The 144179-nt window shown below is 36.9% G+C and overlaps 2 long non-coding RNA genes across 3 annotated transcripts in view; both read right to left on the reverse strand.

The window, feature by feature from the left end:
* The window catches only part of LOC129471344 (uncharacterized), a 17863-nt gene extending 17291 nt beyond the window's left edge, over window positions 1–572 (reverse strand). The window contains exon 1 of the long non-coding RNA XR_008653559.1: window positions 520–572. This is a non-coding gene — a long non-coding RNA (uncharacterized lncRNA). The remainder of the gene's footprint in view (window positions 1–519) is intronic.
* A 45338-nt stretch (window positions 573–45910) lies between these two features.
* On the reverse strand, window positions 45911–98248 carry LOC129471343 (uncharacterized). 2 transcript variants are annotated; one of them, XR_008653558.2, is made up of 5 exons: window positions 98012–98063; window positions 87186–87336; window positions 84889–85015; window positions 73347–73440; window positions 45911–46066 (listed from the first exon to the last, which is right to left on the reverse strand). It is a non-coding gene; the product is annotated as an uncharacterized lncRNA (long non-coding RNA). The 2 variants fall into 2 exon arrangements; XR_008653557.2 differs by lacking the exons at window positions 87186–87336; window positions 98012–98063 and adding an exon at window positions 98115–98248.
* Between the last annotated feature and the right edge of the window lie 45931 nt (window positions 98249–144179).

Here is a 144179-nt window from a genome sequence, read left to right on the forward strand (position 1 = left end):
TCCAGATGACAGATTTACATACATATAAATATTTTTATTTTATTTAATTAATTTATTTATTGTAGAGACAGAATCTTGCTATGGTGCCCAGACTGTTCTTGAACTCCTGGCCTCAAGGGATCATCTCTCCTTGGCCTCCCAAAGTGCTGGGATTACAGGCGTGAGTCACCGCACCTGATTCATATACATATTTTTAAGTCAAGGAGAATACATTATCTTAAAGCTGTTGGGTCAAGACTCCTTAGGTGAACACAAAAAGGAATTAATGACAGATTAACTAAGGAGATTAATTAACAAACATTCTTTTGTACCAATTTTAAGTTCCTAAAAGTTTCAATTTATTTTGCTTATGTCAAATGTTCAGAAAGTTTGGTTGCCCCATTTTTTTATGAGCACATAATAATAGTAGTGACAGGTTAAATCCTTAGGAAATTTCAGTTATTTGTGTTGTCCCCATGGGTTTATTGTGTAGTTCTTTAACGATTGCCTAAGTCATTCCCCCAACCGCACATCACATACCTGTGCTCTTCAAATGAAGACTTTGACCATGGAGGTGACCTTACAGCCATTTTCTAGAGGATAAAAAAAAATAAGTAGGAACAGCAGTTAACAGGCATTAAATGAGGAACATTCTGAAAAGCACATTTGAAGTCCCAAGAATATGAGGACATTCTCAGCAGGGTAGAATCCTACGACTAGTGAATATTTACCACATCAACTTTTATGACTAATTAGGTAGTTCAAATTTATTTATCAGAGCTTGTCCAAATAACCATTCTTTTTTCCTTATGTAATATTTTCTAGTTTTCTCCTGAAAACACTTCACATAAGAAGTCACTGTGATATGAAGTTAGCTTAGTTCTTGGAATTTTTGTTTAGAAACTATTTGCACATAAATTAAAAGACCCGTTCATTTGGAAATTAGCCCATGACTTTTATCCTGCCTCAAAGGCAGGATAAACCCTTTATTGTGTTTCCTTAACTTTTCCTATGTTCTGTAGATTTTGGACAGTGTTGTGTTGTATCCTGTGTTGCTGTTTCTGTTTTGGTTAACCAGACTCTGTTCAGGATTCAGGACTTTTAGCGCCCATCCCAGTGCATGTTAAATCAATTATGGAAGCACAGGGTAGAAGTGAAAGCATTTTTACCCAAAAGGCCCTGCTAAAACTGTTAGATTCAATTAAGTACAAAATCTATCTTCAGGATTAGAGTTTTATAGTCCAAGTCAAAACTCGAATTCCTGTGTTCTTCTTTATACCCATATATACATTCTTCCACTGAGGTTATATGTCCCCGCCATGCTGTCTAGCCCTAAAACGGCATACCCATTTGCAGCCCTCCTTCTGAGAAGCTTATTACACTCGCTAGTTGCATTTGGATTAACTTTGAATGCTTCTTTTTTTGGGGGGCAGGGATGGCATTTTTTTGTTGGTTTGGGGTTTTGGGTTTCATTTTCATACTAGGGTTGGGTTGCTGAGCCGGAAATCAAATTAAAACTGGCACGTCTCTGTGGTTTCATTTGCTTTTCTTCCTGCCATGGGATAAGCTGGCACTGAAGTCTTGTTTTGAAACCCTGAAATTCAAGCCTTAGAAAAATCATTGCCAATAGTGTGACTTGAAATGCTTGGTTTGAATTTCCACTGGATTGTGGGGACCCAAATAGAAAGGTTGAATTAGAGTTTGTTTCAGCAGCCAGTAGAATATCTTCTTCATGTAGATTTGTTAAGAAATTTGGACATTGTCTTACAAAATATTTGGAGGTTAAACTTGCACCAGCCCTTCCTCTACTTTGTATAGCATCCTGTTTACAGGAGAAAAGAGTATATGAGTGAAGGCCAAAAAAAGAGAAAGCATGGCTGTTGTGTTTTGTAAAAGTGTTTGGGGGTATTTTATAGAAGGCAGAGAGAAAATTGGGTAGCTGAATTTGTTCAATGTGAGACACTGGGAGAAAAATGGATGAAGATTTTTAGAGGCATTTTTGTTGTATATTATGAGTAAAATTCCCTTTGGAAATGCTTTGAGAATCTGAATTAGAGATTTAAATTGCTTTTACATTCCTTTTTTGTTTTTAAAGGCTGGGTCTTCTTTAAAGAAGGAGTACTCAAGCACTCTGTGGATTGAAAACGAACATCTGTTGGAACCTATTCTTGTATAAGTGTCGATTTCACGTAACATCCTAGTTTCATATTCAGAGTTTTAAATACATTTTTTCATTAGTTTTTTTCAATATTAGATCTTGAAATTGGAAATATTTTAATCCCCATCAATGTAACAAGAGATTTAATTATCTCTCTTCATTAGCTCTTATCCAATATTAGATTTTGTAATTGAAAATATTTCCAATATGTTCTTGATTAATAGAGAGTACAGAATATCTAATCCTCATTGTAATTGCAGTCTAGTGGACTACTTATATACAAACATGAAGAAGAGGTAAGAGACAGTGTATGAGACTATTAGTATTCCTTTTCTTTTCCCTTTTTCCTTGGCAATGCTGTATATCAGAAATATTTAAAAAATAGTCACAGACTATGAAATGTAGGAGAGAAAATACAATGAGGAGAGTGCTACTGCATCTGTCATGTGAAGATGATAATCAACTATATTGTTCAAAATGCCTAAGTTCAACTGGAAGAATGAAATGGAAATGCAGTTGATGTGCTTTTAAAGATTCCTTTTCAGATACATTCCCTCTAAGTTCAGTATTTACAATTTGGTCCAGGTATGAATTTGAGAGGAAGTAAAAGGATTTTGATAATTTTCTATGGATTAGTGGTTTTTCTTGGCCTTGAACAGATTTATCAAGCTCCACAGAAGCACAGGTGTTACAATTTATGTGTGATAAAGGCCCAGTTTTTTCCTCAAAAACAAAACAAAACAAACCCCACTCAGTTTATTTACTAGACGATAAAAATCAAATTGAAAACCTTTTCATGAATGGTGGTCTTCATGTGTAATGTGAAGCCTCTATTTAGAGCTCTTCAGCCTATATATCCTTCATTATAATCTCTTATGAGGTATATTCAAAGCTATATAGGCCAAAAGGGACAATTAATAGGAGTGTGAGCCTTGAACCAATTACGTGTCATATGATTTAACAAGGAGTGATTCCAGCAAAATCTCAAAAGATGATTTAGGGAAGATAAAAGACATATACCATCATGTGCCAAGTCTGAGCAACACAAGTGTTTAAAATCCCCAATCTGTACCTAATTTCGTTAAATTTCACTGGTTATTCCTGTTTGAACTTAATGTACCTTCTAGTCTTACTTCCATACAAAGCACAGAATTGCTGGTTTACTCAAGACTGGCTGTTTGGTTAGTAGCTTTAGGAAGAAAAGAGCTTAACTGGGCCTTGGAGAATGTGATTATTTTATTTGGGAAGAAATTAAGTTAAATATATCACTTTAAGTATGATTAAAATATGTTTTTAATCAATACATTATAAAAACTATAATGTTTAAAAGTGCAATGAAGGAAGAAAGTTTCTGCTTATTTAGGCATTAATGTAGTCTTGCTTTCCACATCAGTCCTTGGAGAGGAAGTGGGAAAGGAGTGGAAGTCATATTAATCACTCCTAGAGCAAAAGTCTCTGTCTAGGCCCAATTTAAATTTTGCTCTTGGTAGATACGATTACAGCCAAACTGGTGAAGTTTTAGGTGAATTCAGGCTTTAATGCACTTCAGAATCAAAATATTTCTGAGATGTATTAAGACTGAAATAAAACCATGAATAAGCAAGTAAATCCCCTCTTCCAAGAATGGAGGGGACCATCAAGCTCAGGACAGGTCCCATCTTCAGTTCCAGAAAAGAGTATGCCTCAACTCTTACCTACAGATGGGAATCTGTCCAGCCATAAAAAATCTCTAAGGGAAAGAATTGTGTTTTATTCTTCAATGAACAAAAATGATACCATTATAGGGGTTTTCCCTTTAAAAGCCTGAATTCCTCCTACTTTAGCAGAATTCACAGATAGCTGGTCATCCATCCTGTATGATTCTTAGACAAAATACAAATAAGAACATAGAAGCTCTTGACATTTTTATAAATGAACTGGCAAAATTGAATTAAGAACATTTTTCAGGTTTTGAACCCTAATTTTCTCCCAAGTGATATGTAATTTTACTTGGAAAACTGTCAGAAATACACGAACCAACCCACTGATTAGTCTCTGCTACTAGACCTCTCAGAGCTAGTTGACAATTAAATAAGCCATTAAATTAAAAAGTGCTTGAGAATCTCAAAGTTCTATTTGAATGTGAGAGATTATTTCAGTGGCTCTGATCCTACTAGGCAGTCTCATTTTAGGCAGTGATATGGTTTGGCTGTGTCCCCACCCAAATTGCAGTTTGAATTCCCACATGTGGTAGAGACCCAGTGGGAGGTAATTGAATCATGGGGTCAGGTCTTTCCCATGCTGTGCTCATGATAGTGAGTAAATATTTTGAGATCTGATGGTTATGATAAGGGGGAGTTTTCCTGCATAAGCTCTTTGCTTGCTGGCATCCATGTAAGTAAGATGTGATGCTCCTCCTTGCCTTGCACCATGATTGTGAGGCTTCCCCAGCCACATGGAACTGAAGTCCAATTAAACCTGTTCCTTTAGTAAATTGCTGAGTCTTGGGTATGTCTTTATCAGCAGTGTGAAAATGGACTCATACAGTAAATTAGTAGTGGTAGAGTTGGTGTGCTGCTGAAAAGATACCTGAAAACATGGAAGTGACTTTGGAACTGGGTAACAGGCAGAGGTTGGAACAGTTTGGAGGGCTCAGAAGAAGACAGAAAAATGTGGGAAAGTTTGGAACTTCCTAGAGACTTGTTGAATGCTTTTGACCAAAACCTAATAGCGATATGGATGATAAAGTCTGGGCTGAGGTGGTCTCAGATGGAGATGAGGAACTTGTTGGGGACTGCAGCAAAGGTGATTTTTGTTATGTTTTAGCAAAGAGAGTGACAGCATTTTGCCCCTGACCTAGAGATTTGTGGAACTTTAAACTTGAGAGAGATGATTTAGGGTACCTGGTGGAAGAAATTTCTAAGCAGCAAAGTATTCAAGAAGTGACTTGGGCACTGTTAAAGGCATTCAGTTTTATCAGGAAAGCAGAGCATAAAAGTTTGAAAATCTTCAGCCTGACAACGTGATAGAAAATAAAAACCCATTTTCTGAGGAGAAATTCTAGCTGACTGTTGCAGAAATTTGCATAAGTAATGAGGAGCCGAATGTTAATCCCCAAGACAATGGGCAAAATGTCTCCAGGGCATGTCAGAGGTCTTCACAGAAGCCCCTCCCATCAGAAGTCTGGAGGCTCAGGAGAAAATGGTTCAGCGGTCCTGGTCCAGGGGTCCCTGTGCTGTGTGAAGTCCAGGGACTTGGTGCCCAGCATCCCAGCCACTCTAGCCATGGCTAAAAGGAGCCAAGGTACAGCTTAGGCTGTTGCTTCAGAGGGTGGAAGCCTCAAGCCTTGGCAGCTTCCATGTGGTGTTGAGCCTGCACAGAAGTCAAGAATTGAGGTTTGGGCACCTCCACCTAGATTTCAGAAGACGTATGGAAACACCTGGATGCCCAGGCAAAAGTTTGCTGCAGGGTTGGGGCCTCATGGAGAACCTCTGGTAGTGCAGAAGGGAAATGTGGGGTCAGAGCCCCCACACAGAGTCCGTACTGGAGCACTGGCTAGTGGAGCTGTGAAAAGAGGGCCACCATCCTCCAGAGCATAAAATGGTAGATCCACTGACAGTTTGTACTGTGCACCTGGAAAAGCCCTATACACTCAATACAGTCTGTGAAAGCAGCCAGAAAAGGGTTTATATCTTGTAAAGCCACAGGGCCTGAGCTGCCCAAGATCATGGGAACGCACCTCTTACATCAGCATGACCTGGATTTGAGACATGAAGTCAAAGGAGATCATTTTGGAACTTTAAGATTTGACTGCGGCCGGGCGCGGTGGCTCACGCTTGTAATCCCAGCACTTTGGGAGGCCGAGGCGGGTGGATCACGAGGTCAGGAGATTGAGACCACGGTGAAACCCCGTCTCTACTAAAAATACAAAAAATTAGCCGGGTGTGGTGGCGGGCACCTGTAGTCCCAGCTACTCGGAGAGGCTGAGGCAGGAGAATGGCGTGAACCCGGGAGGCGGAGCTTGCAGTGAGCCGAGATCGCGCCACTGCACTCCAGCCTGGGCGACAGAGCGAGACTCCGTCTCAAAAAAAAAAAAAAAGATTTGACTGCCCCCCCTGGATTTGAGACTTGCATGGGGCCTGTAGCCCCTTTGTTTTGGCCAATGTCTCCAATTTGGAATGGCTGTTTTATCCAATGCCTATACCCCTATTGTATCTAGGAAGTAACTAACTTGCTTTTGATTTTACAGGCTTATAGGTAGAAAGGACTTGCCTTGTCTCTGGTGAGACTTTGGGCTGTGAACTTTCGAGTTAATGTTGGAATGAGTTGAGACTTTGGGGGACTGTTGGGAAGACATGTTTGGTTTTGAAATGTGAGGACATGAGATTTGGGAGCGGCCAGGGGTGGAATGATTTGGTTTGGCTGTGTCCCCACCCATATCTCATCTTGAATTCCCATGTGTTGTGGGAGGGACCCAGTGGGAGGTAACTGAATCATGGGGGCAGGTCTTTCCCGTGCTGTTCTTGTGATAGTGAGTAACTCTCATGAGATCTGATGGAATTATAAGGCGGAGTTTTCCTGTACAAGCTCTTTGCTTGCAGCCATCCATGTAAGATGTGACTTGCTCCTCCTTGCCTTCTGCCACAATTGTGAGGCCTCCCTAGCCATGTGGAACTGTAATTAAACCTCTTTCTTTTATAAATTGCCCAGTATTGGATATGCCTTTTTTTTTTTTTTTTTTTTGAGATGGAATCTTGTTCACAGTGGCACGATCTCGGCTCACTGCAACCTCTGCCTCCCAGGCTCAGGTGATTCTTCTGCCTCAGCCTCCCAAGTAGCTGGAACTACAGGTGCGTGCCACCACATCTGGCTAATTTTTGTATTTTTTTTTTTTTTAGTAGAGACAGTGTTTCACCATATTGGCCAGTCTGGTTTCAAACTCCTGACCTCGTAATCCAACCGTCTTGGCTTCCCAAAGTGCTGGGATTACAAGTGTGAGCCACCGCGCCTGGCTTGGATATGTCTTTATCAGCAGTGTAAAAACGGACTAATACAGGCAGCCATTACACCTCACTGGATTTCAGTGGCTTCATAAGAAAATGAGGCGGTTTGGATTAAATAATCTTTAAGGCTGCTTCTGGTTCTAGTATTCTTGATCACAAGGTACTTGCTTTTTAGTTAATTCAAGTTGTTCTTAAGAAAAATGAATATATTATCCCAAAGGTAGATATCCCTGAAATTGTGTCTTATAGCCATTGATTTGGGATATTTTCTCTTTTTAGTCAGTAGGTCTTTATTTCTTTTTAAAAATAATGTTTCTTCTCTTCTAACCTGGTCTACCCTTTACGGTAGACCTTAGGAGTCTTATTCACCTTGTACCAAACTTCTTTGCTAAAGAAGTTCTAATTATACACCTAATATAATCAGAAGGATCTAGTGTAATATATTGCCCACAACATCCAGAATTTTTACATTCTATGCCGGTTTGAGAGATTGGTTTTTGCTAAGTATTTTCCAACATCTCATTGCTCTTAATTGAACCCTGAAGGCTTTTCTTGGCAACTGATTTCAGCCCTCACTGTCTGGGAAGGCCCTGATGTGGGCAGAAGCAGTGTTCTATTAGGATCCTTCATTTCAGGTTACCCCTGATTTTCCTCTCAAGGCTCTGCTTAGTCAAAAAGAGACCATCTCCTGCAGCTTGATTGATGCCCTAGATGGATTTTCCAAGACAGAGATTGCTGGTGCCTAGGGTTTAAAACAAACCCCACAATGGATGCCAGGGAATGTGGTTTTGGGACCGAGATTCTACATTCACATCTCCCTGTTCCTTGTGGAGTCATTTCTTTTCCTGTTTAGTGTATGAAAGAACTTGGCCAACAAAATTAAGCAAATTAATGATTGATGATATTTTTCCTCTATTGAAATTCATTACTATTTCTTAAGATTTGCAAGTAGATGATTTGGAAATTCTTCAAAGGTCTGAATGGCGACAAAGTTTAGCTCCTGCTGTCTTTGTGCTTCTCTCTCATTGGGCCAGAAGTAGCTTTTTCAAAATGAAAGCAAGTTTACAGAAAGATGAGCAGGCTTTACTTTGTATATTTGCTTATATAGAAGCATGTTATGGACTAATTAATTTTGATTGTGTTGCTGGCTAAATATCAGAACATGGCCTAGTTTATCATAAAAAATAAAATCATCTCAGAACCTTTTATTGGCATGAATAGTGTGTGATGTCTGGTTGGAATAGTCAGGCTTCTCCGGAGATACAGAACCAGTGGGATATTTATACAGAATCAACAGGGTATCTCATTGTATATATTACAAAATGTTGGTTCATGTGATTATGGAGGCTGAGAAGTTCTACAATCTGTGATCTGTAAGCTGGAGCCCCAGGAAAGACAGTGGTGTAGTTGGAAGGCCTGAGAAATGGGGAGTTTTTGGTACAGATTCCAATGTGAGTCTGAAGACCTGAGAACAAGGAGAGTTGAAGGCAGGAGAAGATCAATGTCCCAGCTCAAGTAGTCAGGGAGTGTCAGCAAATTCTCACTTCTGCCTTTTTGTTCTCTTCAGGCCCTTAACAGATTGGATGCTACCCACTACATTGGGAAGGGCAATCTGCTTTATTTAGTCTGCTTATTCCAACACTAATCTCTTCCAGAAATACCCTCAGGCACACTCAGAAATACTGTTTAATGGAGTATCTGGGTGTCCTGTGATTCAGTAAGGGTAACACATACAATTAACTATCACACTGATAAAATGATTTCAGATTTCATCAGGAGAAATCCTGTCATTAACAAATAATAGTGTCAACAATTATTTGTTGAGGAAATTGGAGTTCTTTGGGTTCTCTATCACAATTAAGTTGGTCTATATCCTATCAGGTGACATGACTATGGCTATATGATTAGTTTACTATGTAAGGCTTCTAGCTCGTGGATACCTGGGCCTCTGCCTGCTTGTCCTCTGTTGCCCAGTGCTGTTACCCAGTGCTCGCTGCAATATAAAATAGTTTAAACTTTAAAAAAAAAATCCCAAAATATATGTAGATTATCAACATTTTAATAAAAATAACACACTTGTAGAAAATTGGAAATTAGGGCCGGGCGCGGTGGCTCACGCTTGTAATCCCAGCACTTTGGGAGGCCGAGGCGGGCAGATCACGAGGTCAGGAGATTGAGACCATGGTGAAACCCTGTCTCTACTAAAAATACAAAAAATTAGCCGGGCGTGGTGGCGGGCGCCTGTAGTCCCAGCTACTCGGAGAGGCTGAGGCAGGAGAATGGCGTGAACCCGGGAGGCGGAGCTTGCAGTGAACTGAGATTGCACCACTGCACTCCAGCCTGGGTGACAGAGCAAGACTCCGTCTCAAAAAAAAAAAAAAAGAAAAGAAAATTGGAAATTAGTAGAGCAGAGGAAAATTATGCCTATTCCTACTACCTATTAACAACCAATACTAACAGTTTGTATATTTCCAGCCAGTCTTTTTCCTGTTGATTTTGAATTATGATTGTGACCCTACTGTGCATAAAAGTTTATATTTGCCTTTTCTCATTTGATATAATAATTGAAGCATCTGTTCATGTTGTATAACCTCTTTATAAGCATAATTGAAATTTTAAATAACTACTTTATAATATATAATATGGAATTTGTATATTAATAAACATTTATTTTTTTATATTTCAGTTGTTCACACATACTCATTACTATGTTTTACACATCTTTATAGTATAAATATATTTTCTAAAATTTTTTTAAGCGAGACACTTAGAATTTCACTGATTCTTGAAGTTATCATGGAGCAATAAAACCAAAAAGAACCTCAGAAATTATCTCAAGTAACCTTATCACTTTACAAATAAAATGTATGAGTGCTAGGGGCACTATGGAAGAATTTTAAGAGCATATTTTTCTTTCTTTAGTTTCTGATTTGAGATTATTGCACTTGTGCACTAAAAGAAGTGGAGGAGGGGAGTTGAGTAGTCCTTGAAGTCACAAAAGACATTCCCAGGTGACTGTCTTAGGCTCCCATTCACTCTGACAACCACACAGAAAACTGTTGATGTATCTAGTCAGCATTGTTGTAAGCTACTTTTGGTTATCAGCACTTTCGTGCCCTATGCCTTGAGGTTTCAACTGGGCATGATCCTCTCTCAGATATTTTTCACCTCTCTACCCCTTGAAACAAAGATTCTACTTTGTATGATAACTTACTGAGTCAGAGCAGGAGCAAGGACCACATGTCTTTATTCCTAATCTAGTGATGGAGCTTTATGGGCAAATTGGGAATATTGCTCTGGTATTTATTTGTCTGGCCAGCAAAACTAATTTTTAAAAGTCTAGATCATATTTTGATTGTTGGTTTGTTTTCCATTTTAAAGCCACTGATTTGTTCTGTTTTTAGTTTTCATTATCTTCCTGATTATGATGAAGAACTTCCAAAATGAAAATTGAGGCTTATCTATCCATCGCCCCTCCCTTCTTTGCTTTCTTGCTTGTCAGTCTCCTTTGATTGTTCTTCCTCTCTAAACATTTGTTCTTCTTCTCTGAAGCAATCTTTTTGTGTCAGCAATGATTGATTCTCAGGTGGAAAATTGTTGCTCCACTTTTTTCTGGGTTTTGGGTGACATAGTAAATAAAAGGGAGATGGGAAAATTCTCAATTTAAATTGGAACTAGATGGCTTACATTTGAATCTGAGCTCTGGTAGTTATGTATGACTGGGCAATTTACTTAACCTGTTTGTGCCTCAGTTTCCTTATCTGTAAAATTCCCCTAATATAACTTCCTTCATTGAATTGAGGATTAAATAAGATATTATAGGTAAATCATAATATGGTGCATATAAAGCACAGAATACATTTTTATTATTTATTCCATTAATAAGAAATTAATTCAGCTATAGACTTCAGTTTTAAAGTGCAGGTATATCCTGAATGTTTAAAGCTGGTCAGTCCTTCCTACTTTCGGTTTAGTTGAATTATGTCAAGCAATATATTTAAATATTTTAAGCACTTCGATGTGCCAGCTATGGAACTGAGGGCCATCCTTGCAGTATCTTCTCTAGTCCTAAAAACAATCTTACTATGTGGACCAATTATTCTTAGTGTATAGATGAGGGAAATGAATCTTAAAGAGGTTACATACCTGTTTAAGGCCATTTTCATAGCTAAGGGGTGCTATAATGGAATTTCTAACTAGAATTTGGGCCATACCTCTTCTCAAATAGCCTACAGTGGTTATAATTGAGGATAAATCATTTTTACTGGGATGTGAGAAGGAAGGTAGAATGAAGTTAGAAATCTTGAAAAATTAATTCTGAACACCTTGAGTTTCTAAGAATTGAGAGAGAATTCTTTTCACTTCCAATAACAAACTGCCCATTTTGCAGTTGTGACTAGAATTATAAGGTTGCCTACATGTCGTGTGCCACCAAAGTCATCTTTTCCATGGTAAATTTCCATAGGGTGATGTTATGGGGGTATGTTTAGTGCCTCTGGGAAATTTAAAAGGAAAATTAATTTTAAATAACAAGCAGTAATAATAATTGGACTGGAAATTTAAAAATTAACTACAGACATAGGCATTATGCAAATATATACTTTTGTTTTCCTAATCATTCTCAATTTTTTTTTAATTTTTAAGAGTGTTAGCATTTTCCCTGTAGTTAAATTAAACAATTTCTGCTTTTAAGCAGATTCTATTTTCATATTCTTGGCCTGGCTTTCTTCTATCATACCTCCAGTAAATTGACAATCTACTTATATATTTCTAGAAACTAGACACAAAACTTCTTAATATTGCTTTTGTTCCTTATTAAGGACAAGGCTGGCAAAATTTGTATGTTTCTCTCTCATGTCCTTTTACCACTGTCATTCTTCTCCTTGTCCTGTGCACATTTCCCCACTTCCCTGGATAAGGGCATAGGTAAAGGTAAAATGAGAGCTGGTCAGAACTTAGTGGCCTTTGGGTCAATATATTGCTCAACCCATATTCTTTTACTGCTGTATCAAATGAGCTGAGGGAAATCCTAAAGATGACACAAGGAGCTTCCATGGCTGCAGAGCCTCCATATTCAAGTTCAAGGTAAGAATTAATTAGTGTTAAACTGATATAATGCCTTGGGTTTAAGGATTTTTTCCCTAAAGGGTTTGACTATGTCATTGGTTCCTAACTTGAAGGCCCCAGACTTCCTCCCTACCAGATATTTGCAAAGAATAAGGACTGTTATTGACAGTATGTTAAAAAAAAACTCAGAAATCATACATTCAACAAAAGACAACTAAAAATTCAAGTTTCTTTGTTTTATATTCAAAGCATCAACATAATATTTGTGTTAGCATGGGTCCTAATCAGTAGCTCTGATTAGAAGTTTTATTTTTATAAGTTAAAGGTGTAAAAATAATTATTAATACACAAAGTTTGTTTGATGGACACTCTCATAGCTTAAATTACCACCGATAGTTTCATGCTCATAAACATTGTATTCTTAAGATCAATCTCTCTGTCAGTTCCCAAACCAAATATCCAACTACCCAACAAATCGAATCAACCCCCATATGTTTTATTGTTCCTTTGAACTGAACTCTTATTTTTCCTCTTACTTCCTGACCCTTCCTCCGGCTTCCCTACTTTCATTAACCCATCACCCTCTTGTCAGGTCCCAAGCAGGGCATTATGGAATCACTCTTAGTTTTTCATCTCCCCTTTTCTCAAACGCAACCATATAATTCTGTCACTTTATTTTATTTCAGAAATATGTCCTGTTTATGTTTCTCTGAGTTCATGTTCATGCCACGTCCTTGGCCTAGGTCCTCAGTTCATAGTCGATAGTATAGTTGGTAATGTTGTAAGTATGCCCTAAATTGTGTTCCTGACTCCTGGCTCTTCCCTGTAAAGTGTGTTCAACCCATGTTCACCACAGATCTGATCATGGTACTTTTATTTATAAAATCTGTTCCATATTACTCAAAGAGTAAATCCAAAGTCCTTAGCAAGGATACAAGGTCTTTAGATATATAGCCTCAGTCTAATAAACTGCTCTTTTCCTGTGGCTTCTGATCCATACCTTGTATTCCACACTCACTGAAAGATCTATACCCACTCTCATGTCTGTGTCAGCTTCCTTAGCTGGCACTGCTCCCCTCTACCTAATTTGTCTTATTAACTTCTACTTTTTTTTTCAAGACCCAACTGATTATCATCTATCTTTAGCTTTTCCTTCAGCCATGATTCCTCATTTCTTTTCATTGTACTCCCACTATATCATTCTATTAATGTATTCATCCATTTAATAATCCATTGGTTGATATGTCTATCCATTCATTTGTCCATATATTCATCCCTCTAGTCATCCACCCAAATATTTGTTGACTTTCCACTATGTGTTCTAGTAACTGATGTTACAGCAGAGAATAATACAAAGTACTTAACCTCATGATTTTTATACATTCTAGTATGAAATAAATAATAAGCAAATAAATGTTGAAATAATATTACTTCAGGTAGTAATCAGTGCCATTAATAAAAATAAAGCAGTTTAAGAGTATAGAGGGCAGCAGAAGTTGGGGAGTGTTACTATAACAAAATAACACAGACTGTAATTTATAAAGAACAGAAATGTATTGCCCACAGTTTTAGAGTCCAAGATTAAGACATTGGCAGGTTTGGTTTGCCAGTGAGACCTACTCTCTGCTTCCAAGAGGGCACCTTGTTGATGCATCCTCTGGGAGGAGAGGAATGCTGTGGCACACATGGCAGAAGGCAGAAGGGCAAGCTAGCCAAATGCTGCTGGAAACCTCTTTTATAAGGGCGTTAATTCCATTCATGAGGGAAGATCCCTTATGACCTAATCACTTTTCAAAGGCCCTCCCTCTTAACACTGTCACATTGGCAACACCTGAATTTTTGAGGGAAGACATTCAAACCACAGCAGGGAGGCTGGCTGCATCAAATCAAGAGGTCAGGGATGGTCTTTCTAAGGAAGTGATAATTGAGCTGAATTAAGAGCATTAGCCATGCTGGTAAACTTCAAATGGATTGGATTTAGGCTATGAGGGAAACAGGAATGAATGATGAAGTCTAGGCTGGAGACATGGGCAGCTGAGTGAAGAGTGGCACCATTTCCTGAGATGAAGCAGATTAAAAGGGCATAAGATAGAGGATAATATGTTTATTGTACACTTATTTGATTACAGATTTACATCTCACATTAGTTTGTGCATTCCTTGCAGACTTGTGACATGTTTTCTTTATTTTTGGACTAAATAATAGTGGCAAAATATTTAAAAATAAGTAGGGGAGAACTATGGGGGGAGGAGGCTCATAAAAAGGCCACTACATGGCAAAAACATTTAGGACAATTTTACTACTTTATTTCTAGAATCATTTCTAGCTCTATAATTGTGTGTGTCTAAGTCTTATAATTTCAAGATAAATTACCCAGTCGTTGAAAATCAAGTACTTATTACCAACAGATATTCAGAATACTATTCCTCACATATAAGAATATTGCCTTGTTCTCTAGAAGTTTTCAACTTAAAATAGCATCTTCAATATTAATCAGAAGAGCAAATTGGAATACAAATTAATAAAATAGCAAAAAAATTATTAACTGAAATATGGTTAATGTTAGAGAGGTCTTGAAGCAATACTTGAAGCTCAATGCCATATTTTTGTGACTTTTTTTGATTACTCACATGATCTATCTCTCTTTCAAACATGGATCACACCTGTGGATCATTCATCATGTTCTAAGGAGGCAGCACATAATCACAGGAATAACAGAGGGAATGGAAAATAGAGCCTAGTGCCTCTTCTACCACTTACATTGGGAAATCAATTTGAGATTTCCAAACCTCATTTTCACTGACTAAGAAATAGGGATAATCATACAGGCCCTAACCATTTCATAGGGTTATAGTGGCCCTTAGCCAAGTGACTTTGTGGACTTAAAAGTTGTTCATAAATTTTAAAGCTTTGCTCATAGTCAAAGTAATCCCTTTTGCTTGTAAAATATTTGGCATTTCCAAGCACTGCAAAAGCCTCAAAGACATAATCACTATTCTCAAAGAGCTCACCCTGTAGTAGGAGTAATATGAGCATACCCAACGAACTGTTAATCAAGACATAAGAGAGATGCAAAGCAAGATGCAGGAAGTGATACCATTAGTGTCATTTCTCATTGTAATTATTGCTGTACTCATTTATTTCCCATAGAAGTAATAAATTCCTGAATGGTAGAGACCATGTCTTGTCTAATATTCTTATATTCCCATTATTGGCAGAAGTTAAGAGCTCAATAAAGATTAGTTATATGAATGAGCCCAAATAAGGAAGCTGGGCTGAGGAACAATTATCACTACACATATAAACATTCTACAAATCTTTTGGTTTATATATATGGCTCCCTTGTTCCTCCTGTGTCTCCTAGCTTTTGGACTTTGAAATGTCCACTTTATGGAACTAAATTAGTTTTCTTGGGCTGTAGTCCTTATTCTGGATGTCAGCTTACCCTCCTATAAATATTTCCAAAGACATTCCTGAAAGATATGCCCACCTCAATTTCCCTAAGGGAAGTATATTTCCCGTAGATGTTTTAGCAAAGTTAGTTCAACTTCTTGAAGTTTGTGGTAAAGATGGTTTAGAGTTATAATTATTCTTATTCACTGATCTTAGTACATCTTACAATAGCTTATTATAGATATATTAGTAATTGCTTATACTAAAATTCCCCAACACCCCAGAGGAGTCATCAAGAGACATGCTCCCAGGTTATATCCTGACACCTCCAGCTTAATCTGGTTAACTGTAGTAAGATTGTTACAGATGCAGGAAACAGCTGCAAAATGACATACTTTGCCCGGAAACTTGGTTTCTATGGTTTTAAGCCAAACTTGCTATCTCTTCTGAATACACACTTTTGTGCAATGATGTCTTTCCCAAGTGCATTCCAAATACATGTGCCAATTTTTAAGTATGACTCAGCATGAGTACTGAACTTGCCTGTCTTCACAGAACACATGGCTCAGTCTCATGACAGATTATACAATACAGAAAGGAATTATTTGATCATTTATGTTATGTCATAATTGTTTCATGGCCCTTTAAGGTCATGGTGCCCAGAGATATGCCATCAAATAAGTATAACTAGCTGAATGTTTTTGGTTCACGTGAGTTTTGTTGTTGGGTCATGCTGATTTGTGCAAAAAACCAAAAATCATGATGTATTTGGGAAAATTTCCTCTCTCAGAAGTCAGGAGGTCAAGATTCTGGTTCTATCTTTTCCACTAATTAATTTGATAACCTTGGAAAAACTATTTTATCTTTTAAAATCCACTATTATTACTGCTTAATAGAATTTCACTGAGTTTATAATGGTTCTTTCTAGCCAGAACATTCTTTACTGCAAATCACTTTTAGCATTAAATTACATTAGCCTGATTAATTACTTAGCTTAGGAAAAGCAAAGTGTTTAAGAAAATTTTGAATAGCAGAAGGCAGATTATTTGGTGATGTAAATAAAAAGAATGCATTTGTATATATCAGAAGCAAAGTCTAAGACTAGAAATTCTAATATATAGAATAATTCCAATAAGAACAATTCTAATTAGTTGTCCCTTAACTAAGAAACTAAGGGACTTGTTACCCTCCCTAACACATTGTCAAGTGAGACTTGCTATTGTTCCAGAATTGGAAACAGGGATCCAGAATTGGAAGCAGAAAGACACATAGAATCCCCATGCTCTAATAAGGTTACTTAATGAGTACTATTGGGGCCAGACCTTTTCAGATCTTATTAAAAGATGACCAAGTTGGCTCTTTTACTTCAAACATCACTGTATCCTGACTACCTATCTATATGAGCAGAAACTATACAGACTACAGAAATTTGAGAAGAACTGGAGTCTAAGCAGAGATAACTGAAACACTTTTACTTCCTCTACAGAAGCAATAGATAGTGGTTCCTTGAGGAATCACTTCCTTCCCTGAGTCAAGGCATCCAAAGGAGCCATTCCTAGAGATTAGAGGAGACAGCCGCTGGCATCTCATTCTCTGTGGGATGTATGCCCAGGTGGAGAACTTGCCAAACTGCTCTCTGTGTGGAATTAAGCAAAAGAAAAGGAACTGGAGAAATATGGCATAAATATGGCATAAATGATAAAAATGGAGCAGGGGTACACCTCACTCCCCCTGTCATGGCAGGATGGATGCAATACTCATGGGCAAAGTATCTTCCAGGCAAAGGCAACCTAGAAGCAAGAGGCTGTGGGTTGAATGAGTATAGGAAGACACTTAGACGGAGATTGAAAATGTCAAGCTAGACCAAATATCCTCAGGCAGAAATTCCAGTTAGAAGTCCCAACAAGGGTCATCTAAAGATCCCATTTATGTGTCCATTCGAGGGCCATCATATCAAGATCATCTCACAGGGAGGACTGCTGTAGCTGTAGATAAGTAAGAAATATTTGCTTCCAATCTTTCATTTCTCCTGTCTCTTTCCCACATCCACAAGAGAAAGAGACTCAGCAAGGGAACAAAGATGAGTTAATGGAACACTCCATGCCCCTTTCTTATTCCATGTTCTTCAGGCCAAAGCTAACTTGAACTAGAGGAAGGGTGGATAAAAGAGTAAAGTTTGATATGACACATTGGATTTAACTTTTTGATAACTGGAAGTGGCTGGAAAACTATGGAAATTGACTGAGATTTTACAAACAGGTGGTAAATGAAGAGCCTTCCTGGCATAGTGATAGTCGCGTTAAAAAAAAGAGCCGAAAACCATTTTCTTTTGTATTCCATTAAATCCAGAACGTTCAACAATCTGGCAGCCAAATTATAATATTCTAATGATTTGACCCAGAATTTTAAATGTAAGAAACCCAGCTTTGCTTCATATGGTGTTGTTTCTGTCACTATTGAGTAGTTACGTGGCTACTTCTAGCTTAGTGTCCAGAATGTGTGGAAATTCTTGAAATACTAGGGTCTACAAAAAGGAAAGAACATTGGGTTAGTGTTACAAATTATTTACAGAAAATATCTCCATATTTTTTATTGGGAGGCAGTTCTCCATGAATATTATTATATTTTTGTATAGTTCAGGTTTCAATAGCAAATATGTGCTGGAAAGTAGAGATTGTGCATTGCTCCAGAAAGATTTAGAGACTCATCTCTCCAGAGCCATTTTCTTATGTTCCATGGTCAAGCCCTTCCCCTCCAATTCCCAGATGTATTAGTCTGTTCTCATACTACTATGAAGAAATACCCAAGAGAGGGTAATTTACAAATAAAATAAGTTTAATCGACTCACAGTTCTGCATGGCTGGGGAGGCCTCAGAAAACTTAATCATGGCAGAAGGCACCTTTTCACAGGGTGGCAGGAGAGAGAATGAATACCAGCAGAGGAAATGCCAGACACTTATAAAACCATCAGATCTCCTGAGAACTCACTCACTATCACGAGAACAGCATGGGGGAAACTGTCCCCATGATTCAAATACCTTCCACGGGGTCCCTCCCTCTCATGACACGAGGGGATTATGGCATTGCAATTCAAGATGAGATTTGAGTGTGCACACAAAGCTAAAAAAACATATAATCAGAGAAAATTTGGTTGCGTTTCAGGATAAATGTTTCTCTCTCTATGGAGAGGAGGAGGGGCAGATGTCCCACGCTATGTAAGTTCTGAGTCATAATTTCAGGTTTCTTCTTCTGTTATACAAACCCCATTGCATGCCCAAATGAATAACTGGTCCTTATGCTGGTAGCAGAACTGGAGCTAAAATGCTTCTGGTGGGGAAACTGGAGCTAAAATGCTCTACGAGAGCATGTTTTCTGTTAGTATTTATGACATACACTACATATACATACATATAGGCATATACTACATATATATGTGTCTAGCATATGTTAATTTTTGTAAACACCAATAAAATAAAGGTATTACACATTATGATGTTAAACAACTTTATGCTACTCATGTTTACAAAAATTCATATATGCAACAAAATAGTCAGTTTTAAGCCCGGAAACTAGTATAAAGCATTTTGTATTTTATTTTTACTGTATTATTACTTTTTACAAATTATTTTGGTAATATTAATAGTTTAACTTGTTTGAAGAATTAAAGTACTTGGTTTGTATTTCTTGGGATGGCCCTAACACATTTGAACAACATTCATTCTATTAGAAAAATACACTGTAAAGATCTATTATCAACAAAGAAATTTCGTAAGTATTTAATGCTGTAGATTTTACAGTTAAGGTCTAAACTTGGTGCACATTTTGAATTTTTACCCAGCTGGATATATCTTTAAGGATCAATAGGAAAAATTGTGTTTTAATGAAGATCTGTTGAGGTTCCCGACAACACCCTTGGCTGGATGAGCTGGGTTGCTTTAGGTCAATGGCCACATTCCTTACTTTCCTACCAAATGTAGCACAGAGAGAGGGAGTTGAGGTGTGAAACAACAGGAATTAGTGAGAAGGGATGATTTTGAGTGTAGAACATCACAGCACCACATTTCCTGTCCTCCTGCCTTGCCCCAGGACAATTGCCCTGGTTCCTTAGCAAGAAGGAGACAAAAATGAACTAGTAGATCTAATCAGATGGAAGATTTCATCCTTTGTGCTGAAGCAGAAGAGATAACACAAAGTAGTATATTTTGTGATCAAGTTGAAGATGGTTCAACAAACAATGAGCTCCTACTGTGGGTAAGGTACTGTGCTAGGCACTCAGGCCTACAAGATGGATAAGATGGAGTTCAAAACTGTGTGTGTGTGTCAGGGGGTGAGAGGGTCGTTGAAAACCAGAAAAAGGATTCCAATGTAAAGTAGTTAAGTACAGGGATAGAGGAGCAAAAACTCAGACATGGGAAACAGTATGGTGTCCAAGGAGAACCACAGCAATTAAATAACACTAGAACGGCAGTCCTTAATCTTGGCTGCGTAGTAGAATCATCTCATGAACTTTTAAAAAATGCCCATGACCAGGCCTGACCCAAGAGAAATAAAATCTGAATTTCCAGAGGTGGGGTGCAGGCACTGGTAATTTTTTAAAGTTTCCCGGGTGATTCTCACTGCATTCCAGTTGAAACCCACTGTAATGGTCATTGAGGGTGAATAAGTATTTGAAAATGCTATGTGAACTACAAAGCCCCACTCCGCTGCCAGACTGAGAGCCCTTTAACATAGAGATCATGTCTTATTTGTCTTTGTATCTCCACACTTACCAATATAGGATCTGTCACATAGGAGAAGCATAGTATATATCTGCTGAATGGGTGAATGAATGAATAAATCGACAATGCAAATAAACACATATTGAAGTCTTGAAACCACATTTAAACAGAAAAAAAAATGATTAAAGGGAAAGTATACACTTATGGTTTATATTCAAACAGAAAGTTTAGACAGGCATATAAACTTATGGATTGATTCAAATTAAGTTGATTTATTGCAACTTTCAAACATAATGTGAATGAAACTTAAAAATATATACAGAAATATGTCCCTGGTTTTGAGTGCTCTAGCTGAGAACATGGCTTGGTGAACAGACAATTTAAACAACAAGAGATTCCAGAAAAAAAAAATTCAATATTTGAAATCAGAACACAGTAGAAATCTTGGAAAGTAATCATGTTTTATTTGGAGCCTCCCATTTTTATTTTGAGCCTTCCATTTTAATTTTTTAGATGGCCTAGTTTTGAATAAAATCACATACACATGTGTGTGTGTGTGTGTATACATAATTGATGTGTGGATTCAGACATTATGGAAATGTTCAGATAAAATTAATCTGTAATCCAGAAGTGATTAATGAGCTTTAAATTTAAGAAAAAAGTTGCTTGCTTTTTCAACGGATGAGGAAAGGCAGAGAACTAAAAATACATTGTATTTTCACTCTGCACTTTGCAATTTCTAAGGAACTATCATAAGAAATTTTGTCTTCATTATTGATGTCAAAGAAAAGTTAAACTCTTTGTGCTTTTGCTGCAAGTTGATTTTGTAGCTAACTGGTCACCATTCTGCCCCTGATACATACTCATTTATCAGTATCACTTCCAAGGAAGGAATTAGTGTATGCTTCCATCCAATGCCTGAGGAGTGCATGTGGGCAAGAAAGAGAAACCATGTTAAGGGAAGAAAGAGACTCCCATAGAAAGAGCACCTCAGGGAAGTACTGATCATGAGAATAAAGTTTTCATAGTTCAGAATTAAACAGGTATCGAGATCTAATTAGGACTCTTCTAGGAACACAGGGATAATTCATATGTGCTTTAGAAATGTAACACAAAGCTGGCAATAATATTACTTTGAGTGGTATCACATATAGGGAGCTCTTTTTGAAAATAAAGGCGTGTGATGAGCAAACAGAAGGTAGGAGTACGGCACCAAGTTAGCGGCCAGGGATACAGAGCAGCACACCTGGGGTCCTCTTGTCTAGGTAGGGGAATGTCAGTATGGAGCAAACCCAAGCACTCAAGGAAAATAGGCAGCAAGTAGGAGGACTGCCTGTGCACTGGCATGTTCACTATGTCTGCCCCTGATCACTTCACTAAATTTCTTTCTACATACACTTTTAATTATTTCAATCTGTCTGTTAAATTTCTCTGATAAATTTCTGAATTGATTCTTTGTGTTTTCCTAAAGTTTGTTCAGCTTCCTTAAAACAACTATTTTGAATTTTTTGTCTGGGAGATAACACATCTCCATCACTTTAGGGTTGGTCTCTGGCACTTTATTTTGTTCATTTAGTGAGATCATATTTCCCTGAATGTTCTTAATTCTCCTTGCACAGATGCTTATGGATATGCCACAATGTCTGTGTATCGAGGGATTAGATACTTATTTTAGTTTTCAAAGTCTTGCTTTGTTCCCGTCCTTTTTCAGAGGTCCTTTCAGGGCTTCTAAGCAGACTGACCATTATGTTCCCTGAGCCTGTGACCACTGCAGCTCTCTCAGCACTACGGGACAGTCTAAGACCAGGCTTGCTGAGAGTATCAGGAGGACTCTGAGGCTGATACGGCTTTTGGGGCCAGATGGACCTAGGGAAGACCCAAGGAGGATACTAGAGCTGTGTAGAAATGGTGGCCAGGGACCTGAGTACAGGACACTGTTCTGATGACCCAGAGAGGTGTGCCTCCCAGCAAGTTTCTGCACAGGTAGGATATTTTCCTGACTGGAGCCAGAGGGGCTGGAGCTAAGATGGCCCTGGCTTGGGATCTGTTGTGGAATATAGGCTGGAGAACCCAGTCTCATTGGCTCAGAAGGGTGTGTGTCTCCCAAGAGGTCCCTGCACAGATGGAATAGTTTCCTGACTGCAGCAAGGTGGGCTGGAGCTAACAGTCGGCTTCTCAGAATCTGCTGTGTGGCAGAGGCTGGAGAGCCTGATCTGATTTGCTCAGAGGACCGCATGTCTTCTAGCAAAACTGGATAGTTCCCTGAAGCTAAGGGAAGGGCCAGAGCCGAAACGGAGTCCCCTTGGGATCTGCTGTGGGACAGAGATTGGTGAGCCCATTAGGGAGCCTCAGACTGCCAGGCTGTGAGATATGGGCAAGTATCTCTCTGAGTCCTTATAAAAGCAGCTCTCAACTGGAAACTCAATGAAGCAGGGACTGAAGCAGATCCATGGAAGGCAACTTTCAGAAGCATGGTCGAGACCATTGTCAGTGGGCAGAAGAGCCTCTCTACCAAGGCACTAGTGTGAGGGAATTCCTCTGGACTCCTTGGCAAATGGTTTTGGTTGCAGGCTCATAGACAAATGGAAATGTGGCCAACTGACTTAGAAGACTGGGCTGTTTTTGAGCTTGAACCCAGGAACAGATTTAGTGCATCAGCCACCTGGGTGTTGGTTTACACTGTCAAAATGACCCTTCAAGGTCTGGTCTTGGGCTCCAATGGGGCTTCACAAACTCCCACCTCAATCCTGAGGCTCCTCAGAGAAACTTTTGACTGTGGATGGGTACAAATTCTTGTGGTGGTGGGATATAAGTGGGTTACCGTCTATTTTACCATCTTAGTGATGTCCTCTTTCTACATGCACTTAATGACACTTAAATGATAGCAGCTGAGACCATTTTTCAAGAGCTGCTATTTAATGGGGTAAGAACTTATGCTACATTTCTGGGTTGGAGTCTACTGGCCCATGCAAGCTAATCTGAAGATGATTAGCATCTCATTTGACAAGGTGGGTTAGAACTGAAATGAATGAGAGTTAACTATTGTCCCTTAGCCTTGTTTATATCCTCATGATCTCTCGTCAGTATTATTATAATCATCCTCTACCCAGTCTCCCTGACCCCAGTCTACCTGCATAATCATCTTCTTAAAATGTAAATCTAATAATATTGCTCCTTAACATCACTGCATAGAAAATCTACAATGTGTTTTATCACCATAGGGTAAATCCCCAAAATCTAAATATGGTATAATAAGAAAATTGCCACTAGTTACTTTTCCAGCTTCTTTGTTAGGTACCTCTCTCACCCCCATCATCTTTCTCTAATTACAGAAACATCCCACTCTCCAATGAACATTACTTACTCTTCCATGCCTCCATTCCTTGGCTTTTACTGTTTTCTATGTCTAGAACACTCAACCTCCAAATTGCTGAAATTCTATGCATCCTTCAAGAATAGGTTCAAATCCTACTTTTGAGTAGGTTTTCCCAAACTTCCAGGCTAGGCTTTATTTGAGAGCTTTGTTCACTTTTTCTTTCTGATCATTATAGAACACTAAAAATGTGAAGTACCTATTCATGCTTGTCTCCTTCATAAAACCATGAGAAAAATGTGAAGTACCTATTCATGCTTGTCTCCATCATAAAACCATGAGAAAAATGTGAAGTACCTATTCATGCTTGTCTCCTTCATAAAACCATGAGCTCATTAGAGCCAAGGGATCAATCTGATTTGTCTTGTTATTCTCAGTTCTTAGTACTCAGCATGGTATCCAGGACATAGTACATTCTCAAATATTTTTGTTGAATGAATAAATGAATATATATTGTATTATATAGGATTAGGTTTGAATCTATAGAAACTCTATGACTCAGCAAGATAGAAGAATTTTTCTTTTTCCTCATATAAAGGATATTTAGAGACAGGCAATCTAAGGTTGTATATTGGCTCAATGTTGGCATCAGTGTCACAAGAGAAACTCTGCTACCCATCTTCTATAGACTGAATTATGTGCCCAGAGTCCTAACCCCCTGATGTGACTATATCTGGAGATAGAAACTTTGTGGAGGCAGTTAAATTAGGTCATAAGGGTGAGGTCATGCCATGAACTAAATGCCTGTCCCCACTACCGCATTTGTATGTTGAAAGTCTAATTCTTAATGTGATAATATTTAGAGACAGGACCTTTGGGAGGTAATTAGTTATGAGAGTGGAACCCTATGTGAATGGGATTAATGCCCTTATAAGAAGAGACAGGAGAGAGTTTGCTTCCCCTACTCTCATGTTAGGAAACCAGGAAGAGGGCCCTAAACAGACATTGGATCTGCCAGTATCTTGCTCCTGAACTTCCAGCCTCCAGAACTGTGAGAAATAATTTTACGTTGTTTAAACCATCTACTCTATGGTATCTTGTTATAATAGCTCAAACTGACCAAGATAGGCCCTGATATGCTAATATTAGTTTATTGTTTTTATCAGAAGAGAGGCATCAGAAAACCCTCTCTTACACATCTCTGCCCTGAATTCTTGAGTTCATGAAGAAAAAGACGTGAGCAAACAGTGTGGTAGCAGATGCCTACAAGCCAGGAAGAGATGCCTCACCAGAAACTAACCATGCTGACACCTGATCTCAGACTTTGAGCCTCCAGGACTGTGAGAAAATAAATATCTGTTGTTTAAGCCACCCTGTCTATGGCATTTTATTAAGGCAGCCTGAGCTAAGACATTAGTCTTAACTTCAAGATCTCCTTCTGGTCTAAAATGGCTGCTGGAGTATCGGTGATTACATCTGAGTTTTGGGCAATAGGAAGGAAGAAGGAGGAGAAGGAAAAAGGGTGAGAAGTTCCCTCTCCTAACTGAGTCAGTGCTCCTTCAAAATTTCTCAGATATTCACTTAAGTACCTTGTTCACCCCCGGCTTCAAAGAAGCCTGGAAAATGTAGTATTTAAGCTGGATACGTTGCCAGGGATACAATCAAGCTTCTGTTTGTGAGGAAGATGGGGAAAAAGGCCATTCGGTCAGCACTTGGTAGTTCTGGTCAGAAATGTCTTCATGCCCGCCCTGCCCCCCCACCCCCCCTAGTTGTGGCTTTTGGATGGAAAGTCTGTGTCCTGGCTCTATAGGGTGGTCCCCTACACCGCACTGAATTTGTAAAAAGGGTGTCATTTGGGTAACATAGGCAAAGATCTAGACAAAAATGTTGAAGTACAGGATGTTTTGAATGCTACTATCATTTGATTAAAGAGTTGGACAGTACAATGTTTTATAACATTCCTGGAAAGAGTTTTGAGAGGATGTTCATGTTCTCTTTTTCTCCTGGCAAGGAAAATCTGAATTAAATATTCCTATAAAATTGAGAGCCTATTCTGGACTTATCACTTCAGAAGAGTTGGTTATGCTACACTAATCAGATTTAATCCACCTTACTTGGAGATCAGCATTCTATAGCCCAATTTGATTTACTTAATCAAATTGGAGGGGAGAAGGAATGAATATTAGGAGAGGACCAGACTGGTTCTGCAGTTTCAGGGGAAATCAATCTTAAGAACTGAAGAGGTGGAAGATGGACATCTGCACTCCAATATTCTCCTGTAGTAGTGTCCTGGGTTTGAGCCCACAAAACTGTGACCAACCAATTGGGAGATTCTTGAAATGCTGTCACTATCCTGAAATTTCTAATTAACCACAAATATTCTGAGTGCTTTCTATGTTTAAATTGGCATGGCTAACCATCACTTTTTAGGGGGATCTGAATGGATTTAAATTGAGTAACTCATTTTCCTGGTATTCCCAGCTGGCTTATTGTCATTTCATTATGCTTGTAGCAGTATCACAGTTATTTAATAAATTCAGTTCCACATGTTGCCCAATTGAATTTTGGGGTCTCATAATGGTCCTATGAATAGCTTCTACTGTTTTTTACATTGCCATCTGAATGGGAAAAGGAAATAACATCCATCAATGCCTGTTTTGTATCATATCTAGGTTGAAGACTCTTCTGCCTGTCACATTGACTGATATTTCCTCACTGGAAACTTTATTTTATAGGATCAGCATCTTCTTTTAGAATGTAATTACCTGGAGGTTAAAGAACATTGCCCAAAGTAATCCAAAGTGTTAGTGGTTGTGATCATTAGTTTTATGTGTCAACTTGACTGGGCTAAGAGATACCCAGATAGCTGGTAAAAAATTACTTCTGAGCATGACTGTGAGGGTGTTTCCAAGAGAGATTAGTCTTTGTATTAGTAGACTGAGTACAGAAGGTCAGCCTCACCCATGCAGGTAGGCATCATGCAATTCACTGACGGCCCAAATAGAACAAAATGGCAGAACAAAGGCAAATGCTCCTTCTCCTTTAGCACGGACATTCATCATCTTCTCTCATTAGACATTGGTGCTCCTGGTTTTCAGGATTTTGAACTCAGACTAAGACTTATATCAGTGACTTTCTTGTGCTCAGGCCTCAGCCTTGGACTGAAACTACACCATCAGCTTTCCAGGGGTTTCAGCTTGCAGATGGCAGGTCATGGGACTTCTCAGCCCCCATAACTATGTGAGCCAATCCCTCAAAATAAGCCTCTTTTTATCTATCTCTCTATATATCCTTTTGAGTCTATTTCTCTGGAGAACCCTGGCTAATACAGTGGCTGAGCAGAGGTTGTGACTCATGCTATTCATCCATCTACCACATGTCAACATTTAGAGTAAAAGGGGACATTTATTGAAAATTAACTCTGTGGAAGGCTGTGTTCTCCACTCAATTTCCATCATGCTTTTTTACTCATAAAGCCCTCCAAGAGCTCTATTATCCTCCCATTTCACAAATGAGGAAACACGGAGATGTTTTGTGAGTAGCCCAAGTAGGTGAGCAGTGACTCATACCAGTATTGTTTGACTTCAAAGCCTGTTTTCTTAATCAAATGCTAACTTCTGTAGCACAGAAAGAGGAAGCGTATTGTAATCATTAGGAGGTTGGGCTCTGCAATATGGGATAAAAGCCTGGCTTGGCCTCTTTCTACATCTATAACATTGCACAGGTTATTCAAACTGTACATATCAGCATCTTTCTTTACCTGTAAAATTAGCATAATTATAGTGCTTACTTCCTATGGTGGGGGTGAATAATAAAGGAGAGATAATGTTCCATGGCTTTCCAAGGCATTCTCCAGCATCACTTTCCACAATGACCTGGTGCCCTGACCACAGCCATTTGTTATTTGGAAATATATAAGCTAAAGTCATTTATGATAAAGAGTTAACAATCAATATTATTGATTGTTATTTAAGCAGAAAGATTTTAAATACGTGATGTTTTAACATGTTTTTTAAGCAACTGAGATTTGCATTTCAAATAAAATTTCAAGTAAGAGCCAAAATGTAATACAGACAAAAGCAGCAGTGTAATTAGATGCCTACCAGGTTTTGGGTCTGCTTAGTGGTAAGCCAAGGGTAAGTGGGAAGACCAGTGGTGGGGATGAATATGGTGAAATCAGCCTGGACTTGCTGGGCTTGTGGTGGATGAGGACATCAGGCAGAGAGAGAGCAGGCAGGTGTAGCATGTGACTTGAGCTCAGGACAGATTGCAGAGCTGAAGACACAAGTACGGAAGTTGTCCGTGTTGGGTAGTTGCAGAAGTCAGGTGTTTGGAATGAGTATGCAGAGTGGAGAAAGGGCCAGGGATGGAACCTTGAGGGAAATACCCCTACTAAGGACTAGTTAGAAGAAGAGGAACATGTGGAAGAGTCTAAGAAGAAAAGGCATGAAGGGGAGGCAACCATAGGGACGGGAGCCACAGAAGCTGCTCCAGAGATGCAAATCATGTTCTCCCTGTCATCATGTTAGGGAACACACAATTCAAGTCAGTTCCCTTGAAAAACTCCCAAACTACTGGCTACAGCTGACCAGAGGCCAGAACTTTACACAAGATGCAATCTGAGACAATCAGATTCCCTCTTCTTGATGGGTGTAACTGTAAAGGGAGACTTCACTTCTTTTACTGAGTTTTGGAACTGGAAACCATGTAAATCAGGACAGGGTCAGGGCAGCCATGCAGTGCAAAAGCAGAGAAAATCCATTTCCAGACAGACGACTGAAACTGTTCTGAGAAGTGATGACAGATTCAACAGGTATAGGGTGCTTAATAAAAGAAACAGATTTCAGGTCATCACTTTTGGTTCCAGTCCTTCAAAGGTCCAGAGAGATCTCTACCTCTGGGTTCTATTCCTTGAACTACTTTGAGTGGTTTGGATCACCAGCAGCTGGTAACCTTGCACTGAGGCAGAAATCAAGAAAAAAAGAGTGTTTCAAGGAGATTGTAGTTAATAGTATCTAGTGCTGCAACATGGTTAAGGAGACAGACAGAAGTATATCTATCCATTTTGTGTAGAAACAAGAATATATTCTGAATTTTGGTAGTGGCAAAGATTTATGTGGTAGCTGGAAGAATGAAATTGAAATCACATGTCTCTTCAGCAGAGAAGAGTGAGGGAGAGAAAGATGCAAAGGTGCAGATTTTAGGTGCAGGGTTTTCTTAAAATTAAAAATAAGTAACATTTCCTAGGTGTAAAGAGCCAGTAGAAAAGAAGTCTTTGCCGAAGCAATGGTTTGCAAAGTAGAAGGTATGGGGTGCTATGTACTCTGTCAGGTACAAAATGATTCACAAGGATGCAGGAAGAGATATTAGAACTTCTACTTATATATTTTATCTTTTGTGAATTATATTTTTATGTAGTTTCATAATATAGATAATATGTTATGAAAATGCTACAGTTGTATAATTTATAAATAAATATACATACACTGAGGGTATATTCTCAAAAATTTTATTGATAGGGCTATGCAATCAAAAAGTTTGAGGCCACAGTGCTAAAGTATCAAAGATGCAAGATGTTCATCCTCCTAAAAGCCAATAGGCATCACAGAGTCAGCCACATGAAAGCAAATGTTTTGGCAAACTAAAAATAAAACAGCAGAAACAGGTATGTCCTAATCTTAGAGATGCTTTACTTTTTTATCCCATTTTCTTTGTGCTTTCTTGAAATTTTTACTTCTTTCTTAATGAGGTGAGCTTTATGAAGCTGGAAACACAGTGGAACTCAATAGTATTTTTTATTTGATTACCTTTCTAGACCAAAGACTTTTGGTCATGAATGACTGATCATAGAATACCCAAAACATCAGGTATGAAATAAAACCATCCTGTGAAACAAGTGCCAGGAGGATGTACTTTGCTGCTTTTTTTTTTTTTTTAATTCAATGGTCTTTGCATGTCCACTTGACTCATTCCTAATCAGTCCCAGGAAAAAAAAGAAAGAAAGGCCTTTGGATTGCTAATGCTAAGCAATCTCTGCTGCTTCTTTTTTTCTTATTTGAAATTGTTGGAAAACAATACAGAAGACAGAAAACATCTTGCTCCAAACATTGAGGAACCTGGGTCTTGCTACAGCCTAATGATTATACTAATATCCATCAGTTGAGTAGCAACAGATTCATCTTGATATGTTGTTCATCTTTAGGCTCCTAGAAGACGGAATTTTCAGCTTATGCAAAAGGGTAGGGTTTTCTCTTTTGCTTTCCAATTGGGGTGAGAGTGGGAGTATTTCATTTAAAAAGTCTAGAGACAGAGATTTTTGGTATAATTCTATGTATGAAAAGTGTAACTAATTGGCAAGGGGAAGGCCTGTCTTATAGATGCTCTTCTATGAAGGTAAAGCCAGGATCCTGGGAAGGAGTGGGATCGAGAGAAGTGATCAAGAGAACTGGGCTGAGAGTGGAAAGCACAGGTGAAAAACCAGAGCCTCGGTAAACTGCTAGGTGATTATCTGAAGCAGGTTCTCAATTAATGTTGAGTCACTGGGAATAGAGTTTAGTATGATATTTTAATATTCTGTATATGTGAATGACTACATAACGTGAATCTCTTTCTGGTCAGAAACCTCCTGGGGGTTATGTCATAACTAGAGATTATATTTAAATAAACTACCAGGTTGTCTTCTGGTTGCAGTATTTGCTTATTATTAATTTTCATGATTAAATTGGCAGATTCTGCTCACTCGGGGATGTTACCTCTTCCTCCAGAAATTATTACTTTCTCCATAAACTTCTCATCCATCAAAGTCTGACTTTTCAGAGAGAGATAGTCAAGTTTAACCTAAAAATCTTAATTGAATTTTTGCTGCGTAACAATACTATTTCCACACTGCACATCATTTCAGTGAAAAATTTTAATTCTTTATTTCCTCACTATATTACAAAATTTATACAAAATGTTGATTTAGATTTCAAGTAGCTTTGCCATACATTGGCAGATCTCTACAGGCTTAAGTAAAATAATTTCCAAATAACATTTTTCATGGGCAAAATTTAGATAAAGGGGCAAATGAAAACTAGAAGCATGAGATTGAAATAATTTATGATAAATTTATAGTTCATACTTTATAGTTTTGTAGGTTTATAGTTTTCCACAAACCCATTTGAGCATATTTAAGTGATAAAAATGTGAATTATGCATAAGATAGTGTGATGTAGGGAAATAAGTGACTTCTTTTTCTCACCAGTTAAAAGATTCATGCCTGACACCCTGTATTAGTCAGGGTTCTCTAGAGAGACAGAACTAATGGGATATATATATAAAATTAAGTATTGACTCACATGATCACAAGGTCCCACAATAAGCCATCTGCAGGCTGAGGAACAAGGACAGTCAGTCTGAGTTCCAAAACTGAAGAACTTGGATTCCGATGTTCGAGGGCAGGAAGAATCCAGCATGGGATAAAGATGTAGGCTGGGAGGCTAGGCCAGTCTCTCTTTTCATATTTTTCTTCCTCTTTTATATTCTAGCCGAGCTGGCAACTGATTAGATTGTGCCCATCCAGATTAAGGGTGGGTCGGCCTTTCCCAGCCCACTGACTCAAATGTTCATCTCTTTTGGCAACACCCTCACAGACACACCCAGGATCAGTATTGTGTAACCTTCAATCCAATCAAGTTGACACACAGTATTAACCATCACACACACCTATTAAAAGAAGACAGATTGACGAGAGAAAAAGGTAGCATATTTATTTGACCAAAGTAAGTGTGATATAGGAGGCTTCAGAAATAAAGACCCAAAGACCCGGGAAAAACTGTAATTTTAGGCTAAGTCTGATGAAAGAAGTGGGTAATTGTGGAGAAATACGAATGGACAAAAAAAGAGGATGATCTAACAGTAATAAACTAGGGGAAGGGGAGATTCAGCAAGTTCTATTTGTTAAGATTATTTTCTGTTTAGTGGTATGACATTTCTTCCCCCACAGGTGTAGGGCAGGACATCTGTCACATGAAATTCTTATGACCTACTTTTAGGGGAGTAAGGTCAGAGAATTTTTGTGAACAGCTCTCACACAGAAAGGTAGGAGAAGTCACACAGAAAGTGACCTCCAAGGTGCCATATTTTGGGATAGGGTGTTCTGCTCACAGTCAGCTAATTTTATGTGTCGACTTGGCTAGACCATGTTGCCCACTTGTTTGGTCAAACATTAGCTTAGATGTTGCTGTGAAGATACACTTTATATGTTACTAACATTTAAATCAACAAGTAGACTTAGAGAAAAGTATATTACCTTTTGCACTATGGGTGGGCCTCATCTAATCAGTTAAAGGTCTCAAGAGAAAAGACTGAGGTCTCACAAAGAAGAAGGATTCTCCTTCAAGACTGTCATAAGAATCAAGAGTATAACATCAACTCCTGCTGAAATTTCCAGGCTGCCATTCTGCTGTGCAGATTTCAGACTTGCCACAGTCTCTCTCTCTTTATGCATGTTTGCCTCTCTCTCCCTCTCTCTCTCTCTGTGTGTGTGTGTGTGTGTGTGTGTGTGTGTACATTCTATTGGTTCTGTTTCTCTGGAGAAGCGTAGTAAAGATAAGTTGAGATTTTCTTTTTTTCTCAAAGTAATTGAGTAAATTATATTGATATTATTTTGAGAACAGATAAAATCTTGTAAACATGTCTTCACATATCAAACATTTTTCCAAGCAAATAAAACATGGGCAGAAATTTATGTATCCAGGGACTATGCATTTTATCAGGCACACAATGAGAACAGTGGAGCTCTGTTGCCTTCATTGCCTACCCACTTTTTTCTGTTATTGGTTCCAACACCTGCTAGTTAGGAGAAGCACTGCCAAGTTCTGAAATGAAGTCCCTATACCGCCAACCTTACTTGGCCCAAAATATCCTTGTGGAAGTGCAGTCCAAGCATTTCCATAGATGTGGTTAGTCTACCATTAAAAAATGAACCCAGATTGGAGATTATTAGAAATTTTCCAGATGCTAAGTCTATATATGCATTCTATCTGAAAAATTGTGTGCTTAGATATACAAAGGTTTACCCCATAATAATGAATGTTTAGTCTTGGCTGCTGCCCATTGTAAGCAACGGTAAGACGTTTCCTGCCATATTCTTCCTTGATGGGCTGATATTCAATAAGTTAGAAATATCTTTCAGCAAACAGATTTTATGTTTTAACTTTAATGGAATACCAAAAGGTTGAATAAGTCAAAATGTCTTTTTACATCTTTGGTTCCCCAAATACTCCCTGAATTGCAAAATGAATTCCATGGTAGACTTTCTCTTTCAGAGACTGTCCTTTCCCCTTGCTTTGAAAAGATGAACTAGTATCTGTGGCTGTTCCTGTGCTCACAGAGGGTCATACTGAATCGTTATGTTGAAATGCCTACATCTCTATATTTTTCAACTCTACTGTAGTTGTAGAAGCACAGGTGTGAAAAAAAATACTTGATGGATTTTCATCTTCATTTTCACCTTACCTAATTCTGCAACAAAATAAACTGCAGTTTAATGAGAAACTCATCCAGGTACAGTGGGATAAGCCATAGCAATCCTCAGACCAATTGCAGGTGTTTCTTTCTCCATTTATCCTTTACCACACAGTTGTCCCCTTTGTTCAGGAATCATGGTGAGAAGGTTGGGATTGGAGTGCCCTGGGATATTAGAATAAAATGTGTAAATATGATGCATATTTAATTGCAGTTCTATAACTTGCAGTGCATTTTGAATGAATTGTTTGTCTTCCTAAAAGGTCCAATCACTTCACTAATTTCAGCTGTCCTAAGTTTCTCACAACTTCCCTTCATATTCGTATCGGAAAAGAGTCTTACTTTTTTTGCCAGGCCAAGAAAGAAAAATAGTTTATACTTCATTTTGTAAGAAGTAAATCGCACCAACGAACTTAGAAGGGTGAGTTTAAGTTGTCAAAAGAAAGACACTCGGATAAAAAATGCCTCAGACTAAACATTCACACATCATCTCTCTGGACTTGACTTTGACCAGTCTGCTTTTACATCTCTGGAGATGTGTTGTAGGTGCCAGCGTCAGCGGTCTCCAGAGCTGCCAGCCTCCCATTCAGTGACCTAGGTGGCCACAGACATCTGACTATCATTGTGAAGGCTCAGAAAGTCTGAATAAACATCAACATTTTCATAAAGAAGCCGAGGAATTCCAGATGTGGCAAGCCAGTGAGAGAAATGCTGTGGAAAGGAAGTGGTAACAGGCACTCCCACATCTCTTGGACAGACACTCACATTTTCTACTCAGGGCATCTACTTACCCCCAAATGTAAGAACTGAACAAACATCACTTTCACAACCCATCCCAGTGAAGGCCTATTTTGATTCCAGAAATTTAGCAAGCTGACCAAAGAAGTCTACCTATGAAAATTCCTGGCCACTTTCCTCCAATCTGAGACAAGAATGACAAGGAATATTTTTTCCCTCTCAGGAAAGAGAATCCTGCTGAGATTGGAATTCTCCATTCTAGACAGGGTCTGGCTTCTAGAATTTTAGGCAAGACACAGTTAGGTAAAAAAAAAATGTGTGTAGTGAAATCAGACATACAGAAATACCATGAATAATTTTGAGTATTGTTATTTGATGTTTTAGAGGGAAAGAAATATTTTTTTATTGGACATTTTAAAGGCCAGAATATTTTTCAAATATATTCTTTCTTCTAGGTTATCTGCTGCTCCTTTATTGAGGAACTGTCTTATTTAAATGTGGTAGAGAAGAATTCAGCTCAAAAACTGTTAATGTTGGAAATAGAAATGATTCTTTCTGGAAGCTGTAGCTCTGTTGCTCTTATGCTGGTTGTCAGGTGGATTTTGGAACCAGATTTCCACATGGTCTGTTCCTGCGATAGCAGGATTCTTCCCTGTGTGAATGGAGGGTTTCACACCGTTGTACTCTATGTCAAGCGTTAAGCTTCTAATCACTATCCCTGAAAAGCATCCCTAAAAACATAGTGACAAGACAATATGTGTTCTCAGACTTTTAGTGAGGAATATTCAGATGGTTCCATTTGAATTCAAATTCAGTAAAATGAAATAGGTTTAGCAAATAAGTTGCAACTATTTGTGTGGAACTTATTTCCTTTAGAGGTACCATTCATACATTTAACACTTACGAAATTGCCTAGCATGTTCTTGTGTATTTTTCCTTCTTAGTCTCCACTTATAAAGTGAAAAGTTTTGTTTCTCTAAAATTTTCAGGCATCTGAAAGTAGTTGGAGAAATCTAAAAATGAAGAACAGAAATAGGTCTAACCATGAAGAACAGCAAATCCCATGTACCAACTGAAATTAATGTTTTTCTTGATAGGCATATTGGAAAAAAGAAGATGCTAAGAAAGAAACTTATTATTAATGAAAATGTATTGGTTTCATTTAAACTAGGATCAGATTTTATAAATGATAGTACTTTTAACTTGATTATATTATAGCCTAAACTGCCATGCAGAATTTGGTTTTCTTTTTTTCTTTTGATGTCTGTACTTTGCGAAGTTATCAATTAATCCTTTACAAGCTAATTGAAGTGCAGACTTGTGACAGAACAACAATTAGAATAAAAGGAGTTAATAAAGCTATAGGACTCCGCCTTATGACTCAAAGTTTATGATCTACACATTCAGTAATTTAGACTAGACTCATCTGAAAAATAAATTTGAAGCCATTTAATTTTATTATTTATTTATTATTATTATTTGAGACAGAATCTTGGTCTGTTGCCCAGGCTGGAGTGCAGTGGTGCGATCTCAGCTGACTTCAACCTCCACCTCCCAGGCTCAAGTGATTCTCATGCCTCAACCCCCTGAGTAGCTGGCATTACAGGTATGCACCACCACACATGGCTAATTTTTGTATTTTTAGTAGAGATGGGGTTCTACCATATTGGCCAGGTTGGTCTCAGACTCCTGGCCTCAAGTGATCTACCTGCCTTGGTCTCCCAAAGTACTGGGATTACAGGCATGAGCCACTGTGCCCGGCCCACATCAGCCATTTAAGAGTTCAGTAAACTCTGTTGATTGTTCGTATTTCACTCCGTGCTGAGAAGACTATGACCTATTAACTTCACAGTAATTCTCGCTAGTACTATACCATAGGATTGAGCCAGCCATTATATTGAAAGTGGGGGTCTTGTACGCATGGATTGAATGAACTCAAGACTGCCAACTACTGTCAGTTAGTAGCTGAATTGCAGAGATCTTGGCACAAAGTATTTAAAAATATGCTTTGGCTAGTCCCAAAAGCATTATTTTACTTTTAGAGTACTTTGAGAACACGCCATAAATGTGTGTTTGGCACAGGTTTATCTATTATATTCATTTGTATGTTTTCATGGAACCTATCAGTCCACCAAAGCTTTTAACAGAAATATAATATCCTTGAATGAAAGTGATTGGAAAAGAATCAATTTCCTCTGTATACTAGGGCTATAATAATAAAATGCATAAAAGGGTCAGGGTTGGACAAACTTGTAGCATGACTTGTCCATTGTTTATCTTCTATACTTCACATGTAAGAGTTATCAATATCAATTAAAGCAATAGCAAGGCAGGAATGCTTGTTTCACTTAATGTTGAATACACACACACATGCACACACACACACACACAAATGCACACACAGTATATATAGAATAGAGTCTTCCCAGGGATGGCAGAGTAGTGTTATTTCAAGAAAGCTGAACTTGGAATCTGGGAAACTTGGTCTAGCCCAGTTTTTTTATAAACTCATTGTGTAACCATAGGCAAGGCACAATTACTGTGAGTCTCAGTCTCCTTTTTGTAAATCAAAGGAGTCTGACTCTTTCTAAGATACTTTCAATCTGCACTTTTTGATCTTCAGGGGGTGATAAGAGGAAAGTGGGAAGGGGGCAAATACAATGAATAATGAGATGACTTCCCAGATTTTGCTCCTTCCCAATGTCTGTGAATTCACCATGTCTGTGAATCTATTTTTATTAGCACAAGAAGCTCTCACTGCTAAAGCTCAGCATTTTCATAATCAGGTCAGGAACCAAAAAGAATGGCACAAACTAGCTAAATTCTCGAGTCATAATGACTCAGTAGCTTATGAGGCCAAATCAGAGTTTCTGTGGGAATAGCTAGCTTCATAAACATTCTTGGCATGAATGGCTTCAGGGACCATGCTTTGAATAAGCAACCTATGGACACCAAGCAAGGTCTAGGGACAGAGATTCTGACTCAATCCAAGGGCTTCAACCTCTTCTCAGTCTGTATGACACAAGGCCTCTGGCTTGGGCTGGCGTTGTGACTGCCACTTACTCTTTCTTGCTCTCAGTTCCACGTTTACAAAATGAGATGCTGTCTAAAGTCATTTACTGTTCTGTTATTTTTATGGGCTCTTTAGAAGATGTAAAATATTTGGACTCTAAAATAAAACAAAATAGTCAACTCCTATTCTCTACATGAGTACTCTGCAAATTTAACTATATGCATTCATTTTTATTGTGACATACAACAAACTGACAATGTTCTTTTACTTTGTGAAATTAATTAGCCTGACATCTTTGGATTCCTCCTGTTCTTTTACGTCATATTCACTGGACATAGGCAGTTCATTTGGGTATCTTTATGAGTCTGTTCTCACACTGAAATAAAGAAATACCTGAGACTGGATAATTTATAAATAAAGGAGGTTTAATTGGCTCACAGTTCTGCAGGCTGTGTAGGAGGCATAGTGGCTTCTGCCCAGCTTCCAGAGAGGCCTCAGGAAACTTACAATAATGGCAGAAGGCAAAAGGGAAGCCAGCACTTCACATAACAGAGCAGGAGGAAGAGAGGGGGGAAGGTGCCACACACCTTAAACAACCAGATCTCATGAGAACTCACTATTTTGATGACAGCACCAAGGGGGATGATGTTAAACCATTCAGGAGAAACTGTTGCCATGATCTAGCCACCCACTAGGCCCCACCTTCAACATTAGAGATTACAATTTGATGTGAGATTTGGTAGCGATGCAGATCCATATCAGCATCACTTGCTTCTCAGCTTTAACAGGCCTCCCTTAAAACCCCCAAAATCTATTCTTAAGTATTCTTTGAATTCTTCTCGTTGCATCAAAGAATTCTTCTTTTTAAGAAAAGACAAAGTTCTCTGTAGCATGTAGCAATGATAGTCAACACTGGGATAGTGCCAGAGAAAGGTAATGTATATTAGTTTTCTGGTGCTGCAATAACCAAATTGGGTAGCTTAGACAACTGAACTGTGTTGTCTCAATGTTCTGGAGGATGGAAGTTTGAGACCAAGGTGTCAGCAGGGTCAGTTCCTTCTGAGGGCTGTGAGGGAGAATCTGTTTCATGCCTCTTTCCTAGCATTTGGTGGTTTGTTAACAATCTGGCATTCCTTGATTTGTAGAAGTATCACTTCAATCTCTGATGTCATCTTCACATGGTGGCTTCCACATTTGCGTATCTGTGTCCTACTTTCCCCTTTTTATAAGGAAACCATTCATACTGGATGAGGGGCTACCCTAGTCCAGTATGACTGCATCTTACCTTAACTAATTAATATCTACAACAATTCTACTTCCAAATAGGGTCACATTTTAGGGGAATGCAATTCAACCTATTGCATATGGCTTCCAATATTCTTAGTGTGGGGAGAATCCCATTAATGAAATTGGTTTCAGAGCTCAGTCGATCAAAGTTTCAGAGCTCAGTTGCTTTAATAATACATTTCTATGGAAGACTCTTGGCTAAATTATGCAGAAGCAATGAGTTTGCTGTTATTCTGCTGTCTCTTTCTGGGTCCTTTTTCTCTTGGTGGGTCTGCTACCCTTAATTCTTTTGTGTAACCTGCCCTTCAGAACAGATATGTAATTTATAATTAAACTTCTGCCACAGCCTTTGTCGATTTAGGGAACATCTCTGATCTCCTTTGCTAATCATGGCAGAATTTTGGAGTCTATTTAACTTCTTAGCTGGTAGCTCTATCTGACATGCTTACAGAATTACGAGATGTTAAATTTTAAAAATTATCTCTCTATATTTCACTTCAAACCATCCTCTTCACTTTCGTCATGAACAAGGTAACCATTTTTGCCAGCTCCTCATTTCTGTGACTAGTTCTTTTATTCTGGTCTCAGAAAACCTTAGCCTTCTTAAGTCTTCTCTCCCTTAATCTCCAGTATCCAACTTGTCAAAAGTTACTATAATTTTTCTCTTTGACTTGTCTCTAATGTCCACCGTACCTAGGAGAAATTGCAAGCATCTGTTTTAAGCACTTTATTTGGGGAAAATATTCCTATCTTCTCCTGTTGACAGAAATATCTAGAACCTATTCTTTGTGAGGGAGAAAGCGTGGGGCCTAAGATTTATCAAACACAAGGCACTTTGCTAGGCACTGTACATAGACTATCTTATTTTAATCACGTAATAATCCCATGATATGTTTTTGCCTAACTGGATGAACAAGATAGAGAAAATCTAAAGACATTATTTGTGACCATAAACTAATAGCCAAGGAGAAAAGATCTCCGGAGTTTTTCACATTTCAGGAAGAACTGCTGGACTTTAATAACATTTGAATGATAATAGTAATGATGATAACATATTTATTAATCACTTACTTTCTGTTAGGCTCTGGCCCACAAGTGCTTTGACTACTTTATGCAATTTTATCCTCATAACAACCTTTGGAGGAAGGTGAAAACTTTGTTTTAGAACATGAGAAAACTGAGGCTAAGGGAGGTAAAATAACTTGACCAAAGTTTCATAGCTGGGAATTAGTAGAACCTATATTGGAACTCAATCAGCTTGAGTTCAGACCCTTTACTTTTAATGACAACACTATTTGAAAATGTGAAATATCACACATTGTTTTCTACTTAGTTATCTTTTGCAAAACCACTCCCAGCTCTCTTCATTAAAATTGCCATGCTTAAACACTACACATCTCGCCATAATCTCTAGCTGAGTGTTGGGCACAAAGTTTATGCTCGATACATACTTTCAGTAATTTCCTCCATAATTAAAAGCTGTTTCTTTTAACTAGCCATATGAATGTGATTTTAAATACACTAAACACAACTGGAAAAGTCATTACTAAATTATGGGTTGAGAAAAATATTGGACACAGAGTTGACACTAATGTTTTAGCCCTGTTTTGTCACTAACACCTGTGATACTCAGTTTTTTCATCTGTAAATTGAAAAGCTTTGTCTTAGAATGTTTTAGTCTAAAATGATTTTTAAATGTATACCCCACATTTTGTAGTTCTGATCATGCTTTAATTATGTTGGAAAATATGTTTATTTCTGGTTAATAGAATGTCAATTTTAACATAGTGGTTTTATTCCCTGGTATTTAGGAATGCAAATAATGTGTACCCAGGATTCTGTGTGTGTGTGTGTGTGTGTGTGTGTGTGTGTGTGTGTGTGTGTGGTTAGTATCAGTGGTCAGATTTAATCTAATCTGTGTATTCACCCAGAAATACACATGTGCTTAGTGTCCAGACATATTAACTATGAAATTGGTAGCACATGTTATCTTCTTTGATGTTTCATATCATTCTCTTCACATTTTAATTCCAACCCTTAAAAAGAGACTATTTAGTATTTCACATGCATTAAAATTAGCAGCAGGTGATTTAATTAAAAATTAGTACATTAATTAAAAATTGGAGATCCAAACAGGCAGGGCTTCATATAATTTGCCCACAGGCATACAGCAAATATAGCATTTAAAGCCATATAGTCTGATTTCTAAGCCAACTCACTAACCATTCTCTGAAAGAGAAATTTGAACAACTTTCCACTCAGTAAATTTTTAAATAGAAAATATTCTTTATTAAAATTGCTATACTTCAACAATAAATGGTATATGAGTCCTGAAAAGCCAGTTTGTAAAAATAAAGTTTCAGTGAGTTACTCTCCTGTCCTTAGCTTTTATCAACATTCACTTAATTTTCAGATTTGTTGTTGGCCTCCATAAAACACTTCCTTTGGATATAACCTAATCTCCTAATTTAGAATGTTCTCAGCTCCATTGCTTCCACAGCTTCTTCAGGTATAAAAACTTTTACATGTTTTTTTTCTATATCCAAATTTTTAATGTCCCCAGAGAATGAGCCTTAATTGCAAGACACACAAAAGAGACATTTAAAAATATCCTTCTGGCTTTTCCCAATTCTTAGCTGCTTCTGATGTAGGCTATGGTGAGGAGAGAAACATTCACATTTCAATGAGTTCTACAGAAATTACATTGCTAAAACAGTCAATAAATATCTTTTCTTAGGAGTAGATGGAAAGTAAAAGCAGCTTGAGTATATATTCAACCCAAGTATGCCTCCTTCATACTTGGATAGGTAGACAGTGCTATGATCCTATTCTTTGCAAAAATATTCAGATTATTGATGCAAAATAACAGGTTCTAAGTTAAAAATGGCAGGTTGACAATACTTATTTATTGTCTTCCTATACAGTCCTCATATTCAACTGAAAGAATAGAAAATCTGTGAAAACATGTCTCATTTTTTAATTCTATAAATTTCAAGTTATTCAGGATTATCTTTTGTAAATTGTTCACAGCCTTCATCCATTCTTCGATTGTTTATATTTTTCTTATTAATTTATGATTTCATATATAAATTATATTTTACATATGAATTCTTTGCTGGTTTTAGCCATTATAAATATTTTATCCCGACCCATGGGTTTGGTATTTATTTATGAAGTCTTTTGTCAAATGAAGGAATTAAACTTAGCAGTCAAACGTACCCATAATTTCCTTCATGTTTTTGTCCTGTGTGTCTTAAGTAATCCTTTGCTGCTAGATGTCATAAACATATTTTCCATATTTTCTTTAAACAATTTAAAAATTTGGCTTTCACATTTAGGTTTTAAATTCGGGTTTCGCATTTAGTTCTATCTATTTATTTATCATTTATTTTCTTTTTGATTTTTCAATTTTTTATTTCAATAGGTTTTTGGGGATCATGTGGTGTTCGGTTACATGAGCAATTTCTTTAGTGGTGATTTCTGAGATTTTGGTGTACCCATCACCCGAGCAGTGTACACTGTATCCGATGTAAAGCCTTTTATCCCTCACTACCCCTAACCCTTTCCCCTGAGTCTCCAAAGTCCAAGGTATCATTCTTAGGCCTTTGCATCCTTATAGCTGAGCTCCCACATATGAGTGAGAACATACGATGCTTGGTTTTCCATTCCCGAGTTACTTCACTTAGAATAATAGTCTCCAATTCCATCCAGGTTGCTGCAAATGCCATTATTTTGTTCCTTTTTATGGCTCAGTAGTATCCCATGGTATATATGTATATCACATTTTCTTTATCCACTCATTTATTGATGGGCATTTGGGCTGGTTCCATATTTTTGCAATTGCAAACTGTGCTGCTATGAACATGCGTGTGCAAATATCTTTTTCGTATAATGACTTCTTTTCCTCTGGGTAGATACCCAGTAGTGGGATTGCTGGATCAAATGGTACATCTACTTTTAGTTTATTTTTATATGTGGTATTATGTGAGGTAGAGAAGTAATCTTGTCTTTTTAGTACACGGGCAGCCAAATGTATCACACTTATATTGGTTACCCTATTCCCTTCCCAACAGTTAGTACTGCCCCATCAATGTCTTGCAAGAAATGTGTGTACAAAGAGAAGATTCTAGGCTCTGCATTATCATCATTGTTCTTTTTGTCATTTCTTGCATCAAGACCATATGTTTTAATTATGGTAAGTCTTTTTTAACTTTTATTTTCGTTTCAGGGGTATATTTACAGACTTGTTAACATAGGTAAACTGTGTGTTGCTGGGGCTTGGTATACAGCTTATTTTATCACCAGATACTTAATAGATAGGGTTTTCTTTATCTTTACTGCACTCCTACCCTCCACCCTCAAGTAGAATGCTCGGTATTTGGTTTTCTGTTCTTATATTAATTTTGTGTTTTCTTATTCCATGATTCTCAAGAGTATAACTGTTACAAGATCAATTTTTACAGCAATTTCTCTTTCAAACTAGACAATGTACAAGCCAAATACAGAGATTTTGTTTTTCTTTTTTTTAACCACTCAAAATCCATGCTAAAATAAATGTCCTTGTATTCTCCCTATGCCAATAAATGTCCTTGTAGTCTCCCTCTCTCTCTCCTTATGTTTTTATTTTCTGTTTTTAACCTTTTGGTTGAGTGCAGGCTCTTGAGTTCCCAACTTTATATTGGTGGTCTCATACCAACTCCATTCTGAGTCTTACATTCTCTGCTCCTCTTTCAGTGCATTAAAACCCAAGACTTAGCACATCCCCAAGAGTGGAGTCGCAGCTCATATTCTTATTACCGACTTATCTCTATGTTCCCTGTCATTTCTGGTTTCCCGATGACTTTAAAGAATGCCTAAGAGGCACCTTTATGTTCTTTGCTCTCTATATTCTTGGAAAACAGAAGTCTACCTCTACTTCAATCACTTGGAATTCATTTTTGTGTATATTCTGAGGAGGTGACCATTTTTGCCTCTTGTGTATTTATAGCCAGTCTTAATTCTATGCTATTTTATATTTTTCCAACACAAATTCCCTTTACTTAAAATTCACCTTTGGGATTTTCTCTCCATTTTGATTCTTTTTAAAACTTAACTTATTATTTTAATCTAAGAGAAATTATGAATTACATTGGGTAAATGTACAAGAAAATTCCTTTGCTTACTTGCTGGACTAGTGGATTCTGTATTTTTCCCACTGTAAATCATAGTGACTTATGCTTATACATACCAAATACTCATGACCTAGAGACAATTTTATTCCCTGAACCACATTGGCACTTCTGTTTACATCAGTTGTGTTATAGACTTATAGTCTGTTTTATTGTTGTTTTATACCATTATTTAAACAATTTATTTTAATATTTTGTTATTAAAGTTTTTAATTCATTAAAATATTATATAAATGAAATCTGTATAAAAATAATTTCTACCAAAACTAAGTCAGTTTTCTGATAAGGCATTATAAATTTGTGTTTTTAAATATAATTTTTCATTTTAACTTTGGTGTAGTTAAGCAAATTATAGAGGATTGGGAAAATAACCTCAAAATGTTAAGAATTATGCACTAATATTATTTACAAATGTTTTAAAATTCTTACTTTAAAGAAGCAAAAGTTGTAAATTATAGATGTCACATTAGGAATGATGGTCTTTATGCAGCACAGACTACCATAGGACACTCCAATCAAAAGACATCTAGGGCTGGGCACAGTGGCTTATACCTGTAATCCCAGCCTTTTGGGAGGCTGAGGTGGGAGGATCGCTTGAAGTCAGGAGTTCGAGACCAGCCTGGGTCAGAAAGTGAGACCTCATCTCTACAAATTTTTCTTTTAATTAGCCAGGTATGGTGATGTGTACCTGTAGTCCCAGCTACTCAGGAAGCTGAGGCAGGAGGATCTCTTGAGCCCAGGAATTTGAGGCTGCAGGGAGCCATGATCATACCACTCGCCCCAGCCAAGCCAGGGCAACCAAGCAAGACCCAATCTCAAAAAAAGCAAAAAACGTATTTACATGTTTAAGTTAAAATACATTATTTTTAAACAATGTATTTTAAAATTCCTCGTATTAAATGACTTCTGTTTAAATCACTGATTCTCATAATCTCTATCTTATTTGATTTTATTATTAATACTATCTGATTTTCTTACTAACTGGTGTTACTAAAATGCTTATATTATTTAAAAATCTGACCAAATAAATAGATAGAAAGCAATAAATCCAACTGCTCAAAGTAAAATAAAATATTAAAAAGCAGTCAGAGGTCTCTGTCTACCAGCCCTCCCCACCTTTCTTGGGACAGAGTCTTGCTTGTGGTCACGATGTTTATATCACAAGGCCCACAACCCTTGTGAAAGCTGATTGGATTAGGAAAGGGTAAGGGACATGACCCAAAACATAGGCAATGCCTATAAAGGTCTTCAGGGTCCTAGCAGGCCTGTCCGGGTGACTAGCACACTCAAACCGATACTCTCAGAAGAAAGTAAGTCAAAAGTAAAATAGGTCAGAAAAATTAAAAATTAAGAAGTTAACATAATAAGCATCTCTAATCAATGAAGAATATGAGACAGGAAAGGAGTGTATAGACAGTTGATTTAATAAAAAGAAACACCTAGAGAAAGAACCCACAGAGTTAAGGCTGGAGTCCTAAGCATGGAAAATAAGCATGCACCATGTCTTCTCAGAGAAGATTCCTCTGACTTCTCAAGGCTTTTGTCAATCCTGAGCTATAATGATGCATGTCCCTGTTCTCTTTAAGGCCTTAGGAGACTCTGTTTGGTCCTTTCTTACTTCTCTTGTATTCCGACTATAAACACCACTTTTCAGAGGAAACTTGAGCATATGCGCTCTCTGCATGCTGAAAGAGCCTAAAGAATATGTGTGGAAAGGAAACTAATTTACAATTCTTTTGTTTATAACAGCTAAAATTCTTGAGGTAGGAACCGTATGTCTACCACATTTTGCCACATGAATATGGCAACAGAATAAAAACAGCTTTAGTAAGTTTATCTGTACAAATTTGCTTAACTTACAACCATATCTAAGCAGAGAGGTGTTCCAAAGTTCCAAGATTGGTATAACCAATCTCATATCTTTTCATGAATATTATGTGAACCGAGGGCAGTAAAACACTGGATAGTCAGGAAACCTTGATCGTAATCAGAATTCAACCATGATTCAACTATGACAAGAAACTGATGACTCTGGGGAAATCATCCCAAATCCCTCAGCCTCAGTTTCTTTCTCTGTGGGGCTCATTTGCTCTGACTTAAGTTTATCATAAAACTGAAATTAGAGATACATGTGAAAGTACTTTGTTCTGTATGTATTTGTTATGCCATACAAATACAGACGAGAAAGCTTTAGAACCTCAGAGTTAGAAGGAACTTTGCAGCACCTCATACCCAATCCTCACCTGATAATTTTTTATGGGTAACAGGAAATGTCATTTGCAGGTTTCAGGATGATTTTCAATGCTTTTAATCTTGTGTAATTTTACTTGTCTTCTGCATTCCATACCTGTTTGATTTAAATGTGAACAATTTTAAGCATATCTTGTTCAATGAGTTTCCTGATATTCCTTAAAAAATTTGAAACAAAGGCTAGATTTATTTTTTTTCTCAAGTTAACTACCAATTACAGAAAAAACGGGAAGTATTCACCTCAAAACTCCATAAATACAAAGTTATTGACAGAAAAATAGGAATCAATTGAGACTACTAGCAGACATTTTTATATCAAATCAGACTTGGGCTGGGAAGCTGGTAGAGTCTTGCCAACATTCCTTTCTTTCTCCTTCCCTCTTCTGTGGTTCCTAGGGCTCCCCCAGTTTTATGCTCTGTGGCAGCAACACACCATAAGTCTGATCATTTCTCTTCCTCCTCTCTTCAAAAGCATGTGTTTTCTGGGCTCTGCCTAAAGTAACCAGAGTAAATCAAGAAGAAAATGTGTGTTAAGAGTAGAATACATTTCTCACCTTGAATAACATTTGCATTTTAAAAGCTGCCTCCAATAGGAGTAAGCACCTTGATTTGAAGGAATTTTCAGTTAGTCTTGTGAGGTCTTTCCAGAACCCCTCGTGTGTCATTACATGTGAGGCTCATGGGTAGGCAAAGAAGCAACCTGTCTCTCCACACACAAAAGATAGCTCTGTGTGTGTGTGTATGTGTGTGTGTGTGTGTGTGTGTGTGAAAGAGAGAGTGTGTGGGACTGTCTTCTGGGAAAAACATGCCAGAAATTGGCTTTCTATTTCATCTTTATGATAACCCATGAATAGAATTGTAGAATTTCCATAGTGATTAAATCTGTCCTTTCTAGAGTACATGGCTGGCCAGCAGGTGTCAGAGAGTAAGTTTTCTAATCACTGACAGAACCTTTATTGATGCATCCAGCAATTACCAGGTTGAAGAAACACTGTTTATGCATGATTCAAATGCATGCTCATATCGCCTTAGGCCCAGATGTTCATATTCCTAGATATAATCTTGACACCAGGGCCCAAATCAACATTATGCTGGAAGACTGATTTCCTCTAATTCAGCCTTTATTATTTCTTCTGTACTGTGAAAATATGCATCTCCCCCCTCTCCCATCTCCAATGTTCTCCAGATAAAGTGAACAGTTTAAAAACAGTCAAACAAAATGTGAATGTATTTGAAGGACGGCAACTTTAAGCCTTAGCAAGACCCAGGAGGTCTAAGAATTTCAGTCATACAAAGTCTTATCAACAGCTGAGCCATGGTAGTAACACAGAGAAATAATTTCAGAAGAATTCCATTGAAAAAGGTACAGATAATACTTAGAAATTAGCAATAAGAATAATTAATAGGATGATGACTAGGTCAGATGAATAAGAGTCATAGAATTATGGATTTTTTTTGTGCCAGAAAAATGAGTCCCAGGGTTGGTTTACTAATAGATTATTAATCATTCGTTGGCGGAGTTTCATTTGGAGTTCTCAAACAATGTTTACAAAGAGTCTCTTCGGTATCAGTAAGGATTTTAGGCAAAGCAGGGGCCATTCAAATAGGGTTATACCTATATTCTGTTTCAAGAATATGGCTATTAGTTGAATGTGTCTCCTCCACAATTCAGGTGTTGCCAGTGTGATAGCATTAAAGGTGGGACCTCTAAGAGGTGATTAGGCCATGAAAGCTACCCCTTAGTGAATGGCGTTAAGGCCCTCATAAAAATGGCTTCCTGCAGCATTTGGGCCTTTGCAGTTGCCTTCCACCATGTGAGGACACAGTGTTCCTCTGCTCTGGAGGATGTAGCCCTCACTAGACACCAAATGCTGGTGACTTGATCTTGGGCTTCCCAGACTTTAGAACTGTGAGAAATACATTTTTGTTCTTTATAAGTTACCAGTGTGTAGCATTATGGCAGCACAAAACAGACTAAGACAGAAAGAAAATGCTATTTTAAACAACATTCTTGTCTGTTACCTTTCACTGTGCAGGTATTAGCAAGTGGACTTGTATTAATGATTAGAAAGTTAAATTTAAAGAAGACATTCTTTATTCTAAGGGCAATTGATTATACACTAGAGGAGGTCGAGTTATGTTCCTTTTATACTTTTGTTTATGTCCATGATTTTTGATTTTATCTTCCTATTGAGAGAAAGAATTTTGGTTAAACAATTTAGATAATGAAATTGTGAGTGGTTCCAATCTTGTATGCAAACTAATGGCATTTATATAATAAAATTATAATTACATTGAAAATCAAGAATGTATAATTTCTAGCAGACTACTTTTGTCCCACCATAAATGAAATCTTCTTTCCAGCAGCAGTGCTTCTAATTTAGATTGCCTAATACATTGAATGACAAATTTGAGCCTCTATTTAGCCATTAAGATGTTAATATTAAAGGGTATATTTTTGAGAAGTATTAAGAACCAGGAAGCATTGTAATGTTTTCTTGTAAAATTAAATTTAGGATCATATTCACAATTAGGTAGGTTCTGTTCCATTGGTCTATATCTCTGTTTTGGTACCAGTACCATGCTGTTTTGGTTACTGTAGCCTTGTAGTATAGTTTGAAGTCAGGTAGCGTGATACCTCCAGCTTTGTTCTTTTGGCTTAGTATTGACTTGGCAATGCAGGCTCTTTTTTGGTTCCATCTGAACTTTAAAGTAGTTTTTTCCAATTCTGTGAAGAAAGTCATTGGTAGCTTGATGGGGATGGCATTGAATCTATAAATTACCTTGGGCAGTATGGCCATTTTCACAATATTGATTCTTCCTACCCATGAGCAGGGAATGTTTTTCCATTTGTTTGAATCCTTTTTTATTTCATTGAGCAGTGATTTGTAGTTCTCCTTGAAGAGTTCCTTCACATCTCTTGTAAGTTGCATTCCTAGGTATTTTATTCTCTTTGAAGCAATTGTGAATGGGAGTTCACTCATGATTTGGCTCTCTGTTTGTCTGTTATCGGTGTATAAGAATGCTTGTGATTTTTGCACACTGATTTTGTATCCTAAGACTTTGCCGAAGTTGCTTATCAGCTTAAGGAGATTTTGGGCTGAGACGATGGGGTTTCCTAGATTTACAATCATGTCATCTGCAAACAGGGACAATTTGACTTCCTCTTTTCCTAATTGAATACCCTTTATTTCCTTCCACTGCCTGATTGCCCTGGCCAGAACTTCCAACACTATGTTGAATAGGAGTGGTGAGAGAGGGCATCCCTGTCTTGTGCCAGTTTTCAAAGGGAATGCTTCCACTTTTTGCCCATTCAGTATGATATTGGCTGTGGGTTTGTCATAGATAGCTCTTATTATTTTGAGATACGTCCCATCAATACCTAATTTATTGAGAGTTTTTAGCACGAAGGGTTGTTGAATTTTGTCAAAGGCCTTTTCTGCATCTATTGAGATAATCATGTGGTTTTTGTCATTAGTTCTGTTTATATGCTGGATTACATTTATTGATTTGCAGATGTTGAACCAGTCTTGCATCCCAGGGATGAAGCCCACTTGATCATGGTGGATAAGCTTTTTGATGTGCTGCTGGATTCGGTTTGCCAGTATTTTATTGAGGATTTTTGCATCAATGTTCATCAGGGATATTGGTCTAAAATTCTCTTTTTTTGTTGTGTCTCTGCTAGCCTTTGGTATCAGGGTGATGCTGGCCTCATAAAATGAGTTAGGGAGGATTCCCTCTTTTTCTATCAATTGGAATAGTTTCAGAAGGAATGGTACCAGCTCCTCCTTGTACCTCTGGTAGAATTTGGCTGTGAATCCATCTGGTCCTGGACTTTTTTTGTTTGGTAAGTTATTAATTTTTGCCTCAATTTCAGATCCTGTTATTGGTCTATTCAGAGATTTAACTTCTTCCTGGTTTAGTCTTGGGAGGGTGTATGTGTTGAGGAATTTATCCATTTCTTCTAGATTTTCTAGTTTATTTGCATAGAGGTATTTATAGTATTCTCTGATGGTAGTTTGTATTTCTGTGGGATCGGTGGTGATATCCCCTTTGTAACTTTTTATTGCGTCTATTTGAGTCTTCTCTCTTTTCTTCTTTATTAGTCTTGCTAGCGGTCTATCAATTTTGTTGATCTTTTCAAAAAAAACAGCTCCTGGATTCATTGATTTTTTAAGGGTTTTTTTGTGTCTCTATTTCCTTCAGTTCTGCTCTGATCTTAGTTATTTCTTGCCTTCTGCTAGCTTTTGAATGTGTTTGCTCTTGCTTCTCTAATTCTTTTAATTGTGATGTTAGGGTGTCAATTTTAGATCTTTCCTGCTTTCTCTTGTGGGCATTTAGTGCTATAAATTTCCCTCTACACACTGCTTTGAACGTGTCCCAGAGATTCTGGTATGTTGTGTCTTTGTTCTCATTGGTTTCAAAGTACATCTTTATTTCTGCCTTCATTTTGTTATGTAACCAGTAGTCATTCAGGAGCAGGTTGTTCAGTTTCCATGTAGTTGAGCGGTTTTGAGTGAGTTTCTAAATTCTGAGTTCTAGATTGATTGCACTGTGGTCTGAGAGACAGTTTGTTATAATTTCTGTTCTTTTACATTTTCTGAGGAGTGCTTTACTTCCAACTATGTGGTCAATTTTGGAATAGGTGTAGTGTGGTGCTGAAGAGAATATATTCTTTTGATTTGGGGTGCAGAATTCTGTAGATGTCTATTAGGTCTGCTTGGTGCAGAGCTGAGTTCAGTTCCTGGATATCCATGTTAACTTTCTGCCTCATTGATCTGTCTAATGTTATTGTGTGGGAGTCTAAGTCTCTTTTTAGGTCTCTAAGGACTTGCTTTATGAATCTGGGTGCTCCTGTATTGGGTGCATATATATTTAGGATAGTTAGCTCTTCTTGTTGAATTGATCCCTTTACCATTATGTAATGGCCTTCTTTGTCTCTTTTGATCTTTGTTGGTTTAAAGTCTGTTTTATCAGAGACTAGGATTGCAACCCCTGCTTTTTTTTGTTTTCCATTTGCTTGGTAGATCTTCCTCCATCTCTTTATTTTGAGCCTATGTGTGTCTCTGCATGTGAGATGGGTTTCCTGAATACAGCACACTGATGGGTTTTGACTCTTGATCCAATTTGCCAGTCTGTGTCTTTTAATTGGAGCATTTAGTCCATTTACATTTAAGGTTAATATTGTTATGTGTGAATTTGATCCTGTCATTATGATGTTAGCTGGTTATTTTGCTCATTAGTTGATGCAGTTTCTTCCTAGCCCCAATGGTCTTTACAATTTGGCATGCTTTTGCAGTGGCTGGTACCGGTTGTTCCTTTCCATGTTTATTGCTTCCTTCAGGAGCTCTTTTAGGGCAGGCCTGGTGGTGACAAAATCGCTCAGCATTTGCTTGTCTGTAAAGGCTTTTATTTCTCCTTCACTTATGAGGCTTAGTTTGGCTGGATATGAAATTCTGGGTTGAAATTCTTTTCTTTAAGAATGTTGAATATTGGCCCCCACTGTCTTCTGGCTTGTAGAGTTTCTGCCAAGAGATCAGCTGTTATTCTGATGGGCTTCCCTTTGTAGGTAACCCAACCTTTCTCTCTAGCTGCCCTTACCATTTTTTCCTTCATTTCAACTTTGGTGACTCTGACAATTATGCATCTTGGAGTTGCTCTTCTCAAGGAGTATCTTTGTGGTGTTCTCTGTATTTCCTGAATTTGAATGTTGGCCTGCCTTGCTAGATTGGGGAAGTTCTCTTGGATAATATCCTGCAGAGTTTTTTCCAACTTGGTTCCATTCTCCCAGTCACTTTCAGGTACACCAATCAGATGTAGATTTGGTCTTTTCACATAGTCCCATGTTTCTTGGATGCTTTGTTCATTTCTTTTTATTCTTTTTTCTCTAAACTTCTCTTCTCACTTCATTTCATTCATTTGGTCTTCCATCACTGATACCCTTTCTTCCAGTTGATCGAATTGGCTACGGAGGCTTGTGTATTCCTCACGTAGTTCTCCTGCTGTGGTTTTCAGCTCCATCAGGTCCCTTAAGGACTTCTCTGCATTGTTTATTCTAGTTAGCCATTCGTCTAATTTTTTTTCAAGGTTTTTAACTTCTTTGCCATGGGTTCTAACTTCCTCTTTTAGCTCGGAGTGGTTTAATCATCTGAAGGCTTCTTCTCTCAATTCGTCAAAGTCATTCTCTGTCCAGCTTTGTTCCGTTGCTGGTGAGGAGCTATGTTCCTTTGGAGGAGGATAGGTGGTCTGATTTTTAGAGTTTCCAGTTTTTCTGCTCTGTTTTTTCGCCATCTTTGTGGTTTTATCTACCTTTGGTCTTTGATGATGGTGACGTACAGATGGGGTTTTGGTGTGGATGTCCTTTCTGTTTGTTAGTTTTCCTTCTAACAGTCAAGACCCTCAGCTGCAGGTCTGTTGGAGTTTGCTGGAGGTCCACTCCAGACCCTGTTTGGCTGGGTATCAGCAGCAGAGGCTGTAGAACAGCAGATATTGGTGAACAGAAAATGTTGCTGCCTGATCATTCCTCTGGAAGTTTTGTCTCAGAGGAGTACCTGGCCTTGTGAGGTGTCAGTCTGCCCCCAGACTGGGTGCCTCCCAATTAGGCTATGCTGGGGTCAGGGACCCACTTGAGGAGGCAGTCTGTCTGTTCTCAGATCTCCAGCTGCATGCTGGGAGAACCACTACTCTCTTCAAAGCTGTCAGACAGGGACATTTAAGTCTGCAGAGGTTTCTGCTGCCTTTTGTTTGGGTGTGCCCTGCCCCTGGAGGTGGAGTCTACAGAGGCAGGCAGGCCTCCTTGAGCTGCGGTGGGCTCCACCCAGTTCAAGCTTCCTGGATGGCTTTGTTTACCTACTCAAGCCTCGGCAATGGTGGGCGCCCCTCCTCCAGCCTCGCTGCTGCCTTGCAGTTTGATCTCAGACTGCTGTGCTAGCAATGAGCGAGGCTCCGTGGGCATAGGACCCTCTGAGCCAGGCGCGGGATATAATCTCTTGGTGTGCCATTTGCTAAGACCGTTGGAGAAGCGCAGTATTAGGGTGGGAGTGACCCGATTTTCCAGGTGCCGTCTGTTACCCCTTTCTTTGACTAGGAAAGGGAATTCCCCAACCCCTTGTGCTTCCCGGGCGAGGCAATGCCTCGCCCTGCTTCGGCTCATGCTTGGTGTGCTGCATCCACTGTCCTGCACCCACTTTCCAACACTCCCCAGTGAGATGAACCCAGTACCTCAGTTGGAAATGCAGAAATCACCTGTCTTCTGCATCCCTCATGCTGGGAGCTATAGACTGGAGCTGTTCCTATTGGGCCATCTTGGCTCCACCCCCAATGCATCTTAAAGAACTAGAAAAGCAAGAGGAAACCAAACCCAAAATTAGTAGAGGAAAATAAACAATAAAGATCCAAGCAGAAATAAATGAAATTGAACCAAGAAAACAATACAAAAGCTAAATGAAACAAAGTTGAGTTTTTTGAAGAAAGAAAGAAAGCAAGCTAACAAATTCTTTTTATTATTATTATACTTTAAGTTCTGGGTTACATGTGCAGAATGTTCAGTTTTGTTACATAAGTATACACATGCCATGGTGGTTTGCTGCACCCATCAACCTGTCACCTACATTAGGTATTTCTCCTAATGTTATCCCTCCCCTAGCTCCCCACCCCCTGCAGGCCCCAGTGTGTGATGTTCCCCTCCCTGTGTCCATGTGTTCTCATTGGAAAGCTAACACATTCTTAATCAGACTAACTAAAAAAGAGAGAAGACACAAGTAAATAAAATCAGAGGTGAAAGAGGTGACATTACAACTGATACTGCAGAAATGTAAAGAATCATTAGCAACTAATGTGAGCAACTACAGGTCTATAAATTGGAAAAACTTAGAAGAAATTGATAAATTCCTAGAGACATAAAATCTACCAAGAATGAACCATGAGAAAATCCAAAACTTGAATAGATCAACAACAAATAATGAGATAAAACTATAATAAAAAATTTTCCATTAAAGAAAAGCTCAAGAATCAAAAAATTCACCGCTGAATTTTGTCAAACATTTAGAGGAAAAATAACACCAATCGTACTTAAACTATTCTAAAAAATACAGAAAAAGGGAATACGTCTAAACTCATTCTATGAGACCAGTATTGCTCTGATGCCAAAACCAAAAACATAAAGAAAACAAAACTACAGGCCAACATCTCGATAAATATTGATGCAAAAATCCTCAAAAATACTAGCAAACTGAATTCACCAACACATTAAAAAGATTATTCATTATGACCAAGTGGAATTTATTCCAGTAATGCAAAAATGAGTCCACATATGCAAATCAATCAGTGTGATACATCATATCAAGAGAATAAAGGACAAAAACCATATGATCATTTCAACCGATGCTGAAAAAACATTTGGTAAAATTCAACACCCCTTCTTAAAAACAACCCTAAAATATTGGGTATAGAAGGAACATACCTCAACATAATAAAAGCCATATGTGACAGACCCACAGATTGTATCATATTGAACAGAGAAAAACTGAAAGCCTATCCTCTAATATCTGGAACAATATGGAAATGGTCACTTTGACCACTACTTTTCAACATAGAGCTGGAAGTCCTATCTAGATCAATCAGACAAGAGAAAGAAATAAATGACATCAAAATTGGAAAGAAAGAAGTTAAAATATCCTTCTTTGCAGATTGTGTAATTTTATATTCGGTAAAATCTTAAGACTCCAACTAAAAGCTATTAGAACTGATAAACAAATTCATTAATAGTGCAGGGTACAAAATTAACATACAAAATCAGTGGCATATCTATATGCCAACAGCAAACAATCTGAAAAAGAAATAAAAAATGTAATCCCATTTACAATAGTGACAAATAAAATACCTAGGAATAAACATAGCCAAAGTAGTGAAAAATCTCCACAATGAAAATTATAAAACATTGATTTAAGAAATTGAAGAGAACACAAAAATGAAAAGATATTTTATGTTCATGGATTGGAAAAATTAATATTATTAAAATATCCATACTACCTGAAACACTACAGATTCAAGCAATTCCTATCAAAATATCAATACATTCTTCAGAGAAATAGAGACAAATTATCCTAAAATTTATGTGGAACTGTAAACGAAACAAAACAAAACAGGATAGCTAAAACCAACCTGAACAAACAGGACAAAACAAGATGAGACACATTATGTGACTTCAAATTATACTACAGAGATATAGTAACCCAAACAGCATGAAATGGCATTTAAACAGACACTTAGACAGATGGAACAGAATAGAGAATGTAGAAGTAAACCATACATCTATAGTGAACTCATTTTTGACATAGGTGCCAAGAACAGACATTGGAGAAATGACAATCTCTTCAAAAAGGTGCTGTGAAAACTGGATATCCATATGCAGAAGATTGAAACTAGACCCCAATCTCTCACCATATAAAAAAGTCAAACTAAAATGGATTGAAGACTTAAATCTAAGACCTGAAGCCATGAAACTACTAAAAGAAAACTAATGAAACTTTTTAGGTCATTGGTCTGGGCAAACATTTCTTTAGTAATACCTCAAAAGCGCAGGATACCAAAGCAAAAATGGGATCACATCAAGTTAAATAGCTTCTTCACAGCAAAAGAAACAACTTTTAAAAATGAAGAGAGAACCCACAGAATGGGAGAAAACATTTTTTTTCTAATTATTTTACTAACTTTTATTTTAAGTTCTGGGGTACATGTGCAGAATGCGCAGGTTTGTTACATAGGTGAACATGTGCTATGGTGGTTTGCTGCACAGATCAACCCATCATCCATCCAGTTATTAAGCCCAGCACCCATTAGCCATTCTTCCTGATGCTCTCCCTCCCCAGCATGCCCAACAGGTCCAAGTGTGTGGTGTTCCCCACAATGTGTTCATGTGTTCTCATCATTCAACTCCCACTGATAAGGGAGAACAGGTGGTGTTTGGTTTTCTGTTCCTACATTAGTTTGCTGAGGATAACAGCTTCCAGCTATATCCATGTCCCTGCGAAAGACACGATCTCATTCCTTTTTATGGCTGCATAGTATTCCATAGTGTATGTATACCTCATTTTCTTTATCCAGTCTACTGCTGATGGACATTTGGGTTGATTCCTTGCCTTTGCTATTGTAAATAGTGCTTTAATGAACATATGGTGCATGGATCTTTATAACAGAATGATTTCTATTCCTTTGGGTATATACCCAGTAATGGAATTGCCAGATCAAGTGGTACTTCTGCTTCTAGATCTTTGAGGAATTTTCACACTGTCTTCCACAATGGTTGTACCAATTTACATTCTCATGAACATGTAGAAGTGTTCCTTTTTCTCCACAACCTCACCAGCATCTGTTGTTTCTTGACTTTTTAATAATTGCTATTCTCACTGGTGTGAGATGGTATCTCACTGTGGTTTTGATTTGCATTTCTCTAATGATCAACGATGTTGAACTTTTTTTCATGTTTGTTGGCTGCATGAATGTCTTTTTTGAGAAGTGTCTGTTCATGTCCTTTGCCCACTTTTTGATGGGGCTGTGTGTTTCTTGTAAATTTGTTTAAGTTCCTTGTAAATACTGAATAGTAGACTTTTGTCAGATGGATAGATTGGAAAAATTTTCTCCCATTTTGTAGGTTGTCTGTTCAGTCTAACGATAGTTTATTTTGTTGTGCAGAAGCTCTTTAGTTTAATTAGATCCCATTTGTTAATTTTTGCTTTTGTTGCAATTGCTTTTGGTATTCTAATCATGAAATCTTTGTCACTATCTATCTGACAAGGAATTAATAACTAGAAAATATATGAACCTTAAAAAGGAGAAAAAAATCTAAAAATTCAATTAAAAATGGGCAAACAATCCAAATAGACATTTCTCAAAAGGAGGCATAAAAATGGCAAGCAGGTATATGAAAAGTTGCCCAACATCATTTATCATCACAGAAATGCAAATCAAAACTACAATAAGATATCACCTCACCCAGTTAAAATGGCTTTTATCCACATGTCAGGCAATAACATGCTGGTGAGGATGTGGAGAAAAGAGCCCTCGTATACTGTTTTCTGGGAATCTAAGTGTATGAAGAACAGTTTGGAAGTTTCTCCAAAAACTAAAAATAGAACTACCATATGATGCAGCAATCCCACTGCCGGGTATATATATCCAAAGGTAAGAAAATTAGTGTATTGAAATGATACTTGCACTCCATGCTTATTGCAACACTATTCGTAATAGCTAAGACTTGGAAGCAATCTAAGTGTTCACCAGCAGACAAATGGATACAGAGAATGTGGCATATATACACCATGGAATACTGCAGAGCTATAAAAAAAGGATGAGATCATGTCCTTTGCAGCAGCATGGATGGAACTGGAGGCCATTATCTTACGTGAACTAACACAGGAACAGAAAACCAACTACTGCATGTTCTTACTTATAAGTGAGAGCTAAACATTGAATACATACGGACACACAAAAAAGAGTGCAACAGACACAGGACCTACTTGATGGTGGGAGGGAGGTGGGTGAGGATTGAAAAACTTCCTATCCTGTACAACGCTTATTACCTGAGTGGTGAATTAATCGGTGCACCAAACTCCTGTGACATGCAATTTACCTATATAACAAACCTGCAAGTGAACTCCTCAACCTAAGACAAAATTTTTTTTAAAAAGGAAGAAAATAGTGACAGGAAACTTTCCAGGGTGGCAAAGGCAACGTTCTAATATAAGTTGATTGCAAAGTTGGTTACACATTTGCTAATATTTATCCAACTCTATACTTAGAATATGTACATTTAATATGTAATAGTGAATCAATTAAAAATAAATCCAGCAGACTAGAAGCAGCTAGTGTGTGCTGCTCTCATGAAACGAAAAAAAGAGTGGTGTGTAATTACTAGATCTTTAGCTGGAACATTGAGGTCACATTGGGATTCATCAAGGAAACAACTCAGAGAATAGAGAAGAACAAGTGATTTCGTTCCCTCAAGAGTGGCATGGAGCCAGGGGAGGCTTCCTTAACCTGGTGAAATGGTGAGTGTGTGAGAATTCCTTGTGACCAACACTTCTGCCATGGACCTTTGCAACCCTGGGCTCAAGGTGATCCCCCTGTGAGCCCACCTCACCAGGGCCTGCAGACTGACAGAGACCCATGTGGAGTCTGAGTAGAGCGGTAGCTCAGGCACACATGAAGTCCTAACTCTTGGAGCCTTGATTCCTCAGGCATCCTGGAGTTAGCAGCTGCAGCTCTGGTCATTGAGGAGGTCAAGTTCCCTCACACTTCCCCAGGAAAGGGGCCAAGTACAGGGGGCTGAGCAGTTACAGACTACAGGCCTCGTCTCTACTGTATTTCACAGGATAAGGCCCACTGGCCTAGGTCTTCAGCCACTCCCCATCTGGGCTCTTGGGCCAGTAGCAGCTCTGCACTTCCCTGGATGGAGTTCCCAGTGAGAGAGGCCAGCCACCATTTTTGCTGTCTCACAGCCCCTACTGCTATAGCCTTCAGGCTCTAGTGGTGATTACAGAGTGGCATGGATTTCCAACACAATATAGTCATCCCACAGAAATGGTGGCTAGACTATTTTTTTAGGTGGGTCCCTGATTCCACTTTTCCTCACTGGGCAGGACACCCCAACTTGGGACTCCAGCCACCCCCTGACCAGGATCCTCAGACCGTCAGGAGCTCTGCACTTGCCCGGGATGGAGCTCCCAGAGGGAGAGGCCAGCTGCCATTTTTGCTGTCTCACAGCCTCCACTGCTATAGCCTTCAGGCTCTGGAGAGCAAGTGATGATTAGGGAGTGTTTTCAGTCCCCTGCACAGTGCAGCCAACCCATGCAAAAGCATACAGATTGTTTTTTATACAGGTCCCCGGTCCTGCTTCTCCTCACTGGGCCTTCAGCCACCCACCACTGGGGTTCTTGAGCCACTAGCAGCTCTGCAGTGGACAGAACTCCCAGAGCGAGACGCCAGCTGCCATTTTTGCTGTCTCACAGTCCCCACTGCTATAGCCTTCAGGCTGTGGAGAGTGCATTGTGATTAGGGAGTGGTGTGGTTCCCCAGCATAGCACAGCCATACCATGGAAAAGTGGCCAGACTGTTCTCCACACAGGTGCTTGTCGCTGCTTTTCCTCACTGGGCAGGACCTCCCAACCTGGGACTCCAGCACCACTACCCTGCCCTCACTTGAATACTGTTATCAGAAGCAGTTCTGCATTTCTCTGAGGAGGAAATCCCAGAGACAACTCACAACCTTTCTGCCATTGCACCTACAGTGGTACCATCCTAACTGCCCTTGGCAGAGGAAGGAACAAAGGCCTAGTCACCTGCAGCATACCATAGCCATCATACAGACGGGAGTCCAGTGACTTTTCACTGTTAGCCCCTACCCCCAACTATTCACCAGGAAGGGAAGAGCATGCCCACTGGTAGTGGCTTTGTATTTCCCTGGAGAGGGGCTCCCAGAGGCAACTGGGCTCTCCTGCCACTGCCACAGCAATGGTTCTGCCCCTAATGCCTTTGGTCTGGGGAAGAAACAAAGAGCCTGAGGTCTTCACCTGAGCTTCCATCACACCACAGTCACCATAGAGAGAGGAGTGCAGTTCCTCATCACTGTAAGCCCTTGAGTCCCCGTTCTTCAACAAACAGAGCCACCATCTTGGGCCAGCAGAGCAGCCACCCCAAACCCATGGCTGAACATTCCCAGTAGCAGTGGCTTTAGGTTTCTCTGAGGTCAAGCTTCCAGAGGCAATAGAAAACTCCCTGCCACTGCCATTGCAGTAGTAGTGCATTTGCTGCCCTCAGATCAGGGAGGAGCAAAGACCCTCAGTGCTTTAACCACACCTCCAGCAAGCTGCAGTTGCCCTAAGGAGGAGACTCCAGTCTCTCTTCCCCGGCTCCCACCCGCTGCTGTTTCTCACCAGGCAGCGCCTCCCTGGCTTGGGCTCACAGCTCAGCCAGCCCATCCCGTGCAAATCACACTGATTGACAGTGGCTCTGCATCTCTCTAGGGTCAGCCCCAAGAGATAGGTGAAAAACCCACTACCACAACCAATGCTAAGATTCCTTCCCCTGCTTCCTCCAAGCTGAAGAGGAAACATAAGGCCTGAGATTGTCCCAGAACTGCAGTGTGCAGCCTGGGAGTGCCAAGCCGAGATCTTAGGATAGGAGAGGAGCCCATACCTTCAGATCACTGAGCGGGAGCACAGCTACAATCATGAGGAAATACAAAGGAGCCTTCTGACTGGCCATTACACTTAAGCGCCACCTAGTGGATCACAGCCCAAAACACTAACACAAGAAATACTTGGCTAATATACTCCCCTGTGAAACTAAGGACATGAATTCAGCTACAAATAAAGACCCTGCATAAAGCCTTGGCCCGCTGAACACATCCAGAAATAGTCTAATGACTACTCAATTTGCACTGCAGTTAAAGGAATACTAGCCCACACAGATGAGAAAGAACCAGTGCAAGAATTCTGGCAACTCAAAAAGCCAGAGCACCTTCTTTCCTCCAAAATATCATATTAGTTCCCCAGCAAGGGTTCTTAACCAGGCTGAAATGACAGATATATAATTCAGAATATGGATAAGAATGAAGATCATTAAGATTCAGAAGAATGTTGAAACCCATTCCAAGGAAGCTGAGCATTACAATAAAATGATACAAGAGCGGATAAATGAAATAGCCATTATAAAAACCAACCAAACTGATCTGATAGAGCTGGAAAACACACTACAAAAATTGCATAATGCAACAGCAAGTATTAACAGCAGAATAGACCAAGCTGAGGAAAGAATCTCAGAGTTCAGAGACTGGCTGTCTGAAATAAATCAGTCAGAAAAAAATAAAAAATAATGAATAAAACCCACAAGAAATATGGGAATATGTAAAGAGACCAAATTTATGACTTGTTGGTGTCCCTGAAAGAAGTAGGGAAAAAGCAAGCTACTTGGAGAAAATATTTCAAGAATCATCCATGAAAACTTCTCAAACTTTCCTGAAGAGAACAACATTAAAATTGAGGAAGTGCAGAGAACTTCTGTGAGATATTACATAAACATACTATCCCCAAGATACATAATTATCAGATCCATCAAGGTCAAAATGAAAGAAATAATGGTAAAGACAGTTTGAGAAAAGAGGTAGGTCACCTGCAAAAGGAACCCCATCAGGCTAACAGCAGTACTTTCAGCAGAAACCCTATAAGCCAGAAGAGATTGGGGGCCTATATTAAACATTCTTAAAGAAAAAAAAAATTCAATCACAAATCCTTAGAGAAATGCAAATCAAAACTACAATGAGATACCATCTCACACCAATCAGAATGACTATGATTAAGAACTCACAAAAATAACAGATGCTGGTGAGGTTTTGGAGAAAGGAGAATGTTTATACACTGCTGGTGGGAGCGTAAATTAGTTCAGCCCCTGCAGAGAGCAGTTTGGAGATTTCTCGAAGAACTTAAAACAGAACTACCATTAGACCTAGCAATCTCATTAGTGGGTATATATCCAAAGGAATATAAATTATTCTACCATAAAGACACATGCATTTGTATGTTCCATGCAGCAATTTTCACAATAGCAAAGACATGGAATCAACCTAAATGCCCATCAATGGTAGAATGGATGAAGAAAGTGTGATACATATACATCATAGAATACTATGCAGCCATAAAAAGAATGCAATCATGTCCTTTGCAGCAGCATGGATGGAGCTAAAGGCCATTATACTAATCAAATTAACACAGGAACAGAAAATCAAATACTGCATGTTCAGATTTACAAGTGGGATCTAAACAATAATGATACATGGATACTGGAACATACTTGAAGGTAGGGGGTGGGGAAAAGGAGAAGATCGGAAAAAATACCTAATAAGCATAATACCAGGTACTGTGCTTATTACCCGGGTAACAAAGTTACCTGTACAACAAACCTCCTTGACATGTAGTTTGCCTATACAACAAACCTGCACATGTACCCCTGAACCTAAAAGTTAAAAAATAAAAATAAAACATAAAAGGAACAATGTATATTTGGTTAGATTATTGAAAGCTTCAATTATTTAGTGATTATTAAATTATGCAATTTTTAAGTAAGAAGCTGGAAATCAAAGTGAATGACTCAGTTACGTGGGAAGTAAAACTGCCTCATCATAGCTAATTGTAACAGTTACGACAGCAAATGAGGACAAGGCCCAAGCAGCTTGTTCATTTTCTCTGGCATGAACCTGAATATTTATGACAATGAATTCATCTGGAATTTCACAAGAAGTTAAACCATAACAGAAGTGAATTCTAATTCCCCTCTCCACCAGAAATGATGTAATAAAGTGCTATAAATTTCATTAATGGGCTCATTTGCTTCCTTGCTGTGGAACATCAACCACAGTCCTGCCAGGTGGGTACACAGATTAAATGCCACATAACCCTGGGAAGGACATTAACGACCACTGGAGATGCTATATAGACATAATAATATGCAAAACTCTAGGAAAATGTATGTGCATGGCTAATTTAGAGCAAATGTAACATATTTCTTTCATATTAAAAACTGGGAGTTTTTAGGAGAAATATATGCTAGATCTTTGACAACTACAATTTCTCAAAATTGTTCTTAAACAACATAGGTTTATGTTGATGAATAATCAGAGGTTGCAAGTAAAAACATTATAAATAATAGTAGAGGATCAAGCTGTGCTTATTTATAATTGACGTAAAACAGAATCTGACTTCAATATAATTTTTACTATATTAAATGTGAATTGAAAGTGATTAGAAAAATTTATTCTATCATATGCATATCAACATAACCCTGATTGTAAATTGATAACTCAGACATTTCCTAGATACCATAATACTATTTCGCCCTATTAATCAGCTTACTCAGAATGCACCTAATAGAGTAAAACTCTGAAATGTTTTATCTCCCCAGATAGACTCTAATTTTAATATGGATACCTTTCCTACCGGTTATTGGCTTTTGCTGGAAAGACTAATGGGAAAAGTTCACAGTTTATAATATTAATAATTTAAGCTTTTTTCTAACTTTAGTAATAAATTATTTTTATTAAGGTCTTATGCTCAGCTATTTGATAAGTGCTCTGTCAGCAGTATTTCTATTAATCCTCACCATAACCTTTTATGAAAGTGTTGTGTTGTTAACTTCCATTTTATAGATAGGGAAACCAGGGCATCAGCAGGTAAAGTGTTTTTCCAAAGGTCTCACAGATGATGGCAAAAAGTGGGATCACAATTTATACTCTGATTAGTGTGCCTCCTAAGTTCAAACTCTACTTACTACTCACATTGATACCTCTCATCTCTCTTACCTCATGGCATAATATGCATTCAGTAGAATAAACAGTTTGAACCTTAGCAAAAATTGTGCAATATTACCTAATGTTCCAAATAATTTGGAAGCATTTTACATGTGTTCACTATAAACCAAGTCATAAGAAATGATTTACTTGTTATATAAACACACTTTTAACTTGTTATAACTTGATTGAGTTGTTAAACTTTTTATAGTGTGAACTGGCAGAGTTTAACTTACTATTTTTATGTAAACACTTAATGTCTTTGTATTTGATCTTTTAGTGTTTACATATTAGCTTGAGAATCTTGGCTTTTGCCTATTTATAGAATCAAATATTCTCAGTTTAAAGGTAAATTACAGATTACTAGTTCAGTATCACATTCAATGCAGTTATCCTCTGTTTATGTTTCCTCCATAACCTTTGTGATTATCTTCAGTAATAAATTTATCAAATATTCTCTACTGTGTGTCACTATGCTGAGAACAGCTATAACACACATATGAAATTGAGTACATATTGTTTTATGTATAAAAAATAAATCCACTAAATAATTAAAAAATAGTTTTCTAAATGTCTTTCTTAAAGATTGCCCTTAAAAAGGCCTTTCAGTAAGATAAAATATTAACCCTGAGGAAAAAGTGAGTTGCAAGAAGGAATAGGAAGCAAAGATACTTAAAAATATTAACCTAAAAATGTATTTAGAAAAGTAAGTTTCACATAGTTTTTGGAGATACTTAAACAGCAAGTTATCATTCTTGTTTAGGAAAAGAACCAAAATGTTAACTAATTTCTTTACTTTTTCAGAAAAATATAAAGCTAATTAGGTTTTAAAACTGCAAGGGAGAGAACTAAATGCATGGAAATAAATGCTATCCCTTCTAATTCAGGAGAAAAAAAAGAAAACTACCTTATCAATACAACAAGAAGTCAGGAAAAGAGATAAGTAAAATATGTTTCATTATAAGATTGCAGAAATAAATCTAAATGTATTAGTAATCACAATAAAATGTCTTTGATTTGGTACATCCAGTAAAATATATAGATTATAGGATTGGATAAAGCCGTAATAGCTACACTTTATAAAAGACACTTGTAAAAGGAACATGGAGACTTAAATGCAGATACTTTAACATAATGAATTAGGAGAATATCAAAGAAAAATTATTGTCCAAGATGATTCTACATTTAAAAGAAAACAATTTTATGGTGCCTAAAAGTACATTTGTAAATTTTGACTAATTTGGGTTTATGCCAGGAATTTAAGGATAGCATAACATCAAAAATATTTATGTGATCCATCACATTAACAGACTGAAGAAAAGTTGTAGATAATTTCAATATATGCAGTAATATTGGAAAAATGTAATAATTCATTATTTACAAAAATCTTAAAAAACTAGGAATTGAAAGAAACACCCTTAAATCTTATCTATTGTAAACAGTGCTACAACAAACGTAGGAGTGTTACTATCTCTTCAAGACACTAATTTACTTTCTTTTGGGTATATAACCAGTAGTGGGATTGCTGGATCATATGGTAGCTCATCTTTTAGTTTTATGAGAAACCTCTAAATGGTTCTGCATACCTATATGTCCAGCAAACAGATGAATGGATTTGAAAAATGTGGTACATATACACAACAGAGTACTATTTAGCCATAAAAAAGGATGAGATCTAGTCATTTGCAACAATATGGATGAAACTGGAGATCATTACGTTAAGTGAAATAAGCCAACTACAGAAAGACAAATATCACATGTTCTCACTTATTTGTGGGATCTAAAAATCAAAACAGTTGAACTCATGGACATGGAGAATAGAAGGATGGTTACCAGAGGCTGGGAAGGGTAGTGGGGTGTTGGGTGGGGGGAGAGTGGGGATGATTAATGGGTATAAAAACAACAGAAAGAATGAATAAGACTTACCATTTGATAGCACAATAGGGTGACTATTGTCAATAATAACTTAATTGTATATTTTAAAATAACTTAAAGAATGTATTTGGATTGGTTGTAACTCAAAGGATAAAAGCTTGAGGGGATAAATACCTCATTGTCCATGATGTGCTTATTTCACATTGCATGCCTGTATCAAAATATCTCATGTACCACATAAATATATACACCTACTATACACCCTCAAAATTTTAAAAAATAATTCTAAAAATTTTTAAAAAGAAAAAAATGGAAAGAATGAAGAAGACCTACTATTTGATAGCACAATAGGGTGACTGTAGTCAATAATAACTGAATTATACATTTTAAAACAACTTAAAAAGTGTAAATGTATTGTACATAACTCAAAGGATAAATGCTTGAGGGGATGGATACCCCATTCTCCATGACATGCTTATTTCACATTGCATGTCTGTATCAAAACATCCCATGTACCCCATAAATATATATAGCTACTAGGTGGCCATAAAAATTAAAATTTTTAAAAAGAAACTCCTTTAAATTGATAAAACCAAAACTTGCATCAAATTGTATTAGTCCATTCTCATGCTGCTATGAAGAAATACTTGAGACTGGGTATTTATAAAGAAAAGAGGTTCAATTGACTCACAGTTCCACATAACTGGGGAGGCCTCAGGAAACTTACAATCATGGTGGAAGGCCCCTCTTCACAGGGCGGCAGGGAGAGAATGAGTGCAAGCAGGGGAAATACCAGACACTTACAAAACCATCAGATCTTGTGAGACTCACTGATTATCACGAGAACAGCATGGGGGAAATTACCCCCATGATTCGATTACATCCACCTGGTCCCACCCTTGACATTTTCGGATTATGAGGATTACAATTCAAGGTGAGATTTGGGTGGAGTCCCAGAGCCAAACCTTGTCACAAATACTACATTTAATAATAAAAACTTTATTAGAAACATCTTCAATTAAGACAAAACCACTAAGCCCACTAGTTTCCAACATAGTAGGTATTATAGCCAATTAATGAAGATAAAAAGTTAGGGTTTTAAAAACTATAAAAGATAAGGTAAAATTAACATTATTTTAAAATAATCTCAGAGAATCTACAAGCTAGGAAAGACTTTTGCAGGCCTGCTGATACAAGATCAACAAACAGAAGTCACTATTGTTCCTACCTGTATTAAAATATGTAAAAAATGTAGCAATAACATAATCTTGTATTTAAGAAAAATAAACTCTAAAGCTACAATGAATAAATCTAGTAAAATAGTTACAGAATGTTATGGAGAAAACTGAAGAACATAAAAGGAAACCTGACTAAATTGGACCAAAAACTACTGTTTATGGATTGGAAGAATTGGTATAATAAAGATGTTATTTTATCCAAATGAATTTATAATTAAAATAGTTCTCAACATAACAACAGTAATTCATGCACTAACAAATGTTTTTTGAAAATTTATATAAATGAAAGGTAATAAAAATACAAAATGACACTGGATGCATATCCACCAAATTAATGACATTTCTTGCTTCTGAGCGGGGAGAAAGGGAAGGGTACTGGTAAGAAGAATAAAGGAAATTTATATCTCATCGGTCAAGCCTTATTTTTCATAATCACAATGTCTGAAGAACAAATCGTGAATATGGTGAAAATGCTGGCTTGAGAATTCGTATTTGTTTAGTGACATCTTTACCTTTCTCTACTGTTTAAACTTTTCAAATAAAATAGAAATGTTAGTCTTGACAGAATCTCCTTTGAGGATTAGTAGACAGCAGCAATACGAACTTTCATTTTAATTCATTTCATCTAAAAGCCTAAGATTTCCACATAGCTGAGTTACAGATAGGTCAAAGTCTACCATATTAAAAAATAAGAGGAAAAATTATATTCTGAAACAGTCAGCTGAAAGCAATTTATTTATTTATTTATTTATTTTATAACTTTTTTTTGAGAAAGAGTCTCACTCTGTCACCCAGGCTAGAGTTCAGTGGCACAGTCTCGGTTCACTGCAGCCTCAGCCTCCTGGGTTCAAGTGATTCTCCTGTCTCAGCCTCCTGAGTAGCTGGGATTACAGGCACATGACACCACACATGGCTAATTTATTTATTTATTTATTTTTGTATTTTTAGTAGAGACAGGGTTTTACCATGTTGGTCAGGCTAGTCTCTAACTCCTGACCTTAGGTTTTACCATGTTGGCCAGGCTGGTCTCGAACTCCTGACCTTGGGTCATCCACCCACCTCGGCCTCCCCAGGTGCTGGGATTACAGGTGTGAGCCACAGCACCAGGCCTATTTTCTTTTTTGTTGTTACTGAGAAAGTGTCTCTGTTGCTCAGGCTGGAGTGCAGTGGTAGGATCATGGCTCACAGCAACCGCCGCCTCCTGGTCTCAAGCAATTCTCCCACCTCAGCCTCCAGAATAGTTGGAACTACATGCCTCCTCACCTGGCTAATTTTTGTATTTTTTTGTAGAGACAGGATTTCACCATGTTGCCCAGATGATCTAGAACTTCTGAGATCAAGCAGTCCACCCCTTTGGCCTCCCAAAGTGCTGAGATTACAGGGGTGAGTCAATGCACCTGGCCTAAAGCAATTGAGTACTAGCATTAATTTTTACTATAAAGACTGGCACCATTGACCTTTACCTAAAGACAGCTAATGAGCTCCATTTACTCAGTTACATAATTTACCTTCACAATACCAAGGATATCTAAAATCCTAGAAATTACTTCAGTTGTTTAGAGATTTATTTCAATTATTAGGAACTGTATATAGTAAAAGCATCATTCTTGAGCTAAATTACGAAAAATGGTCAAGCATATATACCACTTATGAAGCATTCACTTATATGCTGGTTTCATGTGAGTCACAAACTTAATATTCTAAGCAACCATTTCAGCTAAAATTTTTTGAATACTGTTTTCTAGATGTATAGCTGTTCCAATATTTACTTGTTTGGGCTTGTTCAACACCACATTGTCTAGATAGAATGACTTGTATAGTAACTGGTTCTAATTACATTTCAAAACTTTACTATATATTTTATTTATATTACTAAGACTCATTTTGTTCTAATTGTTACCAAATATCAGCTCTTATTGTTATTAAAACCAGAGCTGTTTCCAAGTTAGCCAATTTTGTGAGAGTAGCAAAATATATCTTAAAGCCAAAGTAATTAATGCTCATGTATATAGTTAGTTTTGCAAAAGTAAAGAACAAGACAAAACAAAATAAGACACTAAAGACTTTCCATAAAGGCGAACATCTTTGGACAGAGTGGGGGAGTTTCAGTTGAGTTTATCTAGGCTCGTGAGAATCAACCTTGTTCTTGGGACTCTTGATTTTTAGCCAAAATATGATCTCTATTTAATTCAGGAGAACCTGGAGAGTTTTCCTCAAATGAAGAACAAAGATTGTATAGAACATGTATCATATTTGCTAATTAGTATTTACCCTCTCATTTTAGTAGCAAAGTGATTTTTTTTGAGTAAAGGGTTAATAATGACTTGATTTTATATATCTTGAAAGACACTTTTCTCCATCCAAGGGTATGAATGAAATTCATTAGGAAGAAAATTATATTCCTATAACACAGCTCCTTATACTAAGTAGTTTAGTAACCGTTTTATCTAACCTTTTCCAAGGGAAAGCTGAGATTGAAGATGATTAATCCATCCTCAATAAAGGATGCTTGCATACACAACACATGATAGACAATGTTTAATTCATTAACTGGCTAGAATCTAGGTAATAAAAGAGGGACAGCTGGGTGCCTGATGGAGCATCCCTCTGTACACTTTAGAAGAATTTATCTTATGTCATGAAGAATGGGAAATGAATTTGTATTCCTGGAGAAAATGGTTCTAATCAAAATTAAAGGAAAATTGAAAACTCTGATCTAAACACATTGCTGGAACTATCTGATATCTAGCTGTTGGGGTTTAAGAAAAGGCCTAAGCAACTGGATGCATGCAAGATTAAAGGAATTAGGATTATTTGGTTTGGAGAAAGCATAGTTGGAAAGTGACTGACCGTGATTATTTAAACATGATATTATTATTTGAAGGATGTTGACCAGCTGTTCTCCAGCCCCAGTATGCCCTTCATGTAAAAAAAATATTTAAAATAGCAAAAAGAGAAATACAGACTAGGTCACATGAGGATTTTATAAACTCTAGTATGCAGATATCACGATTTAGAAAAAAGACCATATAAATGATTATTATAAATAATAGTTGAGGGAGCTCACATCCGGCCATATAAATCCCATAACAGACTCTTTGCACAAACATTCTAGGTAACATATTCATGGCATTCATTTGGATGAAAGAGAAGTGTCTATTTACATGATTACATAAATTGCAAGGTAATGATTTTTATGTCACTTAAAAGTAAAAAAAAAAAAAAAATGCGTGCCAGAGTGCCTATTTTTCTTTTAAAAGCACTGAACTCTTTCCCAAGCTAAAGATGCAATCTTTGCAACACTTGCTGTCATTCTTTGATCCCATGGTCATAACAGAAAGGCATTCAACAGAGTGCAGAAAAATCCACTCTGCTGTTCTCCTGATGTTCCCACATTTTTCTTTCTTTTTTTTTTCTTTTTTTTTTTTTTCGAGACAGAGTCTTGCTCTGTCTCCCAAGCTGGAGTTCAGTGGCACGATCTCCGCTCACCACAAGCTCTGCCTCCTGGGTTCACGCCATTCTCCTACCTCAGCTTCCCGTGCAGCTGGGACTACAGGCGCCCGCTACCACGCCCGGCTAATTTTTTTTTTTTTGTATTTTTTGTATTTTTAGTAGAGACGGGGTTTCACCGTGTTAGCCAGGATGGTCTCGATCTCCTGAGCTCATGATCCGCCCGCCTTGGCCTCCCAAAGTGCTGGGATTACAGGCGTGAGCCACCGCGCCCCGCCCTCCTGATGTTCTCACATTTTTCTTAGTGAAAATTATTAGCTGAAATCGCTTTGAATTAATGGAGTCTGTGTGGCTGAGATTGTGCTTTGCTCCACTGAATGGAAGAGACTGAGCTAGCCTGATACCTTGGCAAGGCAAACTAGAAACACTACCAGCCTATCAACAAAAGTTTAGCATAATGACAGAAAATGAGTATTAAGACCAAAACCAAAATGGATTGTATAACGTAGATGTATTTGTATATAAAACTTTCCAATTTTTCAGTCTAGAGGTATTACAGTTAGTAGCAGAAATGTGGTGTCCTTATGCTTGTGTATTATGAGTTTTTAAAATGTAATACAACTGATTTTTGATTAACTTTATAAAGTTATAATTTGCATACAGTAAAATGCACCTATTTAAGTGTACATTTCAATGAGCTTCAACAAGCATAATAACTAAGTAGCCACCACCACAATGAAGATATACACTATTTCCATCATCTTAAGAAGTTCTTTTATGTCCTTTCCCAAAACACATCTTCCAAACTTCAGCTCAGGCAAAAACTGATCTGCCACCTGTCACTATAGATCACATTTTTCTTATAAATAAATTTAATCATATAATATGGACTCTTTCTGCCTTTTTTGCTCAGCCTTATGTTTTTGAGATTTGTTCATGTTGTTGTGTGTATAAATAAGTTCAAGTATTTGTCAGTGCTCTTTTTTTTTTTTTTTTTGAGATGGAGTCTCTCTCTGTCACCCAGGCTGGAGTGCAGTGGCACGATCTCCGCTCACTGCAAGCTCCGCCTGCTGGGTTCACGCCAGTCTCCTGCCTCAGTCTCCCATGCAGCTGGGACTACAGGCGCCCACTACCACGCCCGGCTAATTTTTTTTTTTTTTTTTTTTTGTATTTTTAGTAGAGACAGGGTTTCACCGTGTTAGCCAGGATGGTCTCGATCTCCTGACCTCGTGATCCGCCCGCCTCGGCCTCCCAAAGTGCTGGGATTACAAACATGAGCCACTGTGCCTGGCCTTGTCGGTGCTCTTGTTGATAAACATTTTGGTCAAGTTCATTTTGGGGTTGTAATGAACAAAACTGCTGTCATTTTTTCTGTATGACCCTGTGTATGGACATTTTCAATTTGGGAGTCCATACCTAAGAGTGGGATTACTGAGTTATATAGTAAATGTTTATTTAAGAAGCTATGAAACTATTTTTGTAAAGTATTTGTGTTATTCATTGTCTCACCAACAATGTAGAACACTTCCAGTTGTCCACTTGCTGCATATCCTTGATAACACTTGCTATTGTCAGTCATATTGTAGCTATTGTCAAATATATTGTAAAATGCTATTGTGCTTTTAATTTGCACTTCCCTGATGACTAATCATGTTGAACATATTTTCATGTGATTATTGCTAATTTGTATGTCTTCTTTTGTGAAATGGCTGTACAAAATTGTTCCTTAACAGGTTTGTTGATATACATATCTGTTACCAATCTTAGCAGAAAAATAGTTCCTCACTATTAAGTATGTAAGAATAATGTTAACTGTGGCTTTTCCAAATTCTTTTTATTAGGTTGACAAAACCTAGTTTGCAGAGCACTTTTATTATGAACGGGTTTTGAATTGTTCAAATGCTTTTTAAGGAATACTAATTTTCCAAATAGTCATGTTTATTTCATATATATGTAAATACACATACATATAGTATCTATACCTGTCATTTGTGTATAGCTTTACTTAATACATCCCCCCAAGGCTGTCACTTGACTTTTTGTTGCCTTAACAATATACTTCAAAGATCAAAAGTTACTGTTTCTTTTTATTTGGTGAAGCCCAACTTATCAATTTCCTTTCTTATAGCATGTATTTTTTGTGCCCTAATTTGGAAATCCTTGCATATCTCAAGGTCATGAGGATTATCTTTTGATTTCTTCTAGACATTTTATAGATTTAACTTCTACAGTTATGTTCATGATTCACTTTGAATTAGTTTTTGTAGATAGTGTCAGATAAAGATTAAAATTTATTTTACCCAATTGGTATCCAATTTGGTATCCAATTTTTCCAGCAGAATTTGTTGGAAAGAATATTCCTTCCCCATAAATTACCTTGGTATCTCTGTTGAAAATAATTGAACCTAGATAGATAGATAGATAGATAGATAGATAGATAGATAGATAGATTTATTTTTGGACTTTATTCTATTTCATTGATCTATATGTTTAATTTTACATTAATGCCACACCACCTTGAATACTGTAGGTTCATAGTTTTAAGGTATTTTTGACTATTCAAGTTCCTTTTTATTTTGATATAGATTTTAGGTGTGTTCTATAAAGTCAATAAGGCCAATTTGTTTGACAATGTTTATCAAGTCCACTATATTCCTGTTGATATGTTATCTATTTGTTACTGAGAGATGAATACTAAAATCTTGAATTGTGGATCTGTCTATTTCTCCTTTTAATTTTATTAGCTATTGCTTCACATATTTTGAAGTTCCATTATAGAGTTCATAAATATCTTTTTGATGAATTTATTATCCTTTATGTGTGTTTTCCCATTTTGTACTTCTAATGTCTCTCTCTGTCTATATATATATATATATAAAATCTCTCTCTCTCTCTCTCTATATATATATCTTTCTATATATATATCAACTCTAGAGAGGGAAGTGGAGTAAGGTGGCTAAATAGAGCCCTCCAGTGTTTGACACTTCCTGCAGGAACACCACATTTTACAACTATCCACACAAGAAAGCACCTTCATAAAAAAAAAATCAGGTAAATGATCACAGTACCTTTTTTTAACATCAAATCATGGAAACAGGCACTGCAAATAGTAGAAAAGACAGTCTTAAATTGCTAACACCACCCCTCCCCCATCCCCCAGGAGCAGCCACATTGCATAGAGAAAGAATCTGTGTGCTTGAGGGAGGAAGAGTGCAGTGATTGTGGAACTTTGTATTGGAATCCAGTACTGGCCCTTCCATAGTAGAAAGCAATACAGGGAAGAATTCAGATAGTGCCTGTGGAGGGAGCATTTAGACCAGCCCCAGCCAGAGGGTAAACATTCTGCCAGTGGCAGAACCTGAGTTCCAGCTAGCCCCACCACCACCAGCTAAAGTGTTCTGGGGTTCTAAATAAACTTGAAAAGCTGTCTAGGCCACAAGGACTGATATTCCTGGACAAGTACAGGTGCCATCTGGGATTGGAGCCAGCACACATGGGGTGCATGTGACCTATGGAGACACCAGCCATGTTGGCCAAGGGAATGCTTGTAACACTCCCACCCCAACCCCAGGCAGCAGAGCTTGAAGCTCTGAGAGAGACTCATTCCTTCCATTTGAAGAGAGGAGAGGGGAGTGGAAAGAGGACTTTGTCTTGCAACTTGGATACCAGCTCAGCCACAGTAGAATAGAATACTAGGCAGAGTTGTGAGGCTCCTATTCTAGGACCTAGCTCCCAGATACATTCCTAAACACATCTTAGGCCAGAAGGGAACATACTGCCTTGAAAGAAGGACCCAGTCCTGGCAGAATATATCACTTGATTACTAGAGATCCCTTGGGCCTTGAATAAACATCCACTTTAGCAGTAATCACTGTAGTACTTGGGAGAGACTTAGTACCGTGTTAGCTTCAAGGGTGATCCACCACACTTCCAGCTGCAGTGGCTATGGGAAGAGACTCCTTTGGCCTAATGAAATAAAAGAGAAATGTAAAGGGAAATTTGTCTTGAAGCTTGGGTACAGTCCAGCCCCAGTAAGATAAAGCACCAAGTGGACTCCTGGGGTCCCTGAATTCAGGCCTTGGCACTGGGACAGCATTTTTTGATCCACCCTGGGCTAGAGGGGAGCCCACTGCCCTGAGAGAGAGACATTGGCATGCAGCATTTGCCACAGGCTGATTGAAGAGACCTTGACTGAACATGTGTGATAGCTAGGTAGCACTTGCTATGGGCCTGGGGCAGTGATGTCCACAAGGAAAGACTCCTTGTTGAGGAAAAGACAGGGAATATTGGGAAGAACATTGTCTTGTAGATTGGGTGTTAGCTCACAGGCAATAGACTAGAGCACAAAGTAGATTCCTAAGGTTCCCAACTTTAGGCCCTGGCTCCCAAATGGCATTTCTGAACTGACCCTGGATGAAGGAGAGGATCTTGCCACCCTCAATGGAAGGACACCAGCCTGGCTAGATTTGACACCTGCTGACTGAAGAGCTCCTGGGCCTTGAATGAACATTGGCTGTAGCTAGGTAGTGGTTGCCATGAGCATTAGGTGAGACCCAGTGTTGTGCTGGTTCAGGGCTGACCCAGTGCAGTTGCAGTGGTAGTGGCCACAAGGCTACTTGTGTCCCTGATCCCCCAACTGTAGGCAGCTTAGCATGGAGAGAGAGGCTCCATTTGTTTGGGGAAAAGTAAGAGAAAAGAACAAGAGTCTCTTCTTAGTATTCAAGGGAATTCTCTGAGATCTTACCCAAGTCCAACAAGGCAGTACCTCTATGAGTCTGCAAAAGTCCATAATTACTGATCTAGGGGTGGACCCTAATGCAGATTTGGCTGCAGTGAACAAAAACTTATATGACAACACTCAATTCCCTTTGAATACTTGGAAAGCCTGTCCAAGAAGCATGGGTACAAACAATCCCAGACTGTAAAGATTACAATAAATACCTAATTCTTCAGTGTCCACACATCGATGAACATCCACAAACATCAAAACCAACCAGGAAAACTTGATCTAACCAAAACGAAATAAAGCACCAGTGATAAGTCTTGGAGTGACAGAGATATGTGACTTTTCAGACAGAATTCAAAATAGCTGTTTTTAGGAAGCTCAATGAAATTCAAGATAACAGTGAAAATAAATTCAGAATCCTATCAGAGAAATGTAACAAGGAAATCAAATTAATTTTTAAAAATGAAGCAGAAATTCTGGAGCTGAAAAATTCAATTGACATAGTGAAGAATGCATCAGAATCAATAGGATAATTGATTAAGCAGAAGAAAGAAGTAGCTTGAAGATAGGCTATGTAAAAATACACAGAGAAATGAAAAGAAAAAGAATTTTTTAAAATGAAGAACACCTACAAGATTTAAAAATAGCCTCAAAAAGGCAAATCTAAGAATTACTGGACTTAAAGAGAAAGCAAAAAAACAAATCAGGATAGAAAGTTTATTTAAAGGGATAATAATAGATAACTTTCCAAACCTAGAGAAAGATACTAATAGTCAAGTTCAAGAAGGTTATAGAATACCAAGAAGATTTAACCCAAAGAACACTACCTCAACATATTTAATAATCAAACTCTTAAATATCAAGGATTTAAAAATGATCCTAAAAACAGCAAGAGAAAATAAACATATAATAAAAAAATGAGCTTCCACACAGCTGGCAGCAGACTTTCCCATGGAAACCTTACAGACCAAGGAAGAGTGACATGACATATTTAAACTGCTGAAGAAAAAGTATTTTATCCCAGAATAGTATATCCAGTGAAAGTACCCTCAAACACGAAGGATAAATAAAGACTTTCCTAGACAAACAGAAGCTGAGGGATTTCATCAAAACCAGACCTGTCCTACAAGAAATGCTAAATGGGCTTCTTCAATCTGAAAGAAAAGAACACTAATGAGCAACAAGAAATCATCTGAAGGTAAAAAACCCATTGAAACTAGTAAGCACACAGATAAATATAGAATATTAAACATTGTAATTGTGTATGTAAACTACTCACATCTTCAGTAGAAAGACTAAAAAATGAGCCCATCAAAAACAATAATTACAACACCTTTTCAAGACATAGACAATAAATTAAATGTAAATAGGAAAAAACAAAAAGTTAAATAGTTCTGGGGTTGAAGTGTAGAGTTTATATTGGTTTTATCTGGCTTGTTAGTTTGTTTGTTGTTCTTGTAATTAGTGTTAAGATGTCATCAGTTTAAAATAATGAGTTATAAGATGATATTTGCAAGGCACATAGTAACTTCAAACCAACAAAACCACAACAGATACATGAAAAATAAAAGACAAGAAATTAAAACATACCACCAGAGAGAAAATGACCTTTATGAAAGGGAAGACAGGAAGGAAGGAAGGAAGAAAGGAAGGAAGGAAGAAAGGAAGGAAGGAAGAAAGGAAGGAAGGAAGAAAGGAAGGAAGGAAGGAAGGAAGGAAGGAAGGAAGGAAGACAATACAACCAGAAAACAAATAAGAAAATTGCAATAGTAAGTTCTTACTTATCAACAATAACTTTGAATGTAAATGAATTATACTCTCCAATCAGAAGACATAAAGGATCTAATTAGATATAAAAAGAAGAAACAATGATCTCTTGCCTAGAAGAAACACACTTTACCTATGAAAAAAAAACACAGACTGAAAAATATGGGATGGAAAAAGATACTCCATGAAAATGGAAACTGAAAAAGAGCAGGAGCAGCTATACTACAAAATGGATTTCGAGAAAAAAGACATGAAAGAGATAAGGTCGTTATAAAATAATAAAGAGGTCAATTCAGCAAGATAATGTAACAATTATAAATATATACACAGCAAACACTAGATCACCAAAATATAAACTAGAAACTGCTAAAAACCTAAAAACAGCCTAAAAATGCCTAGAAATGATAAACAAATTCAACAGAGTTGCAATGTACAAATCAACGTTCAAAAATTAGGGGCATTTGTATACAGCAATAACAAACAACTTGGAAACGAAATTAAGAAAGTAATTCCATATATGGTAGCTTAAAATAAAATAAAATACCTAGGAATAAACATAACCAAAGTGAAAGATCTCACAGTGAAAATCGTAAAACATTGATGAGAGAAACTGAAGTGGACACAAAATAATAAACAAAATTATGTTTATGAATTGGAAGAATCAAAATAGTTAAAATGTTCATACTCAACAAAGCAATATACAGATTCAATGCAATTCCTATAAAAATACCAATGACTTTCTTCATAGAAGTAGAAAAATTATTCTAAAATTTATATGGAACTGCAGAAGAACCAGAATAGCTAAAGCTATCTTAAGCAAAGAGAACAAAACCGGAGGAATCACATTACCTGACTTTATATTATACTGCATAGCTATAGTAACCCAAACAGCATAGTACTGGCATAAAAAGATACATAGAACCAATTAGTGAACCCAGAAATAAATCTACAATCTATGGTGAACTCATTTTTGACAAAGCCTCCAAAAACATTCATTGGTGAAAGCACAGTCTTTTCAATAAATGGTGCTAGGAAAACTGGATATCCATAGTAAAAGAATGAAACTAGACACCTATCTCTCATCATATACAAAAAACAATAAAAATGGATTAAAGACTTAAATCTTAGACCTCAAAGTATGAAACTATAAAAAAAATACTGGGGAATAACTCCAGGATATTGGTCTGGGCAACAATTTCTTGAGTAATACTCCAAACAGAAAAGCAACCAAAGCAAAAATAGACAAATGGGATCACATCAAGTTAACACATTTCTGCAAAGCAAAGCAAACAATCAGCAAAGTGAAAGACAACCCACAGAATGGGAGAAAATATTTACAAACTTGCAGTCTGACATGGGATTAATAACAAGAATATATAAGAAGCTCAAACAACTCAACAGGAAGAAAACCTAACGATCAAACTTTTTAAAAATCATCAGAAATAATGCAATTCAAAACTGCATTATTTCTGCAAAATTAGATATAGTCTCCCCCCAGCTAAGTGGCTTTTATCTAAAAGTCAGGCAATAACATATGTTGGTGATGAGGTGAAAGAAGGGAACCCTCATATACTGTTGGTAGAAATGTAAATTAGTACAGCCACTATGGAGAACAGTATGGAAGTTCCCAATAAAATAAAAAATAGAGTGGAGGAGAAGAGCACAACTGTTGAATAGAATGCTCCACTGATTACACCCCTGCAAAGATATCAATTTAACAACTATATACACTTAAAAAGCAGCTTTATAAGAACCAAAATTCAGGTGCTCACAGTACCTGGTTTCAACTTTATGTCACTGAAAGAGCCATTGAAGAGGGTAGGAAAGAGTCCTGAATCACCCACATCATCCCTTTCTCCTCCCATGGCAGTGGCCACATGGTATGGAAAAAGAATCTGAGTGTTTGGGAGAAAAGTGTAGCAATTGTGAGACATTGCATTGAACTCAGTGCTGCCCTGTCATAGCAGAAAGCAAAACCAGACTGAACTCAGCTGACTCCCACCTATGGATGGAGTATTTAAACCATCCTAGCCAAAGGACAATTGCTTGCCCCAGCAGTGGGAACCTGAGTTCTGACAAGCCTCATCACCATAGGCTCAAATGCCCTGGGACCCTAAATAAATTTGAAAGGCAGTCTAAGCCACAAGAACTGTAACTCCTGAGCAAGTCCCAGGGCTGAACAGGGTTCAGTGCCAATGGACTTGTGGGGCATGCAGCTTACTGAGACACCAGCTGGGGTGGCTAAGGGAGTGCTTGTGCCACCCCTCCCCCAACACCAGTCTCCACAGCTTGCAACTACAAAAGAGACTTCTTCCATCTACTTGAGGAGATAAGAGGGAAAAGTAAAAAAAAAGACTTTATTTTGCATCTTGGATACCAGCTCAGTCACACTTGGATAAGGCAGTATTCAGAGTCTTGAGGCCCCCTTTCCATGCCCCGGCTCCTGGATGACATTTCTAGAAGCACCCTGGGCCAGAAGGGGACCCGCTGCCTTGAAGGGAAGGAGCCAGTCCTGCTAGGACACATCATGTGCTGATTAAAGAGCCCTTCCCCCTAAATAATCAGCAGTGATACCCAGATACTACACTGTGGGCCTTGAGAGAGACTCTGAGATTGGCTGGCTTAAGGTGAGACTCAGCACATTCCCAGCTGTGGTGGCTACCTACAGGGAGAAACGTCTTCTGCATGAGAAAAGCAGAGGGAAAAGTAAAGTGGACAGTGCCTTGCACCTTAGATATTAGCTTGGCCATAGGGAGATAGAGCATCAAGCAGACTCTTCAGATGCTGATTCTAGACCAAGACTCTTGGATGGCATTTCTGGACCTGCCCTCGGCCAGATAGGATACCCCTGCCCTGAAGGGCAAGTCCCAGGCCAGGCAGCATTAACCACAAGCTGACTGCAGAGCCCTTGGGCCTTAAGGGAACATCAGTGGTATCCTGGCAGTACTCCCCATGGGCCTGTGGAGGTGATGGTCACAGGATAAGGCTCATCTGCCTGTGGAAAAGGGACAGAAGAGTTGGAAGGACTATGTTTTGTAGTTTGAGTATAGTCTCAGCCACAGTACAACACAATACCAGATAGACTTCTTAAATTTTTGCCTCCAGTTCCTGGATCCCAGATGGTACCACTGTACCCACCTGGGGTCTGAGGGAACTCACTGCCCTGAAGGAAAGGACAGAAGCCTGGTTGGCTTCACAACCTGCTGATTGTAGACCTCCAGCAAACATAGGCGGTATCCAGGTAGTGGTTACACTGGTCTTTGGGCAAGATCCAGTGCTGTGCTGGCTTCAAGTCAGACTCAGTGCAGGCCTAGTGGTAGTGGCCATAGTGGTACTTGTGTTACCCCAACCCCAGCTCGAGGTGGCTCAGAACACACAGAGAGATTTCATTTGGGAAAAACTAAGGGAAGGTAACAAAAGTCTCTTCCTGATAATCCAGAGAATTCTGGATCTTGTCCAAGACTATTAAGGCAATACCTCTGTAAGTTGGAAGAACCACAGTATTACTGTGCTTGTGATGCACTCTAACACAGATATGGCTTAGATCACAGCACACAAGTCCTTTTGCATACTTGGAAAGCCCTCTTATGAAGGATGAGTACAAAGAATACCAGATGGCAAAAATTACAATAAATAATTAACTTTTCAATGCCCAGTCATGACAAACATCTAATAAGCATCAAGACAATTCAGGAAAACATGGTTTTAGCAAACAAACTAAATGAGATACCAGGGACCAATCCTGGAGAAACAGAGATGTGCAACCATTCAGGTAGAGAACTCAAAATAGCTGTGTTGAGGAAACTCAAAGTAATTAAAGAGAACACAGAGAAGGAAATCAAAATTCTATAATATAAATTTAACAAAGACATTAAAATAATTAAAAAGAATCAAGCAGAAATTCTAGAGTTGAAAAATGAAATTGACATACTGAGGAATGCACCAGAGTTTTTTAATAGCAGAATTGATCAGGCAGAAGAGAGAATTAGTGAGCTTGAAGACAGGCCATTTGAAAATACACAGATGAGACAAAAGAAAAAAGAATAAAAAACAGTGAAGGATGCCTACAAGATCTTGAAAATAGCCTCAAAAGGACAAATTTAAGAGTTAGTGGCCTTAAAGACAAGGTAGAGAAAGAGATAGGGATAGAAAGTTTATTCACAGGGATAATAATGAGAACTTCTCAAATCTAGAGAAAGATATCAACATTCAAGTACAAAAAGGTTATAGAACACCAAAAGATGTAATCCAAAGAACACACCTCAGAGCATTAAATAATCAAACTCCCAAAGGTCAACAATAAAGAAAGGATCCTAAAAGCAGCAAGAGAAAAGAAAAAATAACATACAAAGACTTTCAATAAGCCTGGCAGCAGACTTTTCAGTGGAAACCCTACAGTCCAAAAGAAAGTGGCATGATGTATTTAAAGTACTGAAGGAATTTTTGTTTTTTACTGTAGAATAGTATATCTGGTGAAAATATCCTTGACATGTAAAGGGGGAAATAAAGACTTTCCTAGACAAATAAAAGCTGAGGGATTTTATCAACATCAGACTTCTACGGAAATGCTAAAGAAAGTACTTCAATCAGAAAGAAAAAGACATTAACAAGCATAAAATCATCTGAAGGTGCAAAAATCACAACTAATAGTAAGTACGCACGGAAAAACACAGAGTATTATACCACCAGAGAAAATTGTCTTCACTAAAAAGAAGACATGAAGGAAGGAAAGAAAGGCCACAAAACAACCAGAAAACAAATAACAAAATAGCAAGAGTAAGTCCTTACTTCTCAATAATAACATTGAATGTAAATGGACGACACCCTCCAATCAAATGACATATAGTGGCTGAATGGATAACAAAACAAGACCCAATAATCTGTTTTCTAGAAGAAATACACTTAATCTATAAAAATACACATCAACTGAAAATAAGGGAATGGAAAAAGATGTTCCATGCCAATGGAAACCAAAAAAGAGCAAGAGCAGCGGTTCTTATATCAGACAAATAGCTTCCAAGACAAAAATCACGAGACAAAGAGGTCATTATATAATAAGAAAAGGGCCAAACTAGCAACAGAATATAATGATTATAAATATATATGCACCCAACACAGAAACACCCAGAGAAATAAAGCAAATATTATTAGAGCTAAGGACAGAGACTTCAATAAAATAATAGCTGGAGATTTCCACACCTCACTTTTAGCATTGGACAGATCTCCCAGGCAGAAAATCAACAAAGGAACATTGGACTTAAAATGCAATATAGAATAAATAGACATGATAGATATTTACAGAACATTTCATTCAATGGCTACAGACTATGCATTATTTTTCCTCAACACATGAATCATTCTCAAGCATAGATTATATGGTAGTTCACAAAACAAGCCTTAAAACATTCCAAAAACTTGAAATATTGTCAAGCATCTTCTCTGACACAATGGAATAAAAATACAAATCAATAGCAGGAGGAATTTTGGAAACTATACAAACACATAAAAATTAAACAATATATGACCAGTGGGCCATTGAAAAAATTAAGAAGGAAATTGAAAAAATTCTTGAAACAAATAATAATGGAGACACAACATAACAAAGCTTATGAAATTTAGCAAAAGCAGGACTAAGATGGAAGTTTATGGCCATAAGTGCCTACATCAAAAAAGGAAAAACTCCACCTAAGGATGCATCTAAGAACTAGAAAAGCAAGAGCAAACCAAACCCAAAATTAGTAGATGAAAAGAAATAAGATTACGGTTGAAATAAATGAATATGAAATGAAGAAAACAATATTAAATATCAGTGAAACAAAGTTGGCTTTTTGAAAAGATGAAATCGATAAAATTGACAAACCTTTACCTACACTAAGAAAAAAAGAAAACAGTAATAAATAAAATCAGAGACGAAAAAGTAGATATTACTTCTGATAGTGCAGAAATTCTAAGGATAATTAGTGACTACTATGAGCAACTTTATGTCAATAAATTGAAAAGTCTAGAATACATGGATAAATTCCCAGGCACATACAACCTACTCAGGTTGAAGCAGGAAGAAGTTCAAAACCTGAACAGATCAATAACAAGTAATGAGATCAAAGCCATAATAAAAAGTCTCTCAGCAAAAAAGGCCTGGGACCCAATGGCTTCACTGCTGAATTCTACCAAACATTTAAAGAAAAACAAGTATCAGTTCTACTCAAGCTGTTCTGAAAAATAGAGAAGAGCATACTTCCAAATTTATTCTACAAGGCCAGTATTACCCTGATACGAAAATCAAACAAAGACACATTAAAAAAAAAAACTACTGGCCAATATCTCTGATGAATATTGGTGCAAAAATTCTCAAGAAAATACTAGCAAACTGAATTCAACAACACATTAAAAATATCATTTATTGTGACCCAGTGGGATTTATCCCAAGGATGCAAGGATGGCTCAACATATGCAAATCAACTGGTGTAATACATCGTATCAACTGAATGAAGGACAAAAGCCATATGATCATTTTCACTGATGCTGAAAAAGCATTTGATAAAATGCAACATCCCTTCATGATAAAAACACTCAAAAAACTGGGGGTAGAAGGAGCATACCTCAACATGATAAAAGCCATATACACCGACCCATAGCTAGTATCATCTTATATGGAGAAAAAATGAAAGCATTTCCTGTATACTCTGCAATATGATAAGGATGCTCACTTTCACTACTGTTATTCAACACAGAACTGGAAGGTCTAGTTAGAGCAATCTGACAAAAAATAAAATAAATAATGGGCATCTTTATTGGAAAGGAAGAAGTCAAATTATACTTCTTTGCAGATTATGTGATCTTATATTAGGAAAACCCTATAGACTCCATCAAAATACTATTAGAACTGATAAACAAATTCCGTAACAATGAAGGATGCAAACTCAACATTCAAAAATCAGTAGCATTTCTAGATGCCAACAGCAAACAATCTGAAAAAAGAAATCAAGAAAGTAATCCCATTACAATAGTTACAAATTGAATAAAATACCTAGGAATTAGCCAAAGAAGAGAAAGAGTGCTATAATGAAAATTATAAAACATTGGTGGCAGAAATTAAAAAGGACCCTCAAATGGAAGAAATTCCATTTTCATGGATTGGAAGAATTAATATTGTTTAAATTTTCATGCTACCCAAAGCAATCTATAGATTCAATGCAATTTCTATCAAAATACCAATGACTTTCTTCACACAAATAGAAAAAACAAGCCTAGCATTTGTTTGGAACCAGAAAAGACCCAGAATAGCCAAAGCTATCCTAAGCAAAAAGAACAAAGCTGGAGGAATCACATTACTTGACTTCAAATTATACTACAGAGCTATAGTAACCAAAACAGCATGGTACTGGCATAAAAACAGATACATAGACCAATGGGACAGAATAGAGAACCCAGAAACAAATCTACACACCTACAGTGAATTCATTTCTGTCAAATGTTTCAAGAACATAAACTGGGGAAAAGACAATCTCTTCAATACATGATTCTGAGAAAACTGGATATCCATATGCAGAAGAATAAAAGTAGACACCTATCTCTTACCATACACACAAATCACATCAAAATGGGTTGAAGACTTCAATCTAAGAACTCAAACTATGAAACTACCTCAAGAAAACATGGAGGAACACTCCCAGATGTTGGTCTGGGCTACAATTTCTTGAGTAAAACCCCCAAAGCAAAGCCGACCAAAGCACAAATGGACAAAGGGGGTCCCATCAAGTTTAAAAACTTCTGCACAGCAAACAATCGACAAAGTGTAGAGACAACTCATGGAATGGGAGAAAATATTTGAAAAGTTCCTATCTGACATGAAATTAATAACCAGAACATATAAGGAGCTCAAACAACTCTATAGGAAAAAAAAATCTAATAATCTGATTTAAAAATGGGCAAAGAGTTTGAATAGACATTTCTCAAAAGAAGACATACAAATGGTCAACAAGTATATGAAAAGGTGTTCACCATTATTGCTAATCAGAGAAATGCAAATCAAAATGACAATGAGATATCATCTCACCCCAGTTAAAATGGCTTTTATCTAAAAGTTAGGCAATAACATGTGCTGGTGAGGACGTAAGAGCAGGGAACCCTCATATGCTGTTGGTAGAAATTCACAGCCACTATGGAAAATAGTTTGGAGGTTCCTCAAAAAACTAAAAATAGAGCTGCCTTACTATTCAACAATCCCTCTTCTGGGTATATACCCAAAAGAAAGAAAATCAGTATATCAAAGAGATATCTGCACTCCCATGTTTATTGCAGCATTGTTCACAATAGCCAAGACTTGAAAGCAACCTAAGTGTCCATCAGCAGATAAATGGAGAAAGTAAATTTAAATATACACAATAGAGTACTATGCATCTTTAAAAAATGTGGTTCTGTCATTTGCAACAACATGGATGGAATTGGAGGTCATTATATTATGTGAAGTGTAAGCCAGGCATAGAAAGACAATCATCACATGTTCTCACTTATTTGTAGAAGCTAAAAATTAAAACAATTGAAGCCATGGAGATAGGGAGTAGAAGGATGATTACCAGAGGCTGAGAAGAGTATTGGAGGTTGGGAGGTGGGGAAGTGGGGAATGTTTGTTAATGGATGCAAATAAATAGTTAGAAAGAATAAGACCTAGTATTCGCTAGTACAAAAGGGAGACTATTGTAAAAAGAATTTAGTTGTACATTTTAAAATAACTAAAAGATTATAAATGAACTGTTACACAAAGGATAAATACTTGAGGGGGTGGATATCCAATTTTCTGTGATGTGATTATTATGCATTGCATTCCTGTACCAAAATACCTCAGGTACTCCATAAATATATACACCTCCTATTAATATGTACCCACAAAAGTTAAAAATCAAGAAAATGATAAAAAATACCTTATTGCTAAAAATGCTAATGATCATCAGAGGCTTCAGTGAGTGATAATTTTTTGCTGGTAGGGGTATTCACCTCAATATTGTTGTTTGCTGACATCAGGATGGTGGTTGCTGAAGGCTGTAGTGGCTGTGGCAGAATAAAGAAAAATAAGAGAAAAATAATGTTTGTCACATCAACACTTTTTTTCACAAAAGATTTCTCTGTAGCATGCAAAGCTGTTTGATAGCATTTTGCCCACGGTAGAACTTTCAAAACTGGAGTCAGTTTTCTCAAACCCTGCTACTGCTTTATCAACTAGGTTTATGAAATATTCTAAATCCTTTGTTGTCATTTCAACAGTGTTCACAGCATCTTCACCAGGAGTAAATTATATCTTAAGAAACAACTTTCTTGCTCATCCATAAGAAAACACTCTTCATCTGTTCATGTTTTGTCATGAGATTACAGAAATTCAGTCACATCTTCAGGCTATACTTCTAATTCTAGTTTTCTTATTGCTTCCTGCATCTGTAGTTGCTTCTTCCACTGAAGCCTGGAACTCCCCAAAGTCCTCCATGAGCATTGGGATCAACTTCTTCCAAACTCCTGTTAACATTGATATTCTGACTTTCTCCCATGAAGCACAATGTTCTTAATGGCATCTAGCATGGTAAATTCTTTCCAGAAAATTTTCAATTTACCTTGCCCACATGCATTACCAGTATCATTCTTATAGCCTTACAAGATGTATGTCTTAATAAGACTTGAAGCCAGAAATTACTTTTTGATCCATAGGCTGAAGAATGGATGTTGTCTTCGCAGGCACGAAAACAACATTAATCTCTTTTTTATATTTCCATGAGAGCTCTTGGGTGACTAAGAGCACTGCCAATGAGTAGTAGTATTTTGAAAAGAATATTTTTTCCTGAGCACTAGGTCTCAACAGCAAGCTTAAAACATTTAGTAAACCATGCTGTAAACAGATGTGCTGTCATCTAGGCTTTGTTGTTCCATTTATAAAGCACAGGCAAAATATACTTAGCATAATTCTTAAGGGTCCTAGGTTTTTCAAAATGGTAAAAGAGCATTGGCTTCAACTTAAAGTAACCAGATACATAAGCCCTTAACAAGAGAGTCAGCCTGTCTTTTGAAGTTTGGAGCCAGCCATTGACTTCTGCTCTCTAGCATGAAATTCATAGATAGCATCTTACTCCAATAGAAGACTGTTTTATCTATATGGAACATCTGTTGTTTGGTGTAGCCACCTTCATCAATGATCTTAGCTAGATCTTTTGGATAATTTGCTACTTGTTCTTTATCAGCATTTGCTGCTTTACCTTGTACTTTTTTGTTATAGGGATGGCTTCTTTCACTAAATCTCATGAACTCACCTCTGCTAGATTCCTACTTTTCTTCAGCCTCCTCACCTTTCTCAGCCTCCTCACCTTTCTCAGCCTTCATATATTTGAAGAGAGTTAGGGCATTTCTCTGGATTACACTTTAGCTTAAAAATATGTTGTAGCTTCTCAATTTCCATAGTGTCCACAACCCCTCTTTTTTTTTTTTTTTGGTCTCTTATTCAACTTTGTAGTGCTTAAGATAATCTATAATTGAAGAGATGTGTTGCATAAAACCACAAAACTGCAAAAAGGTTTTATAGTTAACAGTTAATCTGGAGTAACATTTTAATTTTCTTTAATCACAAAATCATCTAATTTAAATTAAATCAAATCTAATTTAATTAATGACTAAACTTATCATCTATTTTTACTCCTCCAGCCATAGGACTTAAGCTCAAGCTCTTTTCAAAATAAACCTATAAGCCTACCCCATCCTATGGAAGTTGTAAACTAGAAAAACAATCGATTTAGCTGGTCTCTTTTGGGCTATTTTTTTTTAAATTATACTTTAAGTTCTGCACAACCCCTCTTTTAATGATATACTGAACTCCCTTGCCATACCTCTGTCCAACCAGCATAGTCACTCATTACTTTTTTATTTCCAAATCCAGTGGACACTTTTCAGTTCCTATTTTGCCTTACTATTTACCATTTGACACTATTTTTGAAACCCAGTCTTCCTTTAGCTTCTAATTTTTCTTCTTCCCTTACTGTTTAGTGCCCTTTGCTGTTGTTTTTCTTCTACTCATTCCTTGAATGTTGTTTCTAGATTATCTGCTCCTTTCATTACCCATACTCTCCCTATGTAATCACATCTACTCTGACAAATAGAGCAATCACATCTATTAGAAAGGGTCAACGTTAGGATAATACGACAATGAGACCCTACAAAACTGAATTACTTAAAGAACAAATACCTTTAAAAAAATTCACGAAATAGTTCAAGATGAGTACTTTAGGCTGGTGGGAGGCTTTGTTCCAGTGACCCAGGTTTCCTTCAAATCACTTCTTCACCATTCTGTAGGGCATTGCCGTGGCTCCATGATCAATGGTGGATTGTTCCAGGTTCTAGTTCTCCACAAATTGGGAGGAAAAAAATATGAAGAAGATATCCCAGCTTCTTTTACCCTAGTTCAGGGATCTACCATTTCTATTCTTCTAGTTACCATTTCCATATCTACTATTTTAATTTTTGGTCCATTTTTCACACAACATCCAGGATGATCTTTTAGAGATAAAAGTCTGTCCAGGTGTGGTGGCTCACGCCTGTAATCCCAACACTTTGGGAGGCTGAGGCAGGTGGATCACTTGAGGTCAGGAGTTTGACACCAGCCTGGCTGACATTGTGAAACCCTATCTCTACTAAAAATACAAAAATTAGCTTGGTATGGTGGTGGGCACCTGTAATCCCAGCTACTCAGGGGGCTGAGACAGAAGAATTGCTTGATCCTGGGAGGCGGAGGTTGCAGTGAGCCGAGAATGCCCCATTGCACTCCAGCCTGGGTGAAAAGAGCAAAACTCTGTCTCTCTCTCTCTCTCTCTCTATATATATATATATATATATGTATATATATATACGTATATATACATATATATATATTATTTCAAGAAATTGAGATTAGTTCAATACTAATGGATGATAGAGTTCAAAACTATGAAAGAATTACCATGGATACAGCTGAGCATTAGGCAATGGCTAGATTGTAGAGAGATTTATAAGCAAAGTTAAGGAGCTTGCACTTTAATTTTTTTTAACCATTGCTATATATATACACACACACACACACACACGTTTGATCACGTCACTTAAAAGAAAAGCAATGGTTAAAAAAAATTAAAGTGCAAGCTCCTTAACTTTGCTTATAAATCTCTCTACAATCTAGCCATTGCCTAATGCTCAGCTGTATCCATGGTAATTCTTTCATAGTTTTGAACTCTATCATCCATTAGTATTGAACTAATCTCAATTTCTTGAAATAATATTTTATGTATTTATATGTCATTCCCTTTGTGTAGATATCATTTTATCCTCTTTTGTTTGGTTATTTCCCACCTTTTACTTATCTTTTAGGTTTGAGCTGGAATTTTATTTCCTCCACTGAATTCACAAGATACTTCAATATCAAAAATTGAGGAAGTAATTCAAAGAAAATGCATAAAATACAATGAGAGATATTAATAAAATCTCTAACTTAGAAAGCTATTGTTTATGAACTCATGGGCTACAATTTTAGTGCAAGTTCTGTTAGCAGATGGCCAGCATGTTGGACCACAAACTCTGAAACCAAGAATTAGGTATCATTCAATTACAAAGGCTATTAATAAATAGCTATATCCCTGTAAATCATGTAGGCCTTTATTCAGAAATTTCCCCCTTGTTTGGCTGCCATTTTTTAGTGGCTTGAATTTTTTTTTTTTAATAATAGGACATAGCTAGCAAGGTCTTCTACAATGTCGGTTCAATTAATGTTTTCAAAAACGAAATCTATTGTGCCTGCCCTATTTTCACATGGAAATGGGTAGCTTAGCCTTGGTATCTTGGCCCAGATGCTACATTCTTTTTTCAAAAGATTCATCTCCAATTCAACTTGAAAAGTTGCCTATGTCATTGACATTGCCAATTACATTTCATCAAAGTCTGTGCTTCATTAGCTTTCCAAAATAAGCAGAGGAGAATTCTGATTTTTAGTAGGTGGTCCCAGTAATTGCAGGCCTTAAAAAATTTCAGAGAAATTTTAATTTTTATGTAAACCAATGCCCTTATTAAAATTCTGTCAATATAAAAATTTTATCCCCATAAGCTCCATCAGCTTATGTGAAGCAGCATTCACCATATTGCTTTTTATTTAGAAGTTCTTTATGTATTCCTTTTATTTTGTACACAAGTGGCTCTGTGTGCTTTTGTCTTGTCTAGGATTCATTCTACAATTTTTAATCTCTCAACTAGTTAATTTTAGACATAGAAAGCATATATTTGCTTCACATTTTACATAGTACTTATTAATTAGATAATGCATAGCACACAGTAGATTAATTAAAAACGTAGTAGTAAATAGCTGAAGACAAATAAATCTATGGGTAACAATAAGGTGACCAACAGAGATAGTTCCTCAACTACTTGAGAAAAAGATACAAAAAATAAAATGCTGTCATCTCTCTTAAAGTATATTTTATTAATTTCTCTCAAAGGGAACCATTTCTTAAATTAATACATACATATTCCTGATTTTAAGTAAATGCTAATAAAACAATTTACATGAAGGTGAACAAAATAGAAATATTAATTGTTACTTGTTACTTGTTGTGATTATTATTGTAAAATAAACTACCCGTGACTCTTTATAATGGGATTATAAGATACCTAATTATATGGTATCTGCTGTTCACCGCACCCAAATAAGTTGCCTGGATTTGGTGAAGAAACAAAATTTTCAAGAAAAAGTACAGTGAAAAGTTGACAGGGTGAAGAATATATATTCTTTCAGGAGGATTTATAAGTGAGGAAGTATCCAAAGGGTTGAGCCAGGAGAATCTTCATGTAAGTGGGAAAAATGTCAGGTTAATCACAAAACAAGATGTCAGTATGGTAAGGAAGGCTACAGATGGTGATGTAGAGCAGAACCATGTAAAATTTTGTGAGTACCCATTCCGTCTTCATCCCACTAAGCATATGTGCCTGTTCGATACCAAATTACAGCATGGATGGGGGGATATGGGGATCATTGTAGTCCTATCATATTTTTAATGATTCTGTAATTAAGAAAAGTTCAAAAGTATTCAAAGTTCTTTTTCCTTCTTACTTGGTAAGGACAGAACATACTTTTCTCTCCACAATATACACCGTTATGTATTCTGAACCTCTAAAAGTTTATAAAAGAAAAAAACGTCATGGCAGTAACTTTTGGTGAAGTGAGAGTTTCATCAGTAACAGGAATTAAATGAGAGACGGGTTATTGCAAATGTGAACATGAACTTCATAGTTTTAGTACCATATTTTGTTTGCAAATAAATATCTCAAGTGCTTTCCAAAGGAATGAAAATGGAAAGACAAGTAAAAGACTAGAATTACATAAGATCCAGATGAAGAGGATAGGATTCTTATATCATTCATGAATTCATTTAACTAGAGTTTTTCTATATCATGGGACTGTACAAAAGGCCTAGCAGGCATGTTTTTAAGCAAGCGTTCATTGAAACATGGTTCATTAACTTATGGCCTAAATATCAGAGAATAGTTCAAGAGGTAAGCATCAGGGTATTGAAGGAGAAGATCCATGTTGACATTTCCCAAGAATCTACTGTTCCAGAATCCTTGGGAAAATTATATTAACTTTAGACATACAACATTACAAACAGTAGACACATTTTGTTTTAAAAAATCTTTATATAAATTAAATGGCTGGAGTAAACATTTGTACTACTACCCATGTTCTTCACCCTCCCCCTCCAAAAAACAAAACAAAACAAAACCACAGCAGTTCTAAGATTTCTTTCATGCTACACTCAAGTCACTAAGGAAAGCCAAAGGACAAGTCTCAGAGAAAGACTGTCTTTGGTAAAGATATCTTGCTTCTAGTCTTTAAATTTCTACCAGTGTGGTGACATGGTACATACTGATTTTAAATGTTCCCAGCATGTTGGAATCTTATGGTGAGACTTAGATAATACCATGAGCTTCAGATGGTTTGGCTCACATTTATTTCTTTTAAGTCATGGAGTTTAGGCTAAAATACTATTAGATTATGGTGAGGTAGTGAAAATTTTGGGAGGAACTATGAATCTTCCCAAGGCCTTTTGAATTTTCAGCATATTATAATTTCCAGGATCAATGGAGTTTTCTAGCAAAATCTACTATATCTATAAATTAAGATAAATCTATAAGATACTAATGATTATCCCAACAATAATAATAGAGAATTTTAAAACACATATATATTCACGTGCATACAGACATGCACATTTGAAATTAAAAGAAATGAATCTTTAACAGCAAATTACTACCCCTCATGTTGCTTTTAAAATGGCTTTGTATTTGACTTTGAGTGTTCTGATGGCCAAGGAAATAGGGGAAATATGCTGAAAAGTTACTTTCAGAAGAAAGAATAATAGTTCCTCAGAGGAGTTTTGGTCTGGTTCTCTCATAGCCCTGATTCTCAGAATTTAGTTATAACCAACAACCTGTACTCATAAGACAGAGTCATTATTGATATCAAGTCTTCGTGAGGCAGGTCTAAAGAGACTTTGGAAGCACTGGGTCTAGGAGTTTTAAAGGAAGCTGAGGAATAAGCAGCTATTTAAATTTTCTACAATTTTGTCTGGAAATCTTATTAGGAAAATATGTATTTTTTCTCTATGTTGAAATAGTATATGGTCTATGTAAATTAAACATTCTGCAGTTAGAGTTTTGCCACTGGATGATGTTCTTGCATTTTTAATAAGGCAAAATAAAGTTTGAATTATTTTATACTGTTCCTATTCTGTCCAGAAAGTGATAAACAATGGGATTACAACAGTAAATTTTGAAAATACGCTTTTTTTTAAAACAAGCATTGGAAGAACTAGGTGGCACCATGTGAAGTCCAAGAGACTAGACCATCATTATTTAATTCTAGTGTGTAAGGCTTGTGGTTGGGATGATATTTTGATCTAGTAACCATGTGAGTTTTTGTTATTGTTGTCCTCAGTAATGCTTTTATTTGTGGCCCTGTGGCGCTTAACATGCAAAATAGGCTATGAGGCATTTGTTTCCCTAAAGAAATGTTTCAGCACAGATAATTTAAAATCCATGCTCTTAAATTTTTAATTGCAAAAGCCAAATCCATAAAAAAGAGGGCAAAAGACGGAAGAAACAAGTCAGAGGGCTCCTTTTCCTCCTCTCCTCCTCACTCTAAGGGACTGCACTGGGTTGCACAGTGGGACAAGAAGACGGTATGGAGGGGAATACAGTGTTAGATACCTGGATGCCTCTGAGTGGGAGCTGTGATGTGCCTATCCTCTTGAGTGAAGCCCCCTTGGAGAAGTGTGTGCATATGTATGTGTGTGTGTGTGTGTTTGTGTGTGTGTATAAAACTCTAATGTATCTAGCTTTTTCTTCATCAGTACGAATGGGTAACTAAATGCCACTACTATATTAGAATAATGTAGCATGAAAGAGAAAGGAAAGCAACATGATCAACATGAAAGAATGTGGGGAGAAAAGAATGGAGGGAGAGAGCTAGTTTAAGGAATTGACATACATGATTGCAGAGGCTGGAAAATTCAAAATCTATAAGATAGGCCAGCAGGCTGGAGACTCAGGGAAGGGTTGATGTTATAGCTGGAGTCCAAAGACAATTTGGAGGCAGAATTCCCTTTTCCTTGGGGTATGTCAGTCTTTTTTTTTCCTCTAGGGTTTCAACTGATTGGAGATCCTCCACATTATGGAGGATAATTTGCTTACTCAAAGTCCACTGATTTAAATGTTAATGTCATCTAAAAATATCTTCATAATAACATCAAGACTAGTATTTGACCAAATATCTGGGTACCTTGCCTAGCTAAGTTGACACATAAAATTAACCATGACAAACATTAAACATTTCTGCTGAAAACATTTAGAGAATAAAGTTTAAAAAATCAACTAGAATGTAAACAAAAGAGAAAAAAAGACTGGATATATAAAATTAAATGGAGACTACAAATCTCAGATTTCAAGAGATCACAAGACAGCATAGTTAGTAAAAAAACAGAAGAAGACCGGTATCTAAAAAATGATGAAATTTCAGAATACTAAAATAAAGATTCTAAAAGTTTTTAGAGAACAAAAAACTTACTTCTAAAGGAATATGAAACCTATTGGCATCAGAAGTTGTCATCAACAATCACTGGATGATAGACGACCGTATGTAATCCCTTGAAAACTGGAGGGAAAAAGTGATAGTCCACCTCAAATTCTATACCCATGCCAACTATCATTCAAATAAGTCAGGAAGAAGGGATTTTCAGACGTGTAGTGACTTAAAGTTTATCTTCCACATATTGTTATTTAAAAAGTTACTCCAGCAAATCAAGACGTTAAAACAGTATCAAAGGAAAAGACCACCCTTTACATATATCTTAAGCAAATAAGTCAAATGTATTACTTGCTTAGAAAGTAAGAACAGAAGATGTAGCATACAGACTTTGAACAAAGCAAAGAGCAAACTTTACATACTTCTGAGGAGAGTGAAATTTAGGCACTGGCTCACTTTCAGAAGTATCCTGGAGTGAAGCATCTGATGATTAGGCCGTCGTGAGCAGCCTGAGTACTTACATCAATCTCTCATTATTGCCGATAATAGGTTTAAAACATGTTCTGAGATTTCTACTTTATTATTTGGGTTTGGGGCAAAATAACAGTATTTTTTTTTCTTGATCTTGGACAAGAGAAAATTTTATTCTCAAAATAGAATCATAAGGGGCCCAGGAAGGATGAATGCAAGCAAAAGCAAAGAGAAGTTGCAGCTGGCAGTGGCTTAATACATCCACAGCATGACTTAGCCCTATTGAACCAGGAGGTTGGAATTCTATGGGACAGAGATATTTAGTGCAAAAAAGGAATTCATTAAAGTTTATCTTCCATTAAAGTTTATCTCAGTCATTATAATTATAATAATTGAGAGTAGAGAGGAAGGAAATGCAATACATATGTTTGAGAGTTGGGGGTGGGGAATTCAATGTAGTGTAGTATCAGTTTTTGTTTGTTTGTTTGGGTTTTTTTGTTTTGTTTTGTCTTATTTATTCCAGGATCAGTTATATTTCCACACCAGATCATTAAGGAAATTTGGCAAAGATACAATTGAATAGTAAGTAAGTAAATGCAACACCGCGGTAAAACATTTAGTTTTGGCAAAGTGTTCATTGTTTTATACTTATTATAAAAGTTGAATAAAAACTATTGATGCAATCTATTTTTCCAATATTATTTTTAATGGTAACACTTCAATCTACTTTTGTACCCTGTATTAATCAACATGCAAGGTACAATATTCAAGCAACTAGAGATTTCTATTTTGTTTTGTTTTGTGGCATTCCAGAATAATAATTAGGACTCACTAAATACTTAAAATCTAATTATGAAAAAAAGGTTAACTAAGCTTGTGTTAGGCAAACATACTTTCCTCATGTATCTTTGGAGAATTTATATTGTTTCCATAGGTAATAGCTCATTTAATATACACCTAATTTTTTCAGAAGTTATGAGACTTTTCTGCACCTAAAAAGTTAGGGCTTTTCCCATTTCTGCCATTGGGAGTCATGGAGGAGATCGCAGTATGTTATTTACACCTTTAATTTTTACATAGATTAAATCCATAAATTCCTGAAGATATATTCCATTTCATTTTACTTTTATTTATTGACTTCTTGGATGGAAATTTATTCTTTTTCATATGTAAAAGAAACATTGTGACTTTAAAATATAGTATCACAGTTGAAAGCACAAACTCTGGAAACCGGCTGACTGTGTTTGAGTTTAATGACCACCAGTTATACATCACTGTGTGACCTTGAGTATGTTACTTAACCCCTTTCTGCCTCTCTTGCCTCATCTGTAAAGTGACCGTAGTAATAGTATTTATCTTATAGAGCTGTGAGGATCACACAGTGTTTATTACCTATTGTTCTGTTAGAAAACTTAATGGCTTAAAACAATTGTATTGGGCTGATCTTGGACTACTGTAAAATATAACTGAGACTGGGTAATTTATAAGAAAAGAAGTTTAATTGGCTTATGGTTCTGCAGCATCTACTTCTGTGGAGGTATTCCAATCATGATGGAAGGTAAAGGGAGCAGGTATATCACATAGCAAGAACAGGAGCAAAATAGAGAGTATTACAGTATTACAAGTTAGAGAGTAATACAGTATAAAGGGTATTACACACTTTTTTTTTTTTTTTTTTTTTGAGATGGAGGCTCGCTCTGTCACCCAGGCTGGAGTGCAGTGGCGCAATCTCAGCTCCCTGTAAGCTCTGCCTCCCGGGTTCACGCCATTCTCCTGCCTCAGCCTCCTGAGTAGCTGGGACTACAGGCGCCCGCCACCACGCCCAGCTATTTTTTGTATTTTTAGTAGAGACGGGGTTTCACCGTGTTAGCCAGGATGGTTTTGATCTCCTGACCTTGTGATCTGCCTGCCTCGGCCTCCCAAAGTGCTGGGATTACAGGCGTGAGCCACTGTGCCCAGCCTACACACTTTTAAATGACAAGATCTTGTGATAACTCACTCACTATCAAGAGGATGGCACCAAGAGAATGGTGCTAAACTATTCATGAGAAATCCACCCCCCTGATCCAGTCACCTCCCATCAGGCTCTATCTCCAACACTGGGGATTACAATTCAACATGAGATTTGGTGGGGACATACACTGAAACTATATCATTCTGCCCCTGGCCTCCCAAGTCTCATGTCCTTCTCACATTGCAAAATATAATTATGCTTTCCCAATAGTCTCCCAAAGACTTAACTCATTCTAGCATTAACTCAAAAGTCCCAAGTCTAAAGTCTTGTCTAGAGATAAGTTCCTTCCACCTAGAGGCCTGTAAAATCAAAACAAGTTATTTACTTCTAGGACACAATAAGAGTATAGGCATTGGGTAAACATTCCCATTTCAAAACACAGAAATCAGCCAAAAGAAAGGGGCTGCAGGCCCTATGCAAGTTCAAAACCCAGCAGGGAAGTCATTAAATCATAAAGCTCCAAAATAATCTTTGACTCCATGTTCCACATTCAGGGCACGCTGGTACAAGGGGTGGTCTCCTAAGACCTTAGGCAGCTCCACCCCTGTGGCTTTGCAGGTTTCAGCCCCCATGGCTGCCCTCACAGGTTGTTGAGTGCCTGCAGCTTTTCTAGGTGCAAAGCTTAAGCTGCTGGTAGATTTACCATTCTGGGGTCAGGAGTATGGTGGCCCCCTTCTCACAGTTCCACTAGGCAGTGCCCCAGTGGGGATTTGATGTGGGGTCTTCAACCTCACATTTCCTCACCACACTGCCCTAGCAGAGGTTCTCTGTGAGGGCTTGGCCCTTGCAACTAGCTTCTGTCTGGCACCCAAGTTTTTTCATACAACCTTTGAAATCTAGGTAGAGGCTGTCAAGCCTCTTTCACTCTTGCTTTCTGTGTGCCTGCAGGCTTAAAACCACATGGAAGCCACCAAGGCTAATGGCTTGCATCCTCTGGATCCTTGCATCCTGAGCTGTACTTGTGCCCCTTTGAGCCAAGGCTGGAGCTGGAGCAGCAGAATTTGAGGAGCAGTGTCCTGAGGCTGTGTATGGCAGTGGGGCCCTGGGCCTGGCCCATGAAACTATTCTTTTCTCCTAGTACTCTGGGCCTATGGTGGGAGGGGCTGCTGCAAATGTCTCTGAAGTGTCTTCATTTCAGAAATGCCTTTGCCTTTGAAAAGGCCTCTGAAAGCCCTTTTCCTATTGTCTTGGCAATCAGTACTTGGATCCTTTTTAGTTATACAAGTATCTCTATCAAGAGGTTGGTCCACAGCATGCTTGAATTTAGCTCCCAAAAAAGCTTTTTTCTTTCTTTGCCACATGGCCAGGTTATAAATTTTCCAAACCTTTACACTCTGCTTTCTGTTTAAATATAAATTCCAACTCTAAGTCATTTCTTTGCTCCCACATCTGAGCATAGGATATTCGAATCAGCCAGGTCACATCTTGAATGCTTTACTGCTTATAATTTTTTTTCACCTGATACTCTAAATCAGGAGTGTTCAATCTTTTGGCTTCCCTGGGCCACATTGGAAGAAGAACTGTCTTGGGCCACACATAAAATACACTAATGCTAACAATAGCTGATGAGCTAAAGGAAATGCAAAAAAAAATCTCATCATGTTTTAAGAAAATTTACAAATTTGTGCTGGGCTGCATTCAAAACCTTCGTGGGCCTCATGTGGCCTGTAGGCTATAGGTTCAACAAACTTGCTCTAAATCATCACTGTTTAGTTCAAACTTCCGCAGATCACTATGGCATGAACAGAATGCAGCCAAGCTCTTTACTAAGGCCTAACATGTGTGCCCTTTGCTCCGGTTTCCAATAAGCTTTTTGTTCCATCTGAGACCTCAGAAATCCGGCCTTCAGGGTCCATATTACTATCAGAATTTTGGTCACAACCATTTAATCAGTCTCTAAGTAGTTCCAAACTTCCCCTCATCTTTCTCATCTTCTGAGCCCTCCAAAATATTCCAACCTCTGCCCATTACTCAGTTCCAAAGCTGCTTCCACATTTTCAGATATCTTTATAGCAATGCCTCAGTATTCAGTACCAATTTTCTGTATTAGGCTATTCTTGCACTGCTATAAAGCAATACCTGAGATTGGGTACGTTATAAGAAAAGGAGCTTAATTGGCTCATGGTTCTGCAGGCTGTATAAGAAGCATAGTGGCATCTGCTTCTGGGGAGCCCTCAGGAAGCTTCCAATCATGGCAGAAGGCAAACGGGGAGCAGGCACATCATATAGTGAGAAGATGAACAGGAGAGAGAGTGGGGATGACATGCCATACACTTTTAAATGACCAGTTCTCAGGAGAACTCACTCACTATCTCAAGGACACCACCAAGGGGATGGTGCTAAACCATTCATGAGAAATTCACTCCATGATCCAATCACCTCCCACAAGGCCCCACCTCCAATATTGGGAATTACATTTCAGCATGAGATTTGACAGGGACATACATCCAAACAGTATGAACAATGATGAACATTTATTATTTCTCACGTTTCTGTTGGTCAAGAAGATGAAAGATGTTTAGCTTGAAGTTCTGACTCTTTACGGTCTCTGATGGTGTAGCAATCAAGAATTTGGAGCTGTACTGGATTACTTATTGGCTGGCAAGTTGGTGCTGGGTATTGACATGAGACATCAGTTCCTCTTTTTGTGGATCTCTGCGAAAGATACCTAAGTGTCCTTACAACATAGTGGCAGCCTTCCTCCAGAGCAGATGATCTGAGAGAGGAAGAAGCTATCCTCTTTATGACCTAGTCTCAGAATCACATAGCATCACTCCTACCCCATTCTACTGAATAGAATGAATCATTCAGTCTGCCCACATTTGAGGAAAAGTGAATGCAAGGGGAAGAATGTCAATGAATTAATGACATTTAAAAGTATTGGAACTATTACATATACAAAGTGTATACATCAATCATTAACACAAAATAAGTAATACATAGTGTTTGGTATTGTGTCTTTAAAAAAATATAAACATATTGTCCCAGTGCTTGGTCGTTGGTGTGTAGTCATGTGTTTCACCTTCATATATTTATTTTTTATTCATCAGTTTGAAAAACTGTCTAATTAATTATATTAATTTATTAATAGACTCTTTGAGGCTTTCTATGAATACAGCCACAGTCTCTGCAAATAAAGATTTTTTTTTTAATTTTTGAATCTTCATGCATTTTATCTTTGTCTGGTTTTACTGTATGGGTAAGGATCTCCAGTATAATATTGAAAGAAGTGGTGACAATAGATATTCTTGGTTTATCCTAGAATTAGGACATACTCTCAACTTTTCACTTGTGGTATTGACAGAAAGCATTTTGCAGATGTTCTGTGTTAGTCAAGAATGTTTTCGTCCATACCTAGTTTGCTAAGTTTTTATCAAGAACAAATACTGAATTTTGTTTTCTTTCCTGAGGCTGCTGAGATACATATGATTTTCTTCTCTTAGAATGTAATTGTGATAAATCACAACTTCACCTTTCCTCTTTTTCATTAGATCTTCCCAGAGCTAAGGACAGTCCTATCCTGAGGTTTCTGAGTGATTTAGACCAGGATTCACGGCCATGTCAACTCTGAAAGCAAACCTTTAGTCACTAACATTTTACACTTTTGCCTCTGTTGTAGGTGTCAAGTCTTGATAAATCAGGATTTGCATTTATTGTAATTATTTTTTCTAGAGTTAATTTTTTATACTATATATTTGTTAAAAATATTCTCTGAGTTTTAGCAGAAAGAGCTTTTAATAATAATCCTTACATAGTACACTTTTTTATGCAATGAAATAGCTAAATTGGGTCTTTCTGTAGACACTACTAAAAAAGAGTAAGTATAGAAAAATTACATTTTCATTTTTAACTTATTTGAAATAATGTGAAACACAAAAATGCACATACACACCCATACAAACACATTGCACATACTCAAAAAAGCCGCTGAATTTAGTTATATAAATTGAACCTAAATTGATTTCACAGTTGATTTATTTCACAATTATTAGTTGTTTTGCCTTTAGTCGAAAGGTGTACCCATGGAGGAAAATAAGTCCTACTTTCCCTCTGAGCTCCTATGAACAAAACAAAACATCACAGAGCTAGAGCCAGGCAGTACATTAGCCTGCATTCAGTAAAGCAGAAACAAAGCTGTATTTTACATTTCCTCTTAGAATAATAATTAAAAAAGAAACTAGCCTTTCTCTTTTGCCTTGGAATTGAGCCCTGCTGACCTTAAATATTTTACCTTTTCCCCTATTTAGCAGTCCAGTAGGTAAGAATTACTCATGGCTAGCCAGCTGGAAAAGAAGACAGCCTCCCAGCTCCACCTCTGAAACTTACTTTCCTTCGCTTTTGACCATGCCTGAAGTGGCTCCTTCTCAGTCCAGCAGTCAGTATTCTTTGAACATCAGGACTGCTGTCACAAGCAGTTGCAGGTGTCAAATCTCAATAAATGTCCAACAAATTGATTTCACTCATTTTGCATCTTGGGTTTCTCCTAGAACAGTGAGGGTTGGTTTAAAAAAGAGGGTATATGGGAAAAGCTGGCAAAGTCTTTGTACATATTGGCAAAGCATAAAGAAAGGCAAAGCTGGCAAGAGACAGAATAATAATTACTACCATACTCAGAGCACCTAGTATATGCCAGGCATTTATAAACACAATTTCATTTAGTCTTTTACCACTCCAGGGAGCAAGCATTGTTACCTCCAGTTTACAGATGAGAAGCTGATGTTCCGAGTTTCACTCTAGTTAGTGGTTGAGCTGGGATATGAATCCAGTTCTTTTCAATTCCAAAGTCCACACTGACCCTTGCTTTAGTCATCCTAAACAATACATTTTCATTTACACTTCTGATTGCTTACATACATTATCAATGGTATATATTTAAAAGCACAAGCAAATTTTAACAGTCAAATATAACAACAAATGAACTGGAATAATCAGTCATGTGTGCTTTGAGTAATACTGCATTCAAGAGCATGCTAACACGATGCCCTTCTATTTGGGGCACTATAGCAAGACAGTGTCTTGCCAAGTCCTCCAAATTCATAGGTTGTGAATTTTAATAAACATTCCTTTTAGGCAAAGAAGCAGCACACAAATATTTTAATGGGTCATGAAAAACAACATCCTGGTGTAAAAGAACTTTCAGATTTTGTATAATAAGTTTAATTGGTTGTCACTTGTTTATGATCATGAACAAATTACCAACCAATAATAGGTGCACCAGTTCCGACAACTTTATTATCTTCAAATGATACCACCTGTCTTAAAACTACTGGAGAAATAACTGACCTTACAATAGATACTTGGACAACTGTTTGTTACATTTCCAAATTTGTGGCTTTGAAAAAAATTATTCTGCTGTTATTTCTACAAGCAATTCTTTTTTCTATGAATAGCTATGAATACAGCCCTTCCGGATTTCAGGGAATTATACCTTTTACAAAAGTAGCATACCTAGATGAAATGTGACAGCCTAACTTTATAGACTTCAAACTTCGTTCTAGGGAAGTTTTGAGAAGGGAGGAGAAACTGGTTGTATCCAGAAGGATTCTTCCATAGTAGTGCGTGGATAAAGATAAACACAATATTCCTACCTTTGTCAGGAAGTAAAAATTGTGAGTTATACTAACTTTCAATTTGGAATAAGTTATAAATAGCCAATTGAATACAAAGACTATGGTCTTATTTCCTGTAGTTTCTTGATTCTATTTCATGCATTCATTTATTTATTGATGTACTCTTTACTTAATAAACATTATCAACAAATGTCAATTTCCCAGGATAGAGTGAAAGGATTTTTTTTCTCTTTTGTGATGCTTATACTCAGAGAAGAGATGTGTATCATATGTAGATTGCTTAGGAAGAATAAAGTATCATCCTGCAAGGGGACTATCTAAGTTTTCTGCCTCTTCTCCTTATAAGAAACTATCCTCTCTATGTTTTGTGGATTCAATTGCCACATAATAAATACTGAGAAAGCATTCATAAAATTAAAGTATAGATAAAGCAAAAAGTGAAAGTATATTGTGATTCTTTTTACCCAGTTCTGACAGGCTTTTTCTGTGCTTATGAAACATACATGTATTCATAAAGATTTTATAAAAATAGCATCATGTTATATGCTTTTATGCTTTGTTTCTATTACCATATCTTGATCCTCTTTCTTTATCAATGCATTTAAATCCCCCTCTTAAAACATTTATTTATGTAGCTTACTTATTATTTAGTTTAATATGCTATTTATTTAATTTAATCTAATATTTTAATTAAAAATTTAAATCAATTTTTTAATTTAAAAAGATATCAATGTTCTTAATTTAAAAAATTATTTCAAATTTTTTAAGAAATTAAGAAAGTCATTTTAATTTTCTTAGTGTTTGGTACCAAGGCTGTGATTTTTTTTCTGTTTTTTTCTTGTGTATCTTTAGGGTAAAGATACACCTCTTGCTTGTAGTGTTATAAGCAATGCCAAGACACACAGCAGTATCACCAGACAACTCTGTGTTGACCTATAAGTCTGTTTCTTATCAACATCACATTTCATGGTCAAGTTTAAAGTGGCTCATGAATGTTGCAGTACTCATACCTAGAAAGAATAGTTGTCAGAAAGCCTTTGGAAGCTTCCAGCTTTTTACTACCGATAGTGATCATCTGATCATTGGGTAGTCTGTAACTCTTCTTAAATAAGGAGGAAGTAACAGTAGCTATCTCATGCTCAAAGTCCCAACAATCTAACACAGCTTCTTTTTGTTATGTTTGTTTTCCTTCTCAGCTGTGGCAGTGAAGCTATAGCCACGTTCTGCTTAAGGAAGTCTGTAACAACCTTCCAAGTCCAGACATGTGGTAGGGCATAAACCCCATAAATCCACACTGTCAGTGATACGGTTACCAGAGTCCATTACGACAGAGTGGTGTGACAAAAGGTATTCAGTAACAGGGCTGCCTGTATAGCAACAAAGGTCTCACACATAACCTGAAGCATCTCTATTGTATTGGCCATGGAGTTTAGGGGGACCTCACTAACGTGCATAGTAGAAGGTAGATGCCAGGTTTTCTCTATGCCACCCTAGTTGATAATGATGTCATCAATGAGGGTACTTCAGGGAAATGATATACCTCTTGCTTTTAGTGTTATTACCCATGATGCTTCCCACTGGCCCATAGTATCTTTGACATCAACAAAAGAGGAAAACATGTTTCCTGTATCTGTATTTGGGTGATCACAAGCTGACAGACTTCCACATGAAAATCCTGGCAGGAATAGGTTCACCTTCATTACCTTAGTCAAGAGGGACATGTATGACATGAAGAGAAGCTCATATACAGGGGCAGAGGGGGTTCATATCCAGAAAAATCATGTTTGCCAGTGTCAGAGATGTTGTTAATACTGAGTGCAGAGATCTCATTCTCTATTTGATCTATGTGAAATGGTTACTGCATTGGGTGAAAAGAACCTGGGCAGAAAGCATGAGAATCTCAGATTAAATTTTAATCATTATAATTTTGAAATATTTCAAGTAAACACTGAGTTGTTACATTGAAAAGATATTATTTTGCAAATAATAAGTATTACACACTTTAGAGCTAACCGGCTTGTGTGTATTTGTTGTGTCTACCCCCACCCACATCCAATCATATTAAAATGTCTTGGATACATGGCAAATGCTTAAAATGTATTTGTTAATTTACCAGTAAATTAAACTTTGTCATAGTGAATAATATTTTATACATTAGTTGGCTATCTCAATGTGTCATTAGTTTTTCTTTCCAAATTAATTATTATTAAAAGCATACTGATTTAAAACTGAGAATAATTTTACAGAAAAGTCCTCAAACAACTCATGCCTTAGTGCTTGATGGGTTTTAAATAATTAATGACAAAAATATTTGATTCTGACAAGCATTCTGGTATTAAGCAATTAACACAAACATTAGCATATGTGGATTTTAGAAGTCTGCCAAATAGCAAATCTGTTGAAACAAATTGATGTTTATTGTTGTTTCATGTCTTTTTCTGCTTTAAATGTCAAATAATCACAGTACAATTAAAGAATAGGCTTTAATTGTAAGCTATAAACAAGATGTAATTGCTAATAAAAGCTATTGTATACATAGGTGTGCCTTTATTTTTTGAGGCTATAATCCAGTCATGAAAATGAACCCTGGTCCATGTTCTCAGTGTCTAAAGAAACCAGAGAATTCAGATCTTAAGAAAATTTAATACTTTGAATATCCCCTTGTTACTTACTTTCTTTTTGTTTAAATTTCTTAGGTATTTGTGTTTAATGAACTCCCAGTCCCTTTGTTAAGGGCAAAAGCTTATATTTTCTTAGCCTAGTGAAAGACAAGCACAAGAAAGAAGTGAAAGGGGAAGTGGATGAAAGGGGGATCAGAAAATATGCTTAGATTTGTTATAAGTAACTAAATCCTCATGATTACATCTAAGCCTATCTACAGTACCACCATCTCTTGCCCACCATATAATACTGTCTTGACTGCCTTCTTCATGTTTTCTTTACACCTTTATATAGCAGCCAAGATGATTTTTTAAAAAGGTAAATCAGATCATATTTGTCACCCTTTAAGTCCCTCCAGTGGCTTCCTCTTGTCCAGAGAATAAAAGCCCGATGGCATACAATAACATACAATACCTCCTATAGTCCTGTTCCTGCCTAGTAGTTCTACCTCATCCCATGCCGCACCCCTACTATGCTCCAGCTACAAGGCCTCCTGTCCTGGCAGAGAACAAGCCCAGTTTTTCTGCCATAGGATTCACATTTGCTGCTTCTTCTGCCAAGACGACTGTAGTTTTAGGTCTTTCCATGGCTGGCTTCTTCTAGGTTTTACAGTCTCAGTTTAAATGCCGTATCCACAGAACTTTTCTTAATATATTAGAAAATGCATTTCCTATTCCACCCCTTTATTTCTTTACCCAACTTTATGTTTTTCACAGCAATAGTCACCTTCCAAAATTATGTTGCTCACATATTTTTTTTCTCCAAATCCTCTCCCCACTAAAATATAGGCTCGGCCAGAGCTAAGCCTGGGGCAATGCCAGGCATATATTATGTGCTTAATAATGTTGATTGAAAGCATGGATCATGGATAATCTTGAACGCTAAAAAGTTGGCTCAGTGTTCAAGTTTAGATCTCTGTATGAGATGTATCTGAGTAATATTTTCTTGTCTCCTGTACTCATGATTTTAAAGTATTTAGAGGATGTGAATATTTTGTGACACGTTTAATTATGTTTATAAGCCTATCTTCAAAGAGCAGTGTTGGAATAGAATTTATGTTTAATCAATCAGATACTAAATCACATGTGCCGGCAATGACCACGTGTCCAGAAATCTGTGAAGGTATCTTGAGGAAGAGTGAATAGAAATCACTTAAATTTAACTTTACACATATTGAATATGCTTTATTGCTTAAAAGTCTGATATTGCTTTAACATGTTTGTTCATTCCTGACAGTTGAAGGAAATAAAAAATTAATTTATCTAACACTATTATGTTCTAGGCACTACGATAGGTAGTAGTACTTCGTACCAAGTTTTACCATCTAAAATATCAGAGTCTCTGCCTGATAATCTAGGGAATACTCCTGGATCTTACCCAAGCCCACCAAGGTGATAACTCTACAAGTCTGCAAGACTTGCAGTGTTACTGGGCCTGCAGTGCCCACTAGTGAAAGATGGCTGCAGTGAACAAAGAATTAGATAATAACACCTGATTCCTTTTGAATATCCAAAAAGCCTTCTCAAGAAAGATGGGTACAAACAAGCCCAGACTATGAAGGTTAAAATAACCATCTAGCTCATTAATGCCAAGACATTGAAAAACATCCACAAGCACCAAGATCATCCAGGAAAGCATGACCTCACCAAACAAACTAAATAAGGCACCAGGGACCAATCATAGATTCAAAGAGATATGTGGCCTTTCAGACACAAAATTCAAAAGGGCTGTTTTGAGATAGCTCAATTGAATTCAAGATAACAAAGAGAGGAAATTCAGAATCCTATCAGATAAATTTAACAAATAAATTGAAATAATCTTTTGTAATTAAGCAGAAATTCTGGAGCTGAAAATTCAATTGAAAAACTGAAAAATACATCAGAGTCTATCAAAATCAGAATTCATCAAACAGAAGAAAGACAGTGAGAGTGAAGACAGCACATATGAAAATACACAGTCAGAGGGAACAAAAGGAAAAAAGAATAAAAAAGAATAAAGCATGCCTACAAGATCAAGAAAATAGCCTCAAAAAAGCAAATCTAAGAATTATTTGGCCTGAAAAAGAAGGGAGAGGGAAATATTGTGGTAGAAATTTTATTCAAAGGTATATTAACAGAGAACTTTTTAAACCTAGAGAAAGGTATAAGTATTCAAGTACAAGAGAGTCATAGAACACCAAGCCAATTTTGCCTAAATAAGACTATCTTCATACATTTAATAGTCAAATTCCAAAAGGTCAAGGATAAAACAAAAATCCTAAAAGCAGCAAGAGAAAATACATAAATAACATATAAGGCAACTCCACTATGTCTGGCAGCAGACTTCTCAATGAAAAACTTATAAGCCAGGAGAAAGTGGAATGACATAAAGTGCTGAAAGAAATAAACTTTTATCCTAGAATAGTACATCCAGAGAAAATATCTTTGAAATGTAAAGGAAAAATAAAGACTTTCCCAGACAAACAAAAGCTGGGGGATTTCATCACCACAAGACCTGTCCTACAAGAAATGCTAAAAAGAGTTCTTCAATCTGAAAGAAGAGGATGTTAATAAGCAATAAGAAATTATCTGAAGGTATACACTCACTAGTAACAGTAAGTATAGAGACAAATACACAATATCACTGTAATTTGGGTGTGTAAACCACTCGTACCTTGAGTAGAAAGACTAAAAACAAGCCTATCAAAAATAATAGCTACAAAACCTTTTTAAGAAATAGTCTAAAAAGATATAAATAGAAACAACAAAAAGTTAAAAAATGGGAGAGATGCAGTTAGATTGTAGAGTTTTTATTTCTTTTCTCTTTGCTTATTTTTTGGTAGTTTTTTTTCAATCAGAGTTAATTTAGCAAAAGCTTAAAATAATTGATTATAAAATGTTATTTACAAGTCTCACAGTAACTTCAAATCAAAACATCTACAAGAGATCCACATAAAATAAAAGGCAAGAAATCAAAACATACCACCATAGAACATCCCTTCTACACAAAGAAAAACAAGCAGGAAGGCAAGAGGCAAGAAGGAAGAAAGGAAGGCAGACAAGAAGAAAGAAAAGAAGGAAGATAAGAAAGAAGAATGAAAAGAAAGAAAAACCACAAAATAATTTTAAAAAGCAAGGAATAAGATGACATAGTAAGTCCTTACTGTTCAATAATAACATGGAATGTAAATAGACTAAACTTTCCAATCAAAAGACATACAGTGGCCGAATGAATTAAAAAAATAAGACCCACCTATAAGCTGTTTACAAGAAATTTATTTCATATATAAAGACACACGCAGGCTGAAAATAGATGGAAAAATATATTTCATGCAAAGAAAACCAAAAAGGTGCAGAAGTAGCTATACTTAGAAAAAATAGATTTCAAGACAAAAGCTACAAAAAAAGACAAAGATGGTTACTATATAATGATAAAAGGGTCAGTTAAGCAAGAGGATATAACAAATATAAATTCATATGAACCCAACACTGGAGCACCCAAATACTTACATCAAATATTACTAGAGCAAAATAAAAATGTAGACCCCAATATAATAAAAGCTGCAGACTTCTACATTCACTTTCAGCTTTAGACAGGTCATCCAGACAAAAAAATCAACTGATAAACACCACACTTAATCTGCACTATAGGACCAATGGACCTAATAAATCGTTACAGAACATTTTCTCCAGTGGCTGCAGAATACACACTTTTCTTCTCAGCACATACATTATTCTCAGTGATACAGCATATGTTAGGACTCAAAATAATTTTTTAAAAAATCAAAAAGTTGTAATAATATCAAGTATCTTCTCTGACCACAATGGAATGAAACTAGAAAACAATAACAAGAGGAACTTTGAAAACTATACAAATTCATGTAAATTAAACAATATCTTCCTGAATGACCAGTGGGCAAATAAAGAAATTAAGAAGTAAACTGAAAAGTTTCTTGAAACAAATGAAAATGCAACATGCCAAAATCTATGGAATATAGAAAAAGCAGTACTAAGAGGAAAACTTACAGCAATAAGCTACCTCAAAAAAATTTAGAAAAACTTTAAATAAGCAACCGGATTATGTATCTTAAAGAACCCCAGAGCAAGAGCAAACCACAAAATTAACAGAAGAAAAGAAATAATAAAGATAACAGCAGAAATAAACTTGAGACAAAAATACAAAATAAACAAAATTGACAAATCTCTACCAAGACTAATTAGAACAAAAAAGAGAAGACCCAAATAAATAAAATTAGATGAAAGGAGGCATTACAAGTGATACCACAGAAATACAAAGGGTCATTAGAGACTACTATGCACAACTATGTGCCAATAAATTGGAAAATCTGGAAAGAAACTGATAAATTCCTAGACACAGCCCTTCAAGATTGAAACATAAAGAAATCCAAAACCTGAATAGACCAATAACAACCAACAATATTGAAGCCATAATAATAAGTCTTCCATCAAGAAAACCCTGGGACCTGATTGTTTCACTGTTGAATTCTACCAAACATTTAAAGAAACAATATGAATCGTAGTCAAGCTATTCCAAAAAGTAGAGGCGGGCAGAATACTTCCAAACTCATTCTATGAGACCAGTGTTACCCTAACACCAAAACCAGGCAAAGAAAAAAGAAAACTATAGGTCAATATCCTTGATGAATATTGATGCAAAAGTCTTCAACAAAATACTAGCAAACTGAATTCAACAACACATTAAAAAGATCATTAATCATGATCACGTGTGATTTATCCAAGGAATGCAAGGATGACTCAACATATGCAAATCAAAGAGACACATAATATCAACAGAATGAAGGACAAAAATCACGTAATCATTTCAATTGATGCTGAAACAGCATTTGGTAAAATTCAAAATCCCTTCATGGTAAAAAAAACACTCAAGAAACTGGGTAGAGAAGAAACATACTTCAACACAATAAAAGTTACATATGGCAGACCCACAGATAGTTTGTTCTGAATGGGGAAAAACAGAAAGCCTTTCCTCTAAGATCTGGAACAGGAAAGAAGTGTCCAGCACACTACTGGATGTCCTAGCTATGGCAATTAGACCAGAGAAAGAAATAAAGACCATCTAAATTGAAATAGAAGTCAAACTGTCCTTGTTTGCCGACAAGTTAATCTTATACATAGCAAAACCTAAAGACTCCATGAAAAAAAAAATTAGAACTGATACATTCGATTGCAGGATAGAAAATCAACATACAAAATTCAGTAGCATTTCTATAAACTAACAACAAGCAATTTGGAAGAGAAATCAAGAAAGTAAATGTGTTTACAATAGCTACGAATAAAATACCTAGGAATAAACTTAACCAAAGTAGTGAAAGATCTCTACAATAAGGAGTATAACACATTAATGAAAGTAATTAAAGAGGGCACAAAAACCTGGAAAGATATTCCATGTTCACGGATTGGAAAATATATTGTTAAAGTGTCCATATTGCCTAAAGCAATCTGCAGATTCAGTGCATCCCTATCAAAATACCGATGATTTTCTTCACAAAATAATAGAAAAAAATTCTAAAATGTATATGGAACCATGAAAATTCCAGAAAAGCCAAATCCATCCTGAGCAAAACAAAACTGGAGGACTCACATTACCTTAATTAAAATTATATTACAGAGCTGTAGTATATTACAAACGACATGGTAGTGGCATAAAAACAGACACACAGACCAATGAATCAGAATAGAAAATCCAGAAGTAAGCCCATACTTCTACAATGAACTCATCTTTGAAAAGATGTCAAGAACATACATTGGAGAAAGGACATAAATCATTCTGGGAAAACTGGATATCAGAAGAATAAAACTAGATCCCTGTCTCTCACCATGTACAAAAATCAAATCAAAATGGATTAAAGACTTAAACCTAAGACCTCAAACTATAAAACTGCTAAAGAAAACTTTGGGGGAACTCTCCAGGACATTGGTCTGGGCAACAATTTCTTGAGTAATACACTGAAAGCACAGGCAATCAAGGCAAAAATGAACACCTCAGATCACATCAAGTTAAATAGCTCCTGCACAGCAAAGGAAGCAATCAACAAAGTGAAGGGACAACTCACAGAATGGGAGAAAATATTTGCAAACTATTCATCTGACAAGAGGTTAATAACCAGAATATATAAGGAGCTCAAAGAACTCCACAGGAAAATTAGATCAATCTAATTTAAAAATGGGCAAAAGATCTGAATAGACATTTCTTAAAAGAAGACATATAAATGATCAAAATGTATATAAAAAAAGTTCAACATCATTAATTATCAGAGAAATGCAAAGCGAAACTTCAATGAGCTATCATGTCACCCCGGTTAAAATGGCATATGTCCAAAAGACAGGCAATAATGTATGGTGGCAAAGATGTGGAGAAAGAGGAAACCCTATACACTGTAGGTGGGAATGTAAATTAGTACAACCACTATGGAGAGCAGTATGTAAGTTCCTCAAAAAACTAAAAATATAACTACCATATGATACAGCAATCCAACTGCTAGTTATATACCCCAAAGAAAGAAAATCATTCAATTGACGAGACATCTGAATGCCCATGTTTATCACAGCACTATTTACAGCAGCCAAGATTTGGAACCAACCTAAACAGGGTCCATCTACAGATGAATGGATAAAGAAAATGTTGCACATATACATAGCAGAATATAATTCAGCCACAGCAAGAATTAAATCCTGTTATTTGCAACAACATATATGGAGCTGGAGGACATTGTTAAGTGAAACAAGCGAGGCACAGGAAGACAAATTTTGAACATTCTCACACATTTGTGAGAGCTAACAATTAAAAACAATTGAACTTATGGCGATAAGGAGTAGAATAATGCTTATCACAGTCTGGTAAGGGCAGCTGGGGCTAGTGGGTTTGGGGGGAGGACAAGGTAGGGAAGTGGGGATTTTTAATAGGTGCAAAAATATAGTTAGAAAAAGTGAACAAGATATGGTGTTTAATACAACAGGGTGATTACAGTCAACAATAATGTATTGCTTATTTCAAAATAACTAAAAGAGTAAAATTAAAATGTTCCTAAGACAAAGAAAAGATAAATACATGAATTGATACCCCAATTACTCTGATGGGATTATTACACATTGTATGCCTACAATAAACCATTACAGTTACCCCATAAATATATACACCTACTATGTACCCATAAACATTAAAAATTTAAAAATAAAATTTCAGAGCGTACAGGGGTCTATTACATCTATAAAAATGCTCATAATGCAAGACATGTCATGAAAAGTACTACGTAAAAGTGCAAAATTTATTAATTCTTATTTAGGAGATTTGGAAAGACCACATTGAGAAGGTAAATTTTGATGAAATCCTTAAAGAATGTTATGACCTTGACAGAGGGAGTTGGGGACCATGAGCCTGGCTGAGGCCAGAAGCTGGCTGAATGTTTCATTTAAAAGAAGGTTAGGTAGAAGTGGGGTGGGGGATAAAATAATACATATTGGGTATAGTGTGCACCGCTTGGGTGACAGGTGCACCAAAATCTCAGAAATCACCACTAAAGAACTTATCCATGTAACTAAAAACCACCTGTACCCCCCAAAAGCTATTGGAATAAAAATAAAAATGGTTGAGAAACAGAGATCAGCAGGGGAGATTAAGAATAGTTAAGAGAGACAAGAAACAAATAAGTACAGTGTAACAAAGGCTAAGAAAAGAAAATATAGAAAAGGAGAGGATGTAGAGTCCCAACATCGCAGTTATATCAACAGAGAATGCAAAGTAAGAAGGATGCTTCTCCCAATGTATTAGAAATGTTTTTTTAAATTAATGAAAGGATCAGGGCCTAGGTAAGGGTTCAGGACTAACCAAAAGGCAACAAAGTAGAGAGAAAATGTAGCCTTAAACTTTAAATTTTTGGTAGTACAGGGAAGAAAGAAAATGGAAGAATAGCATGACAGAAAAGTAAAGCAGAGGGATTGTTTTGACTTGTATTATTTTTAGATTAAAGGAGATTTGGATATGCTTATAGGTCTAGGGGAAATAACTGAAAAAAGAGTTTGGAAATAAGGAATGAGTGATGGCACAAGAGCAGAGGAGAGACAGCTAGGAATGATACAAAGGCACTGGCACAGACAGTAGCCTTGCAAAGAAAGAAATATAATTTATTTTTTCTGACACAGGAGGATAAGAAGAATAGAGGGGCACGGTATACGTCAGAATAGACTAGTATTCTTTGTAACATTTTTTACTGAGAAAAATTTATATAGCATAAAATTCATTTTTAACTATTTTAAAATGTACAACCCAGTGGTTTTTAGAGGATCCACATGTTGTAAAAGCATCATCATTGTCTAATTCTGGTACATTTTCATCATCCTATAAAGAAAACCTATGGCCATTATTCAGTCACTCCTCAAACCCCCTCTTCTTTAGCTCCTGGAAACTATTAATCTGCTTTCTGTCTTTATGGGTTTGTCTATTCTGGACATTTCATACAAATAAGGTCATAATATGTGGCCTTTGCATATGGCTTCTTTCACTTAACATAGTGTTTTCTAGTTTCATCCGTGAAGCATGTATCAGTACTTCATTTCTTTTTATGGTTGAATAATATTCCATCTATCAATATACCATTTGTCAATTGATGGCCGTTTAGAATGTTTCCACTTTGAAACTATTATAAGTAATTCTGCTATGAAATTTCATGTTTTTGTTTGAACACCTGTTTTCGGTTCTCTCAGATTCCACACATGTGGAATTACTGGGTCATATGGAAATTCTCTGTTTAGCTTGTTGAAGAACTGCTAAACTGTTTTCCACAGTGGCTGCATCATTTAACATTCCCACCAGAAATGCACAAGGGTTCCTATTTCTTTACATTCTCACCAACACTTGTCATTTTTCATTTTATTATTATTACTACTACTACCTTCCCAGTCGGTGCAAAGTTACAGTTTTGATTTATGTTTTCTTGATGATCAAAAACGTTGAACATCTTTTCATGTGCACTTCTAGTCATTTATGCATGTCTTTGGAGAAATAGTTATTTAAGTCTTTTACCCACTTTTAATTGGATTGTTTGTCTTTTTGTTGTTGAGTTGTAGGAGTGCTTTATAAATATTGGATACTAGACCCTTATCAGATATATGATTTGCAAATATTTTCCTTCTGTGGATTGTCTTTTCACTTCATGATAGCGTCCTTTGATGCACAAACTTTTAATTTTGATGAAATATAATTTATTTATTTTTTATTTTGTCATTTGTACTTTTGGTGTCATATCTAAGAATCCATTGTCAAATCCAATGTCATGGTCCAAGATTATTGTTTTGCATGTGCTTACTCATTTCTCTAGCACTGTTTATCAAAACGACTATTCTTTTTCCCGTTTAATGGTCTTGGCACTGTTGTCAAATATTAATTTACCAGAGATGTATGAGGCTTTTTATGGCCTCTCAACTTTATTCCATTTGTCTATTTGCCTGTCATTGTACCCATACCCTACTTTTGATTATTGAGCTCTGTAATACATTTTGAAATCAGAAAGCATGAGTCCTCCAAAGTTTGTTCTTATTCAAGATAGTTTTGGCTATTTGAGATTTCTTGCAATGTCATATGAATTATAAAATATGAATTTCACAGTCAGCTTGTCCATTTCGCAAAATTTTAAAAATCAGAATTTTGATAGAGATTGCATGAAATCTGTAGATCAATTTGAGAGTATTGCTATCTTAACAGTATTATCTTTCCATTCATGAACACAAATGTCTTTCCATTTATTTAGAATGTATTGATTTATTCCATATGTTTTCTCATTCCCTATGCTTTTCTGTCAAGCTTTTCAGTTTGCTTATTATTTTCCCTGTTATCCCTTCTCCTGGGCAGGAGCTGCTAGTGCATTTGCCTTTAAATGGTTTTGACAAATGCCTTCTGGGTGGCCACCTCAGCCATGAAATTTTCTGAATAAGGAAAAGTGAAGGCAAGCCTTTTGTTCCTCAGTCAACCACCAGACAGGTCAAAACAAACAACCACAATTCTTCGAGAATAAGTTTTGTTCTGCAAACCCTGGTACTAAAAACCTGTACAAGGAATGTAGCCTGTTGTCTTCACTGCTGTCTCTGAGCTGGGGAGTGGCAAATGGGATTAGAGTAAGTTAAAATGCCACAAAGTTTTCTTCCTGAGACTCATGTTTTTCTCTTGATTCAGCCTGGTTGATTATAGCCTGGTTGCTATACACTTGATTAGTATGCAGAGTTCAGATTAAGTTGATTCTGACCATCCTTACTGGGTTATTCACTACTTCTGTGGAGAGATAAGCTTTTGGAGTTCTCTCCTCCACGATTTTCCCTTGATGCCACTTCTTGATTAGGTTTTTGCTAAGGTAACAAACAACCCCCACATTTCAGTGGACCAACACTGCAAAGGTTTACTTGCCCATGAATGATTCATAACCATATTGGGTCAGCTGGAGGCTCTACTCCATTTCTACTGCTACTTCAGGACTTAGCATAACAGAACAGTCACAACTTGGAACAATGCCGAAAGCTATGGCTGATGGAAAGAGAATGTGGCAGACTATCTACTGACTTTTCAATCTTCCATCTGGAAGTGACACATTCATATTTCAGTGGCCAAAGCAACTCACAGCCATGCTTCACTTCAAAGGGGCAGGAAATTGCACTCCCACCGTGAGTAGGAGAGGGATCTGAATATTTGTCAACAGTAATAATTTGCAAAGAAAATTTGAGTATTTTTCCATTAAGGATGTAGTTAGGAGTATTTTTCTATTAAGGTTACAGTTAAGAGTATTGATATGAAATATCCTTGAGCCTCACATAAGAATAAATGGTGAGATAATTTGCTGTTAGTATGGGAGGTGAGGACTATGTGGGGCCCATTGTACGAGAGCATATAAAACATTTGGATCAGTAGTTATATGTAGGTATTCAGTACAATGGTAACTCAAAAATAAAGAGAGTTGAACACTGTTGAAGGCCTAGCTGAAGTTAGCTATGTATTTATAATGCAACTAATCATTGTAGGATATTCTCCAGCTCATAGTTCAAGACAAACACAATATTGAGCACTGCAGGGTGACCAACAATATAACATACCACCAAAACACAAGTAAAGACGGTGCTAATTGTAGATGCCTTTTCTTTCCTTCTTCCAGGCTCATGTGATATTTTTGGACAGTTTATTTATTTTCATTTATTCCACTTTGAATAAATCCAGATGTAATGAGGTGAAACCTATGGGAGAAGACTTTCCTGTGGCTTGGCTGGATGATTTTCCCATAAAATGCTATTGACAAGATATAATTCTTGGCCTCCAACAAGAATATTTAAAATCTTTTTTATCTTAAAAAATATGTATGTGACAGCTTCTATTGTTTCACCTTCAGAAGTTTATTAGAAGCTTTGGAAATAAAAATAATGAAAGAAATGATTCTTTGTGTATTGAAGAGAAAATATAAGAGATTCAAACACTGGTGATTTGTTACTTCCTATTTGTGCTAAGGGTGGGTAAGAAGAGACAATTAGATTAAGTGGAACAGACCTAACTACTCCTTTGAAACACTAAATAGGGTGGCAGGGTCAAGGTCAAGCCTGGACACAGGAAGAGTTGCCCTGTTCGTTGGCAACTCTGAGAAAATTCTTAGAAATTAATTGTTAAATGTAGGAGGAGAATATTGGCCAGTTGATGGTAAAACCAAAACCAAGAAAACATAAACAGCTGCTTAAGATCTCATCTTCAGTGAGTGGGGGCTTTAATAATGCCATTAGTAAAAACAGAGGAATCAAAATAAGGAAGGACCAGGAGAAAGGAAATACTGGTCTCTAACTCTAGATGCATTGGATAAGTCATCTAAGTCCTCTAGGTCTCTTAAACTTATGCAAATTAATAGAGTTGAAATTATTAAATAATTGCTAGTGATCCATACAGCTCTATGAGTTGATTTTTTTTGGGAAATAAAGATGAGTTCAATTTTGAATATCTTGAACTTGAGAAAACTGTGGAATATCCACTGACTATGTCCAGCATGCAGGCAAAACTTAAGAGTTTGGAATTTAAGTAAATGGAAATGCAGACTACTTACAATTTATTCAAGATCATTCAGACCCCATTTTAATTTGTAAGAAATATTTTAGAAAGCTATCCTTTTGGCAGAAATTGTGTATATCTGGGTTGCATCCAAAAGGGTATTTCTTTTGGAAAAAAAGACACACATGTGTTAAACTATGTTTGAGTTAAAAGCAGGTGAGAAAGTATCTTTTACTATTGTTAAAGGATTACTTTCAGTGCAATGCTTATGGTGAGAGTTTAAAAGTTGAAACTTCACAGGTATCAAGTTATCACTGAGGAATTCATTACTTATTAATAAAATCATTGTTACCATGGGAAGCAATCTTATTCAGAAAGCAAGGTCATTTTCATAAAACTGCCTCAAATGGAACAATAGAATCTCAATTTCTTTGAACTCTATTGAGGTGAATGGACCAGCAGACAGGGAGGAGTAATGGAAAGGACATGAAGAAGGAAATGTAATAAAACTGAGAAAATAGATTCTTCCTTCTCATTTCTGTCTATGTTTATTAAAGATGAAATTAGAGGTAACGACTTGAAATTGCTTAGTGTTTAGGTTCCAGACATAAATACAGAGAGGCCAAGAGCTGTGAAAAATGAACTTTCTTTTTCATTATGGTGCAAATCCTTCAGATGTTCATTTAATTGTCTAATCAGGCATTTTAGGAAATGGTATGGGAAATATCTGGAACTTCTTTACTTCTTTGTATTCACATTTAGAAGTGAAACTTATTTGTGTCTGTAGGTGAGTGTGTGAATACATGAATTTAACTTGAAAAGTTCAATTTTTTAACTGTTATTTTAGATTCAGGAGTACATGTGCAGGTTTGTTACATAGGTAAACTTTGTGTCATGGAAGTTAAATGTACAGATTATTTTATTGCCACCCAGGCAATAAACATAGTACCCAATAGGTATATTTTTCTTATGTCCTCCCTCCTACCACCCTCTGTCCTCAAGTACACCCCTGTGTCTGCTGTTACCTTCTTTGTGTCCATGTGTTCATGTTGTTTAGCTCCCATTTATAAGTGAGAACACATGGTGTTTGGTCTTCTGTTCCAGTGTTAGTTTGCGTAGGATAATGGCCTCCAGCTCCATCTGTGTTGCTGCAAAGAACCTAGTCTTGCTCTTTTTATGGTGGTGTAGGATTCCATGGTGTATATGTACCACATTTTCTTTATCCAGTCTACCACTGATGGACATTTAAGTTGATTCCATGTCTTTGCTATTGTGAATGGTGCTGGAATGAACACACATGTCCATGTGTTTTTATGATAGTATGATTTATGTTCCTTTGGGTATATACCCAATACTGTGATTGCTGGATCGCATGGTAATTCTGTTTTAAGTTCTTTGAAGAATCCCCACACTGTTTGTCACAATAGCTGAGCTAATTTACACTCCTGCCAGCAGTGTATAAGCATTCTCTTTTCTCTGTAACCTTGCCAGCATCTGTTATTTTTTGACTTTTTCATGATAGCCATTCTCACTGGTGTGAGACGGCATCTCACTGTGGTTTTGATTTGCATTTTTCTAATGATCACTGATAGGGAGGTTTTTTTCATATGATTATTGGCTGCATGTATGTTTTCTCTTGAGAAGTGTCTGTTCGTGTCCTTTGCCCACCTTTTAATAGGGTTGTTTGTTTTTCACTTATAAATTTGTTGAAGTTCTTTATTGATTCTGGATATTAGACCTTTGTTGTATGCATAGTTTGCAAATGTTTTTTTCACATTCTATAGGTCATTTGTTTACTGTATTGATAGTTTCTTTTGCTGTGTAAAAGTTCCTTAGTTTAATTAGGTCTTATTTGTCAATTTTTGTTTTGTTGCAATTGCTTTTGGCATCTTTGTTATGAAATATTTGCCAGGTTACATGTGTGGGATGATATTACCTGGGTTACCTTCCAGGGTTTTTATAGTTTTAATTTACATTTAAGTTTTTAATCCATCTTGAGTTGATTTTTGTATGTGGTGTAAAAAGGGGTCAAATTTCAATCTTTTGCATATGGCTAGCCAGTTATCCCAGCACCATGGAAGTCCTGGTGAAAGCAATCAGTCATGAGAAAGAAATAAAAGGCATACAAATAGGAAGAGAAAAAGTCAAACTATCCCTGTTTGCAGACAATGTTATTCTATATCTAGAAAACGCCATAGTCTTAGCCCAAGAGCTCTTTGATCCGAAATACAACTTCAGCAAAGTTGAGGGATACAAAATCAATATACAAAAGTCACTAGCATTCCTATACAACAAAAAGATCCAAGCCAAGAGCCAAATCAAGAATGCAATCCTACTCACAATTGCCACAAAAAGAATAAAATATCCAGGAATGCAGCTAACCAGGGACATAAAAGATTCCTACAGGGAGCATTACAAAACACTGCTCAAAGAAATCACGGATGACAGAAACAAATGGAAAAATATTCCATGCTCATGGATAGGAAGAATATTGTTAAAATGGCCATCCTGCTCAAAGGAACTATTATATGAGACCACAGTAAACAAAACAGCATGGTACTGATACAAAAACAGACATATAGACCAATGGAGCAGAATAGAGAGCCCAAAAATAATGATGTACACTTACAATGATCTGATCTTTGACAAAGCTGACAAAAACAAGCAATGAGAAAATTACTCCCTATTCAAATTCCATTTTTTTTTTTCACAGATGATGTGATGGTGAGACCAGTCTCCTCTTCAAACTACTACATACATCAACAGTTCACATTACCCTGGGAATGCTGATTTTGTATACATTGGCTTAATCTACCTACTAGGCATTCCATTCAATGGGAGACATACTAAGTGTCTAGCATGTCCCACGTTGTGATAGGCAATGTGAGAGTTACAGAAAGCCAAAAGGTGAGTGCCTTCCCTTCAAAGAGGTTGCCCTCTAGTTAGAAATATTGATATCTTAATTTAAAAATGAGGCTTTTATTTGTCATATATGTACTATGATCAAGCAAACAAACACTTATGTTGCCATTAGCAAAAAAGGCCCCTGTTATCTTTTGTTAACCAAAAAATTGCAGAGAATTTTCCATATGTGCTTCTTTCAATTTCTCTTGGTATGAAGTTCTAGTAAACATACAAAACCTCTTTGAAGAAAAAAAAAGAAATAAAACTTATGTAGAAATTTATTTAATTCTAAGTGATGGGAGGCAAAAAACTCTTTTACCTAACTCAAACCACATAAAGGACTTTCAAAAACAGTTGAGCATTCCTGGGCTCTGTTCCCTCCACATATCCTACTAGCCAGACAAGGAAGTACCTCTTTCCCTGTGTGAAATCTTTTCTGTTAGACAATTAGTTCCACGTCTTGGGATCTCATTTCCTAAGGTCCTGCCAGTGACCTTCTCTTTAAAACCATTAATTCTTGTGAGATTCTGGCCAGGTGAAGTTTGGACTGGCTCCTGTACAAGGGTGATGCTGGGCAGTCCTGTGAAGCCTAAAGCAGTATTACACATTACCTTGGAGTTGGAACATTTTTGACTCAGAAAAGTAAAATGACTGGATGAAGTCTTGCTGTGTAAGTCATAACTCTATAATCAGAGTTGTGTATTTTTTTTAATTTATAAAAAGGATTTGGCTTTGGAGTGGCAAGCAGCAGTGGTAAGCCCTTCCAGGGAGCTCTCGTGCCCCTCGCCAGAGTTATTTATGTTAGATGAAATGGTACTTTGAGCTGTGCCCAATGACTGGTTCCCCACTTATACACCCAAGCCCCATCTAAAATCGAATCAAACCACACACACCTACATCTCTGCCCTCTTTTCCTGAACAGCTGGAGTTTTATAAGGTTACCTTGGAACTCCTCTGCCCTTTCCCTTAGAACAGATCAACACTGCTGACTAAGGCTGGTACTTTCTTCCAGAGAAAAGGTCAAGAAATTGACGATCATTTTCTTTTTGACTAACGGCTAAGGGTATCTGTCTTTCTTTACTAAAGACATAGTACCTTCCAACATGTCCATCCAACAGAGGAAGAGCACACATTCTAAAAGATGCACATTGACCATGCACCAAGCTGTAGCCTTCTGCTCTTTGTTGGTGGAATGGGAAATTAACAGAAGAGAAACAGGGATCAAGATAGGAAGCAATGACAATAAACTCAAAGGAGTAAGCATTAGCTTTAAGAAGAATCACTCATCTCTTTTTATTATATATTTACTGGAAGAATGCATTTCATGACTACTTTGAGTATACATGGCAAAGCAACAATTTCACATTTGTACGTGCTATGTTCCATTTGCTTGATCAGTCAGTAATGTTCACCGAGTGTAATCCAGGCTCCTGAAAAGCAATAGAGGACTGAGTCAGTTCCTGTTTCCCCTAAAATTTAGATTCTCTCTGTAATAGAAGGCTTCCAAATTAATATTAGTCAATTCTGGTATCATCGTGGAAATGATCTTGTCTCCTGAGTAGTCTCTGAATAGTAGTATAGAGTCGGAGTAGTATACAGTAGTATAGATGCCACCCTGGAGGAGACTTATGCCTGCAGAGAGTACCAGGATGGCTGTGATCTCAGTGGTCTCAACACCATGCTATTCTCACCACCTCTGTTTCAGATCTTAGCCCAGGGAGGGATTCTGGGGACACCCATTTAAATGGCTTGCTGAAAATCTTGTAACACTTTATTTCCAGAGGAGAAGCACTTGCTATTCTGAGACATAGGGAGAAACAATTGCTACCACTGCTGCTTCTACTGTTGCTAAAACCATTTAATCTGTGTCAATTTTAAATGAATGTGATTAATCTTCACAACACGCGGTTGGTATTCTCATCTGTTTTAACATATTAGAAAAGTGAGGCTCTAAGAAAATAACCAACTTGCCAAAAGTATTAACTAGCTAATAAAATGTAGAATCAAAATTTGAACTCTGTTCATTTCATGCTGAAAATGGGTGTTAGTATCTTTCTTGCTTTAAAGTCATATGCTATTTGATGTATAAATTATTAACCACCAGCAGTGTTTGATTAATTATAAACTTAGAATTTTAAAATTCCTGTTTCTTTAAAACTTGAAATCTCTACAATAAACATACATCTTATATAATCCATGAAGTTTAATTTATCAAATATTTTTCCACTTCCAAACACTTTTCTTTGCCATATTTCTTATTTTAATTTTCTTACTTTTATTTTAGGTTTAAGGGTACATGTGAAGATTTGTTGCACAGGTAAACATATGTCATGGAGGTTTGTTGCACATATTATTTTATCTCACAGATATGAAGCCCAGTACTCAATAGTTACCTTTTCTGCTCCTCTCCCTCCTCCCACCCTCCACCCTCAAATAGACCTCAGTGTCTGCTGTTTCCTTCTTTGTGTTCATAAGTTTTTATCATTTCCCTCCCACTTATAAGTAAGAACATGCAGTATTTGTTTTTTTGTTGTTTTTTCTGTGTTGATTTGCTAAGGATAAGAGCCTCCAACTCCATCCATGTTCCCACAAAAGACACGATCTCATTCTCTTTTATGGCTGCATAGTATTCTATGGTGTATATGTACCACATTTTCTTTATCCAATATGTCATTGTTGAGCATTTAGGTTGATTCCATGTCTTTGCTACTTTGAATAGTGCTGCAATGAACATTTGCGTGCATGTGTCTTTATGGTAGAATAATTTATATTTCTCTGGGTATGTACAGTAATGAGATTGCTGAGTTGAATAATTCTGCTTTTAGCCCTTTGAGGAATTGCCATACTGCTTTCGACGATGGTTGAACTAGTTCACACTCCCACCAACAGTGTATAAGGATTCCCTTTTCTCCACAACCCCCCAGCATCTGTTATTTTCTGACTTTTTAATAATAGTCATTCTGACTTGTGTGAGATAGTATCTCATTGTAGTTTTGATTTGCATTTCTCTAATGATCACTGATATTGAGCTTTTTTTCATATGCTTGTTGGCCACATGTATGCCTTCTTTTAAGAAGTGTCTATGTCCTTTGCCCACTTTTTAATGGGGTTATTTGTTTTTCTCTTGTAAATTTGTTTAAGTTTCTTACAGATCCTGGATACTAGACCTTTCTGGGATGCATAGTTTGCAAATATTTTCTCCCATTCTGTAGGTCATCTGTTTACTCTGTTGAGAGTTTCTTTTGCTGTGTGGTCACTCTTAAGTTTAATTAGATCCAACTTATCAATTTTTGCTTTTGTTGTGATTGCTTTTGGTGTCTTAGTTATGAAATCATTGCTGGTTCCTATGTCCAGGATGGTATTGCCTAGGTTGTCTTCCAGAGTTTTTATAGTATTGGGTTTTACACTTAAGGGTTTAATCCATCTTGAGCTGATTTTTGTATGTGGTGTAAGGCAGGGGTCCAGCTTCAGTCTTCTGCATATGGCTAGCCAGTAATCCTAGCACTATTTATTAAACGGGGAGTCTTTTACCCATTGCATCGATGTTCATCAAGGATATTGGCCTGAAGTTTTCTTTTTGTGTGTGTGTCTGCCAGGTTTTGGTATCAAGATAATACTGGCCTCATAAAATGAGTTAGGGATGAGTCCCTCCTTCTCAATTTTTTGTAATAGTTCTGTAGGAATGGTACCAGCTCTTCTTTGTATATCTAGTAGAATTTGGCTGTGCATCCATCAGGTCCTGGGCTTTTTTGGTTAGTGTGCTATTTATTACTGATTCAGTTTCAGAACTGGTTTTTGGTCTGTTCAGGGAATTAATTTCTTTCTCACTCAGTCTTGGAATAATGTATGTGTCCAGGAATTTATTCATCTCTTCTAGGTTTTCTAGTTTGTGTGTGTAGAGGTGTTTGTAATAGTTTCTGATGGTTGTTTTTATTTCTGTGGGGTTAGTAGTAACATTCCTTTCATCATTTCTAATTGTGTTTATTGGGATCTTTTCTCTTTACTTCTTTAATAGTCTAATTAGAGGCCTATCCATTTTATTAATATTTTCAATATTTCAAAAAAAACCAACTTCTGAATTCATTGATATTTTGAATGGCTTTTTATGTCTCAATTGTAATTTTTTTTTTAGTTTTAGGGATGTGCCAGGAATATGCCACATTGTATTTTAACATTGAAATTAAAGCAATTAAAACAAAGAAAATCATTCCTGATTTTATGGTGTTAGAGTACTGGCTTTTTGTCTCCTGGTGAGGGGAGACAAAAAAAACACAAATAGAAAAAAATCTATGCACAAATGATGATAAATTCAATGAAAAAAATGAAGCAAATGAAGCAAACTAAGGGAGGTAGATAATGAAAGAAATAGGGGATATTTGAGCTACTTCTCACTAGGGTGAAAAGGACTACCTCTCTGATAAGGTGACATTTGAAAAGAGATTTGGAGGAAAGGAAACAGGAAGCCATGTGAAAATCTGGTAGAAGAGCATTCCATTGCAGGAAACTCCAAGTACAAATGCCTTAGTGTGGAATCACCTTGATGTGTTCCAGAAATAGGTAGCAAGGAAACAAGTCTGCTTGGAGCAGAGGGAGAAGGATTTGAATGCTGATAGGGAGAGACAAGATGGGAAGAGGATGTGATTGGAGTTGAGAGAGAGATAGCAGAGAGTCAGATCCTGTTGTTATAAATGGTCCTGGTCTTGAGGAGTGATTGAATTTCATGCTGAGACTGGAAGCTATTAGTGTGGTTTGAATAAAGGAAAACATGATTTGACTTAGATTTTTAAAATATCACTCAGACACTCTGTGACAAACCCAGTACGAGAGATGTCGAACTCATACATTTTATCAGGAGCTCATTCTCATAATAACTGACCAGCTCCCACAGTAATGATATTAATTCATTCATGAAGGCAGAACTCTCATGATCTAATCACCTTTTATTAGGCCCTACCTTTCAACATTGTTGCATTTGTGATTAAATTTCCAACACATGAACTTTGGGGAACACATCAAACCACAGCATAACTAAAACATATTTCTTTTAATTATAAATGCTCCTCAATTTATAATGGAAATATATCCTGATACATTCATCAAAAGTTTGAAATTTATTTAATACACTTAACCTACTGAACATCATAACTTAGCCTAGACTAACTTAAACATTCTCAGAACACTTACATTAGCCTATAGTTGGACAAAATTATCTTTAAAAAGCCTATTTTATAATAAAGTGTTGAATATCTCCTGTCATTTATTGAATATTGTACTGAGTGCTTATAGCTTTAGCATCATCTTAAAGTCAAAAAAGCAGAAGTCACACTATCATAAGTTAGGGGCCATCTGTATACATAAATAATTGGAATTATGAATAAACAGAAACACAATTTTTTCCATTTTACTTTCCAAGACTTGTTTTGGTGAAGTGCCTTTTGAAATACTGAAACCAGTTGTGAACTTTCCATAAAGGAAGACTAATCTCAATTCCTAAAAATGGACATCTCCCTCACATAGGGTAAAATACACATACACATAATGTGGGCCTTTTCAAAGTGTAGTAATTACAACACACTTCCAATAATCTTGGTAAATGTGATGACAATACACAAAACAGAGAGGATTTGGCCCTGTAAGTAGGCCCTTAGCTTTGAGTTGTCACTCGAACATTTTTATTTACAGTAGAAAATACAATGGCCAACCATGTCTTCCTTGGTTTCTTCACCTTGCCTTCACAAATACGTGAATACTATTTTACCCTTTCTTAACTTTTTCACAAGATTTTAGGCAGTAGCCCTGGATGATGATGGCACTTGCAATTCGATGGTGACTGATTAGCCTTGAAACACTGAAATAACACAAATGAAATTCTGAAGATGAAATAGTATGGGTGGGAGCACACAGAATTCCCCTTCAAAATAATGTTGATCAGCCAGGTAAGCTGTGTATAGGGTCTTCATTGTGCCTTTGAGTAATCACAGCTTTCTTACTTCCAGTATGCAAAACTAAACTGAACTAAGCTAAGCTAAGCTAAGCTAAACTAAACTAAACTAAACTAAACTAAACTAAACTAAACTAAACTAAAAAGGGAAGAGAGGAGAGGAAAAATAAAAGGCAAGAAAACACAGCAATGAACCAAACAAATTTATAGCTATAGAAGATGGGGAACATTTAAGGCCATTTACACTATCTAACCCTTTGACTTGATTTGATTTCTGTGGAGGTAAAATAGGCAAGTCAAATTATTCCCAAGCTAGTTTTTTTTTTTTACTCATTTCCTTTTTGTAAGTTTTATTTTATTTTTAATTGACACACATAATAACTGTACAGTTTTATCGGGTACAATGTGATGCTCCTTTTTTATTTATTTATTTTGAGATGGAGTCTTACTCTGTCGCCCAGGCTGGAGTACAGTGGCGCCACCTTGGCTCATTGCAACCTCTGCCTCCCAGGTTCAAGTGATTCTCCTGCCTCAGCCTCCCAAGTAGCTAGAATTACAGGCACCCACCACTACACCTGGCTAATTTTTGTATTTTTAGTAGAGACAGTGTTTCACCATAATGGCCAGGCTGGTCTCAAACTCCTGACCTCAGGTGATCCGCTCACCTCAGCCTCCCAAAGTGCTGGGATTACAGTGATGTTCCTATACTCATATACATGTATACTTCATTGTAAAATAGTCAAATCTGGGTAACTAGAGTCTATCAATCACCTCATAAATTGATTATTTCTTTGTAATGGGAATATTCAAAATTCCTTCTTCTAGCTATTTTGAAATATATAATGCATTGTTTTCAACTACAGTTACCGTATTGTGCAACAGGCCACCAAAACTTATTTCTCTCCTGTCTAACTGTAACTTTATACCCATTGACCAAAAGCTTTCCATCCTCCCCACCCCCCCCACTCTCCTTAGCCATTATATACTCTGATTCTATGTAATCAGCTGTTTTAGATTCCACATATGGGTGAGATCATGCAGTATTTGTCTTTCTGTGTCTGGTTTATTTCATTTAACATAATATCCCTCAAATTCAATCTTGTTTTTGCAAATGACAGAATTTAATTTTTTATAGCTTAATAGTATTTCATTGTGTATGTATATACCACATTTTCTTTATCCATTCATCCACTGATAGACACTTAATTTGGTTCCATATATTGGCTATTATGAATAGTGCTGCAATAAATGTGGAAGTGCAGACATCTCTCCAACATATGATTTAATTTCCTTTGGATATATATCCATCAGGTGCTTGGCTGGATCATATGGTAGTTCTATTTTTAGTGTTTTGAGGAACCTTCATACTGTTTTCTGTAATGACTGTATTAATTTACATTTTCACCAACAGTACATAAAGGATCCCTTTTCTCCATGTTCTTGGAAACACTTGTTATCTTTTGCCTTTTTGATAATAGCCATTCTAATCGAAGTGAGGTGATATCTCACTGTGGTTTTGATTTTCATTTCCCTGATGAGTGGTGATGTTGAACAGTTCTCATTTCTTAAAGGAGTAAAATAATAATGAAACTACTAAATTTTAAATTTATCAAGGGTTCTTTTTGCCTATTTTCTATACATGAACTTTGGAGTCAGTCATGAAATACACCACCAAAGCTCATAGACAAGGTTTCACCGGAATTCAATGTCTGAACTTGCTTAATGAGGACCACCATAGAGTTAAGCAAAATGCTTGTTATTTCTGTAAATTAAAAACAGGCATTTCAGAGCACCCAGTTCTGTAACATTTCTTACAAAGTAAATGGGATATTTTCATCAAAGCCCAAGCAAATACAGAAGTAGTGTTGCTGATGTGTCATTCCAAAGGTCTCTTAATAGTTCTGAAATATAGTAACAGCTTTTGGTTGTTGTTTTACCCCTTTAGATTAGCGCATAGTAAGTATGTTTACTTCCAGGGCCAATGTTGAGTAAAAGTGAAAAATTTATTTTTTATAATGCTCTTTATTTTCTAACTTTAGGTATCCAATTGTCAAAACTCCTCACTTTTCTCTTCTTGGCCATGTTCCCAGCACCATACCTCCTTACTTACACCTGTCTTTTGCACACATACACAAACCCATCTCTGGATTTTTTTCCTACATCATTTTTCCACTACCTCATTTATTCATTCATTTACTTATTCATTCAACCACTCACTAGTCACTTAACACATATTTCTTGAGAGCTTACCATGTGCTCGACTACATGCCAGTCACTGGGCATGCAGCTGTAAGCAAGACGTATGTTTCTGTGCTCATGGATACTAGTGGAAAGAGTCAAAGAATGGAAGAGAAAGAATAAAAAGGTGAAAAGAAAAACTATCAGGGAGTGATAAGTGATACAAGGAGAACTAAGTAAGTTTGTATTTCAGTAAATGACTAGGGATATGCCTTCCTGTACTAGGTTCTCCTAGGACTCCACTCTTGGATTTCCAAAGTATCAACTAATCTGAAATAATAATTAATGTTTCCTTGTCAATGACTTCCCCTCCTGTCTCCCCTTTAATTAATATAATTTCTGATATTTGACTCTAGAGATAACATCACCCAAATAAATGACTAATAGTAGATATTTCAAGTACTAAATTGACAGGGTGAGATATTTAGGAACAAGCTATCATTTGTCACCCAGGCTGCCCCAGAGTTTGGCTCTGCTTGGCTCTTCTTTATTTCTTTTATAGACTTCTGAGCCCTTCATGCCTCTGGCTTTTTCCACTGCATTGCACAGGAAAGAACTTTTAACCACTCCCTGGTGAATTGTTTCTCTTTTGTCTTCTTGGATCTGTCCCCAGTCAATCCTGTCTCCCTTCATAGCAGTTGCTGTCTGCCATTGCCTCCTGGCCATATCATTCTTCCTGGATCAGATTATCTTGTTTTTGCCCCTCTGAAGGTCATTTCATCCAACATGCAGAAGTCCTTTTCATTTTTGATTTTTTTTTTTACTGGAGAATGACAAGTTGTCTAGCATTTCAAGGAATGAAAGCCTAAATAAAGGCATTTTCTTGTGTCTTAAAAATTCCTTCTGACTCTATGCAACTTTGGTTTGCCACCTTTCCAAAGAAAATGAAAGGCCAAGATCATTAGTTTACAAACTTTATGAGTCTCTAAAATTCTTATGGGTTGCTTTTCATATCTTAGACTCCAAATCCTCACTGCAGGATTGGGGCAGAGTTCGCTGCTGGAGGAGCAGACACAAAACAAACATACCCAAATGGGCATATTATTATTCTTTCAAGAAACCCTTGGGGGATAGTTCGTCTGAGGAGCCAGAAGGAGGGAAGACCACATTTATATCTTTCAAGCGTGCAAATCTTAATGCCAAAGAGATAATCCAAGGATGGTGGAGGAAAGAGGGAAGCTGACTAACAAAGTGATCTGCACATGAAGTAGGTGGGAGAAAGCACACACTGTAATATGAAGAGCAGGTCTAAATGCTGCCTGCCCCAGATGGCAATACTAGGGTACTCTGAAATGATTCATTAAAACTCAGGATGATGGGTGTGCTGTCTTACACCTATAATCCCAACACTTTAAGAGGCCAAGGCAGGAGTACCATTTGAGGCCAGGAGTTTAAGACCAGCCTGGGTAACATAGTGAGGCCTCATCCCTACCAAAACACAAACAACAACAACAAAAAAAGCTTAGGGGTTAGCCTGTAAGTTCCTCTTCTAGGCCCCAGGAATTCACAGCAGTGGTGGAGTCTTGCTTTGGAGGGTCATTTCAACTGCACCAGGAGAAAACCTACATGTCTATCACAGGCCTGAGAATTCTGCCAGTCACCAAACTCTGAAAGTCAGCTCACTGGAACTCTAAAATTTAATGAAAGAGTTTGAAATGCCTAATTTTAGAATAATTTTCTATGTAATACAAAATTTGAGGTTTGAAGGGGTCCTTTGATATCATTTATGCTACAAACGGGTTGGCATAAATGCCACAAATAGGTTAGCATAAATGAGGATGTCGATATCTACGTAGGGGAGGAAAGGTAATTTCTTTTCCTCACTCATCACAAGGGTCATGGTGGACACTCCTGTAATTAAAGACAAGTTAACAAGATAAAAGCATACCAAATTTATTTGACAACATTTTACGTGACCACAAGAGGCTTCAGAAATAAAGACCCAAAGACTGAAAGAAAACTGTGCATTTTTATGCTTAGGTTCAGTAAAGAATGGATAGTCATGTAAAAGGATGACTGAATAAAAGGGATATGATCTAATGGTAATAAACTGGAAGTAAATTACCAAGGCCTGTTTGTTCAGATTCTTCTTGGTCTCTCCATGTAGCATTCCTTCCTCCTGAGTATGAGGCAGGATCCCTCTGGAATGATCGACTTTCAGACAAGATAAGTCAGAAACTTTCTTTATGGTCAACTCTCACACAAAAACCAGGAGAGAGTCAAAGTGACCTTCCCGATTCTTTGACCCTCTCAATCTCCTTCAAGGTACTTTCGGCTAACATTTCCTAAGCCTCAGCACCTAAATGGGTAGACTGACTTGCTCACTTAAGAACAAACATGCAGTAAAGTGGAAAACTCATGAAAATATACGAACTTTAACCCATACTCTGCTAATAAATTAGAGTTTAATTTTAGAGTGTTACATATTCTCTTATCTCACCCCAGTTAAAATGGCTTTTATTAAAAAGATAGAGAATAAAGAATGCTGGCAACCTTGTGGAGAAAGGGGAACCCCCGTACACTATTGGTGAGAATGTAAACTAGTACAGAATGGAAAACAGTATAGAGGTTCCTCAAAAAACGAAAAATAGAACTACCATGTGCTGCAGCACTTCCACTACTGGGTATATATCCAAAAGAAAGGAAATCAATATATTGAAGAGATATCTGCACATCTATGTTTATTGCAGCACTATTCACAATAGCTAAGATATGGAATCTTATCTTAGTCCATCAGCAAATGAATGGATTTAAAAAATGTGTTATACGTACACAATGGAATATTATTCAGCCATAAAAAATTAAATTTTATAATTTGCAGCAACATCAGTGGAGCTAGACATCATTATGTTAAGTAAAATAAGCCAAACACAGAATGAGAAACAAATATTGCATATTCTCAAACATAAGTGGGAGCTAAAAAAATGGATTTTGTGAAGATACAGTAGATTGGTGATTACCAGAGGCTAGGAAGGTTAACACGGAGGTAGAGGATGAAGATACTTTTGATTGTACACCCTACTATATACTTCATTAGATTAAAAATAACCAGATTTGTTCACACAGACCCACTATATTAATTTTTGTTCACAAATTACATCTACATACTACTGACCTAATATGTAACTATAAAAAATTTAAAATATACCTAAGAAATATTAAAATAAGACAAATTAAAATGCATATTTTATATTAATTAGTAACAATATAAAATTATTTTGTTTTTACTTAAATTTTGTTGAAAGTAAATATTCCTCATTGTAAAAATAAATCTTAGTTTTACAGTTTATGTTATAGTGATTCAAAACCTGGTTTTAGTTCAGCTTATTTTATATTTAGTACTAATGGCTGCTTTAGTTTTAAAAAGATTACTAACAGCCTGTAGGTCTCAAATGAAAACAAGAATATCTTTGGTTGCCATTATATCTTGAGATCCATTTTTTACTGTCATCCACCAATTGTGAATAATTTTTGCCAAAATTCAGTGAGTAAAGTTTCATCTTCTCTAATGTCAATCTATTGTTTCTGAAAAGTGATTAGAAAGTGATGTATTTTTCTTTGTTTAAATCATGAGTGAACTCCCATTCACAATTGCTTCAAAGAGAATAAAACACCTAGGAATCCAACTTACAGGGGATGTGAAGGACCTCTTCAAGGAGAACTACAAACCACTGGTCAACGAAATAAAAGAGGACACAAACAAATGCAAGAACATTCCGTGCACATGGATAGGAAGAATCAATATCGTGAAAATGGCCATACTGCCCAAGGTAATTTATAGATTCAATGCCATCCCCATCAAGCTACCAATGACTTTCTTCACAGAATTGGAAAAAACTACTTTAAAGTTCATATGGAACCAAAAAAGAGCCTGCATTGCCAAGTCCATCCTAAGCCAAAAGAACAAAGCTGGAGGTATCACACTACCTGACTTCAAACTATGCTACAAGGCTACAGTAACCAAAACAGCATGGTACTGGTACCAAAACAGAGATATAGACCAATGGAACAGAACATAGGCCTCAGAAATAATACCACACATCTACAACCATCTGATCTTTGACAAACCTGACAAAAACAAGAAATGAGGAAAGGATTCCCTATTTAATAAATGGTGCTGGGAAAACTAGCTAGCCATATGTAGAAAGCTGAAACTGGATCCCTTCCTTATACCTTATACAAAAATTAATTCAAGATGGATTAAAGACTTAAACGTTAGACCTAAAACCATAAAAACCCTAGAAGAAAACCTAGGTAATACCATTCAGGACATAGGCATGGGCAAGGACTTCATGTCTAAAACACCAAAAGCAATGGCAACAAAAGCCAAAATTGACAAATGGGATCTAATTAAACTAAAGAGCTTCTGCACAGCAAAAGAAACTACCGTCAGAGTGAACAGGCAACCTACAGAATGGGAAAAAATTTTTGCAATCTACTCATCTGACAAAGGGTTAATATCCAGAATCTACAAAGAGCTCAAACAAATTTACAAGAAAAAAAACAAACAACCCCATCAAAAAGTAGGTGAAGGATGTGAACAGACACTTCTCAAAAGAAGGCATTTATGCAGCCAACAGACACATGAAAAAATGCTCATCATCACTGGCCATCAGAGAAATGCAAATCAAAACCACAATGAGATACCATCTCACACCAGGTAGAATGGCCATCATTCAAAAGTCAGGAAACAACAGGTGCTAGGGGGATGTGGAGAAATAGGAACACTTTTACATTGTTGGTGGGAGGGTGAACTAATTCAACCATTGTGGATGACAGTGTGGCAATTCCTCAAGGATCTAGAACTAGAAATACTATTTGATCCAGCCATCCCATTACTGGGTATATACCCAAAGGATTATAAATCATGCTGCTATAAAGACACACGCTATAAAGACACACATTGCAGCACTATTCACAATAGAAAAGACTTGGAACCAATCCAAATGTCCATCAATGATAGACTGGATTAAGAAAATGTGGCCGGGCGCGGTGGCTCAAGCCTGTAATCCCAGCACTTTGGGAGGCCGAGGCGGGTGGATCACAAGGTCAGGAGATCGAGACCATCCCGGCTAACACGGTGAAACCCCGTCTCTACTAAAAAAAAAATACAAAAAATTAGCCGGGTGCGGTGGCGGGTGCCTGTAGTCCCAGCTACTCGGGAGGCTGAGGCAGGAGAATGGCGTGAACCCGGGAGGCAGAGCTTGCAGTGAGCCGAGATCGTGCCACTGCACTCCAGCCTGGGGGAGAGAGCAAGACTCCGTCTCAAAAAAAAAAAAAAAAAAAAAAAAAGAAAATGTGGCACATATACACCATGGAATACTATGCAGCCATAAAAAATGATGAGTTCATGTCTTTTGTAGGGACATGGATGAAGCTGGAAACCATCATTCTCAGCAAACTAACACAAGGACAAAAAACCAAACACTGCATGTTCTCACTCATAGGTGGGAATTGAACAATGAGAACACTTGGACACAGGAAGGGGAACATCACACACCGGGGCCTGTTGTGGGGTAGAATGAGCAGGGAGGAATAGCATTAGGAGATGTAAGTTGTGAACATGTACCCTAAAACTTATAGTAAAAAAAAAAAAAAAACAGTCTGGCACCAAAAAAAAAGTGATCTATTTTTATATTTTTAGAAAATAATAATCTTTATATTAAAATATTCTAGATTAAACATTTTCCAAATGAAAAGTTCAAAATACACTGAATGTTTCATTTGGAAAATGTTCAGACTAGAATACTTTAATTTCAAGATGATTATGTATATAGTTGATATTCTTAATGTGTATATTACTTTTGTTAGCAAAGTCACATAATGGAATGTTCCTCTTCTCTTTCCACCCCCATCCTCTTCATAAAAGTGGTTACTGTTGGAAAGTTGATTCTTTCTCACGTACTGCTAAAATGTCAGCTTTATCTGGAAGAGCCAAATTAATTGCAAAGGGTCAAGTTAATTGTGTTTATTATAAAATATATCTACTAGGTAGCATACTGTTGACAGTAACTGTTAACTCATATCTAAGGTCAAGTTCAGAATGTGTATTTTGGCAAAAGTGTTTAGCTTATCTTTAAACTCAACAACACTTTAAACTCAATACTATACTGGTTGAGTGAGGGCACCAGTATAAAAACTCTAAATTAATCTTTTTAAATATTAGCAAAGTTGAATATTTTTTCTCTCTTTAAAAAACAATAGACATCTACTATGTTCTTCCTCACCCATGTGGATCAGGTTGCATGTCCTTTTGCATTCCTATGCTGATTATTTATCTATATTGTCTCTTGGATACAAATGCACCCTTTTTACTACGCTCAGTAAAGCTGTGGTTAGGAAATTGCAATTTATATTTGCCAGATTCCTTTCTAGCTGGTTTCCTCTTGAGTTCTGCCAATATGAGGCACTATTGCAAGGGTAGATTGCAAAGGTAGATTGGAAAGCAGAGAGGAGAGAACTTTGTAGTTTTTTCTTGATTGTTTATTAGCATTGACTTAACAATAACAATTCATATGAGCAGTAGTAGTTCAGCCCAGAAGCCACAGTTTACTCCAGCTTTTGGGTTCTTTCAATGCTTCCAGAGCCAGCCTCATCTTACCCATCACAGGTCCCAACAGGAACCTGGCGATGCTCCTTTCTTAAAGATCTGAGCACTAACTCTGCAAGGGATTCCTCTGAGTTTTTAGACTCTGGTAACTTTAGAATCTTCCCTTCTTTTCTCTCAGACTGAGGCTAGTGTCTACTTCCTTAAATTATTATCTCTGGGTTAAAAAAAAGTTCTTCTTTTGTCTTTCACTCCTTCAATGCCTGTGAAACCAATTCTTTATGTTAAATTTCTTCCCTGGAATACCTAACATGATATCTCTTTTCTGACTGGACCTTAACTGATGCAACTTATTTCTACAATAAAAAGTCTTAGAAGTCCCCACTTCATTAATGACAGGAGCAAAACAAAGATGATGTCCCCACTTCATTAATGACAGGAGCAAAACAAAGATGACTAAATATATAAAAAACTAAATGGAATATGAAAGCAAAACTTTATAATTTTGAAGAAAATTTAGGTTCATATTATTATATACTCATGGGAAAGAATTAAGAAAAAATTTTTAAAGAGGAAATAAGCACAAGTTATCAGTGAAACAACTGGTAAATTTGACTACATTCAATATAAAATGCCTGTGTCACAAAAGATACCATAAATAAAAGGTAAGTAATACACTAGGAGAAGACATTATAGTACATAAAACTGAGAAACCATTAAAATCCAAAATATTAAATAATTCTAAAAGCTAACAAGAAAACAAACAGTCCCATGGAAAACTAATGAATGACTTAGAGAAATAATTAATTAAAAAGGAAACCTCAATGGCTAATAAATATATTTAAAGTTTCTCAATTTTACTTGCAAATATAGAAATGTAAATGAAAGCAAGAAGAAGACACCATTTCACCATGAAGGCAAAATGTTAAGTCTGAAAATACCAAATATTGGCCACAATGTTGAGAAAGAGATACTCGTGTATACTGCTGCAATAAAAATTGTTTCAAGTTCTTTTTAGTGTAAATTGCTTGAGATTCTTTGAAGACCAATTTTGAAATATCTAGTAAGGCAAAGATGTGTATATCTCACATATACAACACAACACAACAATTCTAGTTTTATAATACTTATAAGGAGACATGAGCTAGGATATCTGATGTAACATTGTTAGTAACATAAAAAACAAAATAATCGAGATGTCCATTAGCATGAAGATGGATAAATATTTACACAGTGACTAAAGTGATTAAAGAAAACTGTATTTCCCAACATCAAAACAACAACAACAACAACAACAAAACTCCATAGATGCTTTTTGCTGAAAGTAACAAAAAAAGAAATGCATGAACTCATCTAAAAAGAAGGCTGAGGTGCTGTGGCTTGAAGATTGGTTAAGATAGCCTCTCCCTGTTTTGCCTGTATTTCTGCTCTGCCATCCATATTATGTGGACTTATCTTCAGGCCAATTTTCTCAATGCAGCAAGATAGCTCCACAATTCTAGGTCTCATATTCAAATATGACAGCATCCAGCAGAAAATGAAGCCATTTATTTGTGTGCTTTCAAGAATAAGAAATCTTTCTCAGAAGCCTACCAGTAGGATTCTGCCTGTTTCATTGACTATAATTATGTTGCATGCCCTGCATAATTCACTCACAGGAAATGAGTAAGATTACCATGGTTGCTTAGACAAATTAGAATTTACCCTTGACATGGAAATAGGCTCTCGTCCCTGAAAAGATGTACCTATTGTATCTCAAGAAAATTGGAGCTCTGTTAACAAGGAATGGAGAGCAAATAGTTAATGGGCAGACAGCCACCAACTCTAGTTTAACCTGAAATAAAAATAATACAAGATATAGAAGAACATTTACAGTTTTTTGTCCTTGTAGACATTTTTAAAGCACTGAAAACAATAATGATATTGTGTAAAGATACAAATACACATAATGAGTGGTCAAAACCAAAGGCAGACACTTTATATAGCAGCTATTGGGCTGCCCCATTGAAGAACTGGGGTCTACAGTGCACAGCTTGTCTTTCTTAGCATTGTGTTTGACTCAGTGGCCTTCTGGTTTTCTTTAGGGAGAGAGGAAAGGGAATAAGATGTGGAGAGATGCATCAGCAATAGCTACACATTTTATTTATTTTAATAAAGAAGCAAATATAGCAATATGCTAACATTTGTTAACTCTGGGAGGCAAATGAAATCCATCATTTTTAAACATAAAATAGTTTTAGAGCTGAAGCTCAGGGTACACTTTGTTGTGTTCAGATTCCTGAGTGTTGATTATCTGGCTTCTTGAAAAAAGGAAAACAGTATTTCAAAGTACAAATTTGGTACATTTTGACTCAAAGCAAGTATATTTGCTTTGGCAAAACTGTGCGAGATTTATGAATGATGATTAAAATGATCAAAATGTTACCATTTCATTGTTACAATTCCAAAAAAGTCATTCCCCAACATGAATTCCCAGACAAATGTGAATGTAGCTTTTGGCTATTTTTTTAAATTGCAAGTTTGTTTTGGTTTATTCATTCATGTAAATCACTAGGGAACAGGTAAGCTTCTGTTTCCTTCCTAAACTAACCCCTGCTTATGTACACACCCTAAAAGGTCAAATGTGGGCAGGAACCACTGCTTAAGCCCTGGGAAATATATTCTAGGTGATCATAAACATAACCACATTTTTTCTTTGCTTTTTTTCCTAATCATTTTTATTTATTAGAGTATGTTTCGACTTCTCATGAAATGGTCAGGAAAGTCACCTTGCCATTTTTTAGTTCCCTTCCATCCTCACCCTTACAGAATAAGGAGCTTCTATACAAATTAGGAGAAACAGAGGTTCACCTAGCCTCTTGCCCATGAACCTCAGAGATCTTTCTTTTTGCTAGGTAGGGACGAAGAAGAAAAATATGTTTTATTTTGGCCATTAAAACTTCACATGTTTGGAAAATGGCTCATGCTTTAATAAGGGACCTCCAGCTGATTTTTTTCTGTCATCAATATTCAGAAAATCCAACCAAAAATATTTCCGCAGATCTGCAAGTAGACTGGTAAGTCTTCATTTTACATTCCAGAGCAACAGCGTCTAGGTGCCCCTTAACCACCGGAAACACTGTGGTCAGAGAGAGTTGGCACAGGTCTCAGAGCTGTGGCCTCCCTTGGGCTTCTCATTTTCTACTGGCTCACCAACCCATTGGCCAGAAGTAGATCCTGCATTGGATGCTGTATTGGGAGTCCAGGTGGTCTGAAGGGAGAAGGGTTTCTTATTCCTCTCACCATCTCCATTTCCACTTCTCAAAGATTCAGGAAGGGCGATTTCTGGACACTTCATCCAAAGCTATAGGTAGACAAAACCTGATCATAAAAAGTGCTGTTACTGTCACTAACGTCTAAATATCAGATTAATGGAAAAGTCAGTCCTGAATCATAGCATAGCTTTGCATCAACCGGTCTTACTAAAAAATGAATGGCTATCCTTTGTTGCTTGTGCTCCATGCACTTACAACCGTATTGCGAATATTATTTCTGCTTGCCAGTTAAAACTTAACTTCCTCTTTCTGAAACAGTTTATGAATATTATGTTATAGGTTTGCATCATTAACCTTCAGACAGGACTGCAGTTTAGTGGTTTTAAAGAGCAATCTAATGGTGGGTGTAGCTTGAATGATGCAGGAGAATGGTATTAGAGGTTGTTCTGGAGACAAGTATAATTGTGCTATTTTTCACTTAATTCAAAAGGCATCTGAGCAGAGGAATTCTACTGTTGACTCACCTTAAGTGAACCGCTCAGCCACTGTCTCAGTTTTCGCTGTAGTCAGCACAAGATTTTTATGCCTACCTGTCACACCAGCATTTTAGAGGGTACCAATGGCAGTGTTTCCCTGACTGGGTTGAATCTGATCAATTTCCAGCCAGAATTAGTTCAGATTTTATGACAGAAGTATTACATGTGATTTAAATATAATTTTTTACTTATAGGAACACCTAGGATAAGTATTCCTTAGATTTTTGTATACAGCCTTCCTCCTAAAAGTTCAAAGCACTTTTATATATAAAATTTCATTTATCTTCACCCAACTCCTGTAATGTAAGTCAAGGTCAGGTTTTAATTATTCTTTGCATTCCATGAAGATGATATGCTATTACTTTATTGCAAGTGAAGATTTCAAAGATACTGTCTCAAAGTAAAATTTTAAAAATCGGTTTCTTTTTCTGAATACATGCATTGCCATCAAGCTTTGGCAGGCCTGCACTTGACCTTTTGTACTTTCTATTATCTAAATACTTATTTGGCTTTAGGAAACCAGCCATGTGTGTCTGGAATTATTACAAAATGTAGCCCTCAGATTGCAATACCAGTTTACAACTTTAAAAAAAGGATAAAATTGGCAATATTGCGATTTTGAAAAATGTCTTCTGAGTGAATGCATGGACCACTATCTACTTCAACTTCAACTGGGTGCTTTTGCCTAAAGCACGGTCAGGCTACAGCCTTACACTAATAATATGACTAACTGTAGCCTGTAGGACCAAATATTCCAGGTTACAATCTTATCAGAGGAAGACAGAAATTGCAGAGAGGAGATGAAGGTCACCCCCACACCCCAATTCTATTGCCCTATTTTTTGGGGATTTAAAGACAGACAGAGGAACCCCTCCGTCTCATGGTTGGATCTCAGATATATCTGCCTTTGTCATAGGTTTCCAACTGGAGAAGTGGTTTCCAAGTGGAGAAGCCTAAATTTCTAGCAGTTCTCAAAGGCAAAAATAAAAATCCAGATATGTTCATTACTTTTATCTAGCTATTCCACAATGTATACATGTATAAAAATGCTGTGAAGTACACCACAAATATATATGATTTTTATTTGGCAATTAAAAGATGAAATCAACCAATGAGTTAAAAAAGCATCATATGTGCAAAAATATATAAACACCAATAGTTAATTCTAATAAATTTTGAAGTCTCACATTAATCAGTTATATTCACATCCTTGATTTAGTTGCAAGAATATCAATATAGTACGGTAACACAGTAATCTTATGCTGAAGAACGGCTTCAACTGGCTACTATTTGTAATTTTGAAAAAAAACAGCAATTTAATTTTTACTTAATATATATGGTGATCTTGGTGGAACACAGAAATTGTTTCAAATCTGAAGCCTGTGGAAGAAACTATGGTGGTGGGAACATTGGCTACTTCTGTCATCAGTTTGAGGTCACCATCATCAAGTGTGCAGAGCCCTCCAATTTATAGTTCTCACCTTATTTGGCTTGACTCCTCACCCAGACACCTGAAGATCCTAGAACTTCTGACTGCTAAGTATTAAGAGCCCAATAAATGTCTATTAAAAGAAACAGCTAGAAACAGACGGGTTCCACTTCTTAAGAGTCCCACTTACTCATTCAACAGATATATGGAAAGTGACCAATTTGAGCTCTTTGCTGGGTGCTTGGTATACAAAATGTTCCCCTTTGTATGAAAAAGATGCCACTAACTGCCTTCATGGACTTTGTAGTCTGGTAGGAGTGACAGACGTTTATTAAATAATCACATAAAGAGGAGAAAAATTATAATTGTGGTAAATGCTGTCAAGCAGAGGTGCATGAAAAGTTCTACATTGGGATTTGACCTAATCAGAAATTAGGAAAAAGCTTTCCCAGGGAATATAAACCTGAGCTGAAGCTAGTGGTTGAGTTGCAGTTGACCAGTCAGGGATATAGGGAAGAGCAGTCTAGCCAAAAGGAACCAGATATATAAATATTCTGTGTCAGGAGGAAGTCTGGTAAGTGGTAGGGCCTGAAAGAAGATCAGTTTGGTGGTAAGACTAGCTAAAACATGGAAAAGTCCGTGAGAAGTGAGGCTGAAATGTAGAATTAAGAGTCCCTTCATGGAAGACCCCTTAGGAAGTTTGCCCTAGCTTAAAATGGAAAAACATTTAAGAATGATGAAAAATATGTATTACATGATCAAACTTGTATGCTCTTTGTTTTTTAAAGAATCACTTTGGCTGCAAGGTGGAGAACAGAGTGGAAGTAGAGAAGAGAGACCAGTTAGAATTCTACTGATGGAGTCCAGAGCATGGTGCCTGGACTCTTGCAGAACTGGTAAAAATATAAGTAGATGAAATAAGGAGATATTTGGGAATCACCTTTGAACCCTCTGGTAGCTGCATATGTCCATCTTTGTACGCATTCACGTCTCCCAGGTCAAGAAATATTCCTTGGTTCCCCCAGACTCCACCAGAGGAACCCCTCAGTCTCATGGTTGGATCTCAGCCTTACTAGATGTATCTGCCTTTGTAATAGGTTTATGCATTATAGTCCCTGTTGTGGGCTGTTTTCTTAGCTCTTTATTATTATTATTATTATCTTATTTATTTTTTTTTTTTGAGACAGAGTCTTGCTCTTGTCGCCCAGGCTGGAGTGCAGTGGCACGATGTTGGCTCACTGCAACCTCTACTTCCTGGGTTCAAGTGATTCTCCTGCCTCAGCCTCCTGAGTAGCTAGGATGACAGGCACCCGCCACCACGCCCAGCAAATTTTTGTATTTTTAGTAGAGACAGGGTTTCACCATGTTGGCCAGGCTGGTCTCAAACTCCTGACCTCAGGTGATCCACCCACCTCGGCCTCCCAAAATGCTAGGATTGCAGGCGTGAGCCACCGTGCCCAGCCAGCTCTTTATTATTGAGTCAGCCTGGGCATGATGAGTAATAACCAGGGGTAATATCCACATCCATAGCAGGCGTTTGTCTAGACAGGGTTAGCCTCATAAAATTTAAATGCTCCACCTTGGCCACCTGACCACCAAGATTACTTAAAGATGCTATGTTTTATGCCTTAACTCCAGGAAACACTATCGTTTGGAGAAAAAAATGGGTACAATCATGAGTTCAGTCCCACCAAATAAAAAATGCTCCATTCTTCTATGATATGACAGGGCTCCCTGATTAGTACTCAGAGAACAGGGATAGGAAAGCCAATCCTAATATCTAGGCTACAGAGCCTGTCAGGATGTCTAAGCTCTTCCAGCGGCTTCCAGTAGGGCCACTATGTGGGTGATACTAATTGAGGTTGTGCAATAGAGTGACCTTCATCCCTCCTTTGATTTATGTATTATGTGCAATGAGTATTTAGTATTTATGGCATAAATAAATAAATAAATAAATAAGTCAAAAATAAGTATCCACTCTGCTTACCCATTCAGAGTTAAAAAGCAAATGAGGTTTAAAAAAAAGAATATATTCCAAAATTTAGCCAAAAATTCAGCGAGAGAAGAAGGGAAGAAATCTGGTTGAAAGTAGAACCATGACAGGACCAGAAAGAAACTGAAAAAAGAAAGAGGTCTTGCTGAGGAGGTAGCATGGGAAGAGTGAGTTGATTCTTCTTCTGGCAGGAGAGAGAAAAAGCTGGAATTGGTGTTTAATCTGATGGAAACAGTGTGACTATGCATGCCCCAGCTGGGCTTATTCCATCTCCTCAGGCTGCTGTGACTGCCCCAAGTTTCTTGAAGTTTGAGCTTCTGCACTGAAAATCAGTCTAGACGTTTTATTCTCAGACTTTCCAGAGGAAACTCAGATGGTAACCCTACCAGCATGTCAAATTGAGAACTTACATTGTTCTCACCTCATGAAAGCCATTTAGGCAATGTCCAAGACAGTTTAAAGGAATGAGGGAACTATTTCTACTTCGTAAGAAAGTAAATGCTTCCTTGAAATTCATTATGTGAACTGCTAAAAAGAAAAAAATAAGAATGTAAACTTTTCAGCCGCTTGTTTAAATGCTAGTATGAAAACCTATATGCTTTGTCCTTTCTGGGTATATTTACATATTTTCATATTTAAGCCAAATAAAGAATGTAAACTTTTCAGCCGCTTGTTTAAATGCTAGTATAAAAACCTATATGCTTTGTCCTTTCTGGGCATATTTACATATTTTCATATTTAAGCCAAATTCTTGAATTTGAGAGAAAAACGTGGAGAGGTAATAAACAGAGCAGAGGACTTGGAATGAAGATAATCAGGTTAAAGCTTTAATTCTAGTGATGTGATCTGGGACAAGCTACTTAACCTCTCTGGGTGCTCGTTTCTTCACTGAAAAAAGTAACAGTGTTGTATATAGGATCTAGAACTTTCTATGTAGAATATTCATTGAATCCATTTAGGATCAATAGCACCAAGTTACCTTTTTAAATATAATAGACCTCATAATGAATGTTAAGCATTTTTAAATTGAGAAGCACAATATTAAATGATCAGTTTGGATTTTGTGTTATCACAAGAAGTACTGTAACCCAACAAGTAAATTACTTTCAACCAAATGTATACATTTTAATCTAGAGAGATAATGCAAAACAAATACTTGATATATTTATTTCTCTGGGAAATTTATTAAAAATATTCCTAATTTTCTTACTTTGAAATAATGAAAGATCTCAAGATAAGCAATGTGTATTATATATATTTTTTCCAGACTTTTCCTTTATATACATAGAAGTTATGAGGAGCCTTTATGAAAATCTTAGAATTTGTACTTTTTAGCTGGGATGAAGAGCATAAGGCATTTGGGAGATAATTCTTTTCATACCATCATACAATATTTAGAGAGCACTGTGCTGCATACTTGGTTGAGGTTGGTAAGAAACATAGGCCTGGACTCGGCTGCAGTAAAGTTTACTGCACAATTATTTCTATTCTCTAAAAACTCTAACACATACAACATAAACAACAGAGATATTAGGAAAATTCCTCTGTTTCATCTTACTCCAAAAGAGCTTATGAAACAGCACAATAAAAATTATAGTCATCACAATGTAGAATAAATTATACTCTCATGTTGTCTCACAGCTTAGAGGAGAGGCCATGGAAATATAAGGATTCCCAAAAGCCCCCATCCCCATCCCCAATTAAAACATATGGCTTTTCTAAAAGTAAGCAGCACAAATCATTTGTTTTTATCTAAGAATCTACAATACAAATTGTGTTGTAGGCCCAACAATGCACAGCTTATTCCAATGCCATCCCTATACAAAGAGAATTGGCTAGGAGGGAGTTCCAACGTGTATTGCTAATGGTACCATAATCCAAAATCATTAGCATTAGATCTCCATTTAATTATTTTGTTATATAATTAATTAATCTAATACTTCAAATGAGATTTGCCTGTCCTTCCTTCTTTCCCTACTGCATAGAGTTGCCTCATTTAGCAAAAAACAAAAACAAAACAAAACAAAAAAATTAAAGGATTTGCAATCAAATTTGAATTTCAGAAAACTGACAAATAATATTTTAGTATAAGTGTATCCCATGCAATATTTTGACATACTTATATAAAAATTTTAATATAACTAGGCATCCTTTATTATGTTTAGCAACTCTACTATCACAGATCACCTCTCTATCTTGGCTTGCATGAGAAATATTCCACGTATGTATTTTTATTACATACAAGAACATCAACTCCAATGTGAAAGCTGGAGAAATTTCATGACTGAAATTCTTCAGGTATAACAACCAAATCTGAGTGAACTACCTCTTTAGGTAGGGAAATAATTGACTACGTAATTTCTAAGGATCCCATTCAATCTTATATGTTTAAATTCGTAAGTCTTATGGTGATCAAATAATAGGCTGACCAAAGCTTCATGAAGGCAGGGACATTGTGCATCTTGTTCAATTTTGAATTCACAGTGCTGCAACCTTACCTAATAGAGGTAACGACCATAGAAGGCACTTAGTAAATACATGTTAAATAAGTAAATAAGAAAAAAAAAACATGTGGAATCTATTTAAGACAGAAATGACAAAAATAAAGGAAAAACTAGAGAAGGTTGTTTTCAGCTATGGGCCCAGAGGTGTAAGGCCCTACAGACACTTCACACCTATGTTTTTACGTACATGGCTGAAGTTGCATCCTAAGGTAATACATGTGGATTTTTAGAAGGATTAAAACTCTTTGAAAAGTTTGGCCCAAACAAACAGGATATTATTTCTAGGTCTCATGTAGGGCTCCCAAAGGATAATATTTTGACTCCTAGCCTAAATCCTTTTATGGTTTCTCTGGGCCACCTGGATATTGTCTTAATGCATAGTTTGCTGCTTTTTCGAGTACTTTGATAGTTAAAGTGGGGTTACAAAGTAGAATCTGTTTATGACTATGGAAAGTCACTTTGACCTCAAGAAATACAAATGTAACAATCAAGAGAGAGAACAAAACAATTTATATTTAATTGGCCTTTACTCAGCTATAGGGGAAATTTGAAGTTTCTTTCAGGCTTTCCTTTTTTAGTGATTACTAAGAGGAAAAGGCTCCTAATATTCCAGTCATGCTTCTGTTTTCAACCTCTTCTCCAAAAGAGTCAAAAATAGAAAGAGAGGAAGTCTAGGAATTCCCACATGGTCCTTTCAGGAGTGATTTATGTTTCAAAGAGAAAGTTACCTTTTTTTTTTTTGTTACCCAAGGAAAGATTGCTTTCAGCTTTAAATTAGGTTGCAGCTTTCTACAATAATTTTTTACCTCTGTTTCTCTCATGAGTGTATGTTTTGGAAGGGGGATGGGAGCAGTGAAAGTGAAATTTGCATGTGTCCAACATAAAGCATACATCTTTTAATGTACTTTTTCCACTGCCACTATCTGAAGCATTTAATAAATATGGAGCAATCAACAATAATGATAATGAAGTGTCTAAATGATTCAAATTCATGGAAACAGAAAGCAGAATTGTGGTTGCCCAGGGTGGAGGAAATAGGAATTGTTATTTTATGA

The sequence above is a fragment of the Symphalangus syndactylus genome, chromosome 21 (genome assembly GCF_028878055.3).
Source record: "Symphalangus syndactylus isolate Jambi chromosome 21, NHGRI_mSymSyn1-v2.1_pri, whole genome shotgun sequence".
Lineage (NCBI taxonomy): Eukaryota > Metazoa > Chordata > Mammalia > Primates > Hylobatidae > Symphalangus > Symphalangus syndactylus.